The sequence below is a fragment of the Diceros bicornis genome, chromosome 25, assembly GCF_020826845.1.
Source record: "Diceros bicornis minor isolate mBicDic1 chromosome 25, mDicBic1.mat.cur, whole genome shotgun sequence".
In the NCBI taxonomy this organism is placed as follows: domain Eukaryota; kingdom Metazoa; phylum Chordata; class Mammalia; order Perissodactyla; family Rhinocerotidae; genus Diceros; species Diceros bicornis.
This window is the reverse complement of record NC_080764.1, coordinates 24,118,174-24,256,392: the sequence shown is the minus strand read 5'-3', so window position 1 is coordinate 24,256,392 and position 138,219 is coordinate 24,118,174. Positions and strand designations below refer to the sequence as shown.

Below are 138,219 nucleotides of genomic sequence, written 5' to 3'. Positions count from 1 at the left end.
GGAGATTCCTCAAAAAATTAAAAATAGAGGGGCCAGCGTGGTGGCACAAGCAGTTAAGTGCACGCACTCCGCTGTGGCAGCGCAGGGTTCGCCGGTTCGGGTCCGGGGTGTGCACCGACGCACTGCTTGTCAAGTCATGCTGTGGCGGCGCCCCATATAAAGTAGAGGAACATGGGCATGGATGTTAGCCCAGGGCCAGTCTTCCTCAGCAAAAGAGGAGGATTGGCATCAGATGTTGGCTCAGGGCTGATCTTCCTCACACACACAAAAAAAATCAAAAATAGAACTACCATATGGTCTAGCTCTTCTACTTCTGGGTATTTAGCCAAAGAACACAAAAACACGAATTTGAAAAGATATAGGCGCCCCTGTGTTCACTGCATTATTTACAACAGCCAAGACTTGGAAACAATCTAAGTGCCCATGACGGATACAGAAAATGTGATATATATATTAGATATACAATGGGATGCTACTCAGCCATAAAAAGATGAAATCTTGCTTTTCGCAACAACATGGACAGGCCTTGAGGGTATTGTGCTAAGCAAAATAAGTCAGATGGAGAAAGACAAATACCGTATGATTTCACTCATATGTGGAAGATAAACATACAGATACAGAGAATAGCTTGGTGGTGACCAGAGGGGAAGGAGGGCGGGGGGAGGCAAAAGGGGTAAAGGGGCACAGGTGTACGGTGACAGATGGCAAGTAGACTTTTGGTGGTGAACACGATGTAGTTTATAGAGAAGTCGAAATATAATGACGTACATCTGAAATTTAAAAAAAAAATTCAAACAGAGCCTTGATATTCTATTTGGGAAACAGGCTGATTGATAATTACGGAAAAGAGAGCCTATGACTTTAAAATGTCAATCAGAGAGAATCAAGAAAACACCACAATTTGCTGCCAGAGGATTCTCATGAGCTAATACAAAGATGTACATCAGTCCTTGGAAACCCAACTTGAATCTCTCCAACTTCTCTTGTTGGTAGCCCATCCCTATCTCATGTTCCTTTATCACAAATGCAATGTGAAGGGGAGTGGAGGGGTGCTTCAAAATGTAAAAACATGAATTTTATACAGGTATACATAGCTTTAGCCACATTTTATTAAATTCTTTCAATAATAGATGTGGATGTCTTATATATAAAAGTAATATGAGACCCTGTATGCATCCTAAAAATTTCAAAGTCAAGTGGAAAATGAAAAAAATAGATTAACTTTGCCATAGTATGTGAAACAACGCAGTAACTGAGACTGAAATTCTGAATCCAGCTCTGACCCAAGTGTTTATATTCTTACTTGTGATAACAACAAAAGAATGTCAAACCAGGCACAACTAATTAACTCCAAACATTCAGATTCTACTCCGAGTTAAGTGAGCATTTGGTGGGTAGCTCTGATTAATGGAATGAGGGTTCCCATTATCAGGTAACAGAACAAGTCAATTTTTTCTTTGGTGAAAGGGCCGGAAGGGCTTCAAGTGAGGTTTGTTCAGTTAAATTGGGTTGGAGTCATAACACTAAGGTATTTTTTTCAGGTATCATAGTAATAGTGACACTTTGCTTAAGACTATTCCAAATAGATATAATAGAAAAAAAGTTATATGGCATTATCATAAGTATTCACTTAGGGATTGTTTTGTTTTTGTAAATGAGGCCGTTTGAAGCTATTTGGGCATTTTTACCAGACTAAAGGGCATGTCTGTTAGTAGTGCCAAGGCATACACCTATTATTGCCTGTTATTATCTGATATTTTCACTCAGATGATTTCTAACTTTCCAATATTCTGGATAGAATTTTAGTTTTGTATACAGAGGTCCCTTCTATACCATTTTCATATTATAATACCCTGATTTTGGCAGCTTTGAATTGAAGAGTTCTTAATAATTTAAAAATTTACAGATGAAGTCAAACTTTCTCAATTTTTTTCTCATCATAAACTATGTAAATTTTACAGTAAATTTTTTTTTTCTGGGAAAGATTCACCCTGAGCTAACATCTGTTGTCATTCTTCCTCTCTTTTGTGTTTTCCTCTCCCCAAAGCCCCAGTACATAGTTGTATATTCTAGTTGTAGGTCCTTCTGGTTCTTCTGTGTGAGCCGCCACCACAGCATGGCTACTGACAGACAAGTGGTGTGGTTCCACGCCCAGGAACTGAACCCGGGCCACCCAAGTGGAGCGTGCCAAACTTTAACCACTAGGCCATCAGGGCTGGCTCTACAGTAAATTTTTAAAGCACCCAAACATAACTATCTTTAGACTGCAGTAACTGCTCCAGTAAATTGTAATCCAGCTAAAACATGTACAGTGAGAACCCCAAACACTATCACATTTTGTACTGTAATCTAAAAAAAATCATAATAAGGATTAATAAGCAGGCTTTGGTTAGGCTCTTTACTTCAGGACTTAGTGCCTAGTCATATGGCCCCAAGCTACTATCTCAGAAATAATATCCGAGTCCAAACAATTTTACCAAAGGGCGCACTAGATGTCGCTGTGGAACTCACTGTAGTTTGTAATATTTTCCACTGTCGGAGAACTTGACCACGTCGAGTCACTTGTAAATAACACTTAAAATGTCGAGTTGCTGTTATTGCATGCTGAATTGAAAATGCTTTTAGACTTCAATCATTATGCTCATATCATAAAATGAACATAAAGCTAGAGTGATAAAAAAATCGGTAAATAGGAAATAAGCAGCCTTAATTTTTGCTCATTATTTCAATTATAATTTGATTATCAAAGTTTTTAAATCAGTTTAGGATAATTTACTTTCTATTGACAACATAACTCTTTCATTACAATAGGAGCCATTTACATTACTAACTTGCATATAGTAAATGCTGCAATATCCAGAAACATCAGGGTAATAATTTTTTTTTTGTTTCCTTTTTTTTATATTAAAGATTTGAACGAGTAATACATGTATATATACCTGGTTCAAAAGTTTAAATATATTAAAGAAGATACAATGAAAAGTTTCCCTCTCGCCCCTGACCTCCAGCTATCCAATTCTTCACCTCGTAGGCAAACAATGTTATTAGTTTTTGTATGTGTATCTTTCCAGAGATGTCACACACACATACACACACACACACACAATATTATCCTTCTTTTACACAGATGGTACTATATTCTATGTATGTCTTACTTTTTCATTGAACAGTATTTTGGAGATCTTTCTACATCAGTACAAAAGTTTCCTGTTTTATCTATCTACATCTATCTATCTATCTATCTATCTATCTATCTATCTATCTATCTATCTGTCTATCTATTCACAATTGCATAGCATTCCATGTATGGCTGGACCATAATTTATTTAACCCTATTGGTAGACTTACTGCATTGTTTCCAATCTGTTGTAGTTATAAGTAATACCACAATGAATCATCTTGTACATACATTGTTTTACACATGTGGTATAAATGTGAGATAAATTTCCAGAAGTGAGATGACTGGACCAAAGGGTACATGCATTTCTGATTTTGATAGATGGACACTGTCAGGACAATGTATCTTGACAGCTAAGGTATTCTCCCTCTCCCTCTCTCTCTGCACCCCCTTTAAAGTGTGTGTATGTGTGCGTGTGTGTGTGTGAGATAAACAAAATATATGTAACCACGTACCATGTAAAGTCGTTTAATCCTAAGTGGGGCTGGAGCCAGCTGTATATTTTTAGTTTATCGGTTTTTCATTCTACTTCTTCCCTTTATTATCTATTATCTGTCCCTCCTTTTAGCTGTCAATTGACTTGTATATAACAGCTTCTCCTCTATCCCCTCCTAATTTTCATCTTCTCATCTTTCAGTGGCTTAAAAAGCAGATCTCTAAGTTTACTAGGTTTCTGCCAAGAAAAGATCAAACTACATTCACTAACTTTATGATTTGTTTCTCAAACCAGAGATCAGAAATGTACCTCTGTTTCAAATTTGTTATCTGAGTTATTCAGATTCTTTATATTTATTTCCTTCACACTAAGATAGCTCTATATTTTAATAGTATTTTAAAAATTAACCATATAAATCTGGACATAGAACTTTAACAAAAGCTGAATAGAAAGAATTGAGTTTATATATGCATCAAATCCATCAAGCAGGCATTCAAATGTTCTGTCTATAGCGTATTTCAGAGTCTAAATGTATCGATATAATAGATTGCTTTAAAACAGAGCTTCTACAAGTGCTGTGCTGGTTACTAAGTGCTTGTCTCGTAGCTCTAAACCCACTCCTCTATACACTATGGCACTAGGGCTGAGACAAGCAAAAAACTATTGTAGGTTCCACCAATAGGGGTGCTAGAAGAGACTGGAGGGCAGGAGGAGGGAGACAGGACTTTGCTGCTGTTCCTGTCAGAATCCTTGATATCCTGACTCTCTTCACTCCAGCAGCACGGTTGATTCTTATCCCCAGTTCTTTCTAGCATTTCCAGAATCAGCCTCATTGAGGCCCCTCACAGACATCAGCAGCAGCCAGGCAGCGGCTTTTCACAAGTTTGGGTCCCAGTTCCACAGGTTTTGCCCCTCCTCTCAGCTGCTAAATTCTAATAATCCCGACCTCTTGTCTTGACATGAGTACAGCCATGTTTGGCCGCTCCATTGACCTACAGCCACCAGCACAAAAAGAAATATAAAAGCTGCTTTCTGCGTGGTGGGAACTGGCCCTTCTCTCACGGAGGGAGTTGCAAGTTGTAACATTTCAAGGCTCTTGGAGCATCATAGCATGGGATGGACTGGCCATCTGTGCCGGGCTGGGACGATAACCAAAGAGAACAATGCACGTACACAACTACTGGGCTGGGACGTTAGCCAGGGGGCTCAGTGCACGTACGCCACTGATAACCATTTTGTTCATGGGAACACTAAATGCTTGCTCTGCAAACTCTGTAATTGCTTACTCTAAAAATTACTGATGGTATAAAAACTGCTGGAAACTGAGACCCGGTGAGAGTTCCACCTGTGGAAGGGACACCTTGCCCAGGACGTGTGATCCTTGCCCAGCCGCGTCGATTGACAGAGCTCTCCCGGCAGTGGGGCGTGGATGTTGTGAGTAACTGATTTGATGTGAAGTAATTGATTTGATGTGAAGTAATTGATTTGATGTGTAGTAAGTGATTTGATGTGTTCTCTTTTCGGTTAACCTGGTGTTTCTCTTTCTGGTTGATTTGTGTCATTTCTCTTCAGCCGATGTGGGTGCTTTCCCTTTCCAGTCGGGCTGATGTTTTTTCCCTCTTAATATTTGACCTATTTGGATCTGTTTGCAGACTGTCACCTTTACTATCCTCTATATAATAAAATATACCTTCAGTCCATTTGTTTGGAGTGGAAAGTGTCTTTTACGTCTCCGATCGAATCCCCGAACCTCTCATAACACCTCTTCTGTTTGTTCCTCCAGCACGAGGGGTGGTAACTGCTTTCTGTAGTTATTACCTGTGTGACTTCAGTGTTCTCTCTGTGCCTTTCCAGTTCTCCAGTGCCCGTTTAACCAATTCCCATATCAAACATTCTGTTAAAGTCACTAGTGTGGTTTCTTTTTTTCCTGATAGAATGACTATAATCCCAGTTTTATCAAAGAAAAGAAGCATGAAATACTCAACCATTCATTGTGAATTAACACCTCTGTCTTTAAAGACTGTTAGTACTGCTTCGGCCTCAGTAAAAGGAACGACTTTTTTTTTTTTTTTTAAGATTTTATTTATTCCCCCCAAAGCCCCAGTGGATAGTTGTATGTCGTAGCTGCACATCCTTCTAGTTGCTGTATGTGGGACTCGGCCTCAGGATGAACGGAGAAGTGGTGCCTCGATGCACACCCGGGATCCGAACCCGGGCCACCAGCATCGCAGCGGGCGCACTTAACCACCAAGCCACAGGGCCGGCCCAGGGAAGACATTTACTAAAATCACTTCCTAGCTATTTAGAAAATCTAGAAAACAAGAGTCTTGAAAAAGAGACACTGAAACATTTTTGTAGACTAAACTCTTGGCTCCTAAAAGTTTCTAATACAATATAAAACATCAAGGTAAAAGGTAAGATATGTAAGTCTATTTTAAGCTACTAATCTGTAGCATGACAAGTGGCTACAACAAATGAAGGCAAACAATGTCACTGCTCTTTAGTGACCCTTGAACTTAGAATTGGAACCATATCTCAAATAGGTTTCTCTGAGACAGGCTTGGCAGCATGTGAATCATTTAACAAATATTTATAGAACACTTTCTATACGCATGTCTGGCACTCTAGGTGCTGCGAATCCACTGATGAGCAAAACAGACCCTTGTAGAACTTACGATCTTACAGATAACATAAAGGAGGTAAATGCTTTCTCAGCCTGAGCAAATGGGACCTAATTCACTTCTGCAATTCAGAATGCCCAAAATAAGTAGGTTCAATGATGTGAGCCCTTCCTTAAGAAAGGATTAGGGAATCCTGGCATTTGGTTCCTAAATACTATTACTCTGTAAAAGGAACCAGGGATTCATGGAGAAATGACTGATTCCAGGACTAGGACATGAAAAGAACAAATAAGTCAGGAATATCTAGCATCAGAAAGTAAGGATGTGCTCAAAAATTGATGGGACATGTTAAAAGAATACAGGAACCAGCTTGGGCCAGCCCCGAAGCCTAGTGGTTAAGTTTGGTGAGCTCTGCTTTCATGGCCCGGGTTCGGTTCCTGGGCACGGACCTACACCACTTGTTGGCAGCCATGCTGTGGTGGCGAACCACATACAAAATAGAGGAAGATTGGCACAGATGTTAGCTCTGCGTGAATCTTCCTCAGGAAAAAAAAAGAAAAAAGAATACAGGAGCCAGCTTGAAGGAGCTCTCACTGAATAACTTGAGTATCAAAATAACAGCACTGCATTACAACCCAGAATCCAGAGTCTATACAGATAATAAATAAGAAAGAAAAGCTCATTCTTAGAGTAGAATGGCCAACTAAAAAAATGTAGAAGGAACAAGGATTTAGCCATATTGCAACCATCATCGTGGTCATTGACTCAGGCAAGAATCATCAATGGATGTGAAAATGAGGGGGTGCAAGATTTTTCAGAAACAGGGCATTTACATAGTCTCAAAAGTATCTCTCCACAAATTACTTATTAATTACAAAGGGAAAAATAATAACTTTACAGTGAAGAAACTTGATAGGCACCACCTTAAACCAAGTGATCAAAGTTAACCTCAACAGTAATGGTGTAAATTAACAACAAATGCCTCCTGAGGGATGCACTGAGAGGAATACATCACTTATATAGTATAGCCTGCCCTCCCTAATTGCTCAGCCTGAATCTAATCATGACAAAACATCAGACAAACCCAAACTGAGGGAAATTTTACAAAATAGCTGGCCTGTACTCTTCAAAAATGTCAATGTCATGAAAGACAAAGACTGAGAAACTTATAGAGCAAAGAGAACTAAAGAGACATGACCACTAAATGCAACGTGTCATCCTGGATTGGATGTGGACCAGAGAAAAAGGTATTAGAATAAATGACATTAACAGGATAATTGGCAAATCTTGAATGTGGATTGTAGATTAGATTATCAAAGCTAAATTTTCTGGTTTTGATAATTGTACTGTGCTTATGTAAGAGAATCATCTTTATTCTTAAGAAATGCATCTGAAGGGACCAGCCCAGTGGTGCAAGCAGTTAAGTGCATACACTGCGCCTGAGGTTCACAGGTTCGGATCCCGGGCGCACACTGACACACCACTTGTCAGGCCGTGCTGTGGCAGCATCCCATATAAAGCAGAGGAAGCTGGGCACGGATGTTAGCCCAGGGGCCAATCTTCCTTAGCAAAAAAGAGGAGGACTAGCATCAGATGTTGGTGCAGGGCTGATTTTCCTCACACACACAAAAAAAGAAATGCATCTGAAGTATTTAGGGGTGAAATGATGTAAGCCAGCAGATTACTCTCAAATGGTTCCAATTATATAAATGGATGGATGGATGGATGGATGAATAGATAGATAGATAGACAAATAGATAAAAGAGAAACTATTAAAGCAATGGTGGCAAAATGTTAAAACCTGGTAACTCTGGATGAAGTATGTCTGTACGATTCTTACATCTTCTCTGTAAATTTGAAATTATTTCAAAATTTAAAAAATAATTATAGGGGCCAGCCCGGTGGTGTAGTGGTTAAGTTTGCGTGCTCTGCTTTGGTGGCCCAGGGTTCACAGGTTCGGATCCTGGGCACGGACCTACACACTGCTCATCAAGCCATGCAGTGGCAGCGACCCACATACAAAAAAAAAATAGAGAAGGATTGGCATGGATGTTAGCTCAGGGACAATCTTCCTCAGCAAAAAGAGGAGGATTGGCAATAGACGTTAGCTCAGGGCTAATCTTCCTCACCAAAAAACTAATAATAATTATAATTAAAGGAGGAAGCACAGGGCTATTCCTTGTACTGCAGTTTTCTAATGAACCCTTCCTAATAATCTAGATGCTTATGAGGGCCACCAGAAAAAGAGTATATTAGTCTTTGGAGTGGGAGTGGCTGTTGTAGAGACATGACCCTGCTAACTACTAACTACTGCTAGAAAAAGTGGCTTTAAATCAACTAATCCAAAACCTAAGTCATTTTTTGTCGAGGATTGCTGCATTTTACTGATGTATATCTAAGGGCTATATATAATAGGTTTAGGGGCCAGCCTGGTGGTGTAGTGGTTAAGTTCACATGTTCCACTTTGGTGGCCAGGGCTTTGCCAGTTCAGATGCCGGGCATGGATGTACGCACCGCTCATCACGCCATGCTGTGGAGGCGTCCCACACACAAAATAGAGGAAGATGGGCACAGATGTTAGCTCAGGGCTAATCCTCCTCAGCAAAAAGAGGAAGATTGGCAACGTATGTTAGCTCAGGGCCAATCTTCCTCAGCAAAAAAAAAAAAAAAGTTTGCTCATTGTTTTCTGGTGAACCTCATTGTTATCTTCCAAGAATGTTCATCAGGAAGCTATATTCTTATCTAGATATAAACAGAATCTATTAAAATATGTTTACATTGGGTGAGGATGAGACTAAGGACCCGTCCCTGAATGAGTCCCTGAATATCCATGTGCTCCTCTACCTTTCTCAGTCCTATGCATCTGGACAGTGTCATGAGATTAATTCTAGATTAAGGAACACGAGCAGAAGTGATGTGTCACATTCCCTCTGAGGCAACTGAGAGAGGGTGTGACTTTTCCTTGTTCCATTTCTTCACCTTTGGCCAAACTTGCCATGACTTATAGGCAGTCATGTGTTGAGATGGCAGAGCAAAAAGAGGAAAGAACCTTTGATCCCTGAGTCACCATTTGGAGGAGAGCTCCATGGAGAACCACCTGATCAGCACCAAACTTTATGGGTTTACTTTCATTGTGTTATATTGTTAAGATTTGGGGTTAATTTGTTAATTTAAGATGGCCATAGCTGCTTTCTCTTCTCTCTCTGTTACTTTTTCTTTTTTTGTAAAAAAAAAATATTTATTGGTTTCTTTTAATTTATTGGTTTCTTTTCTTCACTTCAGGCTGCCAGGGCCAGTGGGACCTGTAAGGTTGATGCAGCCAGCAGGATTGGGAAGTTGGTTACAGAAAAGAGGAATGAGCAAATAAGAGACAATATATTGAAAATAACGAAAACCAGTTTTATCTCTGTCAGACAAAGGAGTTACAAACATGGAAAGAAAAAAAGGATAAGATGAATTCTCTGGTATTCTGATTTGGAATTGGAGTTATTAGTGTGAATTCATGGTTTTTAAAAGAAGACAATAGATAGATAGATAGATAGACAGACAGATAGAAAGGTAGGTAGATAGACTGATTTAAATGTATATGGGTGTGTGTATGTATATATGCTGAGAAAGCCTATAAGCAATAACACTTTGGAGCAATAAGAATATTTTGCTTCCAGATCTTGGTTTCTACATGCTATTCTCCTCTAAACAGAACCAGAGCTCTTTGGAGAAATGGCTGATTCCAGGGCTGGGGTAGAAAAAGTATAAGGTGAGCCTGGAAGATCTCGCTATACTGGAAAGTAACAAAGTGCTCAACAAATGAAGAGGACTTGTCCAAAGAATACAGCATCAGCTTAAAGGGGTTCCCACTGGCCAAATATGGGACAAAATAAGCACTGAAAGAAATAATGTTAGTATTAGATTATAAGTCATTGAATGAAATAGGAATCCATTAGTTTATACTGATATAAATAAATGAAGAATGAACTAAATAAATGAAGAGAAGGAAAGTACTTCCTTACAGTAGAATACTAATAAATGTAGGATTGATGGAGTTAAAAAATTACCATTTGGCAATTATCACAATAATAATTGATTCAGGCAACAATCATTGATAGACGCGAAAACTAGCAGGTGAAAGTTTGTTGACGAACAGGACACTTATGTAGTTTCAAAGTATCTCCCCATAAATTCTTATTAATTACAGATACAAACAGTAACTTTACAATGAAGGCAAATATCTCCTTGATCAAGTGATCAAAGTTCACCTCACCAGTAATAGGACAAATCAACATTATGTGCCTTCTGATATAATATTCTGAAAAGAACAAAGGATCACTTCTATGATATTCCTGCTCTAAATGCATCTTCTAAATCTACTCATGAGAAAACATCAGAGAAATCCAGATTGAGTAACATTCTCCAATTAACTGTCTTGTACTCTTCAAAAATGTCAAGGTCATGAATGACACAGAAAGATAGAAGAACTGTTCCAGACCAAAGAAGATTAAAGAGACATGAAAATTAAATACAGCATGCTCCTGCACTGGATACTGGGCTAGAAGAAAAAGTATTTTTGGTTTGTTTTCATTTGTTTTTTGTTATAAATGACATTATTGGGAAATGTGGATAGGATCTAGTATTATATCAATGCTCATATCCTGATTCTGATGGTTGTGCTTTGTCTTTTAGGAAATAAACACTAAGTATTTAGGAGTAACGAGGCATCATGCATTTAACTTAACTCTGAATTGCTTCAGGAAAAATATGTGTATATGTGCGTGTATAGGTATATATATGTGTATTTATGTGTGTGTATATGTAATCTATATATCTATAAATATAAGTAGATTATATAGGTGTGTATATCTCTATATGTGCGTATAAAAATAGATGGGAGAGACAGAGAGAATAATAAAGCACATGTGGCAAAATGTTAACAATCGAGGAAACAGGGGAGGCTACCTAGAAGTTCCTTGTACTATTCTTGCATCTTTTCTGTAAATTCAAATTACTTCAAAATTTAAAAAATAAAGTAAATAAACAAAACTAGAAAATATGTAAAATAAAATATTGAGAATTTTCCCATAAAGGATGAAAGCCAATTCCGTGGGAGTAAAGGAGAGTCCTGGGAAGAGAATGTAAAGAAGAGAGGCCAAAGACAGATCTTTGGAAATATTCACAGTATCCTAAACTAGGTGTCCAGATTAGATACGTTAAAAATAGATGGCCTAGGGCCGGCCCGGTGGCTTAGCGGTTGAGTGCGCGTGCTCCGCTGCTGGCGGCCCAGATTCGGATCCCGGGCGCGCACCGATGCACCGCTTCTCCGGCCATGCTGAGGCCGCGTCCCACATACAGCAACTAGAAGGGTGTGCAACTATGACATACAACTATCTACTGGGGCTTTGGGGGAAAAAATAAATAAATAAAATCTTAAAAAAAAAAAATAGATAGCCTAGACTAACCTAGCTATTACATTGTCTTTCAAAATTATCATACTGGGCCGGCCCCATGGCTTAGCGGTTAAGTGCGTGCGCTCCGATGCAGGCGGCCCAGGGTTCGGATCCCGGGCGCGCACAGACGCGCTGCTTCTCCGGCCATGCTGAGGCTGCGTCCCACATACAGCAACTAGAAGGATGTGCAACTATGACATACAACTATCTACTGGGGCTTTGGGGGGAAAATAAATAAATAAATAAAATTATAAAATTATCATACTAAGATACTTCTATTTTTCCTAGACATATTTGAACAATCATGCTACATTAGACATTGTAACAGTCGAAACATGCCTATGACTTTTTCAGTTACCCTTGAATTCATTGTGTTAAGGGAAAATCTGAAATGTTTCAACAATTTTTTACAATTTGTGATGTTACTCGCCTTTTTCTTGTTTTTTTTAAATAATAGAGTGAATGTTATTCCAAAAACTTTTAGGTTGTCTAGATTACTATTACATACAGTAGTTTCAATACATACTGGCAAACGGGCAAGAAAGGAGGATGCTTAGATATTTTCCGAAAGATTGGACCTAACTGGGAGATTGTCTTAACAGAAAAACAATGACTACAAGTAGCCAACAGAACTAGCACATGGCAAAATAAGATATAAATTTTTCGTGTGTGTGTGTGAGGAAGATCAGCCCTGAGCTAACATCCAATGCCAATCCTCCTTTTTGCTGAGCAAGACTGGCCCTAGGCTAACATCCGTGCCCATCCTCCTCTACTTTATATGGGACCCTGCCACAGCATGGCTTGACGAGAGGTGCGTCGGCGCACGCCTGGGATCCGGGCCTGTGAACCCCGGGCCGCCGCAGCGGAGCGCACGCACTTAACCACTACACCACCAGGCCGGCCCAAGAAGTTCTTAATGTTTAAGACTGAAGCTTGTCCACATAATTCAGAAGGAGATTTATTTATGTAAAAAAAATTATGAAAACAGTAATACATAAAGACAGTTCAGGCTGGGTACAATTTGTTTGAAAGACTGTAGTAATATTGGAATAAATAATATTGTTCATGTGCAAGAACATAATATAAGGAATCTTGGACTCCACCAATGAACAAAGAATGTATAGAAACTCAGTTCTAAGAGTACTTAACATTTCCATTTACACAGACTTCAGGTGTTTAATCGTATTTCTTAAAAGATAGAAAACTGGTTCCTAAGTTTCAGCCATACCATGTAAATAATGAAGTGAATAATATTGTTCATTTAGTTCAGACATCTAATCTGATCATTCAAACACCTGGGAAAAGGTATTCTGACCCATAAACTGCCCTGGGTAAGTAAATTAGATAGTTGAAAAACTATGCTTTGATTTTTATTTTCTCCTACTTTATAATTTAAATGAGGGATGATTTAAATATTTTTCAAAGTTGATATTCTTGAAATCAAAAGAGGAAAAATACTGTTTCTTTTCCACAATGTTTCAAAGCAGCACAAATCATAGAAAATTTAAGTAACTGCTAGTGTTACATAGGGTAATTGCAATTGTGTAACAGTCAGCAATATTCATTTTCTCTCAGAAGAATAGAGCCAGTCAGTTAGTTCCAGTAACATTTGAAGCTACTGCTCTGTAAAGAACATTTTTGAGGGGCTGGCCCAGCGGTGTAGTGGTTAAGTTCAAGTGCTCTGCTTCGGCAGACCAGGATTTACAGGTTCGGATCCTGGGTGTGGACCTATGCGCCGCTTATCAAACCATGCAGTGGCAGGCGTCCCACATGTCACGGATGTCAGCCCAGGGCCAATCTTCCTCAGCAAAAAGAGGAGGATTGGCAATGGATGTTAGCTCAGGGCTAACCTTCCTCACTGGAAAAAAAAAACAAAACAATATGTTTGATTCCCTAAAGCTATTCCTTCCCAATTGACTACCTTCCAAGTTTAGAGATATAATAGTAGAATTCAAGAATTTTTCCTGAAGTTTCATTATGTTTGCAAATTTTAATTTCTTTTAGGGCTGACTGCAATTGCATCATACTCATTTGTGAGTAGGCCCCTTAGTATCTGCAGCAAAAAATATCGTAAGTAATATGAAGTTTGAATTACGACAAAACTACAATAGATTTCAGTTCATAATGACCCAGAGGGCATAAAAAGAATCTTAGGTGGAAGATACACTCTGTCCCATGTCACTAAGGATGAACAGAACTATTTCTACTCCTTTTAGCATACCTTAATCTCTTAACTTTATATGCATTGCTTTTCATATTTGCTACTCTTCTTCAGGTCTATATATTTCTCCCTACGATTTCCTCTATATTACCAAGCCCATGCCTATGTGTCCATCTTTAAGCAGCTGACATTCCCCTGTCCCCTTTGACACGTCTCTTAATTAAGAAGTTGCCCCATTTTGTGTGGTGTCCTGATGGTATACACCACAGCCTTGCAGCTTGATCTTGCACGTGAAAGTGCAGACGGAAGCAAACCAGACCAGCAGGGATTCCTTGCTAGTAACTTAGCACTTGATATCCGTCGCAAACCAGGTAATTCGGGACGTTGTCTCAGTTTACAGATGGGAAGACTCGTGTCAGGCTCGTTCTACAGCCCAACGTCTTTGAATTCCTTAGGACAGCAGTTCCTAAACCTGGCTGTTGATAAGAATCACGTGGGGAGCTTTTCAAAATGGCAGCTTCCAGGACTCCTCATCAGACTTAGTAAGTAGAATCCTTTCAGGCCTGAGAACATCTGTGTCTAAAAAGCCCCTCAGGGGCCGGCCCCGTGGCGTAGCGGTTAACTCCGCCGCTGGCGGCCCGGGTTCGGATCCCAGGCGCACACTGACGCACCGCTTCTCTGGCCATGCTGAGGCTGTGTCCCATATAAAGTAGAGGAAGATGGGCACGGATGTTAGCCCAGGGCCAGTCTTCCTCAGCAAAAAGACAAGGATTGGCATGGATGTTAGCTCAGGGCTCGTCTTCCTCACAAATAAATAAATAAATAAAAAGCTCCTCAGCTGCTTTGATGAGAAACCAAATTCAGGAACCTCTGACTTGTGATGACCAGGCCTCACAGGGTGATGACCACCCTGACCAAGCTGTCAGGGTGATGGCCTGCAGCCACCGAGTGACTAAAGTTGCCACATATGAGTGCACCTTCTATGTGGACTATTTTAGGGTATGCCTATCTAGGCCTGCCTCTCCTCTCTGGGCCAAACCATATTTTACGTTTTTAATTGCAGAGAGAAGGAAGTTTCAAGATATCAAGACTGGGTAAATGCACTCACCTGCCTTTTATTTCCCATAAAATACAATGTCCCTGAACATGCAGGTATAACTTTCATAGTTTTCAGCTCCTGCACAAAGATGGGTGACTTTAAGAGCCTAGGCCTCAGAGCTGGGTCTGCTCTCTTGGGGTGCACTTGGGTAAAGAGGTCACCCTAGTCTTACAGCAAGGTACTGTAGGCTCAACCTAGGATACCCTTCCAAAGAAGAATGGGGACGGTTTGACCTTTTAAAACTTTCCAGAATGGAAATTACAGCCCCATGGTGAAGTCTATTTTATCTCATTTCAGATACAAAGAGACAAATTTCTCCTACTCTATTTATGGAGACAGGCCAAAAAACAAAAACAAAACACCAAACAATTTCTAATCAAAAAAGACAAAAGACAATAACTAAGTGGATGTTACTCTTTTTTCCTCAGAGCAGATATGAAAAGGGACTTTAGTCTTCCTTGCATAATTTATTATATCCCTCTATTATGGCTGTGCTAGATATTAAGGATTTTCTTGTCATTCCCCACGACAGGGATGATGCTCAAATCTACAAGTGCAGACTTGACCTCTAGCTCTAAGTTTACAAATGTCTGTTGGAAAGTTCCACTTGAATGTCTTATCTCTCTAGCATCTCAAATTCCAACAGTTTATCTCCAAAATATGCTTCTGAGTTGGGACTAGCCACAAAGGAAATTTGTGCAAGATTTCAAAGGCAGAAGTGAAGCAGCGGTCATTAGACTCTGCAGGTCAGTATAGGACATGAGGTACAGTGGCAACTCACGCACATTGTTGCTGATCTGCTGGCCCACCTTGGAGTGGGGCAGTGGCCAGGTGTGGAGCTCTTTCAGCAACTCCTGGACTCTCTTCTTCAGTTTCTCTGAGTCCTGGGCTAGAGGCATGTGCAGCACCGTGGCTCCTATAAGCATCTGCACCATAGCTCCTGCGGGTACCCGCATCATCAAGGTTGTAGGTGGTAAGAGACAGACGCAAGGTCTAGTTCATCCTCATGGGACCCAGTTTGTCTTAGTGGGTTCCACCTTATCCCTGCTCACCTCCACTTCACATCCAGCTTTCTTGCCTGACTATAAGCCTTACTGATTTATAGCAATTTCAGTTCCAACCCCAGACAAAGAGGCAACTTCTTCCCCAGCTCCCACAATTTCATAATTCCTAATCCCTAAAATCTATTTCGTATGACTCAAAGTGGTTATGCTTCTCTGGTCAAACTCTGATACAGACAATGGTATTGGAAGTAATTCCAGGAGAACCAAACCTTAAGAATGGGTTCTCTGAATTTGTTCTGGGTTATCTGATCTGATTGGATTTAAAGGCACTGATGACCAGTTGTCAATGATAAAGGTGACACTGGTTATCCATGGCATGCATTAGCAAAAACAATTTCTTAAATTTTCACCTGTGGACACCTGTAGTCAAGTGCCTAAAGAAGGCAAGGCTTTGGGTGACCAAGTAGATGCTTCCACAGAATATTTACGTGAAAATAAGGAATACAGTGGGGTTGGTTAGTTTACCCTAATTATGGTGGATAACTGGGGGAAAGGAAATGATGAGCTTTGGGCTTTAAACTCTCAGTTCAATCAAGATGACATAATGGACCAGAAAGCTTATATGACTTGCCTTCTGCAAGGCTGTCATTTATAAAAACCAAACCCAAAATCTAATCTTGAATTACAATGCAATTGAATTCCCAATCTTGCAGGTCTTGTTAAAGTTACGGCATTTTTTTGGAGGAGCAGTGACACCCTGAATATTGGAATGGGAACATATGGGAAGATTCTGATGACAACGAGATCATGAACCCTTAGATTCCACTGAGCCTCCTTTGCCATTAGAAACAGCCCTTCTGGGGCCGGCCCCATGGCTTAGCAGTTAAGTGCACATGCTCCGCTACTGGCGGCCCGGGTTCAGATCCTGGGCGCGCACCAAGGCACTGCTGTCTGGCCATGCTGAGGCCGTGTCCCACATACAGCAACTAGCAGGATGTGCAACTACGACATACAACTATCTACTGGGGCTTTGGGGAGAAAAAGGGAAAAAAAGGAGGAGGATTGACAACAGATGTTAGCTCAGGGCTGGTATTCCTCAGCAAAAAGAGGAGGATTGGCATGGATGTTAGCTCAGGGCTGATTTTCCTCACAAAAAAAAAAAGAAAGAAAGAAAAAAAAGAAACAGCCCTTCCTCCCTTGCCTGAGGAGCTTAGTCTTTTCTTACCTGTAAAATCTGTAATGGTCTCCCTTGCGGTAGTTGCCATGTGGGGTCTGCTGATCCTCCTCAAGACCTATTGTCAACACCTCCCATTGCTTCTAGACCCCAATGCAGGAGATCCTAGAGGGCAAGATAAAGTGTGCAAAATTTATATTGGCAGAAACCTGGGTAACATGTATGGGGATGGAGACTAAGAACGTTTGGTTGAGGGGGTGGTAGCCAGCCTCTATGATGGCCCCAATGATTCCCACCACCCTTCACACATTGTATCACGATTGGTCTGTGTGACCAATAAAATACAGCAGAAGTCAAGGCTGGCCCCCTGGCCGAGTGGTTAAAGTTCCCTGTGCTCGGCTTTGGTGGCCTGGGTTGGTGAGTTTGGATCCTGGGCACGGACCTACTCCACTCATCAGCCATGCTGTGGAGGCATCCCACATATAAAATGGAGGAAGATTGGCACAGATGTTAGCTCACGGCTAATCTTCCTCAAGCAAAAAAAAAAAAGAGAGGAGATTGGCAATGGATGTTAGCTCAGGGTAAATCTTCCTTACCAAAAAAGAAAAAATACAGCAGAAATGATAGTGTGTCCCTTCTGTTATTAGGTTATAAAGGGCACAGAAGCTTCTGTCTTGGTTGCTGTCTTTCTTTCTTGAATTACTCACTCTGGGGAAGCCACGTCGTGAGCAGCCCTATGGAGAGGCCCACGCAACAAGGGACTGAAACGTCCTGCCAATGGCCAAGTTAGTGAGCTTGGAAGCAGATCATCCAGCCCCCAAGACTGCAGTCCCAGCTGACAGCTTGACTACAACCCTGTGACAGACTCTGATCCAGACCACCCAGCTGAGCCACTCCCAGATCCTGACCCTCAGAAATTGTGAGATAATAAGTGTTATTTTATGCTCTTAAATTTTGGGGTAATTTGATAAGTAGTGATAACTAAGATAGAATAGAAGGAGTATAATGGCAGATCAAGTCATATTTGGGTACAGTAAACAGAATGTCTCAATCCATTATTTTAGCTCCAATTGTTGAGGGTGACTCTGTTTGGTTGAAATATAAATTTAATAGTGGCCTGTACTAAATGAAATTAAAATGCCAGACTTCCTTGGTATACTGAATAGAAAGGTATTGATGAAGACTCTGTCCTTGCAAACTTTAGTTAGGCTCCCCTGAGCTCCTTTCAACTAGGCCCATCCTTGGGCACGTCCTTCAAGTGCCCAAGTGTACCAAGAATTCTGTCAAGTTGGTTTAGCCAGAATCCCCCAACCTTGGTATCTGATCACACTCAAAACGTGATCAAATTCCTCATCACCCAAGTGATCTGATCACCTTGACCTGCCTTCAGCAAGAATCCTGCTGGGTCAATTGAGCAAGAATTATCCTACCTTCTTAGTAACTTCCCATCCACTGACCGCCCCACTCCCTAACCCTGTTCCTTGGCTAAAAATCCCCATTTTTAGACATTATCTCATTGAGTACTCTTAAAGTCTGCAAGATAGATATTACTCCCATCCAGGATCAGCTATGTAATTTGCAGGGCCCAGTGCAAAAGGAAAAATGAAGGCCTCTTGTTCATAAATTATTAAGAATTTCTAAACAGTGACAACAGAGCATTAAACCAAGCATAGGGCCCTGTGCAACTGCACAGGCAGCAAGCTCATGAGGCCGGCCCTGGTTCCATCTTACATTTAAGAAGCAGGTTCATAGAGATAAGTAAATTCCCAAGGTTACTTTATCAAGAGCTAGGAAAATGTCAGAGCCAGAATTGTCACAGAGGTTTGACTCCTACTAAACCCTCCATTTTACTAGGCCCTCTTCTGTTGAACTAAATTTAATGAAAAATTTTTTAAATTTATTAAACACACAAAATTTACTGCCAGTCACTTTCACTCTAGTTCATCCCCGTACCCCTAGGTGTTAAAAAGCATCTATTGAATGCTTTAATGTTATATAAACTATTGTAATGCAGCAGCAAGCTGTCTCGTCTATTTGACGAGTTCTTGCTGCACATTTCCTTTTAAAATACTCTCCTGCAGTCTGACAGAAAACGCAGACATGCCTATGTGTAACGTCAGTGGATAGAACTTAAAAAAATATATACCATAGTGGCTGAGGTTGTGACCCAAAATACTGCAGTGATATTCTAACCACAACACTGAAACAACATATTATCAAGCATTCGGGTTTTTTAAGTGACTACCATACTGGGACTCATGTAAGTGGAAAGAAATGAAGCCCTGGCGTCAAGGAGAGACTCTTGAAGGTGAAGGGACAAAAAGAAGAGGTGACAAGGACAACCCCACACCACTCAAACACCCGGTCCGGAATGCGCGCCTGCGCAGAAGAATCCTCCTGCCCCGAAACCGGGCCGGAAGGGCTGCGGCGAGCCGGGGCGGGGATAGGGTTGTTAGGAGAACGCGATGACGCTACGGCCTCCGCGCTCTTCTCCACCAATGGGTGCCGCCGGCCTGTAGCAGCGTGCTGTGTGCGTCACGCTGACGGCGCGCGAAGGGCACAGATCTGGGGGCCGGGAGGACGTTCGGCCTCTGTGAGCCGCAGTCTTTGCGTGGGAGAGGGTGTCTTCGCCATCTTAGGGAGTGAGTGTGGCCGGCCTTTCCCGCGGTGGGTGCGGGGAGCGGAGCCCCCGTGGGGCGTTGCTTTGGCTGTAGGCCCGGTCGGCCTCCTCCCTGGGGGAGGCTGCCGTGACCTCCTCAAGGGCGCGGAGGCGGGAAGAAGGAAGGCCCGGTCGGGGTCCCAGGTGCTGCTGACTTTGGCCGGCCTGACGGCCGCCTAGGCCTGTCCCCTGACCGCCGCTCCCTCTTCCCCCAGGAGGATGTTCTCGTCCGTGGCGCATCTGGCGCGGGCGAACCCCTTCAATGCGCCGCACCTGCAGCTGGTGCACGATGGCCTCGCAGGCCCCCGCAGCAGCCCCGCCGGGCCCCCGGGCCCGCCCCGCCGCTCCCGCAACCTGGCAGCCGCCGCTGTGGAAGGTGAGGTCACACCCTGCGCTGCTCGGTCGTGTTGTCCACTAGTGGTCTGCTCGGCCTTCGTGGCCTGGGTCTGGCCTGGAGGACGGGGAAGGACGCGCCCGGTTGCTTGCCCGAGGACGTCAGCCCTTTCTGCCCTAGGCCGGTGTCCGATCCTTGGCCCACCCTCAAGGGCGTCGACGGGCTTAGGGACAGCCCCCTCCGTGACCTCCACGACCTCGAGGGAGTAGAGGCATAGAGGCCTGACTAGCTCCTTATCTTCGCTGTGAGCCAGCTTGGTCAGCAGACCAAGTAGTGGGTAAAGTGTCCTTCCTAACCGCTGGCCACTCGCAGTTCTAACTGTATTCTCTGTTCTTTGATTTGGCTTTAATTTTCTTGTTAAAAATACTTGTTTCTCCCTTAAGTATTCCCGAATATTAGTTGACATAAGGAATATAAGATAACTGGGTCTCTTGTTTTAACGTGATTGGTGGAGGAGGTGACTTGCAGCCCTAGAAAGGAGGTAATAAGTGAGAAGGGATCCTTTTGGTCTTATCTCTCAGGATTTTTGGTGGTTAGACCCGACTGTAACAATTGTATGTATTTTAAATCCTAGTGGAGTATGTGTATAGAGAAACCTGAAGACCGAGTTGTAGGAGTCAGGAAAATGTTGTCTGCATTGTGCTTGTAAAATATAAAGTGTTTTATTAAATCGTTTATGTGTTTCTGTTATTTCTTTAGTGTGGGTAGAAAAATCTTTACAGTTGTAATCATTCCATCCTTGAATTTGGAAAGTTAAAGCTAACGTCATTTTCGTAGTATATGTATTTGCAGGAATTTATGTTTATCTAGTTTTATGCTATAGGAATCCATAAATGGGGATAGAATTGGTTAGTGGTTGGGGGAAACTTAAAAGTTTGCAAGCTTTTACTTGTCTGGTGCTCGTTCTAAGTTTGATTTGAACTCGGAATGTGTTCTTATCAGCAGTTAATAATTTGAAGTTTGATTTTAATTGGAAAAGCCATTAATATTGTAGAAAACTTTTTATTAGTATGGCAAGATGAGATAGCTAGTATCTCACAGATAGAACCCTCATAATCTTTAGATGATTGTTTTGATTTTGGCAGTGAATTTCTTGTTATTCGCAGTAGGTGGAACATCATCTTTCAACTTAATTGTAAGCGGTGGCCAAGGCTCTTCAGTTGTGATATACTGTTTCATGGGGAAACAGTTCTCTTTCATTCCCACGGTCTTAGTCATCCCCAAAGAAATACTTATTTTGATTTTTTTTTTTCCAATCAGAGCAGTATAGCTGTGAATATGCATCTGGCAGATTCTTTATCCTTTGTGGACTTGGAGGAATTATTAGCTGTGGCACAACACATACAGCCTTGGTTCCTCTAGATCTGGTTAAATGCAGAATGCAGGTTTGTTTTGCATGTTGGACTAAATAAAGCATATTGTTGAAGCATGGCTGTTAAGTTGTAAGATGTAGTCGTCTACTAACAAGGTGTGTGAAAACCTAACTATCGAGGAGGTAAGTTGATAACCAGTAACATGAGTTTTATATTAAAATGCATGGTGTGTCTTGTCTTATTACAGAGTACAGTTGTGAATATGGCTCCATGAAGTTTTATGCACTGTGTGGCTTTGGTGGGGTCTTGAGTTGTGGTTTGACACACACTGCTGTCGTTCCTCTGGACTTAGTGAAATGCCGCATGCAGGTTTGTATTGAGATGATAACCTTGAACGTATCTTGCGTGTGTGACTTAATTCCAAATAATCTTAAGGACTTCACAAATGAGAAGAATGGAAGACATCACATCTGGTAGAAACTTTCGTAGGAAACCAAACCCGAATTTGTTTAACTTATGATCTTTATTTTAATTAGTGTTTTAAAGCCAAGAAATGCCTCTTTTAAAATAGTGTGGGTAGATTGTTGGATCTCAGACAATGGCTGTAAATGGTTTTTTGCTGCTGGGCTCGATTCTGGCTAGAGTTCCTCTTTAAGGCCTACTGGTTCTTTATGCTCCAAATAATCATTTTACAAGCAGTTACATGTCAGAGTGGGTAATCGTTCTTTGTATTATGTGAAGTAACTTCATGTCTCTTATTTATTGATAAGATCAAGGCAGCACTGTGAAGATTAAAAAGAATACTCTTAGTATCTTAGTATTAAAAATTTGTGGGCATAGCTTCTTGTATATATATGTACATAAAAATTTTTTTACGATTAGAATATCTTAGCATTATTGAAACAAAAGTAATCAAACATCAAAAATTTATTTGTCCCAAACAGGATTAGAAGTCTACTTACCTAAAAGAGAAAGGAAGGTGAAATATTAGCAGGGAGAGGAAGGTGATGTATACCAGCCCTTCTAGTATTGGCAGAAATAGTGAGATAAGATTTTTTTCTTTTCCCATTAGTTAATAGCATGGATATGAAACATACCTTTGCTAAACTTCTTACGCATGTCTCTTGAAGTGAATTTAATTTCTTAAGTCAAAAGACAGATTCTCATTATATTGATGTACCTTTTTAACTTGTATTTAGTTTGATTAAGTTCACAAAAGTTTATAGTAAATGATATATGCTACCCATGATCTACTTAATGGATAGCATCTATCAGGGATATAGACTTAGCTGTTATTTTGGCAGTAGCTTTAAAACTAATTTTTTAAAAGTGGTAAATAGAGTTGGATGGTGAAGAATCTGTTTGAGTCAGTTTTATCATGTATTTTTGAAGGAATTTTACCCTCTTAACTAACCCTCTAAGACTTAAGTCTGACTGAAAGAAAGCTAGACCTTAATGTACGAAGTTATGTTTACAAATATAGCTAGTAAGCTGATATCATACAGTAAACTTGTATTTACCTACCTTTTGTGTAGTTACTGAAGTTTATTTTAGAACCAAAAGGAAAAATAATAATAATGAAATTATATATTTATGAGAAGTGTTAGCTCTTTGGTACATTTAATTAATTTTTTCCTTTTTGTTTTATATAAAGGTGGACCCCCAAAAGTACAAAGGCATATTTAACGGATTTTCAGTTACGCTTAAAGAGGATGGTGTTCGTGGTTTGGCTAAAGGATGGGCTCCGACTTTCATTGGCTACTCCTTGCAGGGGCTCTGCAAGTTTGGCTTTTATGAAGTGTTCAAAGTCTTGTATAGCAATGTGCTTGGAGAGGTATGTAATTTAATTTTGAAATTGAAAATCCTAAGCTTTCAACTAAAAGGATCTTAGATTTTTGTCTGTCCCACCTTGTTTTAGAATTGATGAAATGTTCTCAGAAGGAGTGAGCAACATGCTTCGAATCATAAGGCTGTTTTAGCAGAGACAGGATGAGAAAAAGAATAAGTATTTCGTTAGATTTCCTCGCTCTTTTTATTATCCTGTGCTGCATTTCAAATAAGTTGTATTTTGAATTCTTTAAAGAGAAGGACTCTGAGATTCCTTTGTGCAGTTCAAGGGTCAACCATACTTGGCACCTAGACGTTCAGAAAATACTCACATTGTACTGTGGTTGATGAGGTTGCAAGAGATAACATTCAGTCTCATATCATGTGTGTGTTATCCGAGGACTGTGTGATAAACATTTAAAACGTCTGAAATTTAACTGTTTCCTACAACTATCCCTTAAAGTTAAATTGAAAACAGCCAATGCAACAGCAATTCATGTCCCTCCTTATATTTTTCAATTAGGAGAACGCCTATGTCTGGCGCACATCACTATATTTGGCTGCCTCTGCCAGTGCTGAATTCTTTGCTGACATTGCCCTGGCTCCTATGGAAGCTACTAAGGTTCGAATTCAAACCCAACCTGGTTATGCCAACACTTTGAGAGATGCAGCTCCCAAAATGTATAAGGAAGAAGGCTTAAAAGCGTAAGTAAACATTTGCCTATATTTATAGTATAAAAATACTCATTTGAGGGAACTGCATTTATTAGCATTAAGGCCATGAGACTTGTTTCTTTAAACTAGTATGTCTTAACTATTATAGTTAACTATTGGGTCTATTTCCCCCTTAAATAGAACATAAACTCCAGGGGCAAGGATAAGTTGATGTATGGCTTGAGCCCTGAATTAAGGATTTTTTGTAAGGTTAAGAACCATTTGTCAGTGTACAAATGACTTGATATTTGACCTAAACATTTACTGTTATCTTTGGGGGATGGGGACTTGTTAGTTTCTTGTCATCTATGTTTTCAGTTAAGAATTCGTATATAGTCAGGCCACAACATGCTTCCTTAGATCCACCTTTGTGGATGTCAATCTTGAACTGAGTTCTACTTGTAAACTTCTTGTTTCTTGTAGTTCCAGTCAAAGAAACATCCAGCAACTTTTTTGGTTGTATAGTCAAAGGTGCTTGAGTCATTGGCATGTGAGATAAATATACCTGCATGTTAGTCTTCTGTTCTGATAGAAGTGACATGCAATTGTGCTGCCATTTTTTACTATCAGGACTCGACTGGTGTGCGGACACTTCTGTTAATGATGCAAGTCTCTGCTAGATGAATATATGCAACTGAGTAAAATAAGTCTCCTGATTTCCTAGATTCTACAAGGGGGTTGCTCCTCTCTGGATGAGACAGATACCATACACCATGATGAAGTTCGCCTGCTTTGAACGTACTGTTGAAGCATTGTACAAGTTTGTGGTTCCCAAGCCCCGAAGTGAATGTTCAAAGCCAGAGCAGCTGGTTGTAACATTTGTGGCAGGTTACATAGGTATGACTTATTTATAGCACACTTGTCTAGAAATTAAGGACAAATAATCATTTCCATTATCAGCCTCTTTTGTAAGGAAAAAATATTCCAAAGAAGTTTTATCCCATAGCATTTTATATGCCCTTCAGGATTCATAAATACTTGCTAATAAGTTCCTAAAATAATTGTTTTATGGTTCACATGTCACGATTGAGCTTGGGAATGTATTGATTTCACTACTGCATAATTTGGCTTTTTGTTCAGTTTTTCAAGAACAAATTTTTAATACAAGAGAAAGTGTTGATTAAAATCTGAATATAAAAGCTTTTAAGGGTTGTTCTGTTTTACATAGGGTAGACTGCTTTATAACCTTTGTCAGTCTCTAAATCTGATTTTTTTTTTAGTACTGGAAGAAAATTTTATTAGTCATGAAAAGGTTAGTGGCTATGATGTGAATTTTCTTTTCAACTGACCTCATATTGGATCATTTATCTTGACTTGTTTCAGCTGGAGTCTTCTGTGCAATTGTTTCTCACCCTGCTGATTCTGTGGTATCTGTGTTGAATAAAGAGAAAGGTAGTAGTGCTTCTCAGGTCCTCCGGAGACTTGGATTTAAAGGTAGGATTTTTTTTTTTCCCTCTAAAGAAAGAATAACACTTGGGAATGTATTACATTTTTCATTCATGTTTCATACTTCAACCAGGTGTGTGGAAGGGACTCTTTGCCCGTATCATCATGATCGGCACTCTGACTGCACTACAGTGGTTCATCTATGACTCAGTGAAGGTCTACTTCAGGCTCCCTCGCCCTCCTCCACCTGAGATGCCAGAGTCTCTGAAGAAGAAGCTTGGGTTAACTCAGTAGATAGATCAGAGCAAATGTGGACTGAATCTGCTTGCTGATCAGTGTTGAGGAACGTGCAAAAGGAACTTTTATATATATTTGACAGTGTAGGAAATTGTCTATTCCTGATATAATTACTGTAGTACTCTTGCCTAAGGCAAGAGCTTCAAACTTAATGTTGAAATAAACCCAGCTGTTCATGAGTTGTCTTTGACTTGATAATTATTTTTAAAACTAGTTTTTAAAGATTTAACCCTAAAATGGAAAGAATTAAGTGCAAATTAAAACCTCAAGGAAAAAATGCGAACTAACTGCTGTTGGTTGAATACTCTGATCCCTATTCATAACTGTCAAATGTCTCAAGTTTTGTCACTCAAGGAGAGAGCCTATATTTTTAGGAAACACCCTAAATTTTGAAAAGCTTGATTAAATTGTAGTTAAATTTAAATACGGATAAATGTTTGTGGTTATATTTTTACAAGTAGATTTCAGCCTATAATCAGATTTTTACAACATGTACTATACTTTTCAAAATCTTAATGAGTTTGCTAATCTTTATTTATAAAAGAGGGTAATCTAAATTAGGCTGATTCTTAGAATGATCGTTTTTAAAAGGACCAAAGAAATTGATAGCTAAAAACAATTTCAGATAACTCTCTTCACACAAATCTGACTTTTAAATTACAAAAAATTTACCATAAACTATTTTCAGTTTTGTTTTTAAGACAGGTACCTGCTTGACAACTGACATAGGTGAATGCCACTGGGAAGGCAGCACTTTGGTATACTTGAGCATCTGAAGTTTGGTTGTAGGTTTAAGCCCAGGCTGATTTAAAAGCTCCTAGAAAGTAAGCCACTCCGTTTAGTTTTCTCTTACGTTTGGTTAGAAAGTATAAAAGCCCTGGGGCCGGCCCCGTGGCTTAACGTTTAAGTGCGCGTGCTCTGCTACTGGCGGCCTGGGTTCGGATCCCGGGCGCACACCAACTCACCGCTTGTTGGGCCATGCTGAGGCGGCGTCCCACATATAGCAACTATCAGGATGTGCAACTATAACATACAACTATCTACTGGGGCTTTGAGGAGAAAAAGGGGAAAAAAAAATGAGGATTGGCATGGATGTTAGCTCAGGGCTGATCTTCCTCACACACACAAAAAATAAGTATAAAAGCCCAATCCATAATACAGTTAATGTTTTCAAACCTGATTACATTTTACCTTGAGGCCTTTAGGTATAGTATGTGGGTTGGGTTGATAATCTTTGTGTAAAGTATACAGATGGAGCTTCAGGAAAAAAATTTTCAAGGAGTCTAATCAGGGAGACAAATGTTTTCATTATAAACCCATATTGTAAGGTCAGTGAACTAAATTTAGAAACCAGATGCATCTAGTTGAATGTTAACTTCTCTATCATCATCACCTGGTCTTGTTTAAGGTTCTAATCTTGTTTTACCTGTGTTGCAAAGAGAAAGGAAGGGTTATGGGTGCAAATTTGGGCCAAACTGTTAAAAGGTAAGAGCTCCAGTCTGAGCCCAAGCGATTCATGGTTACGGTAATTGGCGTCACCAGTGTGTATTAGTTATTGCTCTGTAACAAATCATCTGAAATGTAAAAGCATGAGACATATTTATCATCTCAAGCTTGCTGTGGGTCAGGAATTCAGGAGCATCTCTACTGGTCTCTTCTGGCTCTGGGTCTCTTGTGAAGTTCCAGTCAGATGGTAGCTCTGGGGTCATCTCCAAAGGTTTTTTCACTCATCTGAGCAGGAGAGGTACTATTGGAGCATCTCTCTGTTAGTGGCTTAGTCTTTCCTCAAGACCTACAGCGTGGTGGCTTCAGGGCAGCTGGATTTATTTCAGGACTCTGAAGTGGAGCCAGGCAGAAGCTGGATCTTTTTAGGACTTAGCCTTGGAAGTCATAACATCACTTCTGCTATAGTGTTAGTCAAACATCAGAAGTCACAGAAGACCAAAGCTCAGCTTCAGGGAAAAGGAACGTAGATGCTACTACCTCTTGCTGGGAGGAGTGTCAGTCCCATTGTAGGAAGAGCCTGTGAGATTGGATATATTTGTATATTAGGCCAACTCAAAGGTGGACTGTGGCTTTGAAAACTGGGTATGCAGTTCAGCCAGCCTTCACTATGAGACAGATTTCCACTGCCAACCTCGTAGGATTCAAGGTTTATTTTCAAGAGAGACAATAGATTTTATCTGTGGGTATTGATATAAAGTATGCTGTGTTTAGGCTGTCAAGAACAGCTTCTATATGTAGTTAGAGATTTCAAAACTTTCTGAGAGAGAAAACCAGTTCATCTTCAAGTATAATGCCCCCTTAAATTTTGTGAATTCACATTTTAAAGTTTATTCATACTGAAAGATTCTAATAAAGGAATTTTAATAACAATTGTTTTTTCACATTTGGTTTAATGTCAATTCCATAAAGCAGAACCCAGTGGAATGCATATATGTGACTAGTAGTTTAATTGAATTATGTCGTAATGCTAGGACAAAAGAGCATTGCACAGTAGTTTCCAGAGGGATCAAGTATAATTCACATTGTTTTTAAGAATAATTCAAGGGGCCCGCCCTGTGGCGTAGCAATGAAGTGCGCGCTCTCCGCTGCTGGCGGCCCGGGTTTGGATCCCGGGCGCGCACCAATGCACCGCTTGTCAGGCCATGCTGTGGCAGCGTCCCATATAAAGTGGAGGAAGGTGGGCACCGATGTTAGCCCAGGGCCAGTCTTCCTCAGCAAAAAGAGAATTGGCATGGATGTTAGCTCAGGGCTGATCTTCCTCACACACAAAAAAAGAAAAAACAAATTCTGAGAAAGCCTGAGTTTTGCTGAATTATGCATACCTAGTGACATATACAACAAAAGTGAACAGCTTAACCAAATCTCCATTGTCTGGAAGCTTTGTGAAATGTCTTGACCATATTTTAAAATGAGTTTAACATTCCTATGATACCACTTTTTGGGATAGTGTCCACAATGTTCATGAAGTTTGGTGCATGGCAGTCTTGCTGCTAATTAGGAGTTATACACTGTTTCTTTAGCATAAGAAATTATATAATATTGTTTACACAATTTTTATCATTTGTGAGATAAATCACAAAATAATTGTTAAAAATCTCATGATGCCACATGGTTAAGAAACAAACTGGGGCCAGCCCAGTGGCGCAAGCGGTTAAGTGCGCGCGTTCCGCTGCGGCAGCCCGGGGTTCGCCGGTTCGGATTCTGGGCGCGCACCAACGCACCGCTTGTCAAGCCATGCTGTGGCGGCGTCCCATATAAAGTAGAGGAAGATGGGCACAGATGTTAGCCCAGGGCCAGTCTTCCTCAGCAAAAAAAAAAAGAGGAGGATTGGCATTGGATGTTAGCTCAGGGCTGGTCCTCCTCACAAAAAAAAAAAAAAAAACAAACTGATTTCAAACTTCGAGGAATCTGTAGTTCATAGTTGAATGCTGCATCTCTCCTGATATGTTAAAGACGGATGTGGTACCTTAATAAGCCAGCTACCCCTAATGGCTCTTACCTCAGATGTGATCTGTTGAATCATCTCTCTCTTATAAGGCAGCCCCTACTTATTCTCACAAGTGTTCATAGGAGTGCATGAAATGTTAACCTCACCATTGATATGATTTATGAATCTTTTGGTTATTAAAATGTGACTTGCGTTTCCTAGAAAGCAACCATTCCAAAGTTTACATCTGTGTTTTTATAGATTCCAAAGTGCCATGCATGCAACAGTCACTTAATAAAGGCGTGCTATACTGAGTGAAAGCCTAGGGGATGTGTGTCCTACACAAGATGTAATTCTAACCTAATACTGTAATTTGATGTACAAATCAGCTGGCTTTCTTTGTGGAGTGCAGTGTATGTAAGATTTGAAGATGGAGAATAATTCACATGAGGAGCAATATCTTTATTGTTTCAAGACCCATGATCTCAACACCAGAGGGCTATATTGACTAAGGTTAAAACTACTTTTAAGACTCATTAACATCTAAAATATGACATACCCAACTTTTACTCATGGATAAGCAATTATTTACTGATTTTATTGACTACACAGTTTTTTAGACTTTAAATGGTATTAAAGCAGGGAATTCCACAGAAAGCTGAAGATGATTCAGCCATAAGAGACCATATCTATTATTGAAGTGATTAATTTTAAATTTTCTACTGTTAGGAAACAGATCCAAAGTTTTCCATTCTCCTGTATTTGCCACACAAGCTATCTGACTTGAAGACAAAAATCATTACCATAAGCCTAGTGACATTCCAGATTTGAAGATTTCTTCAAGGAAGTTCTGCTCGGCATGGCCACCAAATTACAGTTTGTGAAGCATTATTTCAATAATGAGAACTAGCACCAAACAAGATGAGTGCTTCATTTATTTGGCAGTGATAGAAACAAATATTCCTCATAAATGAATTTTCAGATAGCTGAATTTATATTTTTAAGTGCTGAAAAATTTAAAAGATTTTTCTCGTCTAAAATGCTTTATTGTGTCTTATTAAAATGATTACATGGAACATAATTTGCATTTCATTTGGTATCATCATGAACATCAAATACCACGTTAGGATGTGCTATAGTGATGCTTACCCTGTGGAGTATAGAACTGTTTTCAAAAAACAGTCCTGTACTATGTAACTTTCTGTTATATTAGTTAATGGCTTTGCCCTTTATTAGATGTGCCAGGCACTTTACATATGTTAATACTAATACATATTCACAGCAGTCCTTTAAGGTAGATATTATTATTATTTATATGATGAAGAAATTAAGGTTCACAGATAGTAAATTTGTCCAAGGTCACAGAACTAAGTGGTGGTAGAGCCAAGATTGGAACCCAGATATCTTGGATTTAAAAGTCTCATGTTGTTTTTACTATATTAAAACAGACATGAATCACACAGCCTTCAACAAACCTGTTTTTTGCCACTTTATGGGAAAATCCATCATAAAAAATTGTAGTTTGGAATACGAGAACTCAAATACCCAAAACACTAATAGCTGCTGTATTAGTAACACAGTCACCATATATAATGGATTCTATTCTTGGGTATTTAAGGCAAACACATCTAACTGCTTGCGCTGTCTCAGCTATGTGCTAGTTGCAAAGGGATACCACTTTAAAAAACATAAGATATGATTTGAGTGATCAAGAAACTCACAATCTAGTTTCAGACACCCATGAAACCATTTGCAAAGATGATGGACACCTAGTGCTTGCAATGAAATTGTGAGGGAGACTTCAAATGATACAGCAGTTCAGGAAAGAAGAGAATATGGAAACAAGCAGGAGAAAGTTTCTTTGGGCTCAACTTGGAATTATGTGAATCACTTTTAATACTGATTGTAGTAGCTAACATGTAATACTAGATTTAATCTTTTAAAAAGTACATACGTTCATAGGAAAATTTGTAAGGATATATACTAAAAAATTAATAGTGTTGACTGAGTGAAGACCATGGTGAAGCCTTGAAGAACTGTGAGGAGATGCAGGATAAACAACTTCAGGGGATGGGTCAGAGCCTCTCATCAGGTCAGCTCCCTCAGCTTCTCTTCCAGCAGTGCTCAAACTTCAGTGCCCACAGGAATCACCTCAAGATTTGGTTACAAATGCAGATTCTGATTCAGTAGGGGTCTGGGGTTGAACCTGAAATTCTGCACTTCTAACAAGTGCCTAAGTGAGGTTGGTGCTCTGGTCCCCAGACTATACATGGCCCCTGAGAGGGAGAAAAAGCTCTATCTCTATCGGCACTGGCCTTCTGGTTCCAGATTTCATGAGCACTGGTTATACCACAATTCTTTCCTTGGGATACTTATAAGATACTTATAATAAAACCTTTTTTTTTTCATGAAATAACTTGAATTACTGTTTCTTGCAACCAGAGCGCTAACTAAATTCTCTCCTAGCCAACCGACTCTAAGTTCTGTGAGATCAGGGGACACTCGTTACCCAGCTGTGAATCCCCTGAAGCACCTATGTGCTTTGCACATAATAAGCACTCTAGAAATGTTTTTGAATAAATGAATGAAATAACTAAGGACAAAACTACCTGCTGCCTATCTAGAGGCAGAACTAGAGTCATGGAACCTATGTGGACACAAGCAGCTAAACTTGATTAAAATAGAGTTGGACAAGGAGTGGTGTTCAACCTGTTCTAGCTGTACCTATTACCCAAGAGTCTAGACACTAGACAGGTGGAACAGAGACAGGTCAAAGGTGAGATGACTATTTTACCACCAAGCTATATGCCATGGCCGCCTTTAAAAGAAGGGAGAGACAGGTGACAAGGTGTGATAATTTTATGTATCACCTTGGTTGGGCCATGGTGCCCAGATATTTGGTCAAATATTATTCTGGATGTTTCTGTGAGGGTGTTTTTTTTGGATGAGACTAACATTTAAATTGGTGGATCTGGAGTAAAGCAGATTGCCCTCCATAATGTGAGTGGGCCTCATCCAATCACTTGAAAGCCTTAATAGAACAAAGACTGACCTCTCCTAGGCAAGAAGGAATTCTGCCAGCAGACAGCCTTCAGACTTGAACTGGAACGGCAGCTTTAGGTCTCCAGTCTGACAATCCACCCTGTAGATTTTGGACTTGTCAGTCCCTATAATCATATGAGCCAATGAGCCAATTCTTTAAATCTCTCTCTCTCTGGGTGTGTGTATATATATATATATATATATATATATATATATGCGCACACACCCCCCATTGCTTCTGTTTCTCTGGAGGTTTTCTCAGAATACAGAAGGTTTTGGTAATAAAGGACTCAACTTTTCAAATAAGATGTGGCTATATAAAATATTTCCTGGTTAAGGGGCCGGCCCGGTGGCGCAAGCGGTTAAGTGCGCGCGCTCCGCTGCGGCGGCCCGGGGTTCGCTGGTTCGGATCCCGGGCGCGCACCGACGCACTGCTTGGCAAGCCATGCTGTGGCGGCGTCCCATATAAAGTGGAGGAAGATGGGCACAGATGTTAGCCCAGGGCCGTCTTCCTCAGCAAAAAAAGAGGAGGATTGGCGGATGTTAGCACAGGGCTGATCTCCTCACAAAAAAAAAAAAAAAAAATATTTCCTGGTTAATAGTTTGGAGAAAGTCAACCAAGTCAGAGTATACAGCTAACTCTTCCATGGCAAAAAGGCCAAGGCTTGGGGATGAGCCATTCTGGTATAAGAATTCATAAACTTCTCTTTTTGAGGTAACAAGCTCTGTATATATGGATACCCTTCATGCTAGGCATTTGAAACTGGGGCTAATGCTGTGTGGGTGGTTTTTTTTTTTAGATTATTGTACTTTTTCCAACAACTTTTTAAAGGAATAACTGATGTACAACAAACTGCACGTATTTAAAATGAGTATAATTTGATGAGTTTTGACACATGCACATATCCATGAAACATCATCACAATCAAGATAATAAACATCCTTCACCCCCCCTCAAGATTTCCTAGATTAGTTTGCATTTTCTAGAATTTTATATAATAGAAATTGCTAGTGCTGTTTTAAATGTTAGAACTTTCTTCTTTGCTTTGGCTGCTTCTGGTCACATCAGTATCACACGTGAGTTGTGCTGCTTTGGGGCAGCCTCAGCCTCTATCTGAGGCTTGGCAAGCCACGCCACCTGCACCCCCTCCCCCACCCCCCCGGCCAAACCCTGGTCTAGATGCCACTTCCCTATCCCATTTTAGGTAACCTTTCCGTTTCCTAAAGTCATAAAGGACACAGGAAGGCTTACACAATTCTTTTCCTGCAGCTCCCTGCTGTGACCTTTCTAATTTCTCTTCCTCTAAATGAATAATGAATGCTACAGCCCTGATCTTGATGGGCACTTCTCGTTAGGGCCCCAACCACACATAGTATGCTCCCTGGCAGTCAGTGAGGGCAAGTGGGATTCAGATCCTGCCCCACCTAGATATCCTAGTGCTACACTGGCAGATCCTGCTTCTCCCCAATTGCCTGAGAGAGAGTGTATATCTGTGTGTGTGCGCCTGTGTGTATGTCAGGGGGATGCATAAAGTTCTTGCTATATAAAGTTGCAAGTATATGTTTTAGCTTATTTATTTTGGAAAATCAAGTGCTCAACCCTTTAAAAAATTTTATTTTTACTGTACAAAATAGAATCAAATACAAATGGTATTTACTCCAAAATTTCATTATTTCTGACTTGTCGGTCTTACAGGTCCCATAAAAAAAAAGCTACTTCAGTCTAATCTAAAAAATTTCAAACTAATCCATATCTGAAATGTGTGTTATTTCATCTTTCATATCCTTAATCTCAGCTCGGACTATTGTTAAATTAGATATTTTTTCATTTAAGACAGCAATTTCTTTCTCTCTTTGTAGTAAGTCCTTAACCAATCTGCCAATGCGTAGTGTTAAATCATTTACCAATGGTTCCAAACGGGAGAAGTCCTTCCTTAGATTATACACCTTTGGTTTTAGATCATTTGCAAAAGTCACTGTCTTCAGAACTTTAGCTCTGTCACTTTCTAAGCTTAAAAACCGATCTGTGTGCTTGTTGAAATCACTCTTTAGCTCAGAAAGTATCTTCTTAACAGAATTAATTCTTTGTGAATTTTCAGATGCTGTCTTTCGGAGCATTGCTGTTCGGTCAATGCTACTTGAAAGAAGATCACCTATGTTTTTTACTGTATTTTTTTCTACTTTTTCTATTTTATTTTCTAGTTCTTGCACAGAATCTGTCAATGATGTTACATCAGTCACTAAACCTGAAATACGTCGTATGTCTGTTTTCACAGTTGTAATCTTGAGACCAACATCTTTTGCCATGGAAGTTGTACTTTGGTCTACTTTTGTAACATATTGAGAGAGAGTTGTCAAATTGTTGTTCAATAGATCCTGTTTTTCAGTTATCCTGTTGGACCAAGTTTTTGCTTCATAAATTTCCTCCTGTAGACGCTTCAGACGAGCAATTATTTGAAAAGACTTCAATTGTTCCATGATAGCTTCAGACTTCTGACACTACAAAAAATATAATACCACAATAATTAAATTGATTAAAAGCTTAATATTTAAAATTCAACTTAAATTTTATGTGTTATTTTTAACTATAACATAGTTTTTGCTCTTCCAGAAAGCATTTGGTAAAAGATGTATTAAGTGTATTACTAATGAATAAGAAGGAAAACATTAAGGAAATTTTATAAAATGTTATAGAAATGGCACTTTTTAGTTATTATTTTTGCACCATCAGGCCTCTGTACAGTGACAAAATGAGCTAAATAAGAGACAGTGCTGTGTTTTTTCAGTTGCTGGAGAAGGGAGGGGGAAGCCTCCTCTAGATGAGCTTTGGTAAATTTGGGGGGTCAAGCAAGGCAACACAACTTTTTTGTGTGTGAGGAAGATCAGCCCTGAGCTAACATCCATGCTAATCCTCCTCTTTTAGCTGAGGAAGACCGGCTCTGAGCTAACATCTATTGCCAATCCTCCTCCTTTTTTTTTTTCCCTTTTTCCTCCCCAAAGCCCCAGTAGATAGTTGTATGTCATAGTTGCACATCCTTCTAACAACACAACTTTTGAAACACAAGTTTGTTTGTAGTTATAACAAGGGCTAGAATGAAGGGACCAATGTCCAAGACGCTACATGTATATGCTTTATTTTCTTATTACTTTTATGAATAATTTTCTGGGCTATCTAACTACCCATGAGACCTTGAATAAACAGTAGTTTAGTAGGGAATATGGATATAAAAAAAGCAAAACAAACAAACAATTATATTCAAAGTTCTAAAATTCCATGATTCCCAATAAAAGTGGTTCTCAACTTTTGTATGTTTCAATGCCATCCTCCTTCCCCACCATCCATTGTATACTGCTATCTCTATAATGACGTTTTGGTTTAACGTGGACACATTAGCTGATGAACATTTTGAGCCACACAAGTGCCTGGCAACATTTCCATTTGTTGTTTTTTGTTTTTGTTGTTGGTGTATGTGCACGTGTGTGTGTGTGTGTGTGTGTGTGTGTGTGTATGGCAGTATTGGGGAAGTTCGATTATTTCATTGTATTCTGAATACTTGAAATTTTATTGCATTGTGCCATCAGTTAATAAAATTAAGAGGGAAAGGGGAAAATTAAAGTGCTGATTATAGTGATAAGATGGGTAAGTCTCATAAACAATAAAAAATTGAAAATTAAAACAAATGTGCTCAAGGTCCATCCATATGGTAGCACATGGCAGGATATCTTCCTTTCTCATGGCTGAATACATAAAGGTATCAAAGTAACACACTGTACACCTTAAATTTATACAATGTTATATATCAAATATAATTCAATTAAAAAATAAAACAAAGATAGGAACTGTCAGGTGAGACTATTAAGCTTCAGTCAGAGGATTAACTTAAGCCTGTGGACTGTGTGCTCAACTATGAAGAAAAAAATTAAAGAACAAACGTAAAATATCTTGTCAAAGCCTGTGTCCAAAGACAGACATACACTGTGATTACACTGAAAAAGTGAATCCCACTTACAATGTGTACGTCAATCGTTTGATTTCAGCACATTTAACCTTCAGCTTGTTTTCTAGGAAAGCATTGTTTTAAAGTAGAGATTGTCTACAGCTTTCTACTAATAATCAAAACCACTTTGATTCACAATATTTACTGTGCTAGTATGTGCTAGTATGATCAAGAACAGTCTCTGCTTTCTGGGAGTTAGCAATTTACGTGGGGCAAGATAATGCTATAAATGGATTTAAAAGTCAGAAAAAACAAGGAATAAAAAAGCAAATATGCAGGCTGAAAAATACTTTTTACAAAATAAGCTAGGCAATTTAATCTAAAGACATTGTTTTTCCAAAATAATTGTGCATTTCTTCAATATGTTTTTTATGAGTCACCTTTCATAAATTGCATTTGCCTGGTTTATTCAGTTAAATGTTTGAGATTATTTTGGTAACATTAACTTAGTTTTATTTAATGCAAATAAAAATTTAATATGCTTGGAATATTATTTTTATGGCAGCTTTAAAAAGGAGCTATATAGTTGCAAAGAAATGACAAGCTGAAATGGGGCACTAGAACAGTTAATCTAAAGCAGCAACACCCCCTCCTTGCCCCATGACATAGGCTTGGTTTCAAAATATGTTTTAGGATTTTTTCTCTTCAATAGGCTTATGCTACATTAGTTATTGGTGAGGAAAGTGGGCCAAAATGTTTTTTGATAGAGAAGTTAGACTGTGAACATGTTATTTTGGTATGACATTAAGGAATAGCCACAAATAGGAAGGAAATCAAGCAGGGATTATAAAACCATGTTTTATCTTTAAGGGGAAAGTTTTGCAATAAAGTGTATGTGCTGAAACAGACTCCCAAGGGTGAAAGGAGATGGCTTACTTTCATCTAATTCACTACTTGGTTATCATTTATTAATGTCTCTACTCTAGTAGAGTAAATGTAGCTTCATAGAGTTACACAATTAAGACACCTCAGAAGGAGCTAAGTTTATTCTTAGAAGGATCAGATCATTAAGAAGCTCTTTATTTCACTTGGTAGCTTATAAAAGCAATTTATCATGAACTTCTATTGATCTTTACTAAAACATAAATTCAATCCAGTGTAGGGATAGTCTAGAAATGGTTTTAATGAATTACAACTTGTTTAAGGTATTTGCCTAGGATGGACAGAAAGATTGGAGAGTCTATCAGTCTAGGGCTCCTTCTCCACCACTGCTTTCCCACTCTTCTCTCAACACTTACTGATTCCTTCTTATGCCCAAGGCCCAAACAATTTTAGGTCACAGTTACAACTTTTGGGTGACTTACAGTATAGTTTAATAGTGACATGGTAGTGGACACATTCGGCTGAATTACAGCTTTTTGAATTCTCAAGACAGTTCTACTGACAGCGGATTTCCTGTGATTTTTTGCCTCCTCTGGTTGAACAGCAGCAGGTTGTACTGTATAGTGGGAGGTCAGTGGCCTCTGGAGTTGGATGGACCCAGCAGCATGATTGCCAAGATTTTGCTGAGCCTCAATTTCCTCATTTGTAAAATGGGTCTCACAGCTAGCAAAGCTGTGGTGAGAATTAGTGATAACACATGCAAAAGCCTAGCACAATGACTGGGACATGGTAGATACTCAGTACTTGGAGCTGCTAGGATGATGACGATCAATGCAGACCTCCTAGCAGTGTGACACAGAATAGGCTCCAAAATGTTAGTTCTCTTCCCTGTTGTGTAAAGCTGGCTGGAGTATTTTGATTTGTATTAAAATAGTTCATAGCTGAACTGAAAAAAACTGATGCTGGGTGAATTTGCAGAGCTTTTGACAACTGTGCAAATAGGAATAAGTCTATAGAGAAATGAGTTTTTTTTCCGTGTTTGGTGAATTTACAGCATCATTATTTTATAATGACATAATATTAAGCTTTTTTTTTTTTCTTCCCAAAGCCCGAGTGCATAGTTAAATATATCCTAGTTGTAAGTCCTTCTAGTTCTTCTACGTGAGCCACCATCACAGCATGGCAACTGAGAGATAGGTGGTGTGGTTCTGCGACCAGGAAGTGAACCCGGGCTGCCAAAGTGGTGAGCGCTGAACTTTAACCACTAGACTGTCAGGGCTGGCTCTGATATTAAGCTTTGCTCAAGATAATAGATTCAGGGCCGGCCCCATGGCTTAGCAGTTAAGTGCTCGCACTCCGCTGCTGGCGGCCTGGGTTCGGATCCCGGGCGTGCACCGATGCACTGCTTCTCCAGCCATGCTGAGGCCGTGTCCCACATATAGAAACTAGAAGGATGTGCAGCTATGACATACAACTATCTACTGGGGCTTTGGGGGAAAAATAAATAAATAAAATTATTAAAAAAAAATAGATTCATACAAAGGTCTACAATTAAAAATGTCACTAACTTTGTATCTTACAAGTTTAGTTTTCTATGAAATCATACAGGCTAATAAATCAACGTTTTCATTACAAATATAAAACTACACTTAGTCAACAGCTTTTTTTTTTGGTGAGGAAGATCAGCCCTGAGCTAACATCTGTGCCAATCTTCCTCTATTTTGTATGTGGGACGCCATCACAGCATGGTTTGACGAGCGGTGTGTAGGTCTGTGCCTGGGATCTGAACCTGTGAACCCTGGGCTGCTGAAGCAGAGCACACGAACTTAACCACTACACTGCTGGGCAGGCCCCTAGTCAACAGCTTCTAATCATCAGGCAAAATTTAAGGAAATATTACTGTAAATATACTTTTGAACTTTATATCCAAAAGTTAAAAAAAATTGTTTTGTAAAAGTGTCTCGTGTGAGAAATTAAAAAAAAATGGACCCAGTATTCTTTATCAGAAATTAACTGATATAAAATTTATTATCAACTACAAAGATACAAAAATGTGTCTTAGAATATGGTGATCTTTCTTAAAGGAAAGACTGATGTAATTTAATATTTGATACACAGGGAAGTTTTTGAAATTTCAACTACTTGTGTTAAATGAACGTTAAGAAACAGAGGAAGACAAATTAGGTACATCTAAATCTCTCTAGCAACAATTTTTTATAGGAAAACCCCTGAGTAAAGGAACACATACATGTGTATAAACATAGATGCAAGTTTTCTCATGAAATACTTGTAGAAGGGCAGTTTTTGTTCCCCTGGTAACTGTCACCATAGAGCACAGTGGTCACCTCTTCCCATTTATTTTCTGTAACCATTACTACTGTATATACAAGTTAACAATGATAATGTATCAAATCTGGTGATAGGCCAGAAAAATAAATGAATAAAAATGAAGAGTACAAGATCTCACATCTGCCCTGATAGGATGGAGGTTGAAACAACGATGTTCCGGCTAACTTTATAATCTATTTTATTAGCATGAAAATAAAAGTAAACAAATACAATTTTGCCAGTGTACACAGACAAGAACTTAGATGTTAAGAAGTCAAGAAATTTAATGTTAAGATTTCATAAATTAATGCTATGCCCCTTAATAGCAGCACTTGTCCAGGCTTATTTTTATGACTCATGGCTATCATACGTCCTTCTAACTCCAAAGTAGAACTTGTCTGGGATTTTTCCAAAAATGTGATTTACATAATAAAACTACTTGACCACAATTACCTTTTGTAACTGACTGCTTTCAAGTTCTTTGCGTTTAATTCCACTGAAATTGCATTATAAAACTAGGACTACAGTTGGTTACTGGCAAGAAGAAACAAGTAAGAACAGTGCTTCCACATGCAGTTGACTCGGTTTTCAACACCAAGCTTGGACGCTCTTGACACATCAGTTTACCAACAAAAGTCTTATGTGCTCCCCCAACTCTGCACATTTCCCATTATCATTATTAGAAAAACCTGGCTAGCCCTCCCCTGAATCTCATATCAGTGTGTCCATGTCTTATTCCTTATGACTCCATTATATAGTTTTGAGTAAAATAAAAATCACTATGTAAAACAAATTTGGTTAGGTAATTAGTTTGGGGACTCTTTAAAATAATGACATACTTTTAATTACCATAATTATCATCATTTCTCATTACGCTGCTTTTTCCTCTTTAAAATAGGCCACAGGCTTATTGGTGTATTTTTATTGTAAGTAGAATAATTTATCTAGAGATCATGTATCTAGCAAACTCAAGAGTCTGTAACACAGTTAGAACCTTTAAAAAAAAAAGCCCAGGTAGACAAAGATATTCCAAAAGTCCATACTTCAAAGCATACACACTTAATTCATAGGAAAAGCCTTCAATAAGAACATATTTACTCTTATTTAAAAATTTTTACAAGTACCTGTAACACAGTTTAGAACCTTAACAAAAAGCAAAAACGTTTCCCAGGCTCCATAGGTTTCAAAAGTGCATATTAATTCATGGCAAAGCACCCTAGGCTCTCCCTTGGGCATGTTATCTTTTATTTTAGACAAAATTCCTATGAACTTCGTTGTCTTAGCCTGAAGTAAATTACAAAGGAAATGAAGAACCAGCTGATGCAGGCACATTATCAATCAACCTGACAGTAAGAGCAGATCAGTGGGTCACCTACTCAGGTGACAGAAAAGGTACATGAAACAGACATAAGGTTTCAAAACAGCAAACTGGGGCCATTGAGGGAGGAGGTAAATACTCCTCAACAGCTCCTAGAGACATTAATATATTTGGGTCCAATATAATAGGTGAAATTCATGATGATGTCCATTAATTATTAGAAAAACATTAAAAAATATTAAATATATTCTTTTGAAAAAGAGAAATATACATTTTAGAAATATTTCTATTTAAAATGGTTAAAATGAAGTAAGTTTTACTGCTTACAACGATAAGCTTTGATTATCTACATAATCTATTTGTGTGGACACTTCACTTATTTTCCAATAATGTAGCATAAAGTGAGGCATATCAAAGTAACACAAAAGCATGGAACTAATCAATTTACATATAATAATATGCTTCATCAGAATAAATGTAGTATATTTAAAAATCACTATCAATTTCCTTATTTTCTAGATTATATTCTTCTAACGTTCCCTTTTCTCTTGCACCTGAATATACTACAAAATCATGAACTTTTCCTTTTAGAACATCCAGTTCATTTTGCATCTTTAATATGCTATTATCATACTGAATTCCTTCAAGGGTTTTCTGCATCTCCATTATTTCAGATACTGCTTTCAGCATATCATCTTCCATATTAAACATCTGAATAGTCAAGTCTTCCATTTTCTTTTCTGTCCCTATTAGATCCTGAGAGACTCTGAGGACAGAACGAATAGCACTTTCAATTGTGGGCAAATGTGTCTTGCATTCTTCAACTTTGGGTTCGTAGTTGGAAAGTTTATTAGTCAGCTCTTTATCTTTGGCAAAGAGAGCATGCTGTTCCTCTTCTAACTTTTCAACTGCTTTTGTGTCAGAGCCAAGCTGCTCTTCTACTCGCAGAAGATCCTCTTCTTCTTGTCTTTTCACTGTTCTAATATTTCTTAGTGTGCTATCTTCCAAATCTTTTAGCCTTTCAGTGAGCAATTTTATTCCTTGTTCAGCCGAGTTAATTTGGACAGTAACTTGAGAATGTATATGTTTTGATTCTGATTTGAAAACATCTGTATTAACATTCATTTCTTCTAGGCTTCTCTTCCAGAAATCAGTAACATTTTGGAATTTCTCATTAAGGCTTTGCATCTTTTGAGTGAGCATCTCTTCATTATTTTGAATGTTATGCATGATACTTTGGAGGCTGGATACTTCCTGCTCAAACTGGGTCACCAAATACATGGATGATGTAGCTTCCTGCAGGATACTTTCAGTAGACTCAAGCTGCATTTATAACACAAAACAATTCCCAAGGCTACTTAATAACTTTTATATTAGGGAAACACACTTTAACAATCACGTGGCAAGTTCAAATTCCGAAGATGTCTAAAATATCCAAGTACATCAGAACCTTACTGACAAAAGCAATTATTACTTTAATAGTTGTTTTAACATATTTTAAAAAAATTTAATAGATTAGTGCTATGGTAGAAAAATATACACCTGAACTTATAATCCTAAATATCTGTGCATTTTTATGGAGGGATATTCAAGAGAAAAATAATGTTACAGAAGCCTGAACTATATCACATTTCCCTCTTTTTTTACTCCAGTGGAAAGCAACTTAGTTATAATTTTTATGGTTATATGTCTTTTTCAGAAACTCTAACTTAGTTATAAAATTTGTTAACTTTCCTAAATTCTATGATTCTGGAAGTTTCTGCCTGAGAAAAAAATTTGTTGACTGACCTCTTGCCGAGAAGATACCAGAATCAGATCTTATCGATATCACCAAGACAAAACTGAATAAAAAACCAGTTTAGTGAGACAACTCATGTCAGATGGGAAAGTGTTCTAAGTATCTGAAAATTATGGTAAACTCTGGCATCTCCTATAATATGTGTCCAGGATGTAGAAGAGCCAGGTTGTAGACCTCTTTTAGTCTACACTCACACATAGATGATAGCCTTAGAGACTACACAAAGGCCTAGAAATGATCATTAATTTATCAAATGTTTGCAGCATGGTGTTGAAGACATAATACTGTACAAGACACAGTTCTACCCTTAGGCAGCTTAGCTTAACTGGTGAGAAAGCCAAGTCTATATGTGCTATGACAGGGGAAGAGCTATGGAAGCACTTAGGTAGGGCACTCAAACCAGACTTCGATGATCAAGGAAAATGTTTTAGAAGTATTATCTAATATCTGCTTCTAGTTACTCTTTTCCTAAATCTACATACTATAGCCAGATTAAGCTTTTAAAAGCTTATCTGCTTCTAGTTACTCTCTTTCTAAATTCTACACATTATAGCCAGAGTAAGCTTTTAAAAACTGCTATGCAGGGCCGGCCCCGTGGCTTAGCGGTTGAGTGCGCACGCTCCGCTGCTGGTGGCCCGGGTTCGGATCTCGGGCGGCACCGACGCACCGCTTCTCTGGCCATGCTGCGGCCCGCGTCCCACATACAGCAACTAGAAGGATGTGCAGCTATGACATACAACTATCTACTGGGGCTTTGGGGGAAAAATAAATAAATAAAATTATAAAAAAAAACAAAAACAAAAACTGCTATGCACATCATGGTACAACATTAAAAAACCCACAGTGTTTCCTAATACTTCTAGGGGAAAGTCCCAAATCTGTAACCTCTCTCTATGCTACTCTTCCCTCCTCTTTGCTTAGTTAAGGTCTGTCCTTCCTTCAAGGCTCATACCAGATCTCAGCTCCTCAGTGCAGCATTCTTCCAAGGCCTTAGCCCTGACAACAGCCTGAACTCCTGTTGTACCTATTGTATTATGTTTTTGCCACCTATTTGGCACTTAGCACACCTAATTCAAAAATTCTTGAGTGATCACTCTGTGCCAGACCTTGCGCTAGACACCAGATATAAAAATATAGACATAGTACAGTCCCTGACTTCACAATTTGTTAGGGGAGATAGTGCTTTGAATCTTTTACATCATATATTCTAGAGTCCCAATAAGATTTATTGTCTTCTGTTCCATTATCAGGCACTAGATATATAGAGATAAAAGACACAGTGTTTGCCCTAAACAGTAGTAAAGGAGATAAATTAACTAATAACAACAAAAAATCACAACAGGTTATGATTTGTGTCAAGACAGAATTAGTATGGGGAGAAAGGATGCTTAGAGGAGAGATCAGACATCTGGAGGGCAATGAAGAAAGGACCAGAAGTGCCTCTGAAATCTTACTCTTTAACAGACTGATGAATTACACTGGGGAAGATATGAGAGCTTCTAAATTCCCTAAGGGAAGAGAATATGTCTTATGCCTTTTTGCAGTCCCCATATCTTGGGGTATAAAGAACATGTTTGTTGATGTTTAGGAAGAAGAATGGCTATAAACCTTCCGGGACCACCTCAGTCAAGACCTAAAGCAGTTCCAAGTGATAGCTGGGAACAATGTGTAACAGTACTGACTAATATAATAAGACCACTCTGAAACCTGGTTTAAAAATTATTTTTAAAGTACACATGTAGCCATAATACAAGTTCCTTTAAAAACCAATTCTGAGAAATACTTGTACACTGCTAATACTGTTAGGCTTAGTTGTCTTACTAAGTATTTTGAAGAGGCAAGCTTATCCTCACCTAAGGCAACTTCCTGTTTAGGCTGTTCACCAGAGCATCACTACAGTCTGGAGACAGTATACCCCAGTAGACCCCAAGTACAAGATCAACTTTTCAGGATAATAAGGTCTCAAGATTTAATCTGCCAATATATAGTGACTAGTATACCACAATAGCTAGCATTTTGGGGCTGCCAATATATTCTAATAGTTTTTCATTTATTATTATTATCATTATTTTTTATAATTTTATTTTTTTCCCCCAAAGCCCCAGTAGATAGTTGTACGTCATAGTTGCACATCCTTCTAGTTGCTGTATGTGGGATGCGGCCTAAGCATGGCCGGAGAAGTGGTGCGTCGGTGCGCGCCCGGGATCCGAACCCAGGCCGCCAGCAGCGGAGCACGCGCACTTAACCGCTAAGCCACAGGGCCAGCTCATTTTTTATTATTATTATTATTTTTTGTGAGGAAGATCGGCCCTGAGCTAACATCTGCCAATCCTCCTCTTTTTGCTGAGGAAGACTGGCCCTGGGCTAACATCCATGCCCATTGTCCTCCACTTTATACGGGACGCCGCCACAGCATGATTGACAAGTGGTGCGTCGGTGCGCACCCGGGATTCGAACCGGCGAACCCTGGGCCGCTGCAGCGGAGCGCACGCACTTAACTGCTTGTGCTACCAGGCCAGCCCCATAGTTTTTCATTTTTTAAAGAGCTAATACCTTAAATTTATTACTGCTTGAAAGTTTTCAAAGACTTTCACATATATTGTGTATCTCATCTGATCCTTATAAAAATCTTGTTATTCCCATTTAATAAATGATGAAATAGAGGCCAAGAGAAGTTAAAGTGATTTTTCCAAGGTCAAACGGTAGTGATGAGAGCCCACGTCTAGCTGTTTTCCCTTCCTACTGCATTAGGCTGGTGTTTAGGGTCAGCTTCGTGAAAAGGCAGCTATTGTTAAACTACTCCTAGGGCAGGCTGGGAGAGAAAGAGCTATGCAAAGACTGAATATTTCTTGGATCTTACAATGATATTTAAAAAATCTGCTTCAAAAAGCATTTTAATTGCTACCAAACTTCTCATTTGAAAAGGAAATCTTTCTTCAAAATTTGTTTCTAACAGCATTTAAGTATATGAAGTTTCTATCTCCTGGAATTTTTTCTGTCATTATGTTTCTTCCAATTAGAGGTCCCCCAACAACTACAACCAGATTCCAACTTGAGCGCTAGGTCAAAATAACAACTCGTGCAGCTCCTTCCCAAAGGCACCTAAACTCACCCACCATGGAATCCCCTGGCATCAGTGAGAGATGCATCATTTTCATCCAGTTTTTCTCTTTTGAGGGACCATATGCTCATCCTGTGCATGAGGCTGCAGGAATTTAGATCCTCTATTTCATTTCTGTCTATTTTTACAACATCTTTGCTTACCATAGTGCAAAGCACAAGTCCCTGTCTACCTTATGACACGAGTAAAGGTTTAGTGAATGAATAAAAGAACAATCAAGGCATGTTTCCCAATGACAGCCTGGACCCTGGTAGCCAGACTAAGTCCATATGATGGTTTATTGATTGCAGCTGACCCTCTCCTGAGACGCGTAGTAGTTAAAATTTTTTAATCTGTCTCACATTTCTAAGAATCACAGTAAAAATGCATCTGCATTTGCAGCTTGAAGAAACACAACATAGACATGGATTTTAATTTTCACTTGGCTACAAAATCAATATTTGTTTTTAGGTTAGTCATTCTTATATGCATATGTATATGCTTACCAAGTGGAAAGTAGACAAAGAAAAACTGATGCATCTTTGCCCAACAAGTGCTGTTCCTATTCTAATTTTATACCTCAAGATTAATCATATTTTCAGTGCTCTAAACACTTGATATTTAAATAGAAAATTGAGGTCACATCAATATGAGCATATTGTTCTTTTTATTTATTTATTTATTTTTTTTGGTGAGGAGATTAGCCCTGTCCTAACATCTGTCAGTCCTCCTCTCTTTTCGCTGAGGAAGACTGGTCCTGGGCCAACATCCATGCCCATCCTCCTCCACCCTATATGGGACGCCGCCACAGCATGGCCTGACAAGCAGTTTGTCAGTGTGCCCACGGGATCCAAACCGGCGAACCCCGGGCCGCCGCAGCGGAGCGGGCGCACCTAACCACTTGCGCCACCGGGCGGGCCCCATATTGTTCTTTTTAAACAATAACATTTGTTATATAAAAAGAAAAATTCTGTCCTTTCAAAATGTAATCTAAGTCTAAATTGGATTGAAAGGAAATGTGAGGGGTAGGAAGACCAGTGAGAATTAAAATAGTAATGGTCTAAAAGGCAGGAAAAAAGAATTTATGTATTGAGGTAGAAGGGTGGTAGTGGGGAAGAAAAATGAGAAAATCTCCCCATACAAGCCAATTAATAATTACCTTTTCTGAGATTAAACTGATTTTACTTTGAAGCCCTTGGAATTCGTTGGCTTTTATTTTCAGTAACTGGTATTGGTTTTCCACCTCTGCAAACTTTTCTGACTGCTGAAATACAAACCTGGAAAAGAAAAAAAAAAATCACTACCTCCTAATTCATATCAATTTAAGTGTGAATTTTAAACCAGTATTTTATACCCACTTCTGGTAAGGACAACATGAATTCTGGTATAGGTAGCGGCAGCTTTTATTAGTTTATTTCAACAAACATTTAGAAAGCCTGCTATGTGGTAGTGACTGGTTTAACTGTATTACCCATAGATGAGTGAAACCCTGCCCCTCTTCAAGTTCACAGCCCAGTGAGTGAGACGGTGTGATATCTGTAACAGATGTACGCACAAGAAATGATTTGGAGGAAGAAATGATGAATTATTTAGAGCAAGATATGTGATCTCTACTAATTTTCTCAAGGCCATATTTGGGCAATATCTAGAAAATTAGCATTTTTACACTGAAATGTAGAAGAGTTATCTATATTTTAAAAAGTATTTTAAAATTAAAATGTATAAGAAAAAAGCAGTGGAGTGGAAAGAAGAAAGAGGTGATGATGATTAGAAGCTGAAAAATAACAGAAGAGTCAAAACTGAAAACAGGAGTCATTGTCAAAGTGACAATAGAACACATTAGCAGTGCCAAGGTGCATAATATGTACAAGACTTGTACAAAAATACAAGTCTTCTGAGTGTACTTTGGATGCCATTCTAAAATTGGAGTGTATTCTTCATCTGGTAAATACTAAAGGGTAGAAGCATTAAAAAGTTAGCCTAATCCTAAAAACAATAAATGGACTTTTGTTTGGATAGCACTCGAAATGAGCAAACACAAAAGAAATTCTTTGGATCTAATACTATTTTGGTTAATCTACTTTGACTCAATTCTTCGGGCTCAGAAAGAGCAGTTGAAATTCTTTGTAAATTTACTGAGTCATCAAAAAGCAGTGGAGCAGAATCATACGAAATGAGTGCCTAAATCAGAGTACCCACACCAGTGGTTCAAAAGCTTCACTGCCTATTGGAGTCACCTGGCAGCTTTAAAAAAGTCTGATGCCTGGGTCCCACCCACTGAAATTCTGACTTAACTGGTTTGGGATGTGACTTAGATAATGTAAATTTTAAAAGCTTCCCAGGTTATCTGAGTGCTCAGCCAAGCTGAGGACCACTAATTGACACAGTTTTATGAAACTGACTTCCAGTCAAAGACCAATATTTGAAGATCCCAAAACTCAATGGAGAGGTTCAAGACTTCTGAGCTTTGTGCATCAACGCAAAGGTGGTGATGTTTCAAACTCATAAATGTCATCATTAGGCTAACTGTTGCTATAAAACTGTCAAAGCTAAAATGGATTTTTTTGCTTTTTAAACAAATGTTTACAATGTTGAATGAAATAAATTTCTTTTGATGATGGCTAATGTCTATCCTATGAGATAAGAGTGAATTATATAAGCCTAGGTTACATAATTAGTACAGACTGACTTTTCTCCTGTGTACTAATATGAACTTTTAAACAAAACTTCTGGTTATTAGAAAATGCCATTATCCTAATTTTCAAAGATGAATATGTAGACCATTCTTTTCTGATTAGCTATTTTAGTCTTGGTTTTTAAGGGATTCTTTTCAGAGTATAGGCTTATCTGAGACCAGTAGACAGAGACCAAGGATAGAGACTATTCTAAAGAAATGTCTAATTTCAGAAACTAGTTTTATCATCTATTACTCCATAGTGTTACCTCATGGATTTATTCTATAAATCAGTGTGTTTATTCAGAATAAAATCATTACTATAGAAGGGACTTTTTGTAAAGACTGATCCACTACAATAATACATTACAGGACTTTCCATTTTATTAAATATTTTTCATGCTGTCTATCCCTGCACTTTCCTTCAAAAGTCAAATATTAAGCAAAAGCTTGAAGAAAACTGTGTCATGTTAGTGGAAATATCATCTCTAATGATAATTTGTAGGGTTTTTTTCATGGTTAGCTTCTCACCAAAATAAAAAAAGATTCACCAGTTACACGTGAGTAGTGCATATAAGAAAAAACAAGTATAAAGTTGACTTAGTGCTAGTAATGAAAAAAATGAAAAGCGGTTTGTATGGTGTTAAGCTAACACACATTTGTTTCATTTTTCACTTAGATGTGCCAGACACTATTCTAAGTGCTTTATAAATATTAACTTATTTAACATTAAGGAAGAGGATGATTTTCTAGAAGCCAAAAATGTATGCTGAGAGAAAGCAGTTTGAATTCTGAAAATCTGATTTTTGAAATTGGCATCCAGATTAGTGCCCAAGGTGCTTCGTTTCCTTTTTATGAATCAGAGGCATATTCTAACAAGAGCAGTTCAAGGCCTCCTTGCTCCCCATCTTTCCTAGTTTAGATGAGAGAAACAATTAGGGTCTGCTAAGGACTACAGCTTCTAGTAGAAGAAAGGACTATAAATAGTTCTGGACTAGGGATTTCTATTTCTAGGGCCTTGGCTTCTTTTTGGATTAATATCAAAGGGAGGCAGCATATCATACTGGTTAAAAGTGTGGAGCTGGGCAACTTTGACTCTGCCACTTACCAGCTGTATAATCACGATGGGCAAGTTATTTAACTTATCTTTGCTATAGTTTCCTCATCTGCAAAGTGGGGATACCACTATTTATTTCATGGGCTGCTGGAGATTAAACATGGTCCTATTTATAAAGCTCCTAGACAGTGCCTAGAGCATAACACATTAGTAGTTCTTTCTTTTGGGCTGCTTTGTGCAGCTGCTTTTCCATCCCTCCGACAAGCCTAGAGTGGTATAAAGGATCAGGGCTCCCTTCTACTTGCACTTGATAGAAACCCCAGGCCTGTTTCCCTTTGAAACCAGGGTTGGATTTATAGCAAATGAAGGATGGAATGGATGGATGAGACCACTAATAAGAAGAGACGCATTCTCTTAACCTGCTTTTGGGCCTCTTCTATCACATAGGTAAAGGCCTCGAAGTACGGATGTAGGAGAAAGGGACCCAGGTTAATTGGCTACCTTAGTGTAAGACTTACAAAAGGAATCTTCTTGACTTGCTCATAATCCATTGCAGTCTAGAGACTCATACAGATTCAGGGCCTTGTAGTATTAAACAGTGTGCATTTCCATGGAGTGTTGCCTCTGCATAGCTCCTTCAGGAATCTTTTTTTTTTTTTTTTTTGGTGAGGAAGATTGACCCTGAACTAACATCTGTTGCCAATCTTCCTCTATTTTGTATGTGGGCTGCTGCCACAGCATGGCTTGAGGAGTGGTGTAGGTCCATGCCCGGGATCCAAACTTGCGCCACTGAAGCAGAGCATACCAAACTCAACCACTATGCCACCAGGCTGGCCCATCCTTTAGGAATCTTAGATGGTGGCAGACAGCTGATTGAGGACTTACATATACACAGGATTTTCTCTGGCTCTGTTTCAACTTATTAATTAATGAAAAGGAGGCAAACAACCAAAGAAAGCTGTTATTATGGACCTTCTGCAAGAAAGGGAGTTCCAGGGCCACTACTAGGGTCAGTGTCCATTTAGCCCTATGTTTCATACTATAGCTTCATTTTCAGCACAATACTGAATGTTCCGGAAAACAGTGACCATATTGTATTTTTAAAAAAGCAGGACATTTACAGGACAACCCTGTGTTTTAGATAAAACTCCACGAAAAACAAGCTGAAAAATGGGGTTAGTCAAGATTTTGCTATATAAATGATTTATAGAGAAAGTTGTACTAGATGACAGAGGAAAAAACCTGAGTTATTGTTTAAAGAATAACTTTAAAGAAAGCTGTTTAAAGAGCTTTTGACTTCTTATATATAATCATCACAAATGCTATGAAAAACTTTTATAAAGGCAATTAAAAAATCTGTTGAAATTTCAAGAAGAAACTTATTGTTGATTAATTTCTATGTATTGTAATTAAATAAGCTTGTCAGGTCTTATTTAGTAACTTCACAACTTTTAAACTTGTCGAAAGCAGAATTTCTTCAATCCTCTTATCTGAAAATTTGCCTTAAGAGTTTATATGCAAACTATAACACTCAAGCCATACAATTTTGGGCAACTGTTATCTCCCATGTCTTATTGTTAAGCTGACACAGGATGATATATCAGGACTTTAGAGAGGTGATGTTAAGTATCACACTTTTGTTATGCATTATCTGTCTACTTCCCAAATAATGATCCCAAGACAAAAGATCCAAAGACACATATCTAGTGACGCCTTGAAATCCTCCTTGGGCAGTGAAGCATTAAAATTTCCTCCCTCAACTTACTCAGACAAAGTGTGAGAGGATGGATCATCTGTGTTTAGAACTACACAGATAGGCACATACATTTGTTGTTGTATTTTAACAATCAGGACAGTGTTAGTTCAGTAAGCATTCAATAAAGATTTGCTAGTCCAACTTTGAGATGCTGAAGTATGTGTTCTAGTGGTAAAGACCTCAATGGCTTTGTTACAATTTTAGTGTGCTTTTAAATATTTTCAGATGCCAAGTATTTGGTTTTTATTTGGAAAATGCTTGCAAATGTCTTACCAGAATAATTTTTTATTCCCAAATTTACCATGAGTAAATATTTGCTATAAACAGCAACCAAAGTATTTACACTTCGACTCTTACGGCAAAAGATTTCACAAGAACAATTAACAGGCAACTATTTTAATAACAATCATACAATCTGTCCATTTTAGAAATAATCTTTTTTTTTTTTTTAAAGATTTTATTTATTTATTTTTTCCCCCCAAAGCCCCAGTAGATAGTTATATGTCATAGCTACACATCCTTCTAGTTGCTGTATGTGGGACGCGGCCTTAGCATGGTGGGAGAAGCAGTGGGCGCCCAGGATCAGAACCGGGGCCGCCAGCAGCGGAGCCTGCGCACTTAACCACTAAGCCACGGGGCCAGCCCCATAAAAATAATCTTTGACTAAATATTGTTTTATTATTTTGGAGACAGTTCAAATAAAATCTTCTTAATGAATGTAACTTGTTTGTGTCTTTATTGTAGGCACTAACAGTAAATTCCTGAGTTGAAGCTCTACTTTTCAAGTTTTTTTCCTTTATAGATTCCTATTAGTGTGTTTTCCCATGGCAGTAACTAAATCATTGAAAAGCTGAACATTTTGTGATGTAATTTACCTCACATGAATATGTATCTTTGGATAATTAATTAGAATTAGTAAATTTAGTAACTAAAACCAGTTGTATTAGGCTCCAGAGAGAAGCAACATATGTCTTTTAGCCTACTAAGTTCTATTACGGGAAACTTTTTCAATACAAAATGGGTTTTTTATTTACCTAAAGAAGGTCATGCATTTTAAGACATAAGAGCAGTTTATTTTTATTTTTGTGAGGAAGATCAGCCCTGAGCTAACATCCATGCTAATTCTCCTCTTTTTGCTGAGGAAGACCGGCTCTGAGCTAACATCTATTGCCAATCCTCCTCCTTTTTTCTTCCCCCAAAGCCCCAGTAGATAGTTGTATGTCATAGCTGCACGTCCTTCTAGTTGCTGTATGTGGGACGTGGCCTCAGCATGGCCAGAGAAGCGGTGCCTCGGTGCGCGCCCGGGACCAAACCCGGGCGACCAGTAGCGGAGCACGCGCACTTAACGGCTAAGCCACGGGGCTGGCCCAGAGCAGTTTATTTTTAAAACAGTAAATCCAGTGCATTTATTTTTTTAAGATCAAAATAAAAACATCCCATAAACAAAAATACCATATTACTAAAATAAACAATTTATCTTTTTTGAAGAGGATATTTAAATCAACTTTTCAGTTCATTGTGGCAAATCTTTTATTAACTTCGACTCAGGATAAGTCAGCAGTAAAGTATAATTCAGAATTTACTAACATCTGGGCCAGCCCGTGCCTTAGTGGTTAAGTGCCCGAGCTCCGCTGCCGGTGGCCTGGGTTCAGATCCGGGTGCTCACCAACGCACTGCTTCTCCGGCCATGCTGAGGCCGCGTCCCACATACAGCAACTAGAAGGATGTGCAGCTATGACATACAACTATCTACTGGGGCTTTGGGGGAAAAATAAAAAAAAAAAAAAAAAGAATTTACTAGCATCAAAAATGTTGCAGACTAGAAGATGTCCAGGGTTCCTTCTGGAATACCATTACTCTTGAAGACAAATAACTATCTTCTAAATACTTTAAAAACAGGTAAAAAAAAAAATGGAGAATTCTAATTTAAAGCATCAGTCTTGTTATTAAAATGAAATAGGTTATTCCTAAAGAAAACGATTGGGGAAAACAAAATGAATAAGTTGGTTTTAAGGTTATTTCTAATATTCATTTGTCCTATGACCCCAAAATATCGCTATTTGCTTGGTTTAAAAACTATAAATGTTTAGTTTTAGGTGAACCCAAGTGCTATATACTTTTGTAGCGTTACAGTACTAAAATTCAGTCTGTAATTTAGGAAGAGACTTTAAATTCATAACGCATGCACACTGATCCTCCCAACTTTGATATTATCACAAACGTTTGTTGCTCTGAAATCATAATGAATTCTTTGAAGGTTGCAAACGTTTCCATTAGGCATTTACGGGGTGGGGTGGGGCAAATCTGTCCCGGACAGATGCACAGCGGACAGGAAGTAACGGGTTATAAAAACGCGAAAGCTCCCGACGTGTAGTTGGCGCTTAATAAAGTTTGGCCGAATCCGCATCTCTTAATGGCTGACTCCTCCCCAAACCTTAGCCTCAATTCCAGTTGAGCGATCGCGGCACGATACTAGTACAAGGGAAAAATGAGTTACAAGAAATGAGATAACGGAAAAAAAAAAAAAGTTGGGCTGGCTGTCCCTTCTCTGGGGTGGCGGCAGATGAACCAAAGTCACAAGTCTCGGGGTTGAAGGTTACGGGATGCCGAGTCGGGTGGGGCCACGACAGGGACTGGACCCCGAAGGGCGGGCGACCACCGGAGGCCGGACACTTACCAGGCCAGGGCCAGGCACGTCCCCAGCGACAGCAGGCTCAGGCCGGTCCGGGGGTCCGCCCAGCCCCCGCCTCCACCACCTCGGGCCTCGGGGCTCCTCCCGCCCTCGCTCCGCTTCCCGGGCTCCGCGGGGGCTCCCTTGGGTCCCGACTTCTTCCGGCTCTTCACCTCGGACATGTCTGGAGGTCCTGAGGACGACAAACCCGGGCGGCCTCTTCACCCTGGGGGAGCGGGACGTGGCCGCCTGAGCTCCGAGGGAAGCCTCGGCGGTGACCGCGCCCCCTCTCGGACTTGGCGCCGCCCGGAAACCAGTGCCAGTGCCCTCCCTCTCCCGGCCATCTTCACTGCTTCACAGCGCACCCCAGCCACCCGCCTTCCAGTTCCTCCAGCTGAGGCAGGCGCAGACCCCACCCCCCGCTTTCTCTGCGCTCACCTAGCAAACCTGAGGAAATCGTAGCTCCCGGGCGCGTGCGGGCCGCCGGGACGCGAGGGGGCGGGGCGGGGCGGGCCCGCGCCACGTCGAGCGCGCCGCCGCCGAGGCCCTCCCTCCCTCAGACCGCCGCGCGCCCTTGTGGCTTAGCCACGCCCCCGGCTGTGGGGTGGGGCGGAGGGCGCTCCCTGTGCGCGCGCGGGCACAAGCCGGAGCGGGTGCGCGCGCGGCGGCGGCCGCCCGGAGTGGCTCGGCGTGTATTTATTTGCATGCGCGGGCGCGCGCTGTCCGGGCTGGGCGGGCCCGGCGGGGTTTGACTGCTCCGCGGTTCTGAGACGGAGAGGCGACGGTATTAAGTGGACGCGGGTGCTCTATTCCTGGGCCGAAGGAGGGAGGGAGCAGGCGGTGAGGAAGTCTGGGCCGACAGCACACCGCGAGGACTTGGAAGTCGCCGCGGCAGCGTCCCGACTGGCCGGGGTGCAGCTGCGGCCGGAGTGAAGGAGCGACAAGCCGAGTGGCCCTCCTCTCTTTGTGTCGGGGGTGGGGTCCGCCGAGAAGGCAGCCCTCGGGCCGGGCCGCATCTCGGCGCGCCGGGAGTGTGTGGTCAGCCCAGGGAGGTGACGCCTACCTCCACCGGCCGGAGGTCTCCGGGGGTCTTCAGGCGCCCGGGACGGCGGAGGCCCGGGTGCAGCCCCTGTGAGGCCCGGATTTGTCCCGGGGCTGCGCCCCGAGCCCTGTATTCTCTTTCGGAAGGCCCGATGCCTTTTCCTCCCCAACCTTGGTTTCTCAGTCTGTCTCCGAAGGGCTGCTCTTGCCAGTAAGACCCTGGTGCGGAGGTTTGGGTAAGTTTGCGCCTTGCTTTTCTCCCCGAGCTGGTTGCTTCAGAGGTTCAATAGCCGATTTCAGGGACTCAATTCTGGGACAAAGTGTAATTGATAACCATCCTACTCCTGTACCAGGAAGAGAAATTATCTAAGGAGGAAGTAGTCTAAACTATTACGGTTTTCCCGGATGAAATTGCCCTTCCTTTCCATTTTACAATGAAGAGTTTTGACTTCCCATTTTGGTGTGCTTGCGAAAGGTGGGACACTGAGAATTTGTTCAGAATATTTGTGCAGAGTTTAAAAACGTGCTGAAAATTTACGTATTTTTAATAGGGCTAGGTCAAGTTGGAAATTAGTTTCAGATTGTCAAAATGTCTATTTTCTTAGCTATTGGACATAGACTACAAAATTCATTTTTGTTTTGTCAAATCGAGTGTTATTAAAAATTAAGGGATGTTTTATGTTTAAATTGAGAGCATAAAAACGTTATTAACATTTAAAAAGTACGATAGCTTTGATTCTAATCATAAATTTTTCTTTTATCAATCAGTATCATGCCAGTACTGGGCGTTTTGTGAACCTTGATAAGCATAGGCAAATGCTCTACTTCCCTATGTTTTCAAGTGCCTTGGTGGCACTTAAAAAATATATAGTTATCATTGAAGCTTAATGATTATTGCTCCTCTTCTGTGCAATCTAAAATTACTTGTGGTTATCTCTATTTTTTCACTTAGGACATCACATTCTGATTATCTCTTTATATTTCTCTCCCACTAGATTGTGAATTCCTTCAGGGATATGATTTAATCTTCTCTATAGACTCAGGGCCTGGCATGTAGGAGGGGCTCAAATGTTTATTGAATGAATAAATTTTTTTTGTGTGTGAGGAAGGTTAGCCCTGAGCTAACATCTGATGCGAATCCTCCTCTTTTTGCTGAGGAAGATGGGCCTGGGCTAACATCCGTGCCCATCTTCCTCTACTTTATATGGGACGCCGCCACAGCATGGCTTGACAAGTGGTGCGTTGGTGCGCGCCCGGGATCCTAACCTGCGAACCCCGGGCTGCCAAAGCGGGGGGTTTGAACTTAACCACTATGCCACCGGGCTGGTCCCTGAATGAATAAATTAATAAACACATTTAGACACTCACTATAATACATTGGATAGAGTTCTGTTAATATTTCTAAAACTTGCAAACATTCTGATCTACGTTTTATACCAATGGAAAAATTTGCACTATATTTTTGAGATAAAGTTGGTAGAAGCTTAGCGTATTATACTATAAAGAATATTGTTCTTTCTTTGTGTCCTCTTTGTTCAAGAAATGACATCAGAGGGTATTTTCTGTTGCTTTGTCATACTTAGCAGCTCAGCTGAAACATTAGCGGAGTGAGCATGTGAGAAATGTGTTTACCACTGAAGACCTAGCACTGACACCCACCTTGAGCGAGAACTAATGCTCAATACCAACAATGCTCTATTTAGTCTTATATTGGATAAAGAAAACAAGAAGTTTCTAAGCATTAGGACTTCAGTATGGCCGCCGTTTAAAAATCTTTTTTTTTTTTTAAGATTTTATTTATTCATTTTTTCCCCCCCAAAGCCCCAGTAGATAGTTGTATGTCATAGGTTCACATCCTTCTAGTTGTTGTACGTGGGACTCGGCCTCGGGTTGGACGGAGAAGTGGTGCCTGGGGGCGTGCCCGGTTCGGAGCGGTGCCTGGGGGCGTGCCCGGGATCCGAACCCGGGCCGCCAGCATCAGAGCGCGTTCACTTAACCGCTAAGCCACGGAGCCGGCCCCGTTTAAAAATCTTAACTTAAAAGAAGTTTTTTTATTGTAAAAATGATGATGTGTATTGAAAAAAATTAAGACAATGTAGAAAAGTACAAAAAAGAAAGAGGGAAAAAAAACCCAAATCTTGCCTCTTGGAAGTAACCCAAACCTTTTTTGAACAAACTTCTAGACATCTCCCTATGTTTTATATGATACCAACACATATTTTGTGCTATATATGGGATCTTATTTCTAATTTTTTGTCAGCAGTGTCTCATAGCGTCTTTCCATGTCAGTACATGGAGATGTGTCTTATCATTTTAAATGGCTGTGTAATATTCCATTTTATGTACATACTCTAATTTTTTAAATCCATACTTAGAATGATGGCCATTTAGGTTGTTTTCATCTTTTTTTCTCACCTAAACACACTCTGTTAACTCTTCTTGTGCATATTTTTGCATACAAATGTGAATGTCTCCTTGAGATAAATTCCTAGAAGTGGGGTTTCTGGGTTAAAGAGAATGCTTACTTTAAACACTTCTGTATTTTATCATATGGCCTTCCAGAAAAGTTGCATCCATTTAGTACTCTCCTCAAGTAGTGCCTAAAAATACCTATTTTCTCACATCTTTGAAAGCATTTTGTTTTGTCCATTTAAAAAAAATCTTTGCAAAAAAAAAATCTTATTTTCTCTACATTTCTTGATTATCAGTGAGGTTACACGTCTTTTCATATCTTTATTGTCCTGACAAATATTTTGATGTTTTGCCTGTAGCTCATGGTTGACAGCTCAGAGAGAGAAAAATTTAAAGGAGGATGGATGCAAAAGCTCGAAATTGTTTGCTTCAACATAGAGAAGCCCTGGAAAAGGACATTAAAACCTCCTACATCATGGATCACATGATTAGTGATGGAGTTTTAACAGTATCGGAGGAGGAAAAAGTGAAAAATGAGGTAAAGCCCTCTGAGGCAGTCTATGTTTTCTTTTTTTTTTAATTTAATTTTTTTAAGTTAAATTGTGCAAATTTGCACATTCATTTTACTTGTTTTTTTTTTTTTTGAGGAAGATTGGTCCTGAGCTAACATCTGTTGCCAATCTTCCTCTTTTTCCTTTTTCTCCCCAAAGCCCCAGTATGTAGTTATATGTCATGCTTGTAGAGTTGTAGCTCTTCTATGTGAGATGGTGCCTCAGCATGGCTTGATGGGTGGTGAGCAGGTCCATGCCCAAGATCCGAACTGGTGCATCCCAGGCTGCCGAAGCGGAACGCACAAACTCAACCACTACGCCACTGGGCTGGCCTCTAATCTTCCTCTTTTTGCTTAAGGAAGATTGTCGCTGAGCTAACATCTATGCCAGTCTTCCTCTACTTTGTATGTGGGATGCTGCCACAACATGACTTGATGAGTGGTGTGTAGGTCCGCACCCAGGATCCGAACCTGTGAACCCTGGGCCGCCGAAGTGGAGCATGTGAACTTAACCACTACACCACTGGGTTGGCCCCTCTGTGCTTTCTTAAAAATTTTTAGAATTTATTTCAGAACTTGTGCTGGTCTCCACTAATTTATGTTGCAAACATATTCTTTGTAGTATACTAAACTGCTTTTTATTTATTTATTTTTTTCAGCCCACTCGACAACAAAAAGCAGCTATGTTAATTAAACTGATACTTAAAAAAGATAATTATTCCTACATATCATTCTACAAGGCTCTACTACATGAAGGGTATAAAGATCTTGCTGCCCGTCTCCATGGTGGCATTCCTGTTATCTCTTCTTCCAACGGCAAAGATTCAGTTGGTGGAATAACTTCATATGGTTTGTACCCATGGTACCTTCTATCACAGTGGCTACCTTGCCGCAGCGTTGTCTTATTGTAGATGGAGTCTGCTGAAGAGACTGATTAGTTCATTGAAAAATGCATGTGAAAAAATTATAGTTATGTTTTCCAATTTAAATATTTTTATTTGCATCTCTGTTTACTCCCACATTTTCTTCTTGTGCAGTGAACTCTACTGCTGAGGTAACAATATACATACGCTAATGTTTAGAGATAATAAGACAATTTATAGGCCTTTGTTTAAGTTCTCCAGTTCTGTGTTTATCGAGTTCAAGCATAGGAGAGAGTAGGAATCTATAGAAATCTATGTTCTTGAAAGGGATTCCCTATTCTTCCCTTTACACTCTCCTTCCTCAAAAAAAAGAGGAAGATTGGCAACAGATGTTAGCTCAGCACCAATCTTCCTCAAAAAAAAAAAAATGTTGAATGTGCAGATTTGCACAGTTTACTTAAAAAAATTAAGTTAAATTAAAAAAAAAGAGAGCATAGACTGCCCAGTCTTCAATATGAGAAAAAGGAGATTGGAGAGTCAGGGAGGGATAGAGTGAGTAAGGGCAGATATAGATGGAGATTTCCATTGTCTGTAGTCACCTTGAAAGGTGTATGTTTGCTTTTGTTCAAGGTGTTCTGAGAAATCAGAAATTTGAAGTTAATATGCTAGCCACATTTTGGTATTTCTCTTGGAAATTTTGAGGCTAAGGCCTCAGCCTTGCTCTCTCTGGTTTTTGTCGTATTACTTGTGTAACCATTTCACAGTTCAGTTCATTCATGCTTGTTGTGTTTTGAATTTCAGTAAAGACAGTCCTGTGTGAAGGTGGAGTACCACAGAGGCCGGTTGTTTTTGTTACTAGGAAGAAGCTGGTGAATGCGATTCAGCAGAAGCTCTTCAAACTGGGTGGTGAACCTGGATGGGTCACCATATATGGAATGGCAGGTTGTGGGAAGTCTGTGTTAGCTGCAGAAGCTGTCCGAGATCACTCCTTCTTAGAAGGTAAGTTTTGATTACCATGTGTTGCTGGCTAAGGAGATATTCTTTAGGCATTGTATTAGTTTCCTGTTGCTGCTGTAACAAATTACCAAGAATTTGGTGGCTTAAAGCAACGAAAAATTTATCTTATAGTTCTGGAGGTCAGAAGTCCACAATAGTTCTTACTGGGCTAAAATCAAGCAGGGCTGAATTCCTTCTGAAGGCTCTAGGGAGAATTCTTTTCCTTGTATTTTCCAGCTTCTAGAGGTGGCCTTCATTCCTTGACCATGGTTCCTCCTCCATTTTTAAAGCTGGCAGTGCATAGCATCTTTAAATCTTTCTCTCTCTGATCTTTGCTTCTATCATCACATCTCCTTCTCTGACTCTGACGTTCTTGCGTCCCTTTTGTAAGGGCCTTGAGATTACATTGGGCCCCCTGGATAATCCCATCTCAAAATCCTTATTTAATTGCAGGGGGCCGGCCCTGTGGCTTAGCGGTTAAGTGGGCGAGCTCCGCTACTGGCGGCCCGGGTTCGGATCCTGGGCGCGCACCCACACGCCGCTTGTTTGGTCATGCTGAGGCAGCGTCCTACGTACAGCAACTAGAAGGATGTGCAACTATGACATGCAACTATCTACTGGGGCTTTGTAGGGAAGAAGGGAAAAACAAAAAAGGGAGGAGGATTGGCAATAGATGATAGCTCAGGGCCGTTCTTCCTTAGCAAAAAGAGGAGGATTGGCATGGATATTAGCTCAGGGCTGATCTTCCTCACACACACACAAAAAATCCTTATTTAATTCTATCTGCAAAGTCCCTTTTGCCAAGTAAGGTAACATGTTTACAAGTTCTGTGGAATAGGATGTGAACATCCTTGGAGGGCCATTATTCTGCCTACCACAGGCATGATTAAATTTGAAATTTATTTTTTACCTAGCCTATCACAATGGGGCTTGCTTAGCCAGGCCAGTAAATTCATTTTTTATCAGACGGCACTTATTATCACTGGAATGAAGCTGGTTTCCTTGTGTCTTAACAATTGAGGGGATTGTGGGGTTGGAAAAGGATCTTGAAAGGCTGTCCAGCTTATGTCCCTGCCTTTGAGGCAGTACTAGACGTATACCTTCCTGTCAGGTGAGTGTCTCTTTTGGCGTAGAGTGCTGTAGGGAAGGAGATTCTTGGAAACTCAGTTCTATTAATGACTCTCCCAGTGGGTGATTCTCCCATGTATTTGGCATCCTGTATTAAACTTTTAATTCCATTTCTGTAATTAATTCTATCAGTCGCTTATCTTTAACAATAAAAATCTTTAGTAATTTATCTCTTATCTGTAAGTCCCAAAATAAAGAAAAATTGGGGGTTGACTATACCAACCAGTGGGGTTTTGCAGGTAGGCTTTATAGATTTGTTTGACATCTGGTGATTGACTTTTCTTGCTTCAGGTATTCATGTATTCAGTAAATGTTTGAGAGCCTGCTATGGAGCTTGGCACTGTTTTGGGCACTGGGGATCCAAAAAGAAAGCACAGTCTGTGCATCTGAGGAATTTACTCACAGTCTAGTCGGGGAGACAGACATGTAAACAAATTATGATATATGTGATAAATTGAACAGTAAAAACAAGTATCAGGTACAAAGTTAGAACAAAGGAAGGAAGTGTTATCTCTCTGGGGGAGGAGGATGGACACGACAGGCTTCCTGAATGAGATGACATTTTAGCTAGAGTTTGGAGAAAGAATAGAAGTTTGCCAGGTGGACTAGGTAGAGATGGGAGAGTAAGGTAGGTGGGAAGGGTATTGGGTAGTTACTGGAATGAGGAAGGGCAGACTGTGTAGAAGAGAGTTTAGGACATTTGGCAGGTATGCTGCTGATCTTAATGAGTCTGGTACATTCTCAGGGTATTCATCAGGAAGTTATATAGCTCCCTCAGTCTTGGGTTGCCTCCATTCATTAGTGAGTTCTAAGGGAATTTAAAGACGATTCCTGACTTCTAGTTAATAACTTTTTTCATTTACAATACATAATCAGTTAAGACAGTTTATGATGAGATGACAAAATGAATGGAATAAATAGTAAGACTCTAAGATTTAGAAAGATGGAGGCTAGGGCACATCTGTTGTACACATCTGGCTTTAGTTTATACTTCACAGCCTTTGTCAGCAGCATTGATCATGCTCTTGTCGGAAGCATGTCCAATTCCTAAACCCTAGTTTTTCCCCTTTGTCATTATAAAGAAATTTCCTGGGGCTCAGCTCCATGCAAATCTCAGGGCCAAGGGTTTGTTTTTACTATTGATTTTTTTCTTCTACTGCAAAGTTGATGACCAAGGATATTTCAAGATGAAATTGGTTTAAGTTCCTTTAGTGTGAAGGAATGACTTTTCCTTTCAATATGATGAATTTCCGTACAATGTATGTATTTTTGTTGGTTTGTTAGTGCCGTAAAGTTGATTCTGACTCCTTGTGCCCCTATGTACAGTGCAGTGGAACCCTGCCCGGTCTTTTTGTGCCTTCCTCTCACCTTCTGGTGCTATATTAGACAACGCTCCATTGCTATTCCTAAGGTTTTCATGGCCAATTTTTTTGGAAGAGAGTGGCCAGGTCTTTCTTCCTAGTCTCTCTTAGTCTGGAAGGTCCACTGAAACCGTCCAACATGAGTGACCCTGCTGGTATTTGAAATACAAGTGGCAGAGCTTTCAGCATCACAGCAACGTGCAGCCACCACAGTATGAAAACCGACAGCCAGGTGGTGTGGTTCCCTGACTGGGAAACAAATCCAGGCCATGGCAGTGAGAGCGCTGAATCTTAACCACCAGACTGCCAACACTATATGTTTACAATATACTCATTTATAGAGTTAAAAATGTGCCCCTCAACTCAATTTAAATCTCTCTAGATTATTGGGGTGAATTTTTAATTTTAGAGGTTAAAATTGACCAGCAATTTATGGAATTAATTATGCAGGAATCATATAAATTGTGGGCTCAGAATAGATTTTAACCATTTTGAGAAAATGTCAGAGATACTAGCAGTTGTTCAGTGAATAGTAAGCTTAATTTATATCCCTCATATACTTTTTTGAAGTCTCAAGTATAAGTCATGAGCCGCATAATGACATTTCTGTCAACAACGGACCGCATATACAATGGTGGTTTCATAAGATAGTACTGTATAGGCTAGGTGTGTAGTAGGCTATGCCTTCTAGGGTTGTATAAGTTCATTCTATGATGTTCGCACAATGATGCAATGGCCTAATGATGCATTTCTTAGAAGGTATCCCCATCATTAAAGCAATGCATGACTATACAGAGGATTGAGTTAATCATTTTCTTTAGTTCACAGCTGATTATCTTATTAGGTCTGTATAAGACTTAGCTTCTTGCTGTTTTTATTTATTTATTTTTTAAAAGTTCCATTCTCATTTCCTTTCCACTCCTCTAAGAAAAAAAACACTTCTCCTGTGTGTTTCTTCTACACAACTACAACACTACTTCATTTCTGACACCAGATGTGTGAATTTTCCACACATCCAGCAATCTTCAACACCAGCTGGGTGCCCTATGATTTAACTCAATTCTGACACTCTCTACCTGGCAATAGCATTACATCCCACGGGTTAAGAGTTTAGTCCCACAAGACTGCCCCCACTTTCAGATGCCAATTACAAGTCCAGGGTGTTACCTGTGCTTCTGACCAAATGGCCGTAGATTGGAGGTTCCCTCTCCTTGGGTTTGGTTAATTTGCTAGAGTGGATCACAGAACTCAGGAAAACATTGTACTTACTAGATTACTGGTTTATTATAAAAGGATATGACTCAGGAACAGCCAGATAGAAGGGAAGCATAGGGCAGGGAATGTGGGAAGGGGCGCAGAGCTTCCATGCCCTCTTTGGGTGTGCCATGCTCCCTGTATCTCCATGTGTTCACCAACTCAGAAGCTCTCTGAACCCTGCCCTTTTGGATTTTTATGGAGGTTTCATTACGTATGCATGATTAATTAAATCATTGGCCATTGGTGATTGAACTCAATCTCTAGCCTCTCTCCCCTCCTTGGAGGTCTGGGGAATGGGGATGAAAGTTCCAACCCTTTGATCATTTGGATGGTTCTCCTGGCAACCAGCCCCCACCCTTAGGTTATCTAGGGGCTTTCCAAAAATCACTTCATTAACATAAACTCAGGTGTGGTTGAAAGAGACTTGTTATATGAATAACATAAGATACCCATTTCACTTTTTACAGACCTGGAGCTATTTCAGGAATTGGGAACAAAACTAAATATTATAACAAAAGATGCCCCTATGGCTCTTATATGGGAAATTACAAGGGTTTTAGAGCTGTGTGCCAGGAACAGCGACGAAGACCAAATATATGTTTAATCAGAAGATCACACCTCTCCATAGGCAATTCTTCTAATGTATTTAATGTATATTCTTTGCAAATGTATGTGCAGTGTATGTTTTCTTGTAAAATGTTTGTATGCAGATATTTTAAATTTGTGTAAATGTTATACGTTCATTATTTTATTGTTTCTTATCTCTCTTGACACTATGTTTTTAAGATTTGTCCTTGTTGCTGTGTATATATCTTAACTTGTTACACCTGATTGCTACCTTTCATGGGGTGTACCCAACACATTTTTTAGTCCATTCTCCTAGTAAATAGATGTATAGATTGTCTCCAACTCTTTGCTTCCCCAGCAAAGCTGGGTTGAACTTTTACAGAAGTGAGAATTTCTTGAGTGTATGTATCTAGGAGCAGAATCAATAAATTACAGAATATATGAATATCAAATTTGATTTCCCTCCCATCTCTGCATTCCTACTAGTAGTGCGTGAGGGCTTTTATATCTTCACTTCCCTAGTGACACTGGGTATCATTCAGCTTGATAATTTTTGCCAGGCCAACAGGTGTAAATGTTTTATTTTTTATTTTTTATTTTTTTGCTGAGGAAGAGTGACCCTGAGCTAACGTCTGCTGCCAGTCTTCCTCTATTTTGTTATGTGGGTCACCACCACAGCATAGCTGCTGATGAGTGGTATAGGTCCGCACCCGGGAACTGAACCCAGGCTGCCGAAGTGGAGCGCGCCAAACTTAACCACAAGGCCATGGGGCTGGCCCCAAAAGTGATATTTTTTTAGTTTGCATTTCTTTGATAACTTGAGTTTGGTCATTCTTGATAAACTTTTTAGCCTTTTGGGGTTCCTTGTTTATAAATTTTGTTGATATCATTTGTCTGTTTTTCCATTGAGATTTCCATCATTTTCTTGTTGCTTTTTAGGAGTTTCTTGTCTATTTTAGCCATTAGGCCTTGTTGGTTTGAGACTGTAAATACCTTCTCCTTATTTATCATCTGTATTAACTTTGTTCTGGATGTCCTTAATAGAAGTCTTTAATTCTGATATAGTCAAATAATCAATTTCTTTGCTGTCTAATTCAGGCTTCCTAAACTTTGCTTGAGTAGTCCTCTTACAGTCTCAACATTCGTATTTAGCTCTTTAATCTATTTGGAGTCTGCTTTTGTATATCCACTAGTTCAAGAGTAGATACTTTTCCTAAATTTTGATCTCTGGAGTTTACTTCCGTTCTAAAATATAGGAACGTTGGATTTTTTGCCATTTAATTGTAGTACAAAACCGTTTTTTCTTTTGAAAGTGTAGATAACTGTAAGCGTTACAAACTTTATTAAAACTGTGGTTCCTAATCAGAAAGAGGAAATTAAGAAAACAATCCTATTTACAATTGCATCAAAAAGAATAAAATACCTAGGAATAAATTTAACCAAGGAGGTGAAACACCTATACTCTGAAAACTAAGAAGACATTGATGAAAGAAATTGAAGGTGACAAATAAATGGAAAGATATACCGTGCTCATGGATTGGAAGAATTAATGTTATTAAAATGTCCATATTACCCAAAACAATCTACAGATTCAATGCAATCCCTACCAAAATACCAATGGCATTTTTTTTTTTTTGTGAGGAAGATCAGCCCTGAGCTAACATCCATGCTAATCCTCCTCTTTTTGCTGAGGAAGACCGGCTCTGAGCTAACATCTATTGCCAATCCTCCTCCTTTTTTTTTTTTTTTTCCTTCCCCAAAGTCCCAGTAGATAGCTGTATGTCATAGTTGCACATCCTTCTAGTTGCTGTATGTGGGACGCGGCCTCAGCATGGCTGGAGAAGCGGTGCGTCCGTGCGCGCCCGGGATCCAAACCCGGGCCACCAGTAGCGGAGCGCACGCACTTAACCGCTAAGCCACGGGGCCGGCCCCCAATGGCATTTTTCACAGACCTAAAACAAAGAATCCTAAAATTTGTATAGAACCACAAAAGACCTCGAATAGCCAAAGCAATCTTGAGAAAGAAGAACAAAGCTGGGAGGTATCACACTCCCTGATTTCAAACTGTACTACAAAGCTATAGTAATCAAAACAGTGTAGTACTGGTACGAAAACAGACACATAGATCACTGGAACAGAATAGAGAGCTTGGAAATAAACCCATACTTATATAGTCAATTAATCTACAACGAAGGAGGGAAGAATATACAATAGGGAAAAGATAGTCTCTTCAATAAAAGGTGTTGGGAAGACTGGACAGCTACGTGCAAAAGAATGAAACTGGACGGCTATCTTATACCATATACAAAAATAAATTCAAAATGGATTATAGACCTGAAACCATAAAATTCCTAGAAGAAAACGTAGGCAGTCAACTCTTTGATATTGGTCTTAGCAATATATTTTTGGACCAATCTCCTTAGGCAAGGGCAACAAAAGCAAAAATAAACAAATGGGACTGCATCAAACTAAGAAGCTTTTGCACAACGAACAAAATTATCAGCAAAACGAAAAGGCAACCTACTGAATGGGAGAAGACATTTGCAAATCATACATCTGTTAATATCCAAAGTATATAAAGAACTTAACACAACTTGATATCAAAAAAACAACCCAATTAAAAATGGGCAGAGGACTTGAAGAGACATTTTTCCAAAGACATTCAGATGGCCAACAGGCACATGAAAAGATACTCAGTCATCACTAATCATCAGAGAAATGCAAATCAAAACCACAATGAGATATCACTTTGTACCTGTCAGAATGGAAGTTATCAAAAAGATAAGAGATAACAAGTGTTGGCGAAGATATGGAGGAAAGGGAGCCCTTATATACTGTTCGTGGGAATGTAAATTGGTGCAGCCACTATGGAAAACAGTATAGATGTTCCTCAAAAATTGAAAAAAGGGGCCGGCCTGGTGGTGTAGTGGTTAAGTTCTCAAGTTCCACTTCGGCAGCCCGGGGGTTCGCCGGTTTGGATCCTGGGCATGGACCTACTCACCACTCGTCAAGCCATGCTGAGGTAGTGTCCCACATAGAAGAGCTACAACTCTACAGCTGTGATACACAACTATGTACTGGGGCTTTGGGGAGAAAAAAGAAAAAAGAGGAAGATTGGCAACAGATGTTAGTGCAGGGCCAATCTTCCTAAAAATAAAGTGAAATAAAATAAAAAAACTTAAAAAATATAATAAATAACAAAAGGACTGCCATATGATCCAGCAGTTCCGCTTCTGGGTATTTATCTGAAGAAAATGAAAGTACTAATTTGAAAAGCTATCTGCACCCCTATGTTCGTTGTAGCATTATTTACAGTAGCCAAGATATGGAAGCAACCTAAGTGTTTATCAACAGATGAATGGATAAAGAACATGTGGTATATATATACAATGGAGTGTTAACCATAAAAAAGAATGAAATCTTGCCATTTGCAACAACATGGATGGACCTAGAGGGTATTATGCTAAGTGAAATAGGTCTGACAGAGAAAGACAAATACCATGTGATTTCACTTATATGTGGAATCTAAAAAAACAAACCAACACACAAAACGGAAACAGACTCATAGATACAGGAAACAAACTGGTGATTACCAGAGGTAGAAAGGGGTGGGGGAAATGAGTGAAATAGATGAAGGGGTTAAGAGGTATAAACTTCCAGTTATAAGTAAGTTATGGGAAAGTAATGTACAGCATAGGAAATATAGTCAATAATATTATGATAACTTGGTATGGTGACAGATGGTAACCAGACCTATTGTGATCATTTCGTAATGTATATAAATATTGAATCACTGTGATGTATACCTGAAACTAATAGGCTATTGTATGTCAATTATACTTCAATTAAAAAAACCCAAAAAACTGTGGTTCTTATAGAAATTTTATTATTTCAGGATGGTGTTTGGTATAACTTAAGGAATATTAAGTTCTTAACTATTTATGCTTGTACATTTTTAAGTAACCCATGTCCTTTTGAAAGTTCAACTCTTTATTTTTTCTTCTTTTGGTAGGGAAATTGTAGAGTTGACATATTTTTAAACCATTTACACTATTGTATGTATATAATGAGTTTTTAAAGTATGGAAGCTTTCTCCAGAGGCAGTCTACCTGTTTGCTTTTGTCTTTCCCAAGATTTTCTTGATGCTATTAGATTATTAATTGCTACCAAGATAAACCTCATGTGAAAGTAGGATGGGGTTAATTTTCTCTGAATAAAGGCAATTTTTCTCCGATTAAGTTTCTCTGAATGAAGTATAGGTACAAGCCTCATTCAAGGCTAAATTGCTCCCTCTTGTGCCCATAGTCAAGATGTTTAGATTTTTTTCTGAAATGTGGAATGAGTGCTTCAGTATTTAACTAACTGTCGTAATGTGATGGTAGGAGATTTGAAGATCAATTGGTCATTTGGTCTGTTTGTCTTTCTTTTTAAAGCTATTGGTGTTTTATTTTTTCTTGCATATATTTATAATGCCCTAATTTAAATTTAGGAGAGAAAGACTTCTGATGTAGATAATAGATACTTAAATTTAAATCTGAAGAGTTTATTAGCTATATCAGGATACTTTCTTTGCCTTATCTTTAATCCTGGGATGATTTAAAAAAGTTTTTAAATGGAAAGCACAAATTAAAAAAAAAAAAACTTAGGAGCAACAGGTAGTTTAAAGCTTTGTTTTAAATATTATGGTAGTAGCATTTTCATTTAAAAAGAAGTAAAAATTCTTTTCACTTGCCCTTCTCGCCTTTCTTCTAGATTCTTCAGCAGAGATAATTGTGGTTAACGGTTTAGAGTGAGGTTTCCACACTTTTTGTGCATTTACAAGCATTTACACGCACAGAACCCAGCTATAACTAAGCGAAGCCTCAGGGATTTACTGTTTCATAACTGTTGACTTATACTGAAGGAGGCCTAGGGGAACTTCAGGAAGCTTTCAGGAGTGAAGCGTAGGACTTGTCTGCCTTCTTCTAAGACACTGGCACTATAATCAAACCATGCTTCACAGCACTGTCTTCATGTCAGTTACTGCAGCGTTCTCTGTCTCCTGGTCATTTGTCATCTTTTAGGCTCTTATGCAGTAACTACTCAGTACATTGCCAAATTCTGATCCCCTTCCCTGGCCTTTCTGCCTTATTGTCTAGACTTCCTCCTCTGTGATCAGAAAACTCCTCTATATCATCAACCCCTTCTTAGAATATTTACCTCCTTGCCTTATCTGAAACTGGGCAGTTCCCTGAGGATACCACCTTCTCCATAGCCTTCTTCAGTGGTGTGGCAACATTTTTTCCTTTATATCCCACATACGTCAGCAGTAGGGAGTGGGTGGATATTGTCCTTGCTCTCTGTTGCCTCATCCAGACCTTCTTCCTTCTCCAGCTACTTCTTTGTCCTTTGAGGTTCAGTTCTCTCATCTTAGTTGTGTAATTGCCCTCTCATTCAGTGACGATTGGTGTTCTGAGTTACAGATTTAAACCCTTTTGCTGTTGGCGCTCTTAGTGATTTCCATATCTGTGTGGATGAGTTATGCAAAACCTTGGCCTCCCAGCTTCTTGACCTCTTCATCTGCAGTGACCATTTTCTTCACGCCCCTTCAGCCACATACTTCCCAGATCACAGACTGGACCCTGGTCTTTGGCATTCCAGAAACAATACTACTTTTGAAATCTTGATGTTAAACATTCTCTTCTACTCTTTGCCTGCCTCCACCTGACTGTTCTTGAAGTTCACTACTACAGTTTTCTGACCTCTCAAGTCTTGTGCATTGATTCCGTAATGTCCTCACTATTTAAGCTGTCAGCCCCCTCGTAGGCTTAGACCTAAATTTTTATTGCCCATCATTCAGTTGCTCCTTAGCAAATACTCTTGGCTCTTTAGTTCTCTCCTTCTCTTGGGTTAAAGCTGATTCCTTCTTCTCCATGCTAGAAGATGAAGTGGGTATTCCTGTTTACTCCTCGTTGCTTCATCCAGACCATTACTTGCTTCCTCTTTGCTGGAGAAAATCACCTGAGTTCCAATGTAAATTCATGATCATAAACCTTGGCAGTTTTACTAGGTTTATTTAATGAATGTGTAACCATTGTGTTGTGGTTTGTAGCGTATAATCAGAAAACAACTTTAGTCTTTTTCCTCATTGCCTGTTCAAAATTCTTCTCTGGGACTGATTCTTTCCCTGGCCTTGTACAAGTTCAGAGTTCCCAGTCATTAGAAGCTGGTTTTTCAAAACAATCTGATTTCAGTAATTAAAATGTCAAGTCCTGGGCCGGCCCCGTGGCTTAGCGGTTAAGTGCGCGCGCTCCGCTGCCGGCGGCCCGGGTTCGGATCCCAGTTGCGCACCGACGCACCGCTCCTCCGGCCATGCTGAGGCCGTGTCCCACATACAGCAACTAGAAGGATGTGCAGCTATGACAGACAACTATCTACTGGGACTTTGGGGGAAAAATAAATAAATAAAATCTTTAAAAAAAAAAAATGTCAAGTCCTATTTAATACTCTAAACTTCATTTATATATAAGGTTCTCCCCTTCCTCAGTTGGGCCTGCCTCAGGCTTTGGAAGCCTGCAGTGGAAGAGGAGGTTAAGATGGACATCGCAGGTTGTTTCCAGCTTTTTCCTGTTGCAGAGAGTTTTCCTTGTGGAGGCAGAATAGTTTAGAAGTTGGTCATTGATGCTGGAAGTTTGCATCCCAGCTCTGTTTTATTAGTTGTGTAACCTTGAACAAATCACTCAACCTTTCTATACCTCAGTTTCCTCATCTATAAAATGAGGATAATAATAGTGTCTACTTGATAGTCCACTCTGAGGATTAAATGTAGATTAATGTGTATAACCGTTAGGATAGTGCTCAATAAATGTCTGTCATAAATAGATCTTTTTGCATAAATCCATATATTTCTTTTGGGTGATTAAGTTTTTAAAATATTGATTTCTTCTTGTACTTAATTATTTGCAAATACCAGTAAATAAATTGCCATTTGGTGTAATGTAACTCTTTGTATCTATGTTTTGCTTTTTCTTATACTTTTATTTATCACATAATATAAATCTTTATAGTTAATGCCACTGGTATGATATAATGCTACTGTTCACCATATTTTACACATAGGGACCCCTCTTGCATTTTTTTGTATCTGTGTGGAACTGATTAAGTATAGTCTGTGAAGGCTTAAGATTTTTGGCTCCTGATAATATGTAAGTAAGAATACGTATTTTAAGATAGGTATGGTTTAATTAACAATAATGATGATGATAACAGTTGACAGTAGCAGTAATAATAATGTCCAGACTCATATAGTACTTACTAGTTCAAAACTTAATATTTGTAAGGTGCTCTCAGATACATATCACTAATAATTCTGTCTGTTATAACCCTTTACAGTTAGCATAGCAAATTCACATATTTTATATCATTAATTTCTTACAGGAACTCTGAAGTAGGTGGGGTAAGCAGTCTTAGTCTAGTATAATAAATGACACTGAGGTTAAGTGATTTGCTAAAGATTGCAAAGCTAGTAAGGAGTAGAGCCAGACTTGAACCTAATTTCTTTCTTGAAGTCTCTGTATGAGAACCATAAGGAGTGAGTTATGCATTCCTGGACATCAGTGGTTCTCAGTCATCCCCCATGGGAAAATTTGACAATGGACACCTTTTTCGTTGTCATACTGGGGAAAGGAATGCTAGTAGCATCTAGTGGATAGAGGCCAAGGAGACTGTTAAACATCCTACAGTGCACAGGACAGTCCCTCACAACAAAGAATGATCTGACCCAAAATGTCCAGAGTGCTTAGGTTGAAAAGCTATGCTGTGTAGTGATTATTGATGACATAGGACAAAGACTGTGAAATTTTGTTTGGTAAGATTTTACTGATAAGCAACAGATTTTCTCCAAACTTCAATTTCTTTACATCTTCAACTTTTCTTAGTAGGTTCAGGCTATAAAGCTCAATAATACCCTACAAGCAAAATTTATACCCTGAATGAAGAGAAGTTGAAGAATGTGATGAGATTGCAGATTGAGACAAATCTGCTGCTTATCAGTGAAATCTTTCAAAGGAGGACTCCTGTTCAAAGGCCTTAAGTTTATTATTCTTTTCCTCACCAGGTTGTTTCCCAGGGGGTGTGCATTGGGTTTCAGTTGGGAAACAAGACAAATCTGGGCTTCTGATGAAACTGCAGAATCTTTGCACACGGTTGGATCAGGATGAGAGTTTCTCCCAGAGGCTTCCACTTAATATTGAAGAGGCTAAAGACCGTCTCCGCATTCTGATGCTGCGCAAACACCCAAGGTACAGATGGTCAAATTTAGTTGGTGTATGAAGTCCCAATTAAACTTAACTACTGATATCTTGAGAACATTATATGCTTTTCTTGCTGTTTAGTAGAGGATCTAAGAAAGAACCTTTGCTTTCCTGCTGTTCTCTCTCTCATATTAAAAAAAAAGTGGCTGCCTAAAAATGGCTACATCTCTCTTCTTTGCATCTTATCTACCACATCATCTCTTATGTACCATTGTAGGCTCTGAAGAAATTTTTCTTAAGTAGGTGAGTTGTTGAGTGGTCTCTGCTAGAAAATGCAAGCTTCTTACCTTGAATCCATTATTTCTAATGGATTAACGTAGAATAAGAGGGCCGGCCCCGTGGCTTAGCGGTTAAGTGCGCTCGCGCTCCACTACTGGTGGCCCGGGTTCAGATCCTGGGCGTGCACCGACGCACCGCTTCTCCGGCCATGCTGAGGCCGCATCCCACATACAGCAACTAGAAGGATGTGCAACTATGACATACAACTATCTGCTGGGGCTTTGGGGAAGAAAAAGGAGGAGGATTGGCAATAGATGTTAGCTCAGAGCCGGTCTTCCTCAGCGAAAAGAGGAGGATTAGCATGGATGTTAGCTCAGGACTAATCTTCCTCACACACACACACAAAAAAACGTAGAGTAAGAGACAGAATAAGTGTAGGCTGGTAAAAGACTGAGTCAGGAAGGATTATTTATTTAATGGGACCTTTCTATTGTGTTGTTTTCGTTTTTGGGTACAAGTACTTCTGCTGCTTCCATGTACTTCAAGGGTTTGTTTTATTTTTTATTTCAATAGTTAATTAATTCGTTCAATAAATACCATTATAATTATGTGCCAGGCACTATCAGCTGTTTCACAATTTTCCTTAGCTAGAAGGAGGCAACAGCTTAGTTGCTGCTTGTGTCAAGAGTATAACCTGGGATTCAGTCAACAGTTTGATTTCCGTGATCTAGCAGCCATTCTTTCATTTGTTCGTTTAATCAACATTGAGTGTTTTGCTCAGTTCTGGGTCAAGTGCTCCGAGTACAAAGATGCATTCCTTGGGAGTATAACAGTAAATTGGATGAGAATTAGGTAATGGCTCTAACCTTTTTTTTTTAATGCCTCAATGCACCTGAGGATGCAGTACACTCTCATGTGTAACAGTAATAATAATAGTAATAATCAATGCTGATATGGCAGTGATTCTCAAATTGGTAAGGGGATTAATACCAGAATATTAGGTGAGAGGAATAATTTTTGGAAAAAGCCTGCTAGGTGATTATGATGAATACTCACTACAGAGGGCCAGCTTCTTTCTCCTCCAGATCCCTCTATTATCTCCTCCTCTCCTTGATAGTCACTGGTGTCCATTTTCCTAGGGGAAATGGGGATTGAGACTACTAACCATTCCCTCTTTTCTTGCTCAGTAACTTCCCTCTAGTCCTTCTTCCTTTCTTTGCAAAAATAAAAGTGATTTCTATTTAGGACAATATTGTTACCATTCTCAGATGTATTAGACCATGGCTGATAAAGCCAGTCATTTTGTTTTTCTCTCAGTATCATTTTGGTTTATGCTTTTATAATTTTTCAACCTGTGTATGTACCTAGAGTCTTTTTTTGTAGTGTACAGAAGTAGTGTGCCCTTCAGATAAAAACGCTAGTGTATAATTATGCTATCAGGTTTTAGTTGCATTTTTTCTCCATTTGTTCTGGTGAGTTTAAAAAAGTTTTTGGAGAGCAAGTGGGAATTGGCACAGAGGTTCTTTGCCATTATGAATAAACAAACTGATTTCTTGGATGGAAAAAACTCCACTAGTGTACCAAATGAAAAGTAATATTCTTGCTAGTGTATTCTATAAGCTTGGAACATATAAAATTGCTAGTTTTTTAGGTAAAAAGTGGTCAAATATCATTATTGTTCTATGATTCATTCTAATGCTAACCGAAGCCCATTCTGTTTTGCTGTTGGTGCTTGAAGACTGAATTGGAAAAATCCCATTACTTGGTCAGTTCTTTTTAGGCACTAGGTAACTGATTTCTACTACTTATGTGGTATATGGCAGTCCTCTTTTTATAGGTCCTGTAACTTTATATGCATTGATTTGGGCTGGGAGGAGAGAAAAGTCTCTAATTTTTTTCCCCCTTATTTGAATCAGTATATTGTGAAAGGGATATAGCAAAGAAAAGAAGAACCATGAAGTAGACACCTATTTTTTTTTTTTTATTTTATAAATTTTAATGGCATTCTCTTTTTATAAAAGAGGCTTAAAATAAATGTTATTAGTGACTCAATACAGTTTTTTTTGTTAGGTCTTTGTTGATCTTGGATGATATTTGGGATCCTTGGGTATTAAAAGCTTTTGACAATCAGTGTCAGATTCTTCTCACAACCAGAGACAAGAGTGTTACAGACTCAGTAATGGGTAAGGATTATTTATTTGCTTTTTTAGTACCTTTATGTTTTAATTCGATTACATTTAAATATGTGGCATAGCAAATTACTTATTATGTCTTGTGATTTTGCAGGTCTTAAATACTTAGTCCCTGTGGAGAGTGGCTTAGGAAAAGAAAAAGGACTTGAAATTTTATCCCTTTTTGTTAATATGAAGAAAGCAGATTTACCAGAACAAGCTCACAGTATTATAAAAGAATGTAAAGGTATAGTTATTTATTTTGTGTATGAGATGGTTATAGAGATATTAATTTACCCCTTTGTAAATGAATATGACAGTTTAGCACTTGAACCTCTAAAAACTACTAGAATATTTAATATTTTAGGTTCTTCTCTGATACCCTAAATGGATAATGGTATTTTGGTATTCATTCATGTGTTAAAATAATATTTAACAAACACTCACAATATGTTAGTGGGAGGGATGAGATGAAGGCATGAGCCCTGCTGTCAAAGAATAAAAAATATCGGGCCGGCCCCGTGGCTTAGCAGGTAAGTGCGTGCGCTCTGCTACTGGCGGCCCGGGTTCGGATCCCGGGCGCGCACCAATGCACGGCTTCTCCAGCCGTGCTGAGGCCGCGTCCCACATACAGCAACTAGGATGTGCAACTATGACATACAACTATCTACTGGGGCTTTGGGGGTAAAAAAAAAAAAGGAGGAGGATTGGCAATAGATGTTAGCTCAGAGCCGGTCTTCCTCAGCAAACAGAGGAGGATTAGCATGGATGTTAGCTCAGGGCTGATCTTCCTCACACACAAAAAAAATAAAATAAAAAATATAGTGAGAATCAGAGTTTTAAAATTTTTTTGGTTGGGCTTTTGTAAAAATAGTGTTCCAATTTGATAAAGAAAAACTGTTGTGTTCTTAATTTGCATTTTTTATTAGTGAAGTTAAACTTTACTTGTTTATTAAATATTTGCATTTTAAGAAATTATCCTTGATTCACTTTTCTTTTGTGATATAAGTATTGTTAATTAATTTTGAAGCACTCTAACTATTGAAGCTGTTAGCCCTTTGTCATATTTTGGAAATATTTTTCCCCAGTTTTTGTGTACCTTTAATTTTATTTGTAGTATTTTCTTTCTTTCTTTTTTTTTTTTGTGAGGAAGGTCAGCCCTGAGCTAACATCCATGCCAATCCTCCTGTTTTTTTTGCTGAGGAAGACTGGTCCTGGGCTAACATCTGTGCCTATCTTCCTCCACTTTATATGGGACGCTGCCACAGCATGGCCTGACAAGCGGTGCCTTGGTGCACGCGTGGGATCTGAACCCGGGCTGCTAGCAGCGGAGCATGCGCACTTAACTGCTGCGCCACAGGGCTGGCCCCTGTAGTATTTTCTTGACATACAGAAATTTAAAATTTTATATAGTCAATTCTATCAACTCTTAAGATTACTTCTTCTATCGTTAATGCTTGGAAATACCTTCTTGTTTGTCTGTCTTTGTTTTCATCAAATATATACTTAGCTTTGAGTTAATTGACTTCCAAAAATATTTTAAACTTAGGAAAATACTTGATTTGTATTTGCTATAAAGGCGATGCATGTCCATTTTGAAACATTTAAAAAAAATGTGTGAATCTGTAAAGAAAAAAATAGAAATTATCCATAATCTGATAATTATTAGTACCATGAGAGTGTTTTTTCCAGTCTTTTAGGACATGTAAAAGTTTGAAAAAAATATTGAGATTATAGTGGTATACATAATTTCAAGTCTTATCCTTTTTATGTAACAAATCTTGAGCATTTTCCTATGTCGTTAAATATCTTTTGAAAAAAATTTACCAATGGCATGATATTGCGATATACTTTGTTCAGTCATTTCTCTGTTAGTAAGATTTTTCACCATTTTAAATAATGCTATGATAAATATTCTTAAATGAAATATCTCTTATTTCTAATGACTTCCTTAGTATAAATACCTAAAGTGAATCCAGGAGTTATAAATATTTTAAGGCTTTGGATGACATGAAGCAGAAATTGTTTAAGAATAAATTGATTCTTAACTTAATGGTAATTTTGAAATGAGACGGTATTAACATGGTGACTTTGTTTTTTTTTTAGGTTCTCCTCTTGTAGTGTCTTTAATTGGTGCACTTTTACGTGATTTTCCCAACCGCTGGGAGTACTACCTCAGGCAACTTCAGAATAAGCAATTTAAGAGGATAAGGAAATCTTCATCTTATGATTATGAGGCTCTGGATGAAGCCATGTCTATAAGTGTTGAAATGCTCAGAGAAGACATCAAAGATTATTACACAGACCTTTCCATCCTTCAGAAGGATATTAAGGTGCCTACAAAGGTAATAGAAGGACCAACAATCCTTGTCATTGGGTATTGATGGCATGTAACCTTTGATATAGTGCTGAGGATATTGTTACGGAGGATATTGGAAGGATAAGACCTGTGTGCCGGAGGTGGTGGGGTGGAGGGTGTTGAAGTCCCACTGCTTTTAGTCTCCATCAAGGGCTCAGTGTTGAACTCAGACAAGTTACCTATTTCTCAGCGATTCTAGTGAAGCTGGAAAAGCATGTGATTTCTTTCTCTCTCTCTGCTATCTTGAGGAATAGTTGAGCTTCTTCTTATGAAATGGAGATGTTCTTATTCAAGGCTTTAAGATATGATTTTTTTTGTGTTAACACCTTGTCTGCAGTCCGGGTCATTGTACTTTGGTGGCACATTAAATGCTTAAAATGATTCCTAGGTGTTATGTATTCTCTGGGACATGGAAACTGAAGAAGTTGAAGACATACTGCAGGAGTTTGTTAATAAGTCTCTCTTATTCTGTGATCGGAATGGAAAATCATTTCGTTATTATTTACATGATCTTCAAATAGATTTCCTTACAGAGAAGAATCGCAGCCAGCTTCAGGTATTTGCACCTCTGTATATTTTTTTTAAACTTTTTGTTTTGAAATAATTTTAGGCTTACAGAAGAGTTGCAAAATAGTACATAGAGTTTCTGTGCTTATATTCTTCACCTAGCTTCCCCCAATGTTAACATCTTACGTAATTACAGTTATCAAAGCCAGAAAATTAACATTGATACACTACTGTTAACTAATCCACAGACTTTATTTGAATTTCTCCAGCTTTCCCACTAATGTCCTTTTTGTGGTCCAGATCCAATTCAGGATCCCGTGTTGCATATAATTGTCATGTTTTCTTAGTTTCCTCAGATCTATGAAAATTCCTCAGCTTTCTTTATCTTTCATGGTCACTTTTGAAGAGTACTAGCTAGTTATTTTGTACAATGCCCCTTAGTTTGGGTTTGTCAGTTTTCTCCTGGCTAGATCGAGGTTATGTATTTTTGGCAAGAATACCACAGAAGTGAGTTGTGTCCTTCTCAGTGCATCATATCAGGGTATTGATGTGTCTCATTATCAGTGATGTTAACATCGATCACTTGGTTAAAGTGGTATCTGACAGTTTCTCTCCTGTAAAGTTACTATTTTTTACTTTTGTAATAAGTATCTTGTGGGGAGATTCTCTATACATTCTTAAATAGCTTTGGAAGCTGGAGTTACTGTGATCCTTAGGTTATGAAATACTTTTTGTCCTCTGAGATATTTCCTTTGGGTTTTAGGATCTTCATAAGAAGATAGTCACTCAGTTCCAGAGACATCACAAGCTACGTACTCTTTCACCAGATCAGGAAGACTGCATGTATTGGTACAGCTTTCTGGCCTATCACATGGCCAGTGCCAATATGCACAAAGTAAGATGACCCATTTAAAAATTATTTTCTTATAGCTCACTACTTTTATGTTTAGAATTTCCTTTATTAGTAAAAATAGGATTATAGTCTATGTAAGTATTTTTGTTTTTGTTACTGTTTTTACCTGCAGGAATTTAAAAAGTTACCTTAGTAACTGCAATAAATGAACCACCTAAAAATTCACTCTGTTCTTACCAGTAGCTTTCCTTTATGGGCAGTATGGATTTGTTTTTAAGTTTTGAGAGGAAATGGAGGGTGGGAAAGTATATCTTCATTCAGCAAATATTTATTGAATGCCTGTTATGTACTGGTATTGTTCTTCATTATGGGGTTGTACTACGGGCACCAAATCCCTGCTCTCATTGAGCTTATGTTCTTGCAGGGAGACCGACAGTGGACAAATAAATTTATACTTTGTCAGGAGGTGGTAAGCGCTCATTTGAAGAAAAAAAGCATGGAAGGAGAAAGAAAGTGATGATATAGGGGTAGAATCATCATGATTCGCTGACGGATTTGATGTGCATTATAAGAGAAAAAGAGTCAAAGAATAGTCCAGGCTTGTGCAACAGAAAGATTAGAGTTGCCATGAACTGACATGGGGAAGTCTGTGGGTAGAACAAGTATTTTCAGGGGTGAAGGGGAGGTTAGGAACTCATTTTGAATATATTAAGTCTGATATACATATTAAGACATCTGACTGGAAATACTGAGTACTTAGTTGGACATATGAATCTGGATTTCTGGGGAAAATTATGGACTAAAGAAAATTTAAGAATCAGCAGCACATAGATGATATTTAAAGTCATGACTCCCAACTAACTACTCAAAATGATAACATTTTGGAAAACCATATGTACTTTGAGTAATTTTTCTATGCTTAGGTACATTAACTTTTGGTTACAAAAATGGTGTTTTGTTGTACCTTGTGGTTTTTACGTAGCAAAATATAGTTTACATTTAATAATCTATATTGGAATGAAGATATTTCAATAAAATATCTGTGCCCTAATTCCCTTAACCAAACTTTGTGTTGAATATTTAGGTTGTTTTCAGTTTTTTTGTCCTTATGATGCTGTAATGAACATTTTTATTTGTCTTTGCACCTATATTATTTCCTTTGAAAATTCCTTCAAGTGGAATTACTGGGTCAACATGTCTTTTTAAAACTTTTTATATGTGTGATAGTGTGGCAGGATTTAGTTTCTTTTCACTTTTTAGCCTTTTTTCCCTGACTTTTGAAGATAACGGTTTATTTTCCTTGGATAAATTTAAGAAAAAAACAAAAAAGAAAACGAAGATCACAGACATTGCCAATGCTTTTGTGTATAATTTTCTAGATCATTTTGCTGCTCAGATATACACTCTTGTTCTTTAAAACCAAAATGGGATCATAATAGAAAGAATCTTATAGTTTTTTTCCACTTAATTATGTTTCATGGACATCTTTTTATGTGAATTTACAGAGTGACAATTGTTTTTTTTTTGGTGAGGAAGATCAGCCCTGAGCTAACATCCATGCCAATCCTCCTCTTTTTGCTGAGGAAGACCGGCTCTGAGCTAACATCTATTGCCAATCCTCCTCCTTTTTTTTCCCCAAAGCCCCAGTAGATAGTTGTATGTTATAGTTGCACACCCTTCTAGTTGCTGTATGTGGGACGCCCCCTCAGCATGGCCCGACAAGCGGTGCGTCGCTGCACGCCCGGGATCTGAACCCGGACCACTAGCAGCAGAGCGCGCGCACTTCACCGCTAAGCCACAGGGCTGGCCCCCGAGTAACAATTTTTAAAGCTGCGTACTGTTTCGTTGTATAGCGACCTCATGATTGGCCAATTGATTGATGGACAATTAGATTGCTTAAGAACACTCATCTGATTATTTTCTTAGGACGCATATTTATAAGTGTAATTTATGGATCAAATGATGTGTACAGTTTGAATTTTAATACAGATTGCCAGACTGTTGTCCAGAAGAGTACTCTGATTTACATCACTACCAAGAGTGTATGAGAGTTTTCGTTTCCTCTGATTCCAGCTAATCATCATTCCTTTTAGTCTTTAGAAATCTTATATTAAAAATAGTAAATCTTGGTTGTTTCACTTTGGTTACTGGTAAGATTTTTGGCCATTTGTACGTTTTATTTTGTGAATTGGCTCTTGTCCATTGACTTAACCTATTTTTCTATTGGGATGTTTATCTTTTTATTAATATTTTATTATAATTTTCTATAAAAAAAAATATTAAGCCCTCATCTATCATGTGTGTTGTAAATAAATATTTTTTCCTGGTTTATTTTTTGTCTTAAATTTTATTTATATTGTTTTCTACTATATTGAAGATTTAGGGCCAGCCCCATGGCTTAGCGGTTAAGTGCGTGCGCTCCGCTGCTGGCGACCCGGGTTCGGATCCTGGGCGTGCACCGACGCACCGCTTCTCCCGCCATGCTGAGGCTGCGTCCCACATACAGCAACCAGAAGGCTGTGCAACTATGACATACAACTATCTACTGGGGCTTTGGGGGAAAAAATAAATAAATAAAAATTAAAAAAAAGATTTAATGTGTTAAATGTGTTTGAGATTTAATGTAAATGCACCACTATTTTTCTTTTTGGTATTTTGCTTTGGTGTCATGTTTACAAAAATTTTTTTTTTCTTTTTTCTTTTTTTTTTGTGAGGAAGATCAGCCCTGAGCTAACATCCATGCCAATCCTCCTCTTTTTGCTGAGGAAGACTGGCCCTGGGCTAACATCCGTGCCGATCTTCCTCCACTTTATGTGGGACGCCACCACAGCATGGCCCGACAAGTGGTGCATCGATGTGTGCCCAGAATCCGAACCCGGGCTGCCAGCAGTGGAGCATGCGCACTTAACCACTATGCCATGGGGCTGGCCCCTACAAAAATTTCTTTCACCCCAGGGTTGCAAAAATATTTACCCATATCTTCCAGTATTTTTTGAAGTTTTCTATTTTATATTTAAGTCTTTAATCCAACTCAAATTTATTTTGAGTTAAGGTGTGAGGTCCGTTTTATGTTTCTTTGGAACTATTGATGATGTGTTCTTTTTCTTTTTTTTTTTTTTTTTTGTGAGGAAGATCAGCCCTGAGCTAACACCCATGCTAATCCTCCTCTTTTTGCCGAGGAAGACCAGCTCTGAGCTAACATCTATTGCGAATCCTCCTCCTTTTTTTTTTTCCCCCCAAAGCCCCAGTAGATAGTTGTATGTCATAGTTGCACATCCTTCTAGTTGCTGTACGTGGGACGCCGCCTCAGCATGGCCGGAGAAGTGGTGCGTCGGTGCGCGCCCGGGATCCGAACCTGGGCGGCCAGTAGCAGAGCGCGAGCACTTAACCGCTAAGCCACGGGGCCAGCCCTGTGTTCTTTTTCCTTGGCTTCCTTTTTGTCCTTAAGTTCTAGACATTTGTGAAGTTTCACTCAGTAGTGGTAGGATAATGACGGTAAACTTAAAATTCTTTGATCTCTTTAACAGTGCTCTTGGTCTTACTTTTTTTTTTTAAAGGAACTTTGTGCTTTAATGTTTTCCTTGGATTGGATTAAAGCAAAAACGGAACTCGTAGGCCCTGCTCATCTGATTCATGAGTTCATGGAATACAGGCATATATTGGATACAAAGGTATATATTAGTATGAACAATAAGTTCTTAAAGGACATCTCATTTTGACATTTCATTCTAGGCTTAATAGTGGGGATGAGAAGAATAGAGGGGGCGAGGAGAGATAATTTCCTTACTTTGCTCTTTGATTATTCTCATTATTTTGCTTCCTACCTTCCTGGGAATGTGGATAGGATTGAGGATTAAAGTTGAAGTAAAGTGTTTAGTGGTTTTTTTTAGAAAAGAATGTGTTACAAAAATAGTTCTTTGATAATGAGGTGTTTTACCCTATGTTTAAAAGTCTGAAGAGGGTCACTATATATTTGTTACCTAATGGTTGGCTATTTAGTTTTAGCTCATATAGAGAATATCTCATTTAAGCCTTTAAAGTGACAAGATCACAGAAAAAGAAAAATGTCAGATCTTGGCTCTGGTTATGTTTCTAAGAGATTTCGGTTTGTTCACAGGATTGTTCAGTCTGTGAGAATTTCCAGGAGTTTTTATCTTTAAATGGACATCTTCTTGGACGACAGCCATTTCCTAATATTGTACAACTGGGTCTCTGTGAACCGGAAACTTCAGAAGTTTATCGGCAAGCTAAGCTGCAGGCCAAGCAGGAGGTGGATAACGGAATGCTTTACCTGGAGTGGGTGTAAGTAGGATAGGAGAGAAACCAAAGGGAGCAGAGTGCCAACTATGTCAGTATTTTCAGGTAGTGAATAAGTTCATGCCAGAAAGATTTAACTACTTTGGAAAGGGCTGGAACTTTTAATAAGCATTCTTACTTAATGAAAATTTCTAGAGAAGTAAGCATAAGAGAAATATATGTTTTCAAAGAGTCCCTGGAAACAGATGCTTGCCTATAAGGCATTTTGACAAGTCATCCTAAATATTAATGCCAAATGCTTTACTTATTGTAATATAGTATAGTAGTGAAGAACAAGGGCTTTGAAGCTACAAACCTTTGTAGTTTGAAGCTACAGACTCAGTTCTAAAACCTAATAGTTTTGTGATTTTGAGCAAGTTACAGGTTACTCTCCTTTGTCATATGTACAATAGAGACAACAATCCTTTGAGGTAAGTACTGTTTTTGTGAAGATTTAAATGAGATACTGGATATAAAGTGATTAGCACTTTGCTTTGCACATAGCCCTTGTTAAACTTCCACTGAGTCTTGATTCTTCTAACTCCTAAAAGAGGCCATTCAGTTTTACTCTTACCTTAATCTTATCAATTAGTAAGTGGAAAGGGTAAACTACCATTTTTTAATGCCCGTTTTATACTGTATGCTCACATATGTTATTCATTTTATCTTCAAAATAACCTTATGAAGTAAATATTATTTGCCCTATTTTACAAATGAGAAAATTGAACCACAGAGAGGTTGAGACTTGACTAAGCTCATGTGGCTTGCTGAATGAGATTTAAACCCTGGATGTGTCTAGCTTTATTTTCTGTGCTCCTTCTATTTGATGACATGCTTTAATAGCTAGAAATAATAAGTATGAATGGTCATCTTATCACATGTGTAATTGGACTCTAGGTTGATGTCTGTGATCTTTGTAGCCCTGGACCTTCTTTCCATAAGGTCAGGTTGCCATGGGTGATTCCCCTAATATAGTTTAGTTTAACAAACATTTGAGTTTCTCTGACGTGTTAAACACTGTTACTAGGTGCTAAGGCTCTCCCCAAGGAGCTCTCAATCTAGTAGTGAAGAAAGAAGTTTAAGCAAATGATTACAATATAATGTAATGAGTGCAACAGAAGTATGTATAAAATAGAGATAGAACTGAGAAGTGGGTAATTAACTTGGATGGGTGAGGAGTTCTGGGAAGTTTCCATAAAGGAGAGAGTTTTTAAAAAAAATGTTATTTAAAATTAAAATTTAGTTTTTTATTGATCTTATTTTTATTTTAAAGTAATCCACGTTCCTGATTTATAAAAAACATCGAACAATATTAGAGAGATGTAAAAGGAGAAGTCAAAGACTCCCCATCTTTCCTCACCTTCCCACTTCCCAGAGTTAACCATTCTTTAGCACTTTCTTGGGAAGAGGTTTAACTCTCCCTGGAAGTAGCCACCTCACTCATTGAGGCTGGGTTATATCTGTCTATATTCCAGAATTCTTGTTTACCCCATATCATAGTATTGTCTCATTTTATGGTGATTGTTTACTTGTTGTTCTCCCATAGTAGTCCATGCGTTCTGTAGTATAGAATAGTTTGGAGGTTAAAATAGCAGACTCTGGCTCTAGACTACCTGAGTTGAATCCCAACTCTGCTATTTTTTAGTTGTGTATTGTTAGGGGAAAGTTATTCGACTTCTTTTGCACTGTTGTGAGGATTAAATGAGTGTGTGTGTGTATACAAACATAAACACATACATAGAGTTCTTAGAATAGTACCTACATCATAGAAAGTGCCCAGTAAATATTAGTTGTTGTTATTAAGAATAGCATTTAGCATTTTGCCTGGTCCATATAGTTGGTATACGATAGAAATTTGTGGAAGATTGACTGAATTCATGTTTTAATTAGTGGCTGAAATAGAATTGTAATGCTTGGTCTGCTATTCAATGGGCAGAGGTTTAGTTCTTGTTTCTTATGAACTGTTGAGTTTGTTATTTTTACTTTTTCTTGTTGTTTCTTTTTTTCCATTCTGTCAACTGCATTTGTACTGTGATGTTCTCTCATAGATTGGTTAGTCATTCATAGCCGTATTTTTTAACTGGGTTTGACCAGGTCAAATTCAAAGAATGCTTTATTTTTCAGTACTAGAAAGCTTTTTTTTCCCCTATGGAAGAGTTTAGGTTGGTATAAGCTTACTTATCAGAGTTTTGGCTTTCAAAGAAATCATTTGTTTATGCATTCCTTTGTTATCTATCTAATACTTTTGGCCCTCTACTACATGCCCATCATTGTGACAGGTCACTTTCTGAGCTTTGTCTAGGGAATTGAGTAGGTAGATCAAGGGGAAAGAAAGAGTCTTTTCTTAATCGAATCCTCTAAACTTTGCAAGTAACTTATCTTTCTTCCAGGTTCTCCTCACTGTAGTTCTTATATTATGCTTGTCTGTTTTATTGTTTCTAGTAAAGTGTAATACTTTCTAGGCAAGGCCTGAGTCTGATTTACCTCTGTGTTCCCTTTTTTTTTCATTTGGTTTGTCTTGTGTGTGGTTAATTTTTTTAAAGAATAACAACAGTGGCATCTTTATGTGCCAGGCATTGTTTAGAGGAGGTATCATTACTCCCATGTTACATACAAGGAAAAGGAAACTTATTAGGTTAAGTAATTTGCCTAAGTTTACGCACCTAATAAGTAGTAGAAGTGGGGTTGCCCTTTAGGTTTATCTGACTCCTAGCCTTTGACTCTTAAAATAAGCACAATACTGTTTTACATATTTACTTGTGCTCAAAGTGACCAGGGTGTCTGTCTATGAAATTCTGACACTGTTCTAATACTTTCCCCATTTTAAGTATACATTACATTCCTTTACCCTTTAGCCCATGAGAAATAATGTAATACCTATACTAGTGGAATAGTCAGTGTTCAGTAAATTAAGGAACAAAGAAAATGACATTGCTTTATCTTTTTTGCTCAATATCTGTATAATTGTAATTAGAGAAGAGCAGTTTTAAAGAACATCATCATAATGGTAGGTGTAGTGTCATACTTTAGTTAGGAAATGAGCTTCATTTTGCTATGGCTTCTTTCTTTTTAAAAAAGGGAGATTTTTTTGAGGATATCTTTACATAATGTTTTCTCTGCACATGTTATCATTATTAATGTGTCCAAGTGACATATATTTGACTAACTAGATTTCTTCCAACTCAGTGACATTTATAATACATGACAGGTTGCTTGATATAGGGTAGCATTTCTCTTAAAATGCTTTTTCTCTTCAGGTGATCTGTGCTGTTGTTTACATGTTGATAATTTAATTTTAAGAATTTTATATTTTGGGGAACATGACTATGTTAAAAGACAGTTTATTACTGAAAGAAAATACTTACTCTTACTCTCATTTATTCGGTTTCTGTTCATTTTTTCCTTGTATTTAGAAACAAAAAAAACATCAAGAATCTCTCCCGCTTAGTTGTCCGCCCCCATACAGATGCTGTTTACCATGCTTGCTTTTCTGAGGATGGTCAAAGAATAGCTTCCTGTGGTGCTGATAAAACCTTGCAGGTAAAACATATCTCTTGAGAAAAGTTGAAAGAGGCATGTACCCACTACTGTGCATATTAGAATATATTTAAATCCTAAAATTCAAGAAAATTCCACATTGGAAATGGAGAAATCTAAATCTCTTGAACATTTTATCAAAGCTTTCTCTAGAGATTTAAAAGATATAGTTGTGTGTTTTCATAGTTCTAAACTTGCCAAGTGACATATAAGGGCCTTTTACCCTGCTAGTCAGTTACCGTCATCCATGTGCCACCTAAGGTTAATGAGGAAAGATGATTGTTAAAAGACACAAGGATTTTGTAGTCTGATTGAAAAACAGTGATTAAGTAAAATACCTATTTTATCACAGGCTGAAGCATAGATTTCTGACTATAAATAGGAATTGGATTAGCTTGTTTCCTAAGGTGCTTGAAGGAATTTCCTTTAAGTTCTCATTTGGGGCTGGCCCCGTGGCTTAGCGGTTAAGTGCGCGCGCTCCGCTGCTGGCGGCCCGGGTTCGGATCCCGGGCGCACACCAACGCACTGCTTCTCTGGACATGCTGAGGCCGGGTCCCACATACAGCAACTAGAAGGCTGTGCAACTATGACATACAACTATCTACTGGGGCTTTGAGGATAAAAAGGAGGAGGATTGGCAGTGGATGTTAGCTCAGGACTGATCTTCCCCACACACACAAAAAAAACAAGTTCTCATTTGTTTTCAGAAAACGTGAGTGCTTTTCTTTTCTTTTCTTTTTTTTTTTGGTGAGGAAGATTAGCCCTGAGCTAACGTGTGTTGCCAAGCCTCCTCTTTTTGCTGAGGATGATTGGCCCTGAGCTAACAAACGTGCCTGTCTTCCTCTACTTTATATGGGACGCCACCATAGCATGGCTTGATGAGCAGTGTGTAGGTCCACACCCGGGATCTGAACTTGTAAACTCTGGGCCGCCAAAGTAGAGCACGTGAACTTAACCACTATGCCACTGGGCTGGCACTGATGAGTGCTTTTCTTTAAATTTGTGCACTACCTTTTGGTTTTGGAGGAAACAGTATCAAATTAGTTAAAACTTTTATTTATTTATTTATTTTTAAAAATTTTTTATTTATTTATTTTTCCCCCCAAAGCCCCAGTAGATAGTTGTATGTCATAGCTGCACATCCTTCTAGTTGCTGTATGTGGGACACGGCCTCAGCATGGCGAGAGAAGTGGTGCGTCGGTGCGCACCCGGGATCCTAACCTGGGCCACCAGTAGCGGAGCGTGCGCACTTAACTGCTAAGCCACGGGGCCGGCCCAAAACTTTTATATTTAGGGTAACTTCAGTCTTTACAAGATTATGACTGTAAACCTTGTTTCTACATGTATACTTTATTACTAATTTTACTAATTTTTGCTTTTGAACCCCAGAAAGAAAGCATGTTGAATGAAATGTTTTCTTTTTTTTTTTTTTTTTTTGTGAGGAGATCAGCCCTGAGCTAACATCCGCCAATCCTCCTCTTTTTTTGCTGAGGAAGACGGCCCTGGGCTAACATCGGTGCCTATCTTCCTCCACTTTATATGGGACGCCGCTACAGCATGGCTTACCAAGCAGTGCGTTGGTGCGCGCCCGGGATCCGAACCAGCGAACCCCGGGCCGCCGCAGCGGAGCGCGCGCACCCAACCGCTTGCGCCACCGGGCTGGCCCCCTTTTTTTTTTTTTTTTCAATAATTTAATTTATTTATTTATTCCCCCAAAGCCCCAGTAGACAGTTGTATGTCATAGCTGCACATCCTTCTAGTTGCTGTATGTGGGACGCGGCCTCAGCATGGCCGGAGAAGCGGTGTGTTGGTGCGCACCCGGGATCCGAACCCGGGCCGCCAGCAGCGGAGCGCACGCACTTAACCGCTAAGCCACGGGGCCGGCCCGAATGAAATGTTTTCTATTTGATTTTAAGAATTTGCCAAACCATTCTGGATAACTGAAGCTATACTCTGTCAGTTCTTTTTATTGATATTACAAACATTTAATAATCGATAGTTTTCTGTTTAAGTCACACGAATTATGACAGAAATTCTGATTTTTGGAGTGATTTTGCCAAGGTTCATTTCTGTTGTAAAATGTAGTGATTAAAATGGTTAAGTGAAAAAAAAAAAAAATGGTTAAGTGGTTTATAGTAAAATGATTTTATTGTTGCTTGTGCAGGTGTTCAAAGCTGAAACCGGAGAGAAACTTCTAGAAATCAAGGCTCATGAGGATGAAGTGCTTTGCTGTGCCTTCTCTACAGATGACAGATTTATAGCAACCTGCTCAGTGGATAAAAAAGTGAAGGTAGGGAAAATATTTTCCTCTTGAGTTGTAATCACCACAGAATTCATTTTTTTTTTCCATAATAGAGGGACTAGGGTAACTAGGGTTAAAGAACTCTTGCCTGTTGTTGTACTAACTTGAGCCAAGCCAGATTTTATCCACTGTAAATTAATGTTGTCTGAAAATTCTTTATTTTTTAATTTATTTATTGTTTATTTTTTTTGCTGAGCAAGATTCACCCTGAGCTAACATCTGTTGCCAATATTCCTCTTTTTTTTTGCTGAGGAAGATTCACCCTGGGCTAACATTTGTGCTAGTCTTCTTCTATTTTGTATGTTGTATGTATGGTTTGTTTGTATGTATGGGTTGCTGCCATAGCATGGCTGCCGACAAGTGGTGTAGGTCCACACCCGGGAACTGAACCTGGACCACCAAAGCAGAATGTGCTGAACTTAACCACTAGCCCATGTGGCTGGCCCCTGAAAATCCTTTATTTTTAAGCACCAGCAAAAATGCCTAGGTTGGTCAGCCTGAGATAGTTACCTGGCACCTGGGAAAAGCAATTATAAATTAATGAATTTGCCTGCCATTTAGTGACAGGTCTATGGGTTAAATATCAGTTGAAATCTTTGAGTGCACTGTGATTGGAAGTGTTGCTGCAATTATTGTCTGAGATTGGATTCCTATTGTAAAATCTATAATTTGTGGAATGTAACCCAGATTTTTTTACCTTTATGATCTGGCTTATATTGAGTGCAAGACCAGATGGATGAACAAACTAACAATTCGGTTACTAATGTAAAAAGTAAACAGGAGGAATAAACACAGGGTAATTTTTATCTTTGTTAATTATTCTTTCTTGTCTCTTGTCCCTAAATTTGGCTTTTAGCCAGAGCATTTATATGGAATTTGAGAGAAACTGAAGTCTAAGGGAATGTTTTATCTAATAAATGGAGGGGAAACCTCACTTCAGGCTTTTTTCAAAGGGGTTGTGGAGTGCTAAATCTGGCTAGGTGGGGTGGGCCTTAGTGGACCCAGGAGCAAGAAAATTGGCTTGGGAGTTTTTCTGGAGTTTTTACCCACTTGAAGAGGGCTCTGGAGTGTCCAGACTAAACTGAGACCTTGGAAAATCTACTTTGTGATAGATGGACTCTCTAGATGGTTTTACAACCAACCAGTTAATTCACTCTGTAGCCTCTACTTTAAGTCTGACTTGGAGTTTGCCGCTTTGAGCAGTTGCAAAGTCAGAGCTACATGGAGCCAAAAGAAATGATACCAAGTTTCTGTTTTCTAAGAACTCAGAATTTAAAGCAAGAGGCAGAAGTACCTGTTAAAGAACTTCAAAATAAAATAAACTTTTTGGACCTCTGGGGAGTGCTTTGATAAGATGAAAAGAAAATGCTCTGGGAGGGACAGTAGTATCTCTAAAAAGTCACAATCCCAGTGAAGATTCATTAGGTAATTTATTTCTTTTGTTTGTTGTTAGATGGAACAGACTGCTTAGTTGTCTTACATAGTAAGTAGAATGATGATTACTTTTTTTTTTTTTTTTTTTTGTGAGGAGATCAGCCCTGTGCTAACACCCGCCAATCCTCCTCTTTTTTTGCTGAGGAAGACGGCCCTGGGCTAACATCTGTGCCCATCTTCCTCCACTTTATATGGGATGCCGCTACAGCATGGCTTGCCAAGCAGTGCGTCGGTGCGCGCCCGGGATCCGAACCAGCGAACCCCGGGCCGCCGCAGCGGAGCGCGCGCACTTAACCGCTTGCGCCACCGGGGCGGCCCCAGAATGATGATTACTTTTTATTGAGAACTTAATACTGCTCAAGGTTTTATACTATAAACTTTCTTAAATTACATTATCAATTTCTCACTATAACTTACAGAGTAGATATTGATCCCATTTTACAGTTGAGGAAGCAGATTCAGAGCTGAAGTCATTTGCCCAAGCTCGTATTAACTAATAACTAATGGAGCCAGTGTTGAAAGCTAGGTTTCTCTCAGAATGTAAAGCCTTTATTTTTTTTACTGAGCATCTGCCTTTACTTATTTATTGATACCTTGAAGTCAGCAGAACACTTATCATGTCCTTTATCTCATTTGATACCATGCATTGTGTAGGACCAAGTATAAGTATCCCCATTTTAGAGAGGAGGGAACTGAGATGCAGGTAAATTAAGGACTTGACCAGGGACATATGGATTATAAATGGTAGAGACAGGTCTTGGACTTAATCGTTCTGATCTGAAGTCCATTATTCCATCCTCTTTTTATCACTTCTCTGCCTGCTGTCGTTCATATGAACATGTGAAATCTTGCCCTTGAAGAATGTAATGTTTTCATGAAATTCTAATTATTGCTGTAGAAAGACATATGTATAGACTTGCACATAATTTTTTTAAAAAACATCCTGGCAAAATACTGGCATATTTTGGGGAAGGGGGAGGTATTCATTAGCATCATGTCTGACTGGGAAAATCTGGAAAACAGGATGGATAGCACCCACAAAGCAGCTCACATTTGCTTTGCCCCTCTGTTCTCCCTTTGAAGAAAAGGGGTGGCTGTAAATTTTATTTTTTCTGGTCTCTTTAGATTTGGAATTCTGTGACTGGGGAACTAGTACATACCTATGATGAGCACTCAGAGCAAGTCAATTGCTGCCACTTCACCAACAACAGTCATCACCTTCTCTTAGCCACTGGGTCAAGTGACTGCTTCCTCAAAGTAAGTGTGGATAATGAGAATTATGTAGATAAATGCTACAGATACATTGGAACATCTCCTTTGATTTTCTCATGTATTGTATTAATCAGGGCTCTTTTGGTTGCAGTCATAGAAACTCATATCAACTTAAGCAACAACAACAACAACAAAAGATATTATTGGCTCAAGTAACTGAAAAGTCTGGAGGGAGCGTGGCTTCAGGCGTGTAGCTGATTCCAGAAACTTAAACCACATTAGCAGGCTTTAACTCCCTCTCCATCTCTAAACTCTTTTTCCCTCTTTGTTGGTTCAGGCATGTTTCTCAGTGTGGCAGGAAATATGGCTCTCCTCAGCTCCAGGCTTACATGGGTCTTACAGCTCATTATTACAGAGGAAGAGAAACGTGCTCTTTCCCAGATCCTGTAGGTTTAATTTTAGAGAAAACTCTGGTTAGCCTGGTTTGGGTTACATGCTCATTGCTAAATAACCCTAGTAGCCAGGAGGATGGAATCCTTGGACTGGCCAAGGGTTTAAAGAATAGCCATGTAGAAATGGGACAAATGAGGTGAGGTCTGCCCCACTTGAATTATGAGTGGGGCTTGATTCAAAAGAAAGGTTCTGTTATCAAGAGGAAGAGGGAAAAAAGGTGCTGATGGGAAGAAAAATAAAAAAGAAACCAGCCTAAACCAAAAATAGGTATTCATTCCACATATGTTTGATAATGTTTTATAATTATAGATTGTAAAAGATTATATTCCCCTTAAGTGTCATACTGAAGATAGCTAGATTAAATTTTCTGAGATCCCAAAAATATCTGCTAACTTGTTTTGGATTTTTTTTGGTTTGGTTTCTGCCTTTTCTTTCTTTCTTTCTTTTTTTTTGCTGAGGAGGATTAGCCCTGAGCTAACATCTTTGCCAGTCTTCCTCTATTTTGTATGTGGGTCACCACCGCAGCATGGCTACTGACGAGTCGTGTAGGTCTACGCCTGGGATCCAAACCTGCCAACCCGGGCCGCTGAGAATGGGTTCGAACGTGCCAAACGTGGTTAAGAACGTGCCAAACTTAACTACTATGCCATGGGCCCGGCCCCGCCTTTTCTTTCTTAATGTCATACTGTTTTTGCAATGGGACATTGTATTTTTGGGAGGGGCAGTTAAAACATTTAGTTTGGAAAACCTCAGAGACTCTTTTTGACATGTAAATAAACTATTTAAAAAAAAATTAAGGAAATATTGAAACAGTTGTTGAAAATTATCCCCCTGCCCCTTTTCAGGAAGCTGAACTTTTATCTATTTTTTTCTCCAAAAGAAAACTTACATAGAAGCTCAGTGTGTAAGAGATATAGCCCATTGCTCTGGTTGAAGTGGGGTTATGGGCCTGCATTTCTACTCTGTCTTGTTCTCTCTGTTACTCCCCCCCTTAGTGCCTTTCAAGCATGTTTCTGGAATCTCTAGAGCCCTGCAGAGCATAGTTTGAAAACATTGGATTGGATCAAAATAACAGAATAATGTAGTAACATAAAATTATCTCACAGTTATAGCTCACTTTTATTCAGAAAAGCTTTGCCCTATTTGAATAAATCCACCTCTAAAAAAATAAGACTTTTGTATTGTTTATGACTAATTTTTGATTTTTTTTTTAAACATTTTGTAGGGTGAGGAAGTTTATATATTTTTTTTTTTGGTGAGGAAGACCAGCCCTGAGCTAACATCCGATGCCAATCCTCCTCTTTTTTGCTGAAGAAGACTGGCCCTGGGCTAACATCCATGCCCATCTTCCTCTACTTTACGTGGGACGCCGCCACAGCATGGCTTAACAAGCGGTGTATCAGTGCGCACCTGGGATCTGAAACAGCGAACCCCAGGCCACCACAGCAGAGCGTGCGCACTTAACCGCTTGCGCCACCGGGCCGGCCCCCCTCCTTTTAAATATAGACAGAAATCTCTAAGATGTGGGAAGACGTTATTGGCTGGTCAGCAGTTTTTAGTTAGTTTGTTTTTTTTATTTTTTTTTGTGAGGAAGATTGGCCCTGAGCTAACATCTGTGCCAATCTTCCTCTGCTTTGTACATGGGATGCCTCCAAGTATGGCTTCATGAGTGGGGTGTATGTCCGCGCCCGGGCTCCAACCCTGTGAACCCTGGGCCACTGAAGCGTAGTGCACAAACTTAGCCACTATGCCACCAGGCCAGCCCAGGTCAACGGTTTTAATTAAGGACAAGTTTTACTTTAAGACCTGTCATACCATGCCTGCATTATTCTCATGAGGACTGTTAGAACTCACTTCTTATGATGCTTGAACTGAGAGAAGCCAATGAGAATATGTAAATCTGAAGCTGCCCCCATGTAACTTGTGTTATCTGAAGAATTGGGTTTACCTAGGACTGGGATAAGGGAGCCAAGAATGGAGATGGACTGAAGAACAGGATTTATCTCACTGACCATTTCCACAGGATTTTTACCAAAATTAATTTTTGGGGATAAATGATTTCTTCTTCTGTGTTTAATCTAGTTAGCATAAATCATCAGAGATGACTATTGCCGCTTTTATTTGCATCTTTTATGCTTTTCAAACACACCCAAAAGGAAAGAGAATGATAATGAACCCCTCTGGTATCCATCATCCAGCTCCAACAATTATCATCATTTTGCCAGTCCTGTTGTGTCCCCCCACCATTCCCATTTTTTTGGACTAGAATATTTTATAGCAAATCCCAGATATCATGTCATTTCACCCAAAATACTTCAGCATACATCTCTGAGATCTGAAACATAAATACCATGCCATTTGACACCTCACATAATAAACAATAATTTTGTAGTATATCTGGTCCACGTTCACTTTTTCCCCAATAGTCTCAAAATGTATCTTTCTACCATAGGGTTATTGAAGTCAGAATCCAAACTTATTTGGTCGTTATGTCTCTTAAGTCTCTTTTATTCTATACAAGTTCCCCTTCCCTTCTGACTCTTCTGTTATGCCCTTGATTTGTTAGAGAAGTTGAGTCATTTGTCCTGTGGAATGTTCCACATTCTGGATTTGGTTGGTTGCTTCCTGGAGGGTTGTTTAATTTGCTCTTCTAACCCCTTATATTTCCTGTCAAATGTATTTATGTTTATCTTTGCTGTCTTTGTATTTTTGGAGTCAAAATTTTTTTTGATTTTGTATTTCTCAGAGGGCTAATAGATTTGAGTCTCGTTAATAGAGTCAAAGTTTACATTGGGAAATCTTAGAAATGACCATTTTTAGAGTTGGATAACCTAGCATCTAGAAAAATTTGAGGGCAATTTATTTTATATATTACTTATTATATAGCTGAGTAAAATAATAATGATTCCAAACTACTTGGTTAAAATAAGCAGTTAATTGTTTAGTTTGTTATTTAGGGCTCAGACTAAAAGCCTAGATAAGCCTTCGAGTCCCTTAATAGATTTAGGTGCTGATCTGAAAGGGCTGCCCCATTACTTGTTAATCACGAGTTCACCTTTGTGATAAGACGCCTTTGTGTTACTGTGAATTGAACATCTATCTGTGACTGGAAAAGCTTAAATGGGAGCTAAGGAAGAACTTTACATGATTTCTAACTTTTCCCCATTCAGTACTAGTCTTTTAGTTATCTTTTTATCTTTCTCAAATAGCTCTGGGATTTGAATCAAAAAGATTGTCGAAATACCATGTTTGGTCATACAAATTCAGTCAATCACTGCAGATTTTCACCAGATGATGAACTTTTGGCTAGTTGTTCAGCTGATGGATCATTGAAGGTATGCTTTTTTTCATCGTTAAAATGGGTTGCAATTTTATGGTCTTACGATTGGGTTATGGACATAGGTTTCTGTTTTTCACATTTCTACAGAAAGAGCTTCTTCCTGCAACTTCCAGGAGCATATTTAATAAAACTTTAATTGCTTGTCATAATGATTGTTTATTAATGCTTTACTACCTTGTGCTTTAAAGTTCATTTAATTTGAATTCTTAATTTTTAAGCACATATTTTATTTTATGGCTTCTAAAATCTGTTGAGATCTGTGGGGTCAAATTTGTAAACGTCCTGCTTTTATTTATCATTTGTTTATTCTACCTTTTACGTTATTATTTTCCTGTTTTTGAGAAATCATATGGGGGAAAAACTCAGAGTTAGGGGAAAAAACTTATTTAGCCTCCTGAAATTTGTAGTCCTAAAAATACTAAATTCTTCCTCCTTAAATCCCTGTCTTACTTTTCAAATAAGATTCTAATCCCATTTTCTTTATTGTTTCTGTCTCTGCTGTCATTTTAGTCTCCTGTTTATTGATTCTCCTTTCTTCCTTTGGTCCTAAGTCCCATTCATCTTTAACTTCCTCATATCTTGGTCTACCTTTTTCCCTTCCAATCTGTAGTGTTTGCTGTGGTTCATGGTGTCACCCCCTCATGTCTGATAGCAGCTTTCTAAGATGTACTCTCCATCCCTCTTGATCCCAGTACAGAGCTGCTAGAATAACTCTCTACCTCTATTTTCATCTTGCTACTTTTAGCTGGAAAATGAAAGTACCATATTATAAATTGTGATAAACCCAGGCTCATCAGGTGCACCTCTAAGGCTCTTCACCTTCCATATTCTGCTGTCTCCCTTCCTATCCAGTTTGTTTCTTCTAGCCCCAATACTTTAATTATCACTTCTGGGCAAAGTAATTTTGGGGGCTTATTTTAGCTACTGTCCCCATATATGTTTCATTAGTCTTTCCTGGGATTTTTTTTTTGCCTCTAATTCACTTGTCCATATTTTATTAAAAAATAACCCTCAGGGGCCGGCCTGGTGGCGCAAGCAAAGTGCGCACGCTCTGCTGCGGCAGCCCAGGGTTTGCCGGTTCGGATCCCAGGCGCGCACCAATGCGCTGCTTTTCAGGCCATGCTGTGGCGGCGTCCCATATAAAGTGGAGGAAGATGGGCATGGGTGTTAGCCCAGGACCAGTCTTCCTCAGCAAAAAAAAAAAAAAAAGAGGAGTATTGGCAGATGTTAGTTAGCTCAGGGCCGGTCTTACTCACACACACACAAAAATAACCCTCAAAACTTTATGCAAAGGCTTCTTCAGAAAGTGTTCTCTTATAATATCCATCCATCTGGTTCTGAGTACATATCTATCTATATACCTGTATCTACATATATAGATAGAAACTGCTTGGTTTGTCTTCTGATTTTGACTTGTAAATGTGTTGTACTGTTCAGTTGAGTCATTTTCATGTATCTTCTATTTCTTTGATAAGGTTGAATATAGGTTTATGATCTGCAGAGGCCTTGTCATCTTCTTGTTGTATCTCTCTGAAGTTGATAGTATACAAGTGTACTCAGAATGTGCACTCAATAAATTTTCTTGACATATACCAGGGAAATACTTGAACCCTCCCAGGCACTATTTTGTTAGAATCTCTAGAGAAGGAGATTTGTCAATGCTACTAGGCGACTCCTAAGTTACAGTAAGGTAAGCTCTCTTGATGCTGATCCTCTGGTTGAGTCTTTGATCTCTCTCTGCTGACTGAGGATAACTCATTTTTGTATAAATTACTTCAGGGCATCTAGGAAGCCTTTCTGGGTAGAATTCTACTTTGTAGAATTTCCTAGCTGTTAGTAGATGTTGGGAGCATTCTTAGGTAGAATATTCAGGTACATGGATTTTGGCCTCTATGACATGTTATCTACAAATACCAAATATCTGTCTCTTCCTTTAGGATGAGCCATATCAGAGGAGGTTTTTCAGAGTACCCTTGGGTGGGTTAAGGCAGCCCTCTTCTGAGAGATTCTTTCAGTCCTACGAGCCTATTATTTCTTTGTTTTTGCTAAGTGAATGGCTTCAGAAGAAGGTATTTTATATCTCAGAACTTATTTTCTTTCCATCTTATCTCCTTTGCTAATTCCAAGTACTGGGCAGATTCCATTATTTTTAGCATTATTCCATTACTATTAGGTTGCTTAATATTCAAGAAAGTTGTAAAACCAGGCCATTTATCTGTTCTACAAATTTAAGCTGTGCAACTGAACTGGGCCTTCTTTGCTCCCGAGTCATCATCTGTTCATCCCAGATTGATTTGCTTTATTCACCATAGTGCCGTTTTCAAACCTTTTCTGCTGTTCTTAAGCCCCCAATCCTGTCATTGCATCCCTTTCATTCTATGGAGATAACCTTACCTCCTACCTATTCAGAGGGTTGACACTTCCCACCATGAGCCCCCTCAAAAGTTGCCATAAAAAGTCTGTATTCCCCTCCTTTTTTCTCATTTCAGTGCCCAGAAAGTTCTCTACTTATGCCTACTGTTCCTTTTTTCTTCGTTTCCTGGCACCTTGCTTCATTGGTTATTTCCTCTCTATGTTGTACCGTTAGCTTTTCTTCTCTTTTGGGTCCTTTCCCATAGCCTACAGATGTTCTTGGGCCTTCCTGAGCATGATAAAACCAAAAAGTGAAAAATCTTTGATTTTTCCTTGATTGTGTTATCCTCTGAAATAGTCACTCTCTTTTTCTCTTTCCCTTTATGACTGGACTTCTTAAGTCACCTGTACTTTCTCCCATTTCCTAGCTACTCATTCTCTACTTACCCCTTTTGTAGCCTGGTCCCATTCCCTTGATGAGTAACATCCAGTTTTATTTTCAGTCTCCATTCTTTTAGTTGTAAAGTCTAATGTTCCTTGGATTAGTGTGACAGCTGATATTTTTCTTTATCCAGTCTTTATTCTTGTTTGTCGTATTACCAGTGTTCAACTGCCCACTAACCACCTATATTTCCTTTTTGAATCTCTCATTTGACATCCCTGTTTTCTTTCTCCTCTTCTCTCTCTAACCCCTTCTTTAACTCTTTTTTCTGCCTATTAAATATAGCTGTTCCTCAAGCACGTAACCTTGACTATCACCTCCCTCACCTACTTCCATCCCAGTTCATCCAGTGTCATGGCTTCAACTCTCATCTCTTCTGTGAGTGACTTTCAGATGTGTCATCTCCAGCCTTCATTTCTTGTGCGTGCTTATGTCCTGCATCCTCGTCTGCCTGCCAGTTGTTGTCACTTAAACAATATACTGCCTCAAACTTATTGTGCTTCGAACTGAACTAATTACTTTTTCTTACCAAATCTGACCCACTGTTTGTGGCTCCTATGTTTCATGATTTTGATTAGCTCAGTGTTCAGGATTTACATCATCGTGACTGGTCACAGTTGAGCCATGTAGTGTATCATGAGTTTTTTTTCCTTTCTCATACAACTTTTTTTTTCTTTGGGGTTAAATGTGTTGTACATTTAACATTATGTTTTTTTTTTTATTTGCTTATTTTGTCAATGTGCTTATTGCTACTTCATCTTCAAATTATCCCTTGTCTAAATTGCTTCTTATATAATTCAGACTTATCAGGTATTTGATAAATTTTCTTTTCTTAGAAATACCTTTCTTGGAGGATTCTCTTGTGCTCCATTCTGAGTGGTGATACTATTCCCCGTGTCCAGCTGCCATCCTGGGATCTCCCTTTACTATCATCGTGGGAATTCCTTTTGCTTTTCTCTTGAGTTGAAAACCTTGTTTTCTGGATTTCTTGTCTTCTTTCTTGGTTTACTCTCTGAGCTTGGTGGAGAATCTCCGCTAGCTTCCTAAGAAAGAATCTATGGGAGGTAAATTTTTGAGACCTTGTCTGTCTGAAAGTGTCTTTATTCTGGCTTCATACTTAATTGATATTTTTGACTGCATACAGAATTCTAGGTTGGAAATAATTTTTCCTTAGAATTTTGGAGCCATTGCTCCCCTGTCTTCTAGCTTCCAAAGTTCCTCTTGAGAAGTTCGAAGCCATTCTGATTCATCTGTGATCTATTTTCCTGTCTTGAAACTTTTAAGATCTTCACTTTATTCTCTGTATTTTTTCTTTTTTAAAATTTCATGATAATCTGTCTTGGTGTGGGTTTGTCTTCATTTATTGTGCTTGGCAGTTGGTGGCTTCTTTCAGTTTGGAAACTCATATCCTTCGGTTCCAGAGATTTCCTTTAATTGTTTGATTTATTCTTCTCTACTTTCTCTTTCTGGAATGTCTGTTTGTTTGTTTGGGATGTTTTATTATTTTTTCTTTCCTTCTCTTTGTCCATTTGTCCTACTTTCTGGAAGATTTCTTTAGCTTTATTTTCCAATTCTTCTATTGAGTTTTTAACTTCTGCTATTGTATTTTTAAGTACCCATTCTTATGATCAGTTCCCTTTTTAATATTATCCTATTCGTTTCATGAATGCAATATCTTTTATCTTTCTTGTGGGTATTAATAATAGTTTTCTTTTGAAGTTTTTATATTCTTGTATGGTTGCTTTTTTTTACTGTTTATTGGTTTCAGTTTCTGTCTGCATTTTAGAGATATATTTTAAAGATTTTATTTATTTATTTTTTCCCCCCAAAGCCCCAGTAGATAGTTGTATGTCATAGCTGCACATCCTTCTAGTTGCTGCACGTGGGACGCGGCCTCAGCATGGCTGGAGAAGCGGCACGTCGGTGCGCGCCAGGGATCCGAACCCGGGCTGCCAGCAGCGGAACGCGCGCACTTAACCGCTAAGCCACGGGGCTGGCCCCTAGAGATATATTTTAGTTGCCCGATCCTTGGATATCTGCTCATATTTAAGAGTGCAGCACCGGGGCCGGCCCCGTGGCTTAGCGGTTAAGTGCATGTGCTCCGCTGCTGGCGGCCCGGGTTCGGATCCCTGGTGCACACCGATGCACTGCTTGTCTGGCCATGCTGAGGCCGTGTCCCACATACGGCAACTGGAAGGCTGTGCAACTATGACATACAACTATCTACTGGGGCTTTGGGGGGGGGAAAAAAAAAGGAGGAGGAATGGCAATAGATGTTAGCTCAGAGCCGGTCTTCCTCATTAAAAAGAGGAGGATTGGCATGGATGTTAGCTCAGGGCTGATCTTCCTCACAAAAAAAGAGTGCAGCACCAAAAAGCTGATAAGAAATTGTGAACTTATTTATTGTGGGTTTCCCTGTGGGGTTATCTGGCTGTCATTTTTTGATGATAAACTCCTGATGTCAGACTTTTTAGATCTGTTGTCTTGATCTGGTGGGGTATTCAGAGAAAAATCTTCAGTCTCCTACCTGTAGGGTATAAATCTGGCTGGCATGTTCTGTGAAGATGTCTAGGCAGAGATCTCAACATTTGGAATATCGACTTTCTCCTCATTTCTCTGTTTACAGGATGGTGACCCTACTGTCAACTGTGTTGGGTGTAGAGTGACCCTCTATTCTTCAGACAGAGTAGGGGCACAGCAATCTGGATTGCATAGCAGAGGAGGGGATCTCAAGAGACTTTCCATAATTCTTCCTGGTTTAGCTCCACCTTTACCAGAAGGTGCAGACGCAACGCTTCCTGAGCCTTTTAGGAGTTCTGTCGTGTGAACTGGGCTCCTGCTTGGCTTCCCCCGCTGCAGGCTCACAGTCCAGTTTTTGAGAGTCTCCTTATCACTTGTCTTTCTGCTTTCTAGCCTTTACAGTTTTGTTGTTGTTATCTCTTCTTTCATTCTCCTTCACCTTGTGCATTATGCCTAGAAGGAAAAGTTCTCTTTACTATTTTTTTACGTGAGTTTTGGGAGGGTGTGGAGATGAATGTGTGTGCTCTATCTGCATCCTAGGTTATAAGCCGAACCCTATTTCTTTCAGTAGTGCTGTTCTCTACTCACTTGTGCTTGAAACATGGGAATAATCTGTCTTTTCACTTAAAATGTATTTATCGATCATTTATTGAATACCTACTATGCACCAGTTACTTTACTAGGCATTTGGGTTTTAAATACTTGAAAAAAAAAAGTACAATGCCTGGCTTGAAGTTGTTTAGAATCCGGTTGAGGAGAAAGGTAAGTGAATAGACGAAGCATGAGAATGGGGACAGTATGTAGAGGGTGCTGTGTCGGGAAGTGTTCAGGCCCCTGATGCTACACACCCAGACTGCACCTATTCTCCCTTTCATGGTCTTTGCCTTCCCATTTTGTACTTAGGCTTAGCCTAGACTCTAGGCCCTAGAGTGTCCCTGCTGTCTTTTTGTTGTTGAAATTCTGTCCATCTTAAGTTGGTATAAAGTAGGCTAATCTTCAGGGAGGAGAGCGAGGTGGCCACCTCTGCAAAAAGTGTCCCCTCAAGCCCACAGCGTGGGTATAGCACTCTCACTGTGCTGTATCTTTTCCTCTCAAATGATACATCTGACATTTATTGTGTTGGAGTCATTTATGTGCTTGTCTTACTTCCTTTATGGCCTTAAAACTCCTTGAGAGTAGTATCTATATTTGATGCATTTATATAATCTCAAAGTGACTAGCATAGTGGTTAATAAATGTGTTCAAGCTGGTAAACCTTTGCTTGTGTCCCTTCAAATCAAATTGAAACTTCTCCAAACTCAAAAGAAAAAATTTTAAAAAGTCTTCGGGGACAGGCTTTTGATTTCATGTCTGAGTATCAAAATGTGATTGTAGAGCACAGAGCGCTAGCAGTGGGGGCCAGACATTACTGCACTCTTGGTGAGAACTGCCGTGCTGGTGGCGGCTTTCCCACAGTGCTATTAAGCCAGTATCGTTGGCTGGTTCGCACTGATACAGTGACACGTAGTAAGCAGAGCTCCTGCAAAGTGATGTTGGATAACAGCATTTCAAGGTCAAAGTCTTCTGAAGCTTCTACCTTCTGAGAGGGTGAAGAACTGTAAAATTATTTCCTGCCCCAAATGGCTCTGTAATCTTCTAAGTGTTTTGTAGGGTATCATGTCAATAAGCATGTGTTTTTCAGGCCCTGATGATAAACTGTTTCAAAATGCAAATTTTATTTAAAAATTGCCATTTAAGCCACACAAGGGCCAGGGTGTGCATGGGCCGCGGGTACAGTGCATTGACTTGCTCAAAATGAAACTCCTGTATTTACTTGGTCCCTTGATGTGTGGAATTTCATCACTGCTCAGCTAGGAGCTGAAGTCAGGTACAAATGCAGAAGCTGTAGTTTAAGCAGATTTAATGAAATTGGGTTGTGTTAGTTTTCCTTTTCTTTCTTAAATCTAGGCAATGGTTGCTTTGTTTTTCATGTTAAGAGGGAAACAGTGTGATTTCTCATGTAGTCTGGCTGATGTGACTAAAGCTTCTGGCATTTATGTTTAGGTGTTTTTGTTTCTCTTTTGTATCAAGGAAGGCTGACTATTTTAGTACCTGATGTCTCTTTTGCTTCATCCAATTTGTCCACAGTTGTTGCAAGGGGAAGGTTTTGGTTTTGGCTGTTTTTCTTAGTGTATATAATACTTCTCTAAACTCAAGAGAGATTTAAAAATGTGCCTGACCAGACAAATTGGGTTTTACCGTGGAGCTGTGCTCGGGAAGCTGAGTTACAGCCTGAGAAGCAGCGTTGTTTGTCCTCGTCCTTGGCCAACCCTTAGTGTGGGCATAGCAGCCATTATCACTCTGTGAACTGGGACACCGCTCCAGGCGAAGGGCAGTAAGAGGGTTCTTTTCGAAGACCTTTGTCTTTTGCGCTGCTCAGCTGGCTCTGCTAGTGAATGAGGTTCCGAGTCTTTTCTATCCCATTCCTCAGGATCCAGTTGTTTGAGAGCCCCATCTGGCCCCACCAAGCACACAGTGTGTCTTGCTTCCTATTATAATGCATATTCTTTACTTTCTATTTTCAGGAACTTTCTTATGTCTCTGGGTGCTCTTCTAGGTTATAACTTGGCTTGGACTGGGTCCTGTGTAGTGTCCGTGCTGTGCATATAGTAGATGTGAAGCAAACTTCATGCCTGACACAGCAGAGGGCAGCAGTGGCAAGTCGTGGGTCTCTTCATCTCTCTTTTCTTCCACGCTCATCTTTACTATCAACACCTGATCTTTAGCCTCCTGCACACCATGCAAGGCTCTTTTAACATTTTATTTAGTTTAACATTCTGCATTCTGCATTGTGGGCAGTGTTTCTAATTTTTTTCTTTTTAGGGAAGTGCTGAATGAAACTGGAGTACTTAACTTAAAAGCCTTATAAAAAGTCATACATAAGTAAAAATAATTCAGTAGGCAAAGTGAATAATTCATGGGACACTTAATCCAGGTGGCATTCTAGAGGTGTGATTTGAGATTAAAACAAACTTAACATTTTTTTTTTACTTCTTTGTAATTTAAAGCTTTGGGATGTGAAATCAGCAAACGAGAGGAAAAGCATTAATGTGAAGCAGTTCTTCCTAAATTCAGAGGAGCCTCAAGAGGATATGGAGGTGATAGTAAAATGTTGTTCGTGGTCTTCTGATGGTGCTAGGATAATGGTGGCAGCAAAAAATAAAATCTTTGTAAGTACTAGTATTTTAAAAAGCCAAATTTAGTCTAATTTAAAGAAAATTAAAACTTCTATTGATTTTTGCATTTTACACTGTTTATTCATATAAAGAAAGTATAGCTATATGATTTGAGGCTAGCTCCCTAACCTCTCCTCGTTCTTAGAACTATGTTCTAGGAGATGTTTATAGGTCTTATGAGATAAGGTCTGCATGGTTACACAGGTTTGGGAAATGTTATGGATTGCTTTTCCCCATTAGAGGTACTCAGTATGTACATATTTAAGGCCTCAAGCCCTGCAATACAGAAACAATTAATGTTGTTTAATCCAGTGTTTCTCAAGTTTGTTTAGAACATGGAATACTTTCTGCCTCACTTTTTTTTTTTCCAATTTCAAATACATTGGTTTAGGTGATTTTCAAAGTGCTTTCTTATCCTTAAAATTTTATGATTTGGTGACGCTGATAGAGAAATACTCATCAATGATTGAAGAAGATTGAGAGATTCCTACGAAGAAAATGAGGAAGATATGCAAAAAAAGTAAATGACAAGGAAATGCCTTCCTTTTTTTTCAAATCTAGTAATAGCTTACATTGGTAGTATTCAGAGTACTCTCATGTATAATTTCTTTTGATATAAATATCCAAAGGACACAGCAGATTGCAGTAGCCCTATGATAATGATGAGGCAGTTGAGTTTCAGAGCAGCCAAATAGTTTGTCCAAAGTTACACCATGATTGGGAGAGTCAGATCTTCTGATTTATGGCTCAGTGACATTCCATTCTAATAGTAATTTAAAAAGACTTGAATAAGAGATATTAGTTTTATTTTCAGCTTTATTGAAGTATAATTGACAAATAAAATTGTAAGATATTTAAAGTGTACAACATGATTCGGTACACATATGCATTGTGAAAGGATTCCCCCCAATGGAGTTAATTAACACATCTGTCACCTCCCATATTTACCTTTTTTTTTTTTTGGTGAGAACATTTAGGTTCTTCTACTCTGTTAGCAAATTTCAATTTTACAATACAATGTTATCAGTTATAGTCACCATGTTATGCATTAGGTCCTCAGACCTTATTCATCTTATAAGTGGAAGTTTCTGTTCTTTTACCAACCTCTCCCTATTCCCCCCACCTGAGATATTACAGTTTTAAAGAACACAATTGAAATGTACCAAATAGTTATATAAAAACTCATGGAGGGATTGTTTATGTTGTTGTTATTGATCTAGTAGCTATGACCCTTGGATCTTTGGTTGCTTATAGTTTTATACCCCTTTAGCAGGAAACTAAAGAAAAATATCTTCTTTTGTTTTAAGTTTGTTCTAGTCTGTAAGAAGAGAAAAGGAACCACTGCATTTATAAGATTTGAAGATTAAAAGAAAATTTTTTTTGTAAAATATATATACGTAAAATTATCCATTTTAACCATTTTAAAATTACAGTTACATTTTTAAAGTACAGTTCAGTGGCATTAATTACATTCACAATGTTGTGCAACCATCACCACTATTTTCGAAACTTTTTCGTCACCCCAAACAGAAACTCGGTAACCAGTATTAGCTCCCCATTCCCCTCTCCCTGCACCATCTGGTAACCTCTATTCTAATCTATGAATTTGCCTATTCTAGATATTTCATATAAGTAGAATCATACAATATGGGTCCTTTTGTGTTTGGTTCATTTTATTTACATTCTGTTTTCAAGGTTCATTCATGTTGTAGCATTTATCAGAACTTCATTTCTTTTTACGGCTGAATGATATTCGGGTATGTGGATATACCACATTTTGTTTATCCATTCATCTGTTGATGGACGCTTGGGTTGTTTTCACCTTTTGGCTATTGTGAATAATGCTGCAACGAACATTGGTATACAAGAATCTATTTGAGCCCCTGCTTTCAATTCTTTGGTGTATACACCTAGGACTGGGATTGCTGTGTCACATGGTAATTCTCTATTTAGCTTTTTGAGGAACCACCAAACTTTTCCATAGCTTCTGCACCATTTTATATTCCAACTAGCAATATACAAGGGTTCTAATTTCTCCACATCCTTGTCAACACTTGTTATTTTCCACTTTTTAAAAATTATAACCATCCTATTAGGTGTGAAGTGGTATCTCATTGTGGTTTGATTTGCGTTTCCCTAATGACTAATGGTGTTGAGCAGAATTTGAACATTTTAAGAGATATGTTCTAGTGAGAGAGGAAAATAATTTTATATTGAATGCAATGCCTTCTTGTTTTAAAAATCTAGACCAGCTTCTTATTTTACCTGCTAAAATAAAGCTGCCCTAAGATCACCCTTAACTACGTGTAGATCCCAATTTCTTACTCTTTGATCTCTCCATTCTCCTCTTTCCAACGCTTCTGTGTTGTTAGCCCACTCCTGTTGTTAAGTCTTTTCTGTTTGTTGCCAAGTAACTGGGACAGCTGCCTATCCCGTATTTGCCAGCTTTTCTCTATCACTCTCAGCCACTAATTTTTAAGAATGACCTGTCCTGGGAAACATTTTAAGTATGATTTCCTGTCCTTTGTTGTTGGCCCCCGATGCTTTGCTGCTTATCATCTGTGTGCTGGCAGGGCTATGCATTCACAGAACATTTTCATGGCTCCCACCAGAAGTTTTTTTTTCCTTCCTGAAGACTATGCCTTGGTCTTAAAACGCTGTACTGTATATTGATATAAATGTTTTCATCATTTGGCAAGAACTTTGGAAGAGTATATTAAGCATTTAAAAATCTTTCAAAAATTGAAATGAAGAAGCTTGAATTACTCAAAAATAGCTTTTTTTCATTCAAAAATGGGAAAATGATTGATCATAATGGAGTAATTTGGTAGCTCTGAAGAGAAATGGAAATGGTTGAGCTAATTTCATTTCAGCAAGCCTCTGTTCTGTATTATTTTCATCATCTTCATTTATGAGTATCCATTTTCTCTTTTGAATAAACAAGCTTTAGGGAGAACTGCTCTGTGTGTTAATTTGGCTAGTCTATTCATTTATTCACAAAGGTTTTACTTCTCTCTAGGTCAGCTTGAGAGATCATCTGTGGTAAATTTTCCTTTATAGGAAATATGTTTCAAGATGAGCAATATTTTCAAAGTATATGTATATTGATTTATATCTTATTTATGGCTGTTATTAATTATGCGAATTATCAGTATTTTTTTCAGGACTTATACTTTACATTTGAAATGGGAGGATATTCTTTTAGAAATAAATTGAGATTCAGTTTGAGTATAGCTTATTTTTTAAAATGTTTTACTTTTATAGAAATCTCTCTGTTTTATGTTGACAGCTTTTTGACATTCATACCAGTGGCCTATTGGCAGAAATCCATACAGGCCATCACAGCACCATCCAGTACTGTGACTTCTCCTCCAATAACCATTTGGCACTGGTGGCTTTGTCCCAGTACTGTGTGGAGGTGAGTAGTTGAATTTACTCTGTGAAGTCAGAGTCTCCAGGGGTACAAGGATGACAGAGAGTGGGTTGCTTAAACCATTAACTGCTGAGGATGTTTGCTTGAGAAATTATGGAGTCTTTTCTTCATAGCATAATGACTTGTAGCTTTAGGATATTATAGGTAGCCAGCTTTATTACTTTAGCAGAGATTGAAGACTTGATTTGACAGTATGACAGGGAATGACGGTATCATTCACCAAACGTTTGTTGAATGGCTAGCATGTGCCAAGGTCTTGGGAAACAATGGAATGACCACTGGTGTCTTTGGCAGAAAAACATGGCATCTCTTCAACAACATAGGCATAGACTCTTCTCTAAAAGAAATGATGAAAGATGAGTCCAGTTCAGATTTCTTAGATCATTGAGAAGGAGAAGATGAAAGTTAAATTTAGAATTGGTTAATCTAGGATGTTCATTGCTAAGCACTAATGAATAAAATGGCTCATAAATTACTTGTTTATATTTATAATTTTGTGCTTATCTGATAGATTTTAGAGTCTATACCTAACTGGAAGAATTCCACCCAGTGAATTGCTATATTAATTTTTTCAAAAAGCAATGAATTCCCTGATTTTTTTCTTCCAAAGGTGGAATAGTTTTTCCCAGCTTTGTTACTACTCATTCCTTGAGTGGGTCTTACCACGAGGTAATTTGAAGCCCTTTGTGATTACAGTCCAAGAAAATGGGTATGGGCCTTTATCTGGAAAATAGGGAAATTCACTTGGTTCACAAGCTCTCTTCAAAGGAAGCTTGACTACTGCAAGCACTTCTTCAGTGTTCTGTGCTATTTTAGCAATTTTTATTAAGTTTGCTAACCTTGCCCCTTGGGGAGAGGTTGGGGGAGAAGGGGTTGGGGGAGAAGGGGTGGGGAGAGATTTGCTGAGCTATAGCCTTCTGCATGGAGATACAGATAAGATGAGAGTGAGTGGATGAGCTCTGTAAGCTCCTCTTAATTCTAAGTACAGTGGTGCAGCTAACACTGAAGAACTTCCCTGCCAAGATCCTTCCCATTGGAAGCAGAGGCAGTGAATGTGAACAAGCTCCAGTCCTGTTTGAAATGGTAGGAAGAAGTAGGATGCTGTGGCCATGTTCTCTTTGACAGAGGCCTTGAATTGAAAGATTCAGATCTGCTAGGAGATCTTGCGTCTTAGCATAGATCCTCAAGGTAGATGTGGCTGGAAATTTCCCATTCTGGGTTTTGTCAGGATTTTAGGAGGAGTGGAGGAGCAAACCCCTCTTTCACCTTTGCTATCACTTCTGAAATCCTTACCCTCTGGTAGTCTTAGAAAGCTCCAGGAAACATTGTCTTTCTTCTTGAAATATAGAGACTTGGTTTTGGAGGCTCTGAGTGACAAAGAAATGATGGGGGAGAACAAGAAGGAAAGAGGAGGAAGGATTTTCAAGGGAGATTTTTCAGTTGTGGAACCATTTTCATTTCTGGCCCTTAGCTCTGTGTGTCCCAGCTTGGACTCGAGAGATAAAGCAGAGAAGATTTCATGTAATTACACATTTGTAACCGTAGAACTCACTGATTGAAAACCACTGGGCATGTGATGAAGTACTTTGTTTTGTCCATGCTAGTTCTGAAATCATAAAGTAGGTCTGTAATTCAGAGTGTAGTGAGAGGCACTCAGGCAATTATGGTACTTCATTAGACTGGAATATACTTGAGTAATTTACAGCAGAACTCAGGACAAAATACAGCCAGCCTAGTGGTAGACATTGACAATTTGTAATAAGCATGAATAACAGGAGAAACATATATATGTACAATAAGTACATTCTTTTATTGTAGAGTTTTGCAATCAGTTGAAATGGGGATTAGACGACAGTGGAAAACAGTCTGAATATGGAAGCTGCTTACGTTCATCCTATTATTTTTTTAAATTGATTTTTTAAAAATAGGTTAAAGGGGGACCGGCCCTATGGCCTAGTGGTTAAGTTCGGCACGCCTTGCTTCGGCAGCCTGGGTTCACAGGTTTGGATCCTGGGCACAGACCTACACTGCTCATCAGCCATGCTGTGGCAGCAACCCACATACAAAATATAGGAAGACTGGCACAGATGTTAGCTCAGGGCGAGTCCTCAGCAAAACAGACAAACAAAAAATGTTTGCATGATTCCAGATCAAAGCTTTATAATAAGTTATATTCAGAGAAATCTCGCTTTCATTCCCATCCCTTTTCGTCCTCTCTTTCCACCCCACCGTAGGTAACCATTTTTGTTTTGGTTTAACATTCCAGTGTTTCTTTTTACGTATATAAGCAGATGTCTATATGTATTATTTATATGTATGTATCTCCACATCTGTATCCATCTATATATTCACATATTTGTTTTTCGTCTCTTATATAGTATAATGTGCATATAAATATATATGTACACTTGTATATAGTATAATATACTCTTCTGCAGAAATATATATACTCTTTGCTTTTTTTCTGTAAACAGTATATCCCAGAGACTAGTCATTATGGATGTTTTTCTCATTACTTTTTATGGCTGCATAGTATTCCATTATGTGATTAATGTAGTTTATTCATTTGGTTCCCTGTCGATGGTCATTTGGGTTGTTTCTAGTTTTTTGCTATTAAAAATAATGATACAATGAATAATCTTCTGCAAAAGTCATTTTGTATTTTTGCTGGTGTGTTTTTGGGCTATATTTATAAAAGCGGAATTGTTGGGATATTCTTGCTATTTTCAGTATTGTTGATGTATTCAAAATGCTTATGAATGTGATTCCCTATATGCTGTGTTTATTCTGTAGTTGTGGAATATGGACTCCTGTTCAAAAGTAGCTGATTGCAGAGGACATTTAAGTTGGGTTCATTGTGCGATGTTTTCTCCTGATGGATCATCATTTTTGACATCTTCTGATGATGAGACAATCAGGGTGAGAAATACTGAGCTTTTCATTTTAGACATTTACTGATGGTAAGCTAAACCTCCTACAAACTAAGAAATTGATGGGCAGTATTGGGAGAAGTAAAATAGGAAACTACTAGATTCATATTTATCCTTGAAAAGTGCCATTATATGGACTATAACAGTCTCATTCATTCAGTACATGTTCATTGAGTATTACCATGGGCCAGGTGCTGGAGAAGTCCAGTGATTAAACTATATTTTGGTTAATTTAAGTGTATTACACTTGATTCCTCAGAGTAATTTTTGACTCTTTCTTCTACTTTGAATTCCCACATCCATTTACTCGCCAATTCTAATGGATTCTAACTTTCCATTTTCTGCCATTTATTTCTACTTTTCTCTTTCAAGTTTGGATACTCATTACCTGTTGCCTCTTTTCTATTAGTTCTGCCACAAGTCTTTTCTTTCTTGGTTTTCTGCATGCTGCTTCCAAGATATTTTCCTCATGTACAATATAGTCATGTCATTTTTGTTCAAAAACAGATAGTGGCTCCCTTGCCTACCAAAAGTAAATATGTACTCCTAAGTCTAGCATTAAACTTCTCCACAGTATGGCCTCATTCTGCTCCAGTCTGTCTTCTAGTTTACAGGTAACCTACACTGACTGCTCACATTTTCCCAAACAGCCTGTTGTACTTTTGCCTATGTGGTTTCTTATGTTTGGAATACCCTACTTCCCTGTATCTTTCTTTGTTGAAATCCTAATGATCCTGCAAGTCCCCCCAAGCCTTCTGTGAAGTCTTTTCTAGTATTCCATTTGGGGAAATGTCTCTCTCCTTTAATGCCATATAACTCTATGTCATTTTCTTGTTGTTATCAAATTCTGCCTTGAATTTAAGTGTAGATTTGACTTAGTCCTCACCTCCAGTGCTCCGCTGCTCCTCTGATTTGTTCACCCATCTTAAATTATAAACTCTTTGAGGCCAGGGGCCCTGGTTTGTCACCATAGCATCTAATAGTGTTTTGTACAAATTATAGCTAAAATTTATTTAGTATTTACTATATGCCAGACATTGTGCAAAGTGCTGTACGTGTATTAATTTGCTAATTCTCACAACAGTCCTTTCTGCAGCTGAGGAAACAGGCGCAGAAAGTTTAAGTCAGTGCTACTTAAAGTGCCAGTCTCAAAAAGGTTGAGCCAGAATGGAAATCAATGCACTGCTTCCTTCATCAAGAAAGTTTTGTTAAAAAAAATCAACTGTATCACTAAGTATACTGTCAACAGTGTGTTTAGTGATGTAGTTGGTTTGCATTTTGGTACAGGCTCCTTATCTTGGTATCAAACACTCTGAGAACCAGCAGGAGGTCCTTATCTTGAGTATCACTGGGTTAAGTGACCTGCCCAAAGTTACAGCTTTAGGTGGAACTAGAATTCATAGTAAGGCATTTTGGCTCTAGCACCCATTACTCCTAATACTAAGTGCTTACTGTAGCACATAGTTAATAAATATTTATTATTGAGTTCTAATTGAAAAATTTCTAGCACCATAGGCATTTTGAGTGTAAAGCATGGTTTGTATCTTGCTTTAAGTCTAAGGCTTGACTTTACATTATTTCAGAGGATACAGTTATCTTATTTTAGTTTTTTAATCTCTTAATCAGCTCTGGGAGACAAAGAAAGTATGTAAAAACTCTGCTATAGTGTTAAAGCAAGAAATAGATGTTGTGTTTCAAGAAAACGAAGTGATGATTCTTGCAGTTGACAATATGAAACGTCTGCAAGTGAGTATTTTTAAGAAAACAATTATAAAAATTGTTTTGATTGAAATCACATTAATAATTTTTCTTGTTTGTTTTTGACTCGGGATCAGGCATAATTGTATAGTATCTAACAGATGCTTAGTAGGTTTTAGTTGAATAAATATATAGGTCTTGAGCTGAGGTTCAGATATCCTAGTATTTAGAAATAAAAAGGTGTGATATCTTGCTTCATCTCATTCATCTCCTGTTGATAGCTATGATCATGTTCCTTGATTTGCATGGAGTCTAGGATTTCACGAGGGCATACTTGAACTTGTCCACAATAATGATTTAGACACGTCTGTTGGGGTGTTCAAGGGGGATGAGCATACCACTGGAAGTTTTATTGCAAGGAAAGGATAACAGGGTCATTGAAAGAACAAAAATCACCTGAAGTGATCACCTGACCCATTGAAATGGAGGTGGAAGGAGCTGGGCTTTACATACTGAAATACACCTGTTCATTCATTTATTGACTCACACATTTGTTCAAGAAATATTTATTGAAAGCTTATTATGTTCCCTGAGAAGGAGAGGGTTGTGAGGTAATATTGAAAAAACTGTGTCACTTAGGGGTCCAAACAGCTCTACTCTAGATTCTCTCCTCCTGCCCCTCAACAAAGAGTGGAATACATAAGAGGAAGGCATTTCTTGACTGGCTGAAGAGGAAAGGAGCCCCAGAGATCCATTGGCAGAGGATTTGGTAGTTAGGAGCTTTGAGTGGTGTAACAGAGAGTAGATGCCCTAAGGATCATTGGAGCTCAAGAGCAGGTTAACCCCACCATGTTGGTGGCTTGAATAAAGTGTTGTCTGTATGGAAGTCCAGTGCAGTTGGTGTTGTATTGATAGAGAAGTCCTGGAAGTGAAGGTAGCATTCTAGGTAGTGGCGGCAGGAGAAAGCAAACACCTCATGGAAGGTTCAACACAAGGGCCACAGAATACAAGATGGGTCTAGACTGCAGAAGGGGCTTACACATTGAGGCAAGAAAGCATGCAAACAGGAGCAGAAATTCTTCACTCTCTGGGTGAGCCAGTGCTCGAGACACAGAAGGCTTAGTGTAGGGGACCACTGTAGGAGTTGTCAGCATGTAGAGCTGAGTGACGGTGTCTCCTGGCTGAGAGAGGTGGCAAGAGCAGCAGCCAGAGAGGAGGAGCAGGGGTCAGCGTGGCTTTTATGTAAGCTACTGAGACATTCCTCCTTGCCCTGAGGATTCCTTGAGAGACATAGGATTAGGAAGGACAGAAACCCTGTGACAGGTGAGGGCTGATGATCCTGTGAACTATTTTCTCATAGACTGTTATTTTAGGACCTTCGTTAGCTCTTTAGGAGCAGGAATACAACTTGAGTTAAACTTTTTTCCAGATAGGTTTATAGAAATGTCTTATTAACTTCTAGGGAGAGGTTTTAGCAGTGATAATGTGATCTTATGCCATCTCTGCATGTGAGTTTTCTTGACTTGGTTATTGAAAGCTAGGGAGCAGAACGTGTGAGAGAATAAGATGCAAGAGTAAAGGAGAGCTGGAACACCGAGAGAAACAGAATAGTGAAGAGGAGAGAGACGGAGGGAGCATGCACATGAAAGTTGTGAGAGAGAGCAAGAGCTTGAGAAGGACTGACAGGATAGAACAGAACTTAAGTTCTAAAGCTACAAAGCTCAGCTTGATATAGTGGAGAGAACAGTGACGGTACTGTTCACTCAGGAGACCCACACACAAGTTCAGGCTTTATCGTCAGGGAGTTCTGTGATGTTGAGTAAATCACCTCTCTTCTCTGAGCCTCACTTTCTTCACCTATAAGGTCCTTTTCGTCTTCAAAGTCTGTGAGCTGGTTGGGGTCGAGGTGTAATCTAAGTTCAGGAGACAGATATCTGGGAGTACATTGTCTTTGGCATGTGGTAATTTCTCCTCATCTGCTGTGGGAGTCAGAGTCAAGCTGTGAAACACTTCTAAATATGGCTTGTTCTGTATTTTACTGTTGTCCTTAATATGTTAGTGAGGCGCCCCCAGTGCTCTGTATTTCTGGGATGAATTGGGATGTGGAATTGAACGTGAATTCCTTGTTACTGATTATTAGCAGACTGATTATTCCACTTGGGATATTTTCCACTGCAGTTTTCTTGTCACGTTCAGTGTCCTCATGCTTATATTACTTTTATTAAATTAGTGCAACTTTTCTTTAATAGTTGTGATAACTGTGAGACTTAAAAAAGAAAGTCATCTGACTATAAAAGGGTCATTTTATTCTATGTCAGTGATTATGGGAGAGTTTAGAGGATAAACTGACAAATAATAGTTCCATTTAAGGGGACAAAACTTTTTTTTGGTCACTACTTAAAAAATATGGAAATTGATTTTCAGAGAAAGAGGATGTTCAGCTGTTAGAAGTGCAGTCTTCATTTTGAGTGTCTAGTAGATCAGAACCTGCTGGGTAAACTATTATAAAGAAAAAGCTGCCTTGATTGATTGACCCTATAATCTTTGTACCTGAAACAAAGATGACTGCTTATTTCATATTGTAAAATAATTCAAGACTTTTATGTTGTAACACTTAGTTAGAGAGAGGTATCTGACAGTTGATTTAAGCTTGAGAAATAGTTTCCCAGGTCACGTGTTTTAGTTGAGTGATAAGGCATCTTTATTAATGGGATTTTTAAAAATAGTCATTAACATTGGCACATATTATGAAATTGGGTAATCTTAGTTTTAAGCATTACAAGTCCAGCCACCCAAATTGTGCTTACGAGTCCTTCTCCAATGCCCCCTCCTCCCAAAAGAAAAAGGGAAAGAATCTCAGTTTCTACTGTTTTGTGAGTGATTTGGAGGGTATAAAACTCATTTTAATTTGAATTTGTCTTTTTATGTAGTCTCTCGCAGTCTCGTTTCACCAACTCCCTTGAAAAATATCGGAAAAGTGTATTTTTAACAAACGATAGCGCTATTAAAATGTGCTTTGTGAAGAACTGGAGAACAGGGTGTGGAGCTGGCTGTGGGTTACAGAGCACACAGACGTGTCTCAGGCGGTGGACTCGGCAGCTGCTTTAAACCTTTTAAGGCTTGTTTTATTTTCTGAAGATGTATTTGAACCACAAACGTGAAATGGAATGAAAGCGTGAAGTGCTAAATGCAGCTGCTGAGACTAGACAGGGCTTTGTTGTTCCCCTGGGAGCTCTTGGTGCTTATTTTCTTGTTTATGTATTTATGTTTCTATTGACGTCTCTGTTCTAAAGAACAAAAACTGCTCTTACAGCCTAGTAACTGATTGTGCCTTATTTTCCATTAGCTCATTAATGGAAAAACAGGTCAGATTGATTATCTGACTGAAGCTCAAGTTAGTTGCTGTTGCTTAAGTCCACGTCTTCAGTATGTTGCACTTGGAGGAGAAGATGGAGCCATTGAGGTATTCAGTTCTAGTCTTCAGAGTCATTCTGTGCAGTATAGTTTTTTATTTAAAATTAACTGTATGTCTGACATTGTGGACTTATATACTAAATCTTTCTGTGATATATTAACCATTCTTCCATTAGACTAAAAGTAATCTTAGGACCCTGTTAGTTGTATATTTTTCAGATTGCCTTTACTACTGTTTCTCATACTTTGTGTCTTTTTGTGTCACTTATTCTTTACCAATTTGTTTTGCTGTTCTCCAAGTATATCAAACACTATCAGAGATTTAGCTAACTATGCAAAGAGCATTTTTTTTCTCTCCTTAAAAGCTCAACCATTTCGGCGGGGGGCTGGCCCACTGGTGTAGTGGTTAAGTTCGTGTGCTCCGCTTCAGCGGCCCAGGGTTCGCAGGTTCAGATCCTGGGCGCGGACCTATGCACCGCTCGTCAAGCCATGCTGTGGCGGTGTCCCACATACAAAATAGAGGAAGATGGGCACAGATGTTAGCTCAGGGACTATCTTCCTCAAGCAAAAAGAGGAAGATTGGCAACGGATGTTAGCTCATGGCCAATCTTCCTCACCAAAAAAAAAAAAGAAAAAAAGCCCAGCCATTTCAGGGTGTAGTTGTTTCCATTGTGGTTACTGAGGTTCATTGGGACTATCAGTGTGGGGTCGCCTTGTGTTTACCTGTTTGACCAACCCTTGTGTTCTACTCATGCTATTAGAAGTATACCTATTCACCACCTGAAATGCTTATCAAACATGACCAAATTAGTAAAAATACAATCAGGTTTTAAGGCAAAAAAGATAGTCTAATAAAAATCATTTTGGATAAAAATGATTTCATGGCAAGTGAAATTTATAACAAAAGCGCATTTTCTCTAGCTATGTAAGTTTTTCAAAGAACATTGCTTCCTTCTCTCACTTTTTCTCACCCAAGGTTTTTGGAATTATTTCTTAATTTGTTAACGGTGGCACTAGCCACATTTATTTTACTTTGGATTCATTTTCATAAGGAATTACACAAACATTCTCTGTCCATATTGCCCCACAAAGAGGAGACTATATGTTTATACACAAATTGAAAAAGGAAGCATTTGGAAAGTGATACCAATGGTATTATATGTTTGCCATGGCCGTTGTGGCATGGATTCAGAATTAAGGCTTTGGGTTTTTTTTCATTATTATGAAAAATTATTTATTAATTGTGAAAATGGGTGCTATTCTGAAAAAAGTGTATTATGGGTGTTTGTTAAGCAAGGGATGGTTGTACACTTACAGGTGAACCTTACTCTTCCCTCTCAGTCTCATTTCTCAAACTGTTGTATATTATTATTTATTCTTAAAGGATCCTTGGTTCCCCTTTTCTTTTTACTTTGTTGCCAAGACAGCACCACATTCTTTGTGTTTTACCATCTAAGTATCTTGAAATAAGCCTTACAGATACTTCAAGAAAATAACTCACAAAATACACATGTGCCTCATCTGTATCCCCCATCATGTGGGGAAGGGGCGGTACTTGGCGCTGGGGAATGGGTTAGAGGTGTCACGTGGGGCACTTCCGCCTTTGCCTGAGGGGGGGAAATAATCTTATTGTTATCCTTATCCCCCTCAAAGTCATCAAATAATATAAATAGTATATCAGTGAATCATATGAAAATACCAATACTTGACTGTTTTTAACCTATAAAATGGCAGTTTCATGTGGTTCAGCCTAGTATCATCAAATGATAACAGCTACCATTTGTTAGATATTTACTGTGCCAGATGCTCTCACTGAATTATAACATCCTGGATGTTAGGTATTATTATTCCTGTTTTACAGATGTCTAAACTGGTTTCCACAACTTTCATGAAATCAGTATGCGGCAGAGCTAGGATTCAAACCCGGGTCTCTGAGACTCTGTGCTCATACGCTGTCTGCCGTCCTCGCATTGGAATTGTGAGATTGTCCATCCTGCTCATTCAGGAAGGCTCTCATTCACACGATTCCCCTTTGCTTTCTAAGGGGCCTTTTTTCAGACATGAGGATTAGGTTTGAATTTCTAGAATCTCCTATTTTAGCATCAGGCTTTTCCTTAGGCTTCCTTGAGTACATTTTAATTTGGGCAAAGGAATCATATTTACTTTTTTTTTTTTTTTTTCTGGTGAGGAAAACCAGCCCTAAGCTAACATCCAATACCAGTCCTCTTTTAGCTGAGGAAGATTGGCCCTGGGCTAACATCCGTGCCCATCTTCCTCTACTTTATATGGGACGCCACCATAGCATGGCTTGACAAGCAGTTCGTTGGTGTGTGCCCGAGATCCGAACCTGTGAACCCTGCCCGGGCCACCGAAGCACAGTGCACACACTTCGCTGCATCACTGGGCCAGCCCCATATTTACTTTTTATTTTTGGTATGAGTACGTTTGAAAGCCTTTTTGACATAGTTGTTATATTTTGAATTCTGTTACCATTTTCTTAATCTCTGTATTTGGCCTATTGATCTTTAGCCCTTTTAAGACCTCTCAATGTACCGCCTCCCATCCTACTCGTATCCTCTTTTCCTTTACCTGTCTCCCTCATCATTCTGTATCTTTCCTTCTCTCTGTGTTGTTTTATAAAGACCTTGCCTTGTCTCTCATTCAGAATTTTTTCTTTTCTCTCTCTCTTTTATCTTAAATGTCATTTTCTTTTTGGAGGCTGAGCCCAGACTGCCAGTTGTTTCATGAATTGGGTAGTTGAGTACTCAGAAGGACCACTGGTTCCTACTGCCATCTGGTCATTCCAGTGAGTGTTTTGTTTTAGGGTGTGTGTGCATGTGCATAGATTTGTGTGTATATATGTGTACCATTCATTTGTGTGTCTTTAGTTAAACTGAAAGCACTATGAGATGGAAATTCTATACCCTTCTGCAGTCTAATTTTAATTTAATATCTTTGGGGTGTAATGCCTGGGTCTTGCTGAATTTCTTTGTATTAGTTTTCTGTGGTTTTCTACTTTGAAGATTTTAGAACTCCTAAACAACAGAATCTTCCAGTCCAGGATTGGGCACAAGAGCACTGTACGGCACATCCAGTTCACAACTGATGGGAAAACTCTTATTTCAAGCTCTGATGATTCTGCAATTCAGGTGAGAGGGAGGATGAAATCCTAACATATGTGATGCTGACTCTAGCAAAGGAATACTTTGATTATGGCTCAAATCTGGTGTGCATTTTAAACATGTCATTAAGATCATATTACTTTGGGCATGCATTCAGATTATGCACATGGGCTTAGGTGAAACCTATTCATGTTTCATATTTGTCTATGGGTGAAGCAGGCAGTTTGACTTAGAACCGTCTACTGGAATGTTGTTTATTTTAAAAATCAAAGATTCATTTGAATTTTCTCACCTGCCTTGGTATTTGGATTTGTACTAATAAATACACTTTTTGCCACATTTATGTAATTTCTCCTTTTTTTACTGTAGTAAAATCTGATTGAAATAATTTCATTCTTTCCTTTTAAGAATAAGATTTTTATTACAGGGATGAAATCCTGTGAAAAAAGAATTGTTTAATAATGAAGGCTTGTGGATATAGAGGCCTTAAGCCTACTATATGTTCTTTTTATTTATTTTTATCAAAGTTCCAAAGCACATACTTTAAAAACACAAATAGTATTACAAGGCTCATTATGAAAAATAGAATCCCGCATTTCTTGTTTTCCAGTAGCATTACTTTTAGATTTTAGATGTTTCTTGTGATATTTGCCTTCATCTCCCCATATTGCATGCTTATAATGCTAATTCTTGATTTTTACTTTTTGAGTATTTATCTGCTGACTTCCCTATAGTAACATGAAAATTTAGCTTTTTTTCTCCTCCCACTTGTCCTACCTTTGACATGTACACGTACCCTTTTATCAGTCCCCATCATCCCAATACAATTATAAGAACATTTTCTTTAGTTCATTAGTGTCTTTATTATGACTAAGTAGACTAAGTATACTATGAATGCCTTTCGTGCCTTAATGCGGTTTAGGAAGATTCTATCTTTCACTGGATGTAGTTGGAAATTATTTTACCCTAAAACTTTGAAGACATTGTTCCATTTTCTTCCAAGTTCCAAAGCTCACATTGAGAAGTCTGAAGTCATTCTGATTCCTAATCTTTCTCTCTGGAAGATTTTAGGATCTTCTCTTTGTCCCCAGAAGTTTGAAATTTCATGATGATGTGCCTTGGTGTGGTGTTCATTTCATGCATTGTTTTAGACATTCAGTATCCTTTCTCAATTTGGAAACTTAGGTGTTTCTTTTTTTTTGTGAGGAGGACTAGCCCTGAGCTAACATCTGATGCCAATCCTCCCCTTTTTTCTTGAGGAAGATTGGCCCTGAGCTAACATCCGTGGCCATCTTCCTTTACTTTATATGGGATGCTGGCCACAGCATGGCTTAACAAATGGTGCGTCAGTGCGTGCCCGGGATCCGAACCTGCGACCCCAGGGCCACGGCAGCGGAGCGCGCACACTTAACCGCTTGCGCCACTGGGCTGACCCCAGGTTTTTGACTTCAAGGACGTTTATTTGAATTATTTCTTTGATTTTTTCCCTCCAGAGTGCTCTTTTTCTGTAACATCCATTATTCAGATATTGGATCTCCCGGACTGATCGTCTAGTTTTCTTTTTCTACATTTCTTCTTTTTATACTGTGCTCTATTTTCTGGAATTTTTCCTCAGCTTTATTTTCCAACCCTTTCATTGAGTTTTTCATTTCTACCATTATATTTTTAATGCCAGAGAGTCCATTCTTATTGTTTATTCCTTTTGAAGAGCAGTGTGTTCTTGTTTCGTGGATGAATTATCTTCGCTTACTTCTCTGAGGATGGATGAATATATTAATAATATATAAATTATACATATATAATATATAATTACATATACATATATATAATTTTTTCCTCAAAATTTAAATTTCCTGCTTGGTTGCTACTCCCTCATGTTGTTTTTTTTCTGTTTGGTTGTTTGGCCTCCTATTTTAAAGGCCTTCCTCAGCTGTGTGGTGATCACTCGCTACTAGAGATGAGCACTAAAAGGCTGACTGAAAGCTCTGTGTGTTGGCTGAGACCTTCTCTGAAAGGTGACTTGGATGAGGACTTCGTTGTCAGTATCTTTAGGTCTCCTATCTTGGTCTTGTCAGATTCCTAGGGAAGAATCTTCTGGTCTTCTGCCTGGAGGTTATAAACCTGACTGACAGGTCCTTAGAGCCAAGCGGGGGAAGAGAACTGGGGGAGGTGTGGGGTCTCACCGTTTAGTATGTAAACCTTCACTTGATCCCCTGTTCTCAAAACTGTAATCCTACCCTCAGTTGTGCTTGTGCCCTTTAATCCAGAGATTCTTCTTTCTGGTTTGCTTTCATTGTCAGTAGGAGCATTATTCTGCACTTTATTCTCTGTTTTCTCATAGTAACTTTGTTTGGGATTCAGTGATGATTCTTTTCTTTTTTACACGAAGTTAGTTTTCCTGAACTCTTTGAAGGGGTGGGGAAGGCCAGCATTTCTAGCTTCACAGCTCTACAGGTCCTTCTTCCGTTGTTTTCATGAAGCATTAAAAATATGGCCTTTTTCTGACAAGATCTCTTTGCTCTATTCTCTTCTCTCATTTTTATTTAGACCTTCTCTTTCCTTTGCTGCCATCATCCTTGTTCTACTCAGTTTGGATTCTGTTCCCAGCAGTTTCTCCTCATTGTGGGATTGTCCTGGTTAATTTTGAGAGTTCATAGGGCCCAGGCTGCTCTAGCCCTTCCAGACTGTACCATAGTCGCCTTGCCCTCAGTTTCTGCAGCTGTTTTCCAGTTTGCCCACTTGGCTCTTTTGGAATTCTCCTGTTTTTAGGTTTGTCAGATTCCCCATGCTTCTCTCTGCTTCTTCCCATACAGGTGCTATTACCACACAAGTCTTGCAGCTCTCAGTTTGTCCCCACTCACTTGTATCTTGGGGTTTGTGAGGATACTTTGTCACTTAACATGGTCTTGTTGACAATGTTATCTGTGCATTTTTAGTTTGGCTATTTTAGTTGCTTTATCTGCTTTTAATGGAGGCTTCAGGAAGGTTAAAAAAACAATGCCTGCACTGTTGCCATCTCCCAGAATTCCTAATTCTTCCATTCTTAGCCCCACCCTCGTTCCCACCTCTGGATGTACTTAGCCATCTCAATTTCTGAGCATTTTGGGAGTTCTGTAGTGTCAATTTTATTGCTTTTGTTTTTGTCTAATGCTTTTAGGATGCTGTTTCTGCTAAGTCAGTTACCGTTCTCCTGTTTTCCAGCCTTCAACATTTCGTTATCTTCTTTCGCATTCTCTTGACCTTGTCATTTTAATAGGCTTTTAGAAGTGAAGGAGATAAATGCATATGTTCAAGGGAAGTTACTATATATTCCTTTATTTAGTGTATGTGTATATATATATTTCTTACAGTGGCAATATTTAACTACACTATTAAAAGCTTTTGGAAAAAAATCTTTTTATGTTATGTCTTTGTGAGTCCTAAATGGTTGGAATGACATTTGGCTTCAGTAAGAAACTTACTTATTACAGGTTCCCATGATGCTGGTGTATTAGCTATGAAACTCAGTGTAATATTCACCTTTCTTCCTCTCCATATGGCTTTGAAATGGGTAAAATTGAACTACATCTGATGAAATTCTGCTGAGACATTATATACTCTATAGCCTTTCTGTCAAAAGCTGGATTCATAGGTTTTATGACCTGCTTGAAGATCAGATATTCTCAGCCAGAGGGAGAAATAATTTCTAGGAATATTTTTAGGATCAGAGTTAGATTATTTTTAGAAATATGAGTTAAGTTGTGTTTCATCCTCTCTATCTGCTTTATTCAGAATACTTTTTACATTTAAAATGTTTTAATGAGTATACATTCATATAACAAAACTCTTGTTAGATATTTCCAAGAATTGACTGGTCAGGTTTTTGTTTTAGTTTTTTTATGTTTTAGTAAATAATTAATTGGAGGTTTATTTTTCCCCCAGCTTTATTGAAGTATAATTGACAAAATTGTATATGTTTAAGACATACGATGTGATTTGATATACGTACGCATTGTGAAATAATTACCACAATCAAGTTAATTAACAAATCTGCGCACACTCACATAGTTACCATTTTGGAGGTTTATTTTGATCATCTTTATGTCCCCAGTGCCTGGAATGTAGTAGGTTCAGTAAACTTTTGTTAAGCTGAACTAAAGTTATTGCCAAAAGTGAGGAATCAACTCGCTAGATTATAGCACCTAGAATTGTGAAATTGAGGTCTACCTTGCTAGTTTTCGATTCTTTACCTTGAGGTAAATAAAACCCAAGTAGTAGCAGTGTTCACCTGAGCTAATGTGTGAGAATATATTGATTCTCGCAGGTATAAGAAGATTCTTTAACATTTTTAAAATTTAAATTTTATTATTTGTATGGCTGAAAAAATTCTATAGTGTATATATTTTGCAAAAGTTATAGCTAATGCTAGAGACATCCCCAAACTCAACCTTAATACATTTGACTAATGCTCGCGGAAGTTTAGCTCTTATGTAAGGTGATTCAGTTAGCACAGTAGGTTTGAGTCCAACAGAAAAAGTATCCCTGTCATCATTGCCTTATCAGAAAGCTTCTGCCACAAAATCTAGTAAGTGATTGTCAAATTCTTTGTTATGTCTGCTCAGGAAGGCTCTCTGACTTCTTGATGTGGAGGGCAGCAGTTAGAACCTAAGTCAGGAATGAACAGTGCCAGTCAACCAGGAAGAGCTGTTAATAGTAGCCACTGATCCTCTCGTCCAGTAAAACCCAGAAGGAAGGAGGAGGAAACCAGCAAGTTCCTAGTGGAAATGATCTAGGGTATTTTATGTTTAGTTACACAGGGTGCCTTTCCTTTCTGATATGATTTGGGGAGCCAGAAAAGCCTCTGTTTCTTCCACCTCCTCCAGCGTATCTCAATGAGTTCTTAAAATACTGAAATTTCTAATTCATTCTCTTTAAAATTGCTCTCACTTCCAGCTCCTCTTCTAAGGTCCCCTTGTTCACATGCAAGATACCCTCCTCCTGCTATCCTGCTTCTGTGAATGAGCACTCGGAGGCAGAAGAGATCTAGAGATCTGAGAGCCAGGGCTTGGTGGGGAGGGTGGCTGCTAAATGTGGAGGATAAAGGAGTAAAGAAAGGGGATAAGAGAGATGTCATTTCTTTTACAATTTTGCTTAAGCCTGATAGGAAAAGCCTTAAAGACATTTCTGCCATTTAACCTTCACCAGTTAAAAGCTATACCTGGAGTATTACTAATGTGTATATGTGGTGGTGGCTGATTTTTATCTTTTTATTTGTGATATTAAGAAATAGAAGAAAATTCTGTTAGAGCTGCCTGGTTGCCCACAGCTCAGAAGTCTAGCTTCATTGGGTCCTCTAGGCTGTTTCTTTAAGTATCTTCCCAACCTTTTTTTCCCACTGTTCCTTTTGCATATCCTGTACTCCACCCAAATTTTGAACTATGAGCAGGTCCCTATAATCTTTCCACATTTTCCTGCTCCTGTGCTTTAACTCAAGCATTCATTCCCTTTGTTTGAAATGCCCTCCTCAGTTTATGAATCATACTTCCAACCCATTTCTCAAGCCTACTTTGAATGCACTGTCTCCATCAAGTCTTCCCTAAGGAATTGCTTTTTGAGTTCCACAAAACTTTTTTTATCTCTGTCATTATATCTTCTATTGTTGGGTTTTTCTGGGGTTTTTTTTTTTGGTTTGCCTCATTTTCTTTGCTGGACTGTTAGGTTTCTTTATGTTAGATCCTTGTTTCATTCGTATTTGCGTCACATCTAGGTGCTAAATAAACATTTGTTAAATTAATTTCAAGTCAGGAATTAATAAGGCTCTAAATACAGTTGCTTTGATTTAGTGATTAAGAGATGTTCTTTACATGGACACGGCATAGAAATAAATTTCTGTTCTGTTCATCTGTGTGTCTCATATATGCCTATATGGCTTATTTTGTGCTAGTTACTCATAATATTTCAATTTCTTCTCCTCCCCTTGTGCCTAAGGAGTTCTTCCTGGAGCTCCATGTGAAAAATAATGTACTATATCACCTCTTATGTCATTCTGAGGATTGCACGAGGGGATATCTAAGATCTCTGAAGCTCGAAAGTTCCATAACCTGGTTTGAAGCTGCTCTGATCAGCTGACCTTCCTAGCCAGTAGGGCCGGTAGGATTCAATAGCTTTATTGGAGTTAGAATCTTCAGACTTGCCTAACTTGTAAGGTTTAGAAATCTGTGAATATGTAATTGGGATAATTTTCTCTGGAAAATTTAATCAGATGGTGAGCCCACTATCATATTGTGGCTTTTCTCTGTCTTCTAGTATAGTAATCTGCTCTCCAAGCAACTGAAGAAAACAAATTTTATTTAGGAGGAAAAGTGTTTTATTTTGGGCCTGGTCAAGTTAATTAACCCCAACTTTTCTCTTCTCTGTCTATAAAATGGGGACACCATATTCTTTTTTGGTACTCTTCTTTGTTTTACTGAAATGCTATGAGGATGAAAGACTTTAGACAAGTGAGTGCACACTCCCCTACGCCTCCAAAGGGATATTATGGGACAAGGGTTATAACAGACTTATTTCTTTGATATTCAGGTATGGAATTGGCAATCAGAAGAATATGTCTTCTTGCAAGCCCATCAGGAAACAGTGAAAGACTTTAGCCTCTTGAAAAATTCAAGACTGCTTTCTTGGTCATTTGATGGAACAGTGAAGGTAATTTGCAGCACAGATTTCTTTGTAAAAAGGTATTCTAATGTTACCATGATTATATAGTGACAGCCCAAAGCAGATGGATGATAAGTAACTACTTAAATTTTTAAATTTCTGTTTTCATATGCCTGTTTTCTGTTTACTGCAGTCACCTACATCTGCTGTGTGTTTATGAGCATTTGTGCTAAAGGACACTTAAAGTAAAGAGGTCAGAACAACCAGTGTGCTAAAGCTCTTATTTTATAGATCTGTCTTCTAGCTGATTATGCTCAGTAATACAAAATGTTCTTAAAAGTGTCAACTTCTGAGTTTTTCTTTGAAGGTATGGAATATTATTACTGGAAGAATAGAAAAAGACTTCATCTGTCACCAGGATACGGTACTTTCTTGTGATATTTCTCCTGACGGTACCAAGTTTTCATCTACCTCTGCTGACAAGACTGCAAAGGTAGGTCAATCAGCTGAAATGTGCATGCTTAAAACTTTGGTATTAGTTCTGTATTATGAGTCCAAATAATGTATAAAACAGAATAATAAGTTTCTGTCTACATGTCCGTCTCATATTTTGTGAGTTTTTGGAGGATGCCCATTGGCATTTAGTTAGTGTCCGATAGATTAAATGAATGACATTGAGGACTTTTGATTTCTCCTTTACTGATTACTTTTTGTCTATTATTAATCAAGTGCAATCTCTACTGCATATTATAGGCAACAAAAAGCATTGAAAGGGATTTACATTTAATTGCTCACTCATAGTAAATTTTTATGTAATTGATATAAGTTGATGTTTCTGAAAATCACATTCCAGTGACATGATGCCACCTGGTTGGGGACATTGAATACTCCATTCTCTTATTTTTACTCCATTTTTGTTAATGGCATGATCTACCCATCTTTCCAAACTGCCGACCTTGGAATTGCCTGGGACTCGATCCTGTCTTTTGTACTCTGTTGATTACTCCTCAGTGTCTCTTGGATCCTTCTTCTCCTTGTCCCCACCCTGTGACCAGGCTCACCTTCACTGGTGGGCCTGCCTCTGGTCTGTGCCTCCTCCAGTTTATCTTCCTTACTGCTGCCTGAGTCCCCTGGTGAAACACCTCTGTGACCCGATGGTTTATAAGCCAAGCTCCTTAGCCCATCACCATCTCTTTCTGCTACATTGTTCTCTCTGTGTCAGGCTATTTCGACCTCCATCTTTTTGTGCATGCTGTTAACTTTGGCTTGACACAATCTTTTGCTTCTTTTTTACCTTGAAGCATTATGACTCATTCTTCCAGACCTACATTTGGTGTCAGCTCTCCATTGAACCCTTTCCTGGCCCTCGGGCAGGATTAGCTGCTCTACCTTCAGTGTTCCCATTACATATTACTCATGTTTATTAGAGCATTTATTTCATACAACTGTTCACTTAACCATTCATAAGCCTGTGTTCCTGATTAAACTATAAACTTTTCAAGGACAAGGACCTTGTACCACCAGTTCTTAGCTCCCAGTTCCTGGAACATGGTAGCTTTTAGTGTACGCTTATTAAAAGGTGATGACAGAACCGTGAAGGAGAATACTGGAAGGAAAAGAACAGCATTTGGCTGCCAAGGTAGTAGGATAGTATAGTGACTAACCTTTAATGAACGCTTGTCATGTGTTAGGCCCTGTGCTAGGAATTTCACTTTCTGTTATCTCATTTAATCTTCACACCATAGGTACTCTTGTCCCCATTTTACAGATGTGGAAACTGAAGCTAGAGAAGCTTATGTGGGTTGTCCTAGACCACAAGGAACTAGTAAATAGTGGAGCCAGGACTCACAGTAAAGTCTCCTTCACTTCAGAGACTGCTCTTAATTGATTTGCCATTCTTCCTTCTAAGTCTAAAGTTAGGGAAGCTGTGACTTTGATCCTTGAGCTCAAGTTAACTTGAGCAATTAAAGGGAGACTCAGAAAAGTGAACAAGGTTGCAGGTTGAAACTTGGGCGTCTTATGAAAGTTCATGAACTGTTGAATGTTAGAACTTGCGTGTGATTGAATTTATATCTAACTAGTACTCAAGGCAGGGTTTGCAGATGTTTATTTTGAGTGTATTTACTATTCCTAAACAATCCTAATTGTCTTCCAGATTTGGAGTTTTGAACTCTTTTCCCCTCTTCATGAATTGAGGGGCCACAAAGGCTGTGTGCGCTGCTCTGTCTTCTCTGTGGACAGTACCCTGTTGGCGACTGGAGATGACAACGGAGAAATCAGGGTAGGGTGTTTGCTGCTTTGAAAGCACTGCTCTTCTTGTAGCTTTGGCTACCCCTCTGCATCATGTTGGGGACCTTTGTTAATGTGACAGAGAAGCACAGGCCCTGGGGTTCTGGTTGGATGAGGCATTCTTTGTTTGTTTCTTGTGCACGTTGTTGTGTTCACAGCTGCACTCGCTGCAGAACAGAATTCATTTTGGTTCGAGTGAAGCATTTCCTCTCTATGTGAGGAGGCAGATGCCCCAGTTATTTGCAGTTGGTTCTCTGCTGTTAGCTTGAGGATGATTCATCTTAATTCTTGGACCTGAACCAAAGGTTGTTTTTAGTGGAAGAATTTGAGGAAAATAATTTTGTAAATCGTTATCTAGATTGTAAATGAATTGCAAGTTCTGCCGTTCTCAGCACTGAAAGAAGATGTCTTTAGCACTCTATCTATTAGACAGTTAACATGTACAGTGTAGCCTGTGGCAGTCCTCATGGGTCTGTCTGCCTCTTGTTGTGTTGGAAGGATTGGGCAGTTGATGGGAAAGGTTTAGGCATTGGGGATAACTGCTTTGGTAACTAGTATATTTGAGGAGAGGCTTGTTTTTTTTCTTTTTTACAAAGGGGGATTTAACCTTCAAGGAACAGGTATATAATTCAGAAGAATAAGAGAGTATGCAGTTTGCAGGAACAGAGGTGTTATCAGATAGGCTTTCCAGGAAAATTAAGATTCTCCACTTGAAGACTAAGAAACCAACCGTCTCTATGCCATTGTCATAAATGCCGCTTCAGCTGAAGTGGCAGGGCTGCTTTGGGAACATTAATTTTGCTCTGAGTTCACATCTTTGGATGAAAGGGCTCCTTTACTGCTTATAGGGCAGTTTCATTTTTCAGAAACTCCTGAAGGAAAAAATTGTCTCTTTTCAAATGTGTTATTTAAAAATTTTTCTTCAGTACATTAAAAACATGTTTTTCTACCTGATTATTCACTTTTTTTTTTTTTTGGTGAGGAAGATCAGCCCTGAGCTAACATCCGTGCTCATCCTCCTCGTTTTACTGAGGGAGACCGGCTCTGAGCTAACATCTATTGCCAATCCTCCTCCTTTCTTTCTTCCCTAAAGCCCCAGTAGATAGTTGTATGTCATAGCTGCACATCCTTCTAGTTGCTGTATGTGGGACACGGCCTCAGCATGGCTGGGGAAGCGGTGTGTCGGTGCGCGCCCGGGATCCGAACCCGGGCCGCCAGCAGTGGAGCGCACGCACTTAACCGCTAAGCCACGGGGCCGGCCCTCTACCTGATTATTCAAAATGAAGGAAAGCTGTTAATTTTTATATATATATGTCTTACATTTAGCTATCTTACTGAATTCTTTTTAGTGAGTTCTTCCATTGGATTCTCTTGGGTTTTCTAAGGAGACATTTACAAATGATGATTTTGATTATTTTCTTTTGCTATTTATGCCTCTATTTCTTTTTCTTATTGTGATGTGCATTTCTTTGAAAAATTAGAGTATATACCGCTCATATATTAAGTGGAAATAAATGGAAATATTAGCATCGATAAGTAATTGGGTTGTTTATGAGTCTAGTAAAATAATTTATATATATATATTTAGAACTGTACAGAGAATTATTGTTTAAAATATGTTATACTTTAGGGGTTGGAATGACATCATTCTTAGTGGTAAATCTTGGACTAGAATTCTTTGTTTTTTTGAGGTAGTTTGTATGTTAGCCCTTTTTTGTTTATTCCTTGCCTCTCCTATCATTTTCTTTGTGTTAAATGAAAAGAGCCACAGTATTCTAACCAATAACTCTAAGTCTTTTTGGTTTTTTTTGGAGTATAGTTAATGACAAATATTGCAAGTAATGCGTTTTTATTAGAAGTAGTGTTTTTTAAAAATTTGTATGGGAGAGAATACAACGTAAAAAAAATTCCTAAGGTACCACTGAATTGTAATTATATTTTTAAGAAAGATTTCCAAATATGCTCCAGATGAGATAGATATATATGCAACTTCTGGATAACCCTGTTCATGAATTTGTATCATGTTTATGTAGATATGGAATGTCTCAAACGGTGAGCTTCTTCATTTGTGTGCTCCGATTTCAGTAGAAGAAGGAGCTGCTACCCACGGAGGTTGGGTGACCGACCTTTGCTTTTCTCCAGATAGCAAAATGCTTGTCTCTGCTGAAGGATATCTTAAGGTAAGAGTTCCTCAAAGACTGTGAAAGAAAAGAACAGCCTATATTCTATTTTCTGAGCTATTTTCACTTCCTGTTTCTCAGTTGGGCCTCATGCAGCCCAGCAGAGTGGAAGGGCTGTTACTATTCCCGTTTTGCGGTGACGAGACTGAGATCCACAAGGCTGCTTTCCTCAGATCTCTTGCAAGTTTAGGTGACAGTGTTAGAGATGTTCTTGGTCTAGAGCTCTCATATTGCCCAATACAAAGTCTTAGATGATCAGAATGACTAGAAAGTGGGGTGTTTAACTTAATTTTATTTCCACTTCACTAATTGTTAACTATTTTGGTTGAGTCTTCAAAAAAACTTGTGAAATTCCTTTCTTAAGTATTAGTGGTATTAGTATTAGTAGTAGTGGTGGTAATAGTAATAATAATAATAATAATAATAATAATAGCAGCAGCAGCAACATATTGCTTTATGTTTACAAAATGCTTTACTTACCTCATCTCATTAGCCAGCTTTGCGAGGCTTAAATGTTATTATCCTTGGTTTATAGCTGAGGAAACTGATATTCAAGGAGGTTGTAACTTTCCAAAATTACATAGTTAGGAAGTTGGCTTATGCAAACTTACTATTTGTGAGTACTGAGGCCAAAGCTTGGCTGTGTTGTGGTGCCTCAGGTCATTTTTTGGTGCTGCATCTGTTCATCCGTCCACTCAATGTAAGTGCACACTGTGTGCTAAGACACTGCTGTGTGGCACAGTCTTTAAGACTTGGTTCTTGCCTTCAGGTGGCTTGCAGTCTGTGGGGGAAGCAGACAGTAAACAAAGTCTCCGAAGTGTGGGAGGGGTTCTGGGGCACGTTTGCATAAGGACAGTGGAGGCACAAGGAGAGGAGTGAACAACAGTCCTACCTTCAGGAGTTAGCAGGGGCTTGCTGTGGAGGGGGTGCGTGAAGTGAGTCTTCTGAATAGTGGTTTACTTGTTAAAGGTGCCGAAGATGATACTATGTATTGTACTGAACACTTAAAATAGATCCCTAATAAATTAGATCTTATGATACTGTTAGTTTTTACTGAAAACATTCAAGTGTAGGAGATGATCCTGATTAATTGTCTAACACAGTATAGATGTGCAGAAATATTTGAATGAAAGAATTGAAGTTTTTGGTTTTATGGGACCCACGTAATTGCAATTTTACTCAATGTAAAAATCTAGCTTATAAAAATGATAAATCAGAGGGCAGTTTTTAGCTCTATGAGAGGATGTGTGTTATCCCTTTACAAGTGTGCACTGAAAATACAATGCTGTTTACAAGCTGTTACGTTAACCTATAGCTTTTTGGCTGCACCTTTATTTAGTTATTCGGGGATCATGAGACCGTCTCCACTTGTCCTCCTTGAGTGTAAAGATAAACCGTAACTCTTGCTCTGCTCTGAGTATAGTGCTTAGAGGATCAGCCTTGCTGTCTTTTGTTGGAAGCTGAGAGCTTTGAGCTGCATTAACTGCTGAGAAACTTAGCTGCTCAGCTTTGAAACTGAGCTTCCAGAGACCACGTCATTTGACGCTCTGGGCCCCACAGAAGGCCTTCACATAGTCGTGAGTTTGGCTTACAAGATGTGATAGAGGTCAGTGACCAGGTGTGCAGAGTTCTTGGAGAACCTTGACATAAAGCAACAGAATAGATATCTGTACTGTAGAGGTTATGTCTTAAGATGAAGGAACCTGTAGCCTGTATATTTAGTCTGTATATTTAAGGGACAATCAGGGTGTTCTTCCCTCTGGTTTGATTACTAGCATGGTTAAACTGATTATGAGGGAGCCCAGCCTGCATCTACCCAGCGTGTTAATGAGACTATCCAAAAGCACAGAGCAAATTAAAAGTAAGAAGGAACAGCTGCTGTAGTGTCCAAGAAATTAGGCCTTTTGAGCCTGTTTACTTCAGATCCTAGCTGTATAAATCAAATATCAGTAAGATAAAGTAGGTATCCAGTAGCTAAAAAGCTCAACTTTCAAAATTATTCCTATTTATAAGTTAAGAAATAATATAATTTAGCTATTTACCTGTATTATGCCACAGAGTATATACTGTTAGAATGACAAGAAATCCATATTAATTCATACTCCTGAGGAGAAAGGCTGATTTGAAATATGGTATACATGGCAGTAAATGCATGTTTGCGGTTACTTAGGGGCAGCCAAGTGTAATGGTCAGGAGAGGGAGCCTTGGGGCCAACTGCCCGAGGTCAAAGCCTGGCTCTGCCACTCATTAGCTTTGTGATCTTGCACAAGATTATTTAACTCTCTGTGCCTCGATTTTCTTATCTGTAAAATGGGAATAATGATAATATCTATCTTATAGAATTGGGAAAGTTAAAGGAGTTAATACATGTAAAGCAGTATTATTTCATGGCACATAGTGTACCCTGAGGAAATGTTAGCTGCTATTTTTTTTTTAATTCATTTAATTTCTTAGAGCAGTTGTAGGTTCACAGCAAAATTGAGAAGAAAATACGGAGTTCTCATATACCCCCTACCCCACAGGTGCACAGCCTCCCCTGCTCTCAACATCCTGCACCAGAGTGGTAAATTTGTTACAATCGATGGACATTTGTGGACACATCATTATCACTCAGAGTCCCTAGTTTACATTAGGGGGTCACTCTTGGTGGTGTTCTTTCTATGAATTTTGACAAATGTATAATGACGTGGCCATCATTGTAGTATCATACAGAATAGTTTCACTGCCCTAAAAATCTCCTGCCTTAGCTGCTATTGTAATAGCACTGATTTTTAGCCATTTTCAAATTAGTAGCTGGCGTCATGTTTCTGAGTAGGGTGGTCTGTGTTGATAGAGGGAAAGGCAGCGGGAGCATCAGTTTAGGAATCCAGAAGCTGTTCCACCCCTGCCACCTGCCGGCAGCGTCATCTTGGGTGACAAGGTCTTCCTTCTCTCAGAACCCTGCTTTCCTTATTTGTAAAATGAGCCAGTTGGACTAGGTGATCTCTAGGGGCCTTCTACCTCCACGATTTGCCCCTAGGGACTGAAAACTGATGAGTCGTCTCTCAGGTAGGTGGAATGTGTCCTCTGCAGTATTGATTACATGGCTGTTTTACAAAATTGTCAGTTCTGGAAAATTTCAAGTTAGTACACATCGCTGCAGTGAGGTTTACTCAAGTCCGTGGAGTGTACTTTTACCAGTTACTGTTACTGACAGTGAACATGAGTAGCTGACCCAGTCACACGTGCCAGGCAGAATGCTGGGCACTGCCACAGACACAAGAGTGAGTAACACCATTATTGTGTTCATAATCCTCAGAATCTTCATGTACCTGAGGCCCTTTCAAGAGGGGTTCATGTACATTGTCTTTTTTGCCCTCATTTTAGCTGTGAGGTATATGGGTAAGCTTTATGATCTCCATTTGGGAAATGATTATAAATATCATTATAATCTTAGCGAATTCAATGATTGGAAGGATGAAAGGAAGGACTTGGCCAGAGCACCTGCTACATTTGAGATGTTCAATATTTATTTAGCAAATAAAAGTATAGACTATTTTATAAAGAGATTTGGTCATGGGCTCTTGACTCGCTCCTAGTGAAAGGGAAGATTCAGTAGAGAGAACATCCTGTCCTGTAGCCCATATTATGAATAGTCTCGGTGTCTGCCAGAATACAAGTCTCTGTCTACAAAGGGGCATTTTCAGAGAAGAGAGGGGCATTCTTCTGTCCATTCTACGGAGAAAGACATGCAGACAGGAGAGTTCAGTGTGGCGGTGGCCATGATGGACTTTGTGTAGCCTTGTGTCTGCAGCTCTCAGCAGGCCGCTGTTTCTGCAGTGCGCCTTGCAGTGAGTCAGGTGGAGGGCAGCTGTGAGGCAGTCACCAGCGTTAATCAGGAAAGGCTCAGGTTGATAATACAATACTCAGCATTAAATCTTAGACTTCTTTCCTACTGTGTGCTTAAGTTTGGGAGTGGGGGTGATAGGGTGAAGGATCTGGCTGGCACTACAGATTGTCACACAGTGTAATTACCAATCTAATGAGAATTTTATTGTTCTTTAAACAGTGGTGGAATGTTGTCACTGGAGAATCCTCACAGACCTTCTACACAAACGGAACCAATCTTAAGAAAATACACGTGTCCCCTGACTTCAAAACATATGTGACTGTTGATAATCTTGGTATTTTATATATTTTACAGGTTTTAGAGTAAAATAGCATTAATGTAAGTTGAACTCTTTAGTTTTTGAATTGGAAAAAATTCTAATGAAACTTTGTATTTCAACTTTTTATAAAGCTGTGAATTGTTTTGCACTATTGCATTCATGACAAAAGTGTCTGTGGTTGGATGCATAATATTAATGTAGCTTTTTCCCAAATGAACACACCTTTAGTCTTTTTTTCATAATCATCATCATTATTGTTAACAGTTTGTCCTTAAGATGCAAATGAAAATGTAAATACATACCTTGTCATACTGTTGGTAAAATTCTCTCTTGATGCATTCAAATTGGTTGACATAATTAATGAGAGTAATTCGAAGGAAATATGTATCTTAATACTATCATTATGCAGGCTGTGCCTCAGAGAAGCAGCGACTTGCTTTCTGAACTACACTTACTCCAAGGGGGTATCGTTCTCCTAAATACAATCTTGGAGCTTATTTGCACCCCTGAAATTTGCTTTAAAAATATTGTCTGTGTGCACAGTTTGCAACATTTCCTTTAATACACTCGATGAGTGAATCTTGGATTTCAAAAGTTCTTTCTGTGAAGCAAAAATTGTGTGTGCTGGAGAGAGTGGATTTGATTGGTCTAGCTTTTTCTCACTAGCGGCCGGCAGCCCCGTGCCATAGCTGCCTCCAGTTGTCAGTCTCCGAGTTGGCACTATCCTGCTCTCTCTGGTTTTTCACATCCCTGACCTCTTACTTGACTGAACTTGACCTTTCTTAATCCTCACCTTTTTCTTTTTTTTTAGCAGTTGCTCCACAGTTAAATGTTCATAAATCAGAATAATTTGGGGAGGAGCCAATTTTAATCATAAGTTTTAACAACAGAGTTTTTCTAAGAAATATAAAATTGTAAAAAATCATTTTCTTCTAAATTCCATTTACTTGTAGATGAATGGCATTGTCAGTGCTGTTCTCTTACTGAATTTTGAGAGATTCTTTATGGTTTTCTGTGCAGTACCAGAAGAGTGTTTGTAACTCTGGAAGATGTCACCTTTAACCTTCCTCCTGTCTGTCTTCCTTCGCCTTCTCTCCCTCCTTCCTTCCTTCCTTCCCCTCCCCCGTCCCTCTAAGGTTAATCAAGAAAGATAGCTTTTGACAGGGATGAAGCACATGAGCATCAATAACTAGCTTTTTTTCACCTCCTGATAAGGAATTTTAATTGCAGCTTAAATCTAAACATTTTCCCTGAAATATATTGTTAAGGGAAATGGCAAAAAATTAATAATAGATGTGGTTCTCATATAAAAAAATAACCAAAATTCAAAAATTTTTGTTGCTGCAACAGGAACTAAATCAAATAAGTCTTAGTGTTAACAGTAGATAAGCAATGAGCCAGTTTCTATTGTTGGTGCACATCAGTAGATGTGGGTGGGCAGAGAGAATGGACCACTCCAGATGTATTTTAGGTTAGATATTCCTTAGTACTTGAGGGAACCGTAAATAGAGTGAATAAAATCTTTTACATTGTTAAGGTTTGTTTTTTGTTTTTATGATGAGTTGAGGAACTAGTTTACAGGCTTACTGTGATTTAAGCAAATGGGATGTGAAATTCTTAATTTTATAAAAAGAAATTTCTGTAAATAGTGTGTTCTGCTTAGAGTAGCCAAATCACAATTTGATTTGCACACAATGTTTAGGGACTCATTTATAAACTCAGAGTATAAAGTTTTAACTTTCAGAATTAAAAGCCACTTGACTGTTAAAATATAACAACAGACATCAGCTTTGAAAAAGCTTTAATTGGCCCTTGTCTTAAAAATAAATTAAGAGGGTAAATGCGAAGACAGACAAGGCAACGGGAGGAAAGAGCAGATGCCCGGTGTGACGGAGCTGCGGATGTCCCGGCAGCTCGGGCCGGCCGGGGAGGGTTTGGTTTTGTACTTGCAAATGAACGTTTTTCAAGCGTTTTCCCCTGCTTTGTTTTTTTGTATTGGAAATTGCATTGCATTTTGTATATATAAAGATTTTTTTACATCCTGTGTGTCTTGTATGTTTTGAAAACTGTTAGTTTTGTATTTATGATACAGCTTACATGATTTTTTTTGCCACATATACATTTTATTACATAAATTTGAAGATTTTTATAAAAATAAAATTCCTAAAATATTTTTGAAAAACATTTTCAGATTGTTTCAGACTCCTTCCTTGTCTTTTGTCGATTAGAAAACAAACATGAAAGATTCTTCAAACTAAAGCCATCAACTTTCCTATTGATACCTTATCAGGTCTGTGTAATTCAATTCTATCAAAAGTGTCCTTGTCTCCTCAGTTTGTCTCTGATGGTTGCTGCCTGGAGTGGCTGGCATGGAGAAGATCCTATAAAGAAGAGAATTCATTTATTCATTCCTTCATTCAGTAAATATTTATTGAGATCCACCATGTGTCTGGCATTTTTGTAGGTATTGGGGATGTGGCAGTGAGAAAATGAAGTCCTTGCCCTACTGCAGTGGGGGGCCAGGGCCAGGCAGACAGAATTAAATAAGGAAAATCTAGAGTGTATTGGTTGGTGTGTGTAAATGGAGGGGAAGGGTTACAGTCTTAGATGGAGTTGCTCGTTAAGAAGGTAACACTTGGATACAGACCTGAAGGATGAGGGAGCGAGCCATGCACATATCTGGAGAGCATTCCCAAGCGCGAGTACAGCAAGTGCAAAGACTCGAAGGCGGATGGGTTGGTCTGTTCCAGAACTGACAAGGAGGCCGCTGTGACTGGAGAAGACTGAGTGAGGGGAGTATAATAGGAGAAGCATCAGCACTGTGGAGGGCCTTGTGGGCCATCGTAAGGACGTTCACTCTGAGAGAGGGGCTAGTGGAGGAGTTTGAGCAGAGAGTGATCTCACTTGAGCTTTAACTTGATTGCTCTGGCACTGAGAACCAACTGAGAATCAATTGAAAGGGGGACAGGCAAGGGTGAAGCATGGGCCACTGAGAAACTTGCAATAATTTGGGCAAAATGAAGACGGCCAGATTAGGGTGGCAACAGTAGAGGTTATGACGACTTGGATTCTGGATGTAAGAATCTGGCTGTAAGAATTGAAGATAAGCGTTAATAGGATTTGCTAATGGATCGGATAAAGGTTGTGAGACAGATCAAGAATGATACCAAGGTTTTGGCTCTTTGGCTTGAGCAACTGGAAGAATAGACTTGCTGTGAACTGAGATGAAGAAGACTATGAAAGGAGCAGGTTTTTGGACATAGTAATTTGAGATGGTCGTTAGGCATCGAAGTGGGGATGTTGACCAGGTGGTTGGATAAAAGGGTGTGCAGTTCGTGGGAAAATTCTGTGCTGGAGATGTAAATCTGAGAGACATCAGTGAATCGATGGTATTTAAAACCACAGCACTAGATGAGATCAGCAATGAAATGGGTGTAGATAGACAAGACAGGGGACCCAAGCCTGAGTCCAGTGCAGACTGGAGGTTGGTGAGATGGAGGACCAACAAAGACTAAAAATTGCAGTTTAGCGTGGTAAGTGTGGTGAATGTAGTGGCGTGGGTTTCTTAGCTCAGTGTGATCTTGGGCAAAATTCCTTTACTGGTTGGTTCATCCAGCCACCTGTTTATCCTGTATGCCTTGAATACCTACTATGTGCCAAGCGCTATTTTAAGCATCAGCTAAAGCAATAAATAAATTCATTTTAGTTGTTGGGGGAGAGTGGGGACCATAGATAATAAGAAAACAAGAAAATATCAGCAGTTGTCTTATCTGTAAAATATGGGTATCAGTTCCTCCTTCTGAGGCTTGTAAGGATATAATGAGATAATGCTCATGAAGTACTTATCTCAGTGCTTGGACAAGGAAGTGCTCAGTGAACATCCCTTGGTGTTATCTGGGTGCCAGCATCTTTCGCCTGGCAGTGGTTCCCTGACTCTCTGCATGATCTCTCCAAAGTCCTTGTCTTAGTTGTGTCACTTCTCTGTAAGACCCTGGACCTGCTCTGTGCTCTCTTGCTTCTGTGGCTTTGTATATGCTGTTCTTTCTTCTATACTGCCCCTCTCCCACCTAATTTTTTTTTTTCCTAATTCCTTCTTATCCTTTATATACAGTCATGCATGGCTTAATAATGGGGGTATGTTCTAAGAAGTGTATCGTTAGGCGATTTCGTCATGTGAACGTCATAGAGTGTACTGAAGGGGAACAAAATTGGCAACCCCAAAATGTGTCTCTTGAACATGAGGATTATTTTAGGCTGATTATTAAGAAACAAAAGACTCAGAAAGTTTTCCTTGTTACCTCCCTCTTAACTGCCTAAAAGAATTCAGATTTAAAAAACCTGTCTCAGGAAGTGAGCTGTCACCTTAGCGTAACATGAGCTAGGTGGTAGACAGGGAGGAACCTAGACAAGCCTGTTTGTTGGACTCCCCTCTGTGTTCTTCTGTTTCTGTGTGGCCAAACACTTGTTTTCCAAACATTTGCTTCTTTTCACCTACCTGTGAGTTGCCTTCCTTCCCTTTACAGCCCCTGATTCTCCTCACCTCCAATATCTCCTTTTGTCTTTAGCTGAGGATGGTATTTAAGGTGAGGGCTTTGGCCATTTTGGTGAGTTACTCAGTTTTCCTGAGTTTCTCCCATGTATACATGTTGTTAAACTTTTGTTTTTCTCCTGTCAATCTGTCTCGTGTCAATTTAATTCTTAGACCAGCCAGAAGAACCTAGAAGAGCAGAGGAAAATTTCTTCCTCCCCTACAGTACTTACACAAACCTAGATGGTATTGCCTACTGCACACCTAGGCTCTATGGTACTAATCTTATGGGATGACCATTGTATATGCGGTCTGTCGTCGATACATCATTATGTGATGTGTGACTGTGTTCTTTGAGATGACCCTCCTGCTGAAGTTCTGCCCTGCCCTCTTTTCTCTGTCATGGCTTTTATCGCCCTGTGTTGTTTACTTATTGGAATCCTCCATTAGATTATAAGCTCCTTGAAA

At 39.0% G+C, this 138,219-nt stretch overlaps 3 protein-coding genes and 1 non-coding gene across 10 annotated transcripts; 3 read left to right on the top strand and 1 right to left on the bottom strand.

Annotated features, from left to right (window-relative positions):
* The first annotated feature begins 19,656 nt into the window (after positions 1-19,656).
* SLC25A3 (solute carrier family 25 member 3) lies at positions 19,657-25,883 on the top strand. 2 transcript variants are annotated; one of them, XM_058568597.1, is made up of 8 exons: positions 19,657-19,756; positions 19,989-20,149; positions 21,728-21,849; positions 23,135-23,314; positions 23,831-24,012; positions 24,686-24,858; positions 25,345-25,455; positions 25,541-25,883. In XM_058568597.1, the coding sequence occupies exons 2-8, from the start codon at positions 19,993-19,995 to the stop codon at positions 25,699-25,701; spliced, it is 1,086 nt and encodes a 361-aa protein (XP_058424580.1). In that variant the 5' UTR covers positions 19,657-19,756; positions 19,989-19,992; the 3' UTR covers positions 25,702-25,883. The 2 variants fall into 2 exon arrangements, with proteins under 2 accessions (XP_058424580.1, XP_058424581.1); XM_058568598.1 differs by lacking the exons at positions 19,657-19,756; positions 21,728-21,849 and adding an exon at positions 21,428-21,552 and having other exon boundaries at positions 19,786-20,149.
* On the top strand, positions 24,367-24,614 carry LOC131421960 (small nucleolar RNA SNORA53). The gene has a single exon (XR_009224000.1). It is a non-coding gene; the product is annotated as a small nucleolar RNA SNORA53 (small nucleolar RNA).
* A 7,893-nt stretch (positions 25,884-33,776) lies between the features above and the next one.
* IKBIP (IKBKB interacting protein) lies at positions 33,777-54,218 on the bottom strand. 3 transcript variants are annotated; one of them, XM_058568595.1, is made up of 4 exons: positions 54,140-54,218; positions 53,708-53,894; positions 46,703-46,820; positions 39,510-41,968 (listed from the first exon to the last, which is right to left on the bottom strand). In XM_058568595.1, exons 2-4 carry the CDS (start codon positions 53,881-53,883, stop codon positions 41,132-41,134), a joined length of 1,131 nt encoding a protein of 376 aa, XP_058424578.1. In that variant the 5' UTR covers positions 53,884-53,894; positions 54,140-54,218; the 3' UTR covers positions 39,510-41,131. The 3 variants fall into 3 exon arrangements, with proteins under 3 accessions (XP_058424579.1, XP_058424578.1, XP_058424577.1); XM_058568594.1 differs by having other exon boundaries at positions 53,708-53,927; positions 54,140-54,217; XM_058568596.1 differs by lacking the exons at positions 39,510-41,968; positions 54,140-54,218 and adding an exon at positions 33,777-34,678 and having other exon boundaries at positions 53,708-53,971.
* Positions 54,219-54,435: 217 nt separating this feature from the next.
* On the top strand, positions 54,436-134,342 carry APAF1 (apoptotic peptidase activating factor 1). Of its 4 annotated transcripts, XM_058568590.1 has the most exons (27): positions 54,437-54,978; positions 57,514-57,692; positions 58,364-58,553; positions 59,369-59,566; positions 71,972-72,155; positions 74,457-74,569; positions 74,673-74,804; positions 76,664-76,902; positions 77,305-77,472; positions 78,187-78,318; positions 81,834-81,947; positions 82,394-82,578; positions 85,986-86,112; positions 88,274-88,399; positions 90,971-91,102; positions 94,720-94,845; positions 103,212-103,373; positions 106,669-106,797; positions 109,606-109,731; positions 111,369-111,488; positions 114,787-114,903; positions 117,878-118,003; positions 124,535-124,654; positions 124,974-125,099; positions 126,762-126,887; positions 128,929-129,075; positions 133,124-134,342. In XM_058568590.1, exons 2-27 carry the CDS (start codon positions 57,555-57,557, stop codon positions 133,268-133,270), a joined length of 3,750 nt encoding a protein of 1,249 aa, XP_058424573.1. In that variant the 5' UTR covers positions 54,437-54,978; positions 57,514-57,554; the 3' UTR covers positions 133,271-134,342. The 4 variants fall into 4 exon arrangements, with proteins under 4 accessions (XP_058424576.1, XP_058424573.1, XP_058424575.1 ...); XM_058568591.1 differs by lacking the exons at positions 54,437-54,978; positions 58,364-58,553 and having other exon boundaries at positions 57,629-57,692; XM_058568592.1 differs by lacking the exons at positions 124,974-125,099; positions 126,762-126,887; positions 128,929-129,075; positions 133,124-134,342 and adding an exon at positions 124,800-124,967.
* The last annotated feature ends 3,877 nt before the right edge of the window (positions 134,343-138,219 follow it).

Excerpts from the sequence above, each read along its gene's own strand:
- SLC25A3 (XM_058568598.1), top strand. The coding sequence starts at position 19,993 with ATGTTCTCGTCCGTGGCGCATCTGGCGCGGGCGAACCCCTTCAATGCG. Across the intron at positions 24,013-24,685 it reads AAGGAAGAAGGCTTAAAAGC|ATTCTACAAGGGGGTTGCTC; the intron begins GTAAGTAAACAT and ends CTGATTTCCTAG. Across the intron at positions 25,456-25,540 it reads CCGGAGACTTGGATTTAAAG|GTGTGTGGAAGGGACTCTTT; the intron begins GTAGGATTTTTT and ends TACTTCAACCAG.
- IKBIP (XM_058568595.1), bottom strand. The coding sequence starts at position 53,883 with ATGTCCGAGGTGAAGAGCCGGAAGAAGTCGGGACCCAAGGGAGCCCCC. Across the intron at positions 46,821-53,707 it reads ACGTGCCTGGCCCTGGCCTG|GTTTGTATTTCAGCAGTCAG; the intron begins GTAAGTGTCCGG and ends TTTCTTTTCCAG. Across the intron at positions 41,969-46,702 it reads TCAGTTTAATCTCAGAAAAG|CTTGAGTCTACTGAAAGTAT; the intron begins GTAATTATTAAT and ends TTATAAATGCAG.
- APAF1 (XM_058568590.1), top strand. The coding sequence starts at position 57,555 with ATGGATGCAAAAGCTCGAAATTGTTTGCTTCAACATAGAGAAGCCCTG. Across the intron at positions 86,113-88,273 it reads GTGCTGATAAAACCTTGCAG|GTGTTCAAAGCTGAAACCGG; the intron begins GTAAAACATATC and ends TTGCTTGTGCAG. Across the intron at positions 88,400-90,970 it reads CAGTGGATAAAAAAGTGAAG|ATTTGGAATTCTGTGACTGG; the intron begins GTAGGGAAAATA and ends TGGTCTCTTTAG.